This window comes from Mixophyes fleayi, chromosome 4 (genome assembly GCF_038048845.1).
Source record: "Mixophyes fleayi isolate aMixFle1 chromosome 4, aMixFle1.hap1, whole genome shotgun sequence".
NCBI classification, from domain to species: domain Eukaryota; kingdom Metazoa; phylum Chordata; class Amphibia; order Anura; family Limnodynastidae; genus Mixophyes; species Mixophyes fleayi.
Window position 1 is genome coordinate 254,308,453 of NC_134405.1, and position 144,179 is coordinate 254,452,631.

At 41.0% G+C, this 144,179-nt stretch overlaps 2 protein-coding genes and 1 long non-coding RNA gene across 4 annotated transcripts; 1 reads left to right on the forward strand and 2 right to left on the reverse strand.

The window, feature by feature from the left end:
* The first annotated feature begins 1,069 nt into the window (after window positions 1-1,069).
* On the forward strand, window positions 1,070-104,380 carry JAKMIP2 (janus kinase and microtubule interacting protein 2). Of its 2 annotated transcripts, XM_075209648.1 has the most exons (23): window positions 1,070-1,204; window positions 49,195-49,244; window positions 56,966-57,210; window positions 58,516-59,013; window positions 63,988-64,197; window positions 67,925-68,023; window positions 70,506-70,652; window positions 72,628-72,768; window positions 76,441-76,497; window positions 76,778-76,897; window positions 80,319-80,447; window positions 80,745-80,828; window positions 80,975-81,037; window positions 83,214-83,312; window positions 83,975-84,073; window positions 84,295-84,348; window positions 84,576-84,641; window positions 90,063-90,131; window positions 92,659-92,736; window positions 94,269-94,472; window positions 98,712-98,777; window positions 100,458-100,531; window positions 102,813-104,380. In XM_075209648.1, exons 3-22 carry the CDS (start codon window positions 57,082-57,084, stop codon window positions 100,506-100,508), a joined length of 2,463 nt encoding a protein of 820 aa, XP_075065749.1. In that variant the 5' UTR covers window positions 1,070-1,204; window positions 49,195-49,244; window positions 56,966-57,081; the 3' UTR covers window positions 100,509-100,531; window positions 102,813-104,380. The 2 variants fall into 2 exon arrangements, with proteins under 2 accessions (XP_075065749.1, XP_075065750.1); XM_075209649.1 differs by lacking the exon at window positions 100,458-100,531.
* Window positions 76,651-92,095, reverse strand: LOC142152724 (uncharacterized). Its single transcript, XR_012691384.1, has 2 exons — window positions 91,921-92,095; window positions 76,651-76,932 (listed from the first exon to the last, which is right to left on the reverse strand). It is a non-coding gene; the product is annotated as an uncharacterized LOC142152724 (long non-coding RNA).
* A 5,411-nt stretch (window positions 104,381-109,791) lies between the features above and the next one.
* LOC142152725 (uncharacterized) lies at window positions 109,792-114,398 on the reverse strand. The gene is made up of 2 exons (XM_075209650.1): window positions 113,719-114,398; window positions 109,792-111,303 (listed from the first exon to the last, which is right to left on the reverse strand). The coding sequence occupies exons 1-2, from the start codon at window positions 114,338-114,340 to the stop codon at window positions 110,402-110,404; spliced, it is 1,524 nt and encodes a 507-aa protein (XP_075065751.1). The 5' UTR covers window positions 114,341-114,398; the 3' UTR covers window positions 109,792-110,401.
* Window positions 114,399-144,179: the final 29,781 nt, after the last annotated feature.

Consider the following 144,179-nt stretch of genomic DNA (forward strand, 5'->3'; position numbering starts at 1 on the left):
CAAATAAGCTATCAAGTATCTGTGTGCTACATGAAAAAACAGACAGTATTTAACTTATGTGCAAAATAGAAAACTAATTTGCACCCCTTGCATTGCAACATGGTTTCGTCCAGGAAACTACTTACTCAATTGTTTTACTTAACTTTCCTTAATGAATCAGGACCATAATCATTAAGAAAAAGTCAATGGAAAAAAAAAAATTCACCAAATACATTTATCGAAATGTTCTCGGGGTGTACTGTATATAAAATTACTTTTTACAGTTGCCTCTAATTGCAAGCACATGGTTTAGGATGCATTCACGTCCGTCATCACTATCATACGTCACTTACACCTGCCCTGTAGCTGGTGCAAATGATACGACTAAAAATCACGTAGCTGCCCAAAGATTAAAACGGACGCTTCTGTGTCCGCTCGACCTTGGCACGCTCTTACTGTACATTAATTACCTACATACCCCCCTCCGTCCCACGTTCCGGGCATGAAATTGTAGGCTCTTGGAAGTGTCCTTTGCATTCAAAGATGAATTGGATGTACTTGCATTCACTGGCGTATAGTCTGTTACTGAGATGCGCTATGCAATTTTATGCAAAATACGTCAGGTTTCCACATTTCCGTTCATTAATGAATCGGCCCACTGTGTGCATACCATAGGTGGAACTGCACTTGTTAATTTTATTCAAATAGTGATGAAGAATTCTCATCAACAGTTTATTCCTGCAATGTCATTGTATTTTGGATCGCCGATTTACTATGCAGTAATAGTCACCTGAAGCTGATACTGGTCCTTAGATCATTTTCTTGTACACCCTAACTTTCATAAATGTCATGTGAAACAATGTATCATAAATTACAATACAACGGAGACATTTCTTGTGCTCTTCCCTTGTAGTAATTGGAAAGCACAGGACCATAATGACAACATGCTGTTGAAGCTCTGAATGAGAGTCTGAGCACCTACACAGCAACCTTCCATTGTGATAGCAGCCTAGTTTCCATAGGAACTGAGGGAGGGTGCTTGCAGTTACAGGCTCCATGAGCTCATTCTCTGTCTGCCTCCCTAGAAGGAGGAGGGAGGGGCTGCTGCCTGCCATCCTCAGCATCATCCCAAGCACAGCTGCTGATGTGTGCCTCGTACAGTCAGCAGCAAAATGGATTCAGCATTCAGACTGCTCACATTTCATCTCTGCCAGACCTCAACATGGTGAGTCCTTTCTGTCTTTATATGTCATTTACTATAAGGGTGTGTTTTTTCATCGTCCTCATTGTACTGGCAATCTGTGCTCTCATCATCTAATTATGGTTCAGGGATGGAGAGGATGTATATAATGATAGATTAACAAACCATGATGTATTTTAAGGATTTGTTTAAAATGACAAAATGTATATTTTTATGTTGGACCATCTGTTATAATGGTATTATTTGCTATGTACATTTGCTTTATAGTTTATTTAATTCATTATAGTACCAGTGATTGTAGTATTCGGCTGGGCCTCACCTTCATTTCCATCTGGAAGACATAGAATCTCAGGGGAGTTTAAATCAATTATTTCTATTGGTTATGTGGAACACTTTTTATTTATAGTTTTTTGTCAATTTCCTGTGTCCTGTAGAAATAGTACTATTAGAAAGGGTTTACCTGTATACATTTTACTGTTTAAAATGGCTGAAATGAAAGTGGGTTTGTTAATGTTTTATAAATAAATCACAATGTGTATGTGTTTTATATTGAACAGTGAGCTTATCGGTTAGAAATACGATCTGTATCCTTATGACCTACAAAGAGAGCCCATTGTGTGTTGAGATATTTAACCCATGTATCTCTGTCCTGCTACAACTGCAGCTATTTGCTAGTCACAATCAGAAAAGGTCATTTAAGAACAAAAGTCAAAAACCACACTGAGAATGCTATTTTGGATGTCAAACGCCTATTTTTGCACAAGTGTGTCTAGATTTCTGCAGGGCCAATGTGGCAGCGTTTGACAGGTCACAGAAGTTTGCACAGGACCATGGTAGAAATTAAGCGATTCAAGGACTTGCTAAGTGCAGATTAAGCACATGAATGCATCTAATTTAGCACTGGAATGCAAAAATATTTCATTTATCAGAGGTAAACAGATGGAGTGTGCACATTTTTAGGAACATTCCTTGCAGAGGGATGCACTTCCCTGTCCACTTCTCAATAGGACTTACATTTTGCGCCAAAACACTAGATATCTTGTCCTATACTACGTCTTCCTGTTGTACTTGAGGAGAGAAGTCAATTGCTAGACACATTCGGGGCAATGTAATAAAAACCTTCCAGTTCCAATGTCCCCTCACTTTTAGGAGAACAACTGAAAAGTTAAATTGTAGGGTTGATTCTATAATACTAATAGGTTGTACTTTTGGTGAGAAGATTTTACTCTTCCCATCCTGCACCTTCTTAGGTTCATTTACACATATAAGCACTGTGGGTCCATGGATTTTGCAGTTTGTAAATTCTCATTATAGATCAATGAAGCCCTTTCATTTAATGTATCTTGTGTATTGTTTATGCATCATACAGAAACGCAATTAATATACTTTTTCACCTTTTTGAGACACCTTGGAATACCATGGGTTAATATATTTTATTGCCTTGAGCATTTTTTTAATAAATATGTAAACACTTGTGTTGCTTTACTGCACTGATAAAAAAAAAGTGTTTTTAGTTATATTGTATTTTTATGTGGCAGGACTGCACTGTTTTTGTATCACGTGCTTAGCATTTACTGTAACCTATTGATTTCTGCTGTAAATATTGACTTGGCATTGTGCAGTGAATCTGGGGAGCATGCAGTGTTTCTATACATTTGCAGTGGTGCATATTGTTTTAGATTAGATTATTTGTGTTTGTGTATTTGTTTTCTTGAGGACTGGATTTCTCTTTAATCTCCATTTTCCCATGTAGATCATTTAATATTGTGTGTTCTTTATGATTGTTTTTGAATATGTTTGATTTAATTAAAGATCCTGACAATAATTGTGCTTATAATTTTGGTGTAAAAATGTATCCAGCTAGTTTTTTCTTATCAAGGCCTATATCTCTTGTCTTATCTCTTATCTCTTGTCTTATTTCCTTTGTGGCCTGCACCATCTCCCAAAGAGCTCCCAATTTGCTGCTCCATATCTTTCCATAGAGGGCCTATATGCAATGCAGTACTACTTACCCATTGTAATGGCATATGCATTTGCGTTCTTCCTACCTGTCAGCTCATGTAGTCCTACAGTCTGGCACACTGTTTGAGACCAGATCACATGGTCACCAGAGCTCACTGACAAACTATGGTGACCGCTTCACAACTCTACCTAGCCTGTGAAGCAATTATTTTGGCATCTGGTTTATTGCATGCATTCTTTTTTTCTCTATTTGTTTTTGTGCATCAACAATGTGAGTTGCTTCTTTTTAATATGAGTGACCTTTACATGAAGTGCCTCAGCTGAAGTACATAAAGGAGGCAGAAAGCATAACTGCTGCAGTGTGTCTGGCCAAACCATTATAAATGTCAGCTCTCCTGGGAAGATTCACATGTAGCAAACCTCATTGTATCCCGGAAATTCAGAGCTACTCACTAGTAATGTGGTTTTAATAATTGTGTTTTGTCCAGCTATAAATACTTCATCCTTTCTCTAAAGTAGATCTTTTAAATATAAATTTGTATAATATAACAAAAATGGGGGCTTAACATAATTTAGTTACAATATAGGTTGTGGGGGTAAATCTCACAGCCTTGCTACTAAGCTGTGGGAACATCCCCCATCCAGCAACCATAAACATGATGCACAGCAAATACATCATGTACAGACTCCAGGAAAAGTACATATTAGTGTTAACATTAAAATGCATTGGGAAGGCAATTAAAACAAATAGGTGTCTGCCAATGTACCTATACATGTTTATACTCAGTCTAAAGCTGGGTACACACTACAGAAATTTCAACCAACTCTTTATGCCGAGCGATTTTACATGCGATCGATGGTCCGATCGCTCGGTCTTTGGACTGCATACACACTAGCCTTGTTTAGGACGATAAAGGGTAGGGCGGACGTCACTTTAGCAACATTTTACAGCCATGTTGTCGTGAGCAATGACTGTAATTTCGTACTCACTGTTGTGGATCGGTTGGAAGTTTATACACACTACACAGCGGAAACGAGATTGGAACGAAAATCTTAAACGGTACGACCAACCAAATGAGCCAATAATCGTCCATTTGGGCAGACTTTCGACCATCGTGTCACTGCACACACTGACCCGACTTTTGAACGAGCGGTCGTATGTCGGCTGTTTGAGCCGATTATTAGATGAAAACAGTGTAGTGTGTACCCAGCTTTTCATAATGTCACTCATCCAATGATTTTAATGCCCCTGCAAAGCCCCCACATGGAGTGACGGCCACCGATATGAAGGAGAAACAGTCAGCAGCTTCTTACATGTGAAGCTACTGACTGCTGCTACACCATGTCGGTGTTTTGCAGGGTGTGTGACACATGGCTATGATTTCCTAGCTAAGCACCACACCCCCAGTCGGAGGAGCCAATGATGTTGCCCCCACCTCTTGCCTGCCAAGGTTAAAAGCAGATGGGTTGGGAACACCGGCCCTGTCAACATGCACAACATCCCCAACAGCAAGAACAACATGTAGATCACCATCAGCAAGGACAACAATGCTAGATTGGAATTTGTAATTTTGATACTGACATCTGATTTGTAAAGTCTTGCGTGTTTCTCCCAAAGAAGAGTTTCTATATGTTGAATCAGGGCTGACATTCCAAGCTTTGTTCCTTGGCAACCTCAACCCTTTCTGCTCATACTATGTACTTGACCATCATTATGTAATCCTCTAACAACATTTCCAAACCAACTATTTTCTGCTTGCAATGCCGTCCGATCTATTACATAATGGATGACTTATTTGTCTTTTACTGGGAACTTTCTTGGCATTTGTTCATAAAATTGTAGGTGATGGAGAACTAGCAGCAGTGGCACTGTCAGATATTGCCTTATCAGTTTCACGTTACCCTTGGTAAATTTACACTTTCATTCATAATATCATGTTTTTATGATATTAGGATGGGGGAGTTGCATTTCTTATTTGCAGTTGATGGGACAGAAAATTGTTTTAGACTTTTATCATGTTGAATGTCACCTGCATCTAGTTGCGTTACCGTTCGCTCTATATCAGCAGTGCTTGATACAACTTTGAAAGTAGCTTCTGACAATTGGTTGTCTCCTGTCATGTCACTTTGGGAAGCTATGTCACCAGAATCTGCATTGCGCACAACTGACTGAATTGCTTACCACTCATTATATTCTTTTTGTTCTAAATATTTAGGATTATGATGCATCAACACTACATCAATTACTTTATTACCACTGATACTATTATTATTATCATAGATTTATAAGGCGCCACAGTGCTTTCCAGCGCTGTACAGTAGGGAAAAGAGCACATAAATAAAACGGGGATATACAAGGTAGACAAAATAAATGTGACATGAAAACAAAGGGTATGAAGGACCCTTCTCATTAGATAGCTTACATACTAAGTGGAAGAGGGCACAGCTGAAACAAGAGGAGCGAGTGTGGCTTAGAGTAGAGATTGGGACAGTTGTGAGGGTGTATTAGAGTGAATAGTACTATCACGGAAAAGGTAAGCTCTAAAAAATAGATGGTTTTTCAAGGGGGTCTAAAGATTTGAAGGCTGTGGGAAAACCAGAGAAGAAATAAGCCAGCGCTCTGTATATCTGATATTATATATGGCAATATAAATGCCCATATATGTATACAAAATAAAAAGACAGTCGTCAGTGCTTATCCTTAACACTGCATATCTGTATCTAGCAAAATGAAAACATGAGGTATTGGTTCAAATTTTGATAAAAACATTTAAGCCTGCATCCCAGCGTCAAGGGCACCTCATTGTATGCAGGACCTACACTGACCTATATGCTTTAAACACCATTAAAATGCAGGTAAAATCAGATGCACTCACCTCCCAGGTTTAGGGACTTATATATTTTCCTTATATATAAGAAATAAGCCCGCACTCAGTATATCCCATATTATATATGGTACTAGCTGCATGGCCAGCGTTTGCTAGATATAAGCCCCTATAACTGTGAGGTGAGTGCATCTGATTTTTGCAGTAAGTTTCAATGGAATGTTGGGTGCGGAAGCCTGATTGCAGAGAGTTGAGAATGGAGTGAGAGGAGAGAAAGTGAAACAGGTGTTTATACACTAATCCCTGAAGTAAATTGGTGGCAAAGGGGCGGAGAGAAATAGGGCGGTAGTTGGAGAGAGGCTGGATTAAAAGATGGCGGAGTAGAGAGAGTGGAGAAATTGGGAGAGAATAGGGTCGAGAGGACAGGTTGTAGGGAGAGATGATGAGATGAGTGCAGAGATTTCATCTTCAGTTACTAGAGAGAATGATTTAAGAGTGTTCAGATGGTATGACTTGAAAGATGCAGCTTGGAGAAAGTACAATGCCTACTCCACCACACTGTCTGTTTCCTGTTCTGGGTGTAAGGCTGAGTACCCCATAGGAGAGAGCTGCAGGGAAAGTGGTGTCAGAGGAGGTGAGTCAAGTTTCTGTAATGACAAGGAGGTTGAGGATTTTAGAAATTAACAGATCATGAATGTATGCCAGTTTGTTACAAACAGATATGGTGTTCCAATGTGCACAGCAGAAGGGAAGAGAGGGTAGGTGAGCTATGTTGATAAGGTCGGCAGGATTACAAGTACAGGATGATAAGATAAAATACTAGCTTTGCTTCATTATACAAATGTAATTAGTGATTTGGGGTTGTCTGAGCAAATTTGCCCTTTTTCCCCTGCCAAATGTAAGCTAATCACATGATGGTAAATGTTTGTCATCATTTGACCTTTGAGAATGAGATGAAAGTACTTTTTCACTATTTTATATATTGTGCACAAAGTTGTTATTAGGTGTATCACAATATGATAGAGGAGATGATTTATATTCAGAAGTTTCATTATTATGTGAAATGTCAACATGGGCTAACCAATCCATAATGTCATGTGTTGCAAAACCATTGCTTTGGCAGTAGTTTGTAACATATTTTTAGGGAGTACATTTCTTCATGCAAACTGCCACTTTATATAAATATATCTCAATACAATAAGGACAATCATTACAAAGGATGGACAAACTGACTAGTGACTTACTAATCAGTGCATTATAAAGAAATGCACCAGTTAAGATGATAATGTTTTGCCTTGATATTGCTTGGGTATTCATACACTTAGATAGTTAATTGTACTAATAACAAATAGAGAAATAGTGAGAAAAATGAAAAGTAGAGAAATCATATTTTCTACTCAGTGTGTTGTAAAATATACACTATTTGTGAATTGTGCAAGAAATATGTTTTGTGGATACCTACCTTAAAGGCAAGATAGGGGTGTAGAATCTAAATAATGGGCCTGTTAGTGGCGCTACACTCGGTCTGCAGCCGAGTACGTATACAAAAGTGCCACCAACACTCTAATAACAAATTACTACAAATATAAAATGGTATACATACATCAGGCGCTCCCTTAAAGCACAAAAGAATAGGGAATCTTCTCTGTTTGCCAGACACCGACCCGTAAAGATGTTCTTACTTATATACTTGGTCACTGTGCCTAAGCTACAAAACATATTCACAACATCATCATCATCATCATCATTTATTTATATAGCGCCAGTGATTCCGCAGCGCTGTACGGAGAACTCATTCACATCAGTCCCTGCTTACATTGGAGCTTACAGTCCAAATTCTCTAACATACACACAGACAGAGAGACTAGGGTCAATTTTTGAGAGCAGCCAATTAACCTATTAGTATGTTTTTTTGGGAGCGTGGGAGGAAACCAGAACACCCGGAGGAAACCCATGCAAACACTGGGAGAACATACAAACTCCACACAGATAAGGACATGGTCGGGAATTGAACTCTTAACCCCAGCGCTGTGAAGCAGAAGTGCTAATCACTTAGCCACCGTGCTGCCCACAACACATATGGAGTAGCATAATGTAGTATGTACAATACAATAGTCTAAATAAAAGGTGAAAAATGGTGTGTATTTTCTTTCCACCGTGCAGGATTCCAATAAATAGGGGGTTATCACCTGTGATCTTCATGCACTTTCCAAGCCCTAGTGTGGGTGTATGCTTACAGAAATCAAGATCACAAGAGGTGTAGAATGGAAAAACTGCTTTCATCATCATCACCATTTATTTATATAGCGCCACTGATTCCGCAGCGCTGTACAGAGAACTCATTCACATCAGTCCCTGCCCCCATTGGAGCTTACAGTCTAAATTCCCTATCATACACACAGAAAGAGAGAGAGAGACTAGGGTCAATTTTAATAGCAGCCAATTAACCTATTAGTATATTTTTTACAAGTTATTTGGTCAGAAGTAGAGATGCTCAGAAATTGGCACAAGCTGGTTCTAAATTCAGTTGATTTTCACCAGTGTGAGAGTCAAAAACAAGTTTGCGATTTTATGTTGCTTTTCTCATTCAATATTCACTGTTCGCATTCATTGTTGCCGTTCATATTAAAATTAGAATTTTAAAATATTTTCACTTTAAAATACTATTTCAATAATAATTTTAAATACTAAAAATTTATTTAAAATTTTTATTCCAAACAGTGAACATTATTGTGTTCAAATGTCGTCCATTAAAGTTTTGCCGTTTCAATTTGGAAACAATTGCAATTTATCAATTTAAGCTCAAACATGTTCAAGCTATGCTCAACCATGTGAGAATATCCAGCGATATATTATAATAATTGCACCGATAACAGGTTTTCTATTGATGCGATGAAAGGAACTGATTTATGTTTGGACGCAACTTGCACGCAAGTTGGGTTTTACTAAAAAGTGCAGAACTTGAGCGTACTTACAACCATTTTGAGATGAAAGCGGATCTCAAGATGCATTTCAATTTGAATCTGGGTGTAAGTATGCTCTTCCTAAGCGGTACTCATCTTACGTAGACAGACAGAACAGACTGCAGTATACACACAAACGTATGTGCAATTTAAGGTCACATCAGAACGCATACCAAAAATACTTTTTTATAAATAATTGAACAACTTATAACAGTATAAAGATTAATATAAATATCTAGTTTCAAAGAAAAAATGTTTTTGATTTTACATTAAATATATAAATCAAGATGCTTTCAAAGCACACTGGAGATACAATACGTTTTTATAGTCATACACATGTTCTTGCATACATGTCATTTTTAAAGCAAAGAATATGCCGTGTCAGTCTTCACTATTAGTCAGCATTTACACCTGTCCTGTAGCTGGTGCAATGGTATCGCTGAAACCAAGCACACTTACGAGAATCTCTGAACTTGAATTGGTTGCATCAGCATCAGAATGACCGCAGCACGCCCTCACTGTACACTGTCTGTGTTAGTCCGCCCCTTCCATCCCCTGTTCCGTCCCTCAAGTCGTAGGGTATAGTAAGTATCATTTGCTTTTAGACATTAAATTGCATTCATTGGTGTAAGGTCCGTTTCTGAGAATGCACAGAGCTATTTCACACAATATACACTGCACAAATGAATGTCCGAACATGAATCAGGCCCAAAAGCTTGTATAGTAAAGACTTCACATTTCTAATAAATAGCCAGTTCTGCCATGAAGCTTGATGTGCAAGAAATTTTATAGCAATTTTAGTCATCTCAACACAAAGTAATACAAAGTCATAATTTTATTGATTATCCCAAAAATAATGAAAGCAACACATAAAAAATGGAAAAATCAAAAGCTGGTCGATCACCTCCAGTCTGTGATAAACATACCAAAAGCAGTATTGTTAAGAGCCAGGTGTATGTAATCCTTGACTACCAGAACCACTTTGCGAGATGTTCACCTTTAATAGCCCCCTTTCCGAGGAACTAGGTACATTCCACAGTACTCAGCTGCACACAGGACTTAAGCTCTGGTAGTAGTAGCTGTTGATTTACAATGGCTCATTGGAGTGAACAGAACACGATAGGAGGTATCGAGCAACTTTGATGGTGTAGTGCTGAAAACTGACAATCAGACATGCAGGGGTTAATTCAAATAACAGACAGATCAGGAGTAGAAATATATATGCAAATCCGTTTACCAAGCCAAGAGTCAGAGGTGGAGAAGATAGCAATTCCTATAAACAGACCACGGGTCAGGGCAGGTAGAGCTATAGATGCAAATCCGTTTACCAAGCCAAGAGTCTGGAATGAAGAAGACAGCAAAATCCTTTAAACAATCCAGGTCAAACAATGATAGCAGAATAGGTTAGAATACAAGGCACATTAGGTCAAGCAGGAACTATCACCAGCTTTGGTATGAAGTCCGAAAGAGGTTTATAAAGGCAGCAGCACCAAGCAGAAACATCACGATCATTAGCTGCATGAGTATATTAGGTGACTGCCCACCTGAGGCTGCCAGACTGGGAGCTGAATGAAGCTTGTAACTATTTACCTAGCAACCAGTTGTATCAGTGAACTGCAAGAATGATCCTACACGTAGTAGTAGCAGTAATTGCACAGATGATAGATCAAACAAACAAACAGGAGAGTTATAGGTAACATAATAATTCAACATGCAATTCATGAACATTAGTCACACAAAGTTTTCAGTCACAATTCTCAATGGGAACTGAGGTCTGGACCTATTTATAAAGCTCTGAAAAGCTAGACCCCTTAAACTTTAAACATAAAATTATTTTTATTTCACAGCATAAAAATTCAGAAAATAACAAACTCCTAGAACCTATTAAGGGTAATGCCTCATTTATTGAACCCTTTCACGCCAGTCACTATATCAAACCATCTCTGTACTGCAGTCTCTCTGTCTGGTCAAACACTGGTCTCACTCTGGGTCTTCTGATCAGTTCCTCTGAGCTTCTTCAAGCTGCTCCACAGCCATTCACTTGGCTGTCTCCTCAATTCTCTCCACAGAGCTGCTTCTTAGGGCTATGACTGACCTCTGTACTGTGCTGTGTGCTGAGCCTTTCTTCAGTGCTGTCTCCTTCAAGACACACATTTGCCACCTGCAGGTCTCTACTCAGCTGCCTGAACCCCACCTGGACTCTCTCCTAGGGCTGCAGATAGATGGGTAATCACACCTTTTTGGTCTTGTGGGAGAGCATCATTTATTCCCAGGCCTGAACAGATGGATGACCAGTGCCTCGTAGCCTGTAACCACCACAATGTTAAATAATGTTTATAATTGTAAATGTGGCAAGAAACTGACAAAAGATTTTTTTTTAAAAAAACTTTATTTAAAAAAACAAAAACAAAACAAAGTAAAATCACATACTCATAATAGCAAGGGAATTACACCACAATAAAATCTAGCCCCAACATGTTTAAAAATACATGATTAATAAGAAGACTCAAATACGCTTTGGAGCCTTCTCTATTTTTGTGTATATTCCACCCTAGGCTGCTTTTGGAACACCTCCTTCAACCTGAAAACAAAATTCCAAATACTGTCTGCGCTTTTCGTACTGTTTTGGACAGTCCTCCACTCCATAGTAGTGTAGGCTCTATATGTCAATCATTTGGAGCTCTTCTCTGGATCAGAGGCTCTGACTGAGCAATATATATTTCATGATGTGAGGAGAACTACCTTCCCTCTCTTGTGTGATGCTTCTATGGTACAGTGTAGCAATGATGCCTGTTACCAGTCCTCCGCATATCACTTACTACAATACATAACAACCCTACCTATAGAAAAGGTAACTACAACCCTGCCTTAATCCTGCCTGCCCATGGGTGTAACTACCGATGTATCCTAGGTCAGCAGCTTTATTGACTTCCCGCAGTATGATTGCCAACAGCACAAGGCATTTACAGCCCCAGCGAGCAGTGAGCGAAAGTTCTCGCAATCGGGTTCCAAAATGAAATACTGCTCAGAGTAGGAAATGCCGAGCATATAACAAGACAAGGTGGGCCACCAGCCCTGTAAGGGAGGGGAAGGAAGCACCTACATTTATTCTACTTGGGGGGAAATTAACCTTTATTGTTTGTTTGTTTTTACAGTAGAAAATATAGTAACACCAAATTCACTTAAGTTGCAGTGCAGGGAATTTCATGTTTCCTTGTCTTACTTTTAATATATATGTTTGTGAATAAAGTTAATTGTCTCATTTTTTTCTTGGGTTCTGTACAGTAGAAGTATAGTAGTTCCAAGCTTAGGAACCAACAATGATTGGGGTGTTCTCGTTACCCCACTCCCCATATGACTGCATAGAGACATGGTTAGTGGCAGGACAAATGTTCGGGGTGCTCAAGAACCCATAGAGCTGGCTCCTATGCTTCCAAGAGTTAATCATATTTCCACATAAAGATCTTACGTTAATTTATGAAAAATGAATAACTATTGGTGATGCCAGTGAGAACTTACTCCCCTGCTGAAAAAGTTTCATTAATCGAAAGCACTGTCTTGCTGAGTAACTAGGCTACTTCTCCTATCACTTACATTGCATTGTTTATATACTGCATTTATTCGAAATAATAAATATCAGTGCTTTTACAGTATATGCTGTCAGGTGATTCTATTTGAATAATTATTATATGTCATACTTGCCAACTCTCCCGGAATGTCCGGGAGACTCCCGCATTTTGTGAGAGTCTCCCGGACTCCCGGGCGAGTGTGGCAATCTCCCGAATTCTGCCCACTTCACTAGGAAGTGCCCCACTTCCTAGTGAAGTGGGCAGAATTAGATCCCAAACGCCGCGATTCCCGGTGAATCGCGGCGTTTGGCCCCGCCCCCGCTGTCAAATGACGCAATTTGCGTCATGACGTCACAGGGGCGGGGCCGAAATGACGCGATTTCGGCCACCCCGCCCCTTCACGCCCCCCTCCACTGGCTGGCTCCCGGAAGGGAGCTGAAGAAAGTAGGTAAGTATGTTATATGTTGCTCAGTGATATGCCATGTCACTTTAATATACTGCTCTGTTACTCTGTATGCTTCCCTGTAACACCTACTTTCTCTGTTATTTAACTGCATTATGTCTTGTGATGTCCCATATACTTTCATAGCATACAGTATCATAGCTCCCAACATATAAAATTACAAAATCGGTACAAAATAAGTCCTGCACCCATTCAGCCCAAACTGCAGCCACAAATGCTCATATTTGATAAAAACCTCCATCCACTTTTAATTAAGCCCCACCTATTCTGCAGCCTGTGAATCAGGATGTCCCGCCAAAATCGGGACAATAGGAGGTATACTAAGTATTCAGTACATATAAGTTATTATTCTGTGTAATATCTTCAAAGTTGTCCCATTCTGGTTTGTAGGGAATGGTCTAGTTAGCCATACAACCATGTTTCATACATTTGAAAATATGAAACAAATTAATAATTTACACCAAAACCACTCTCCACTTTACATCATTGAGTTTAGAGTACAAGATTTTTATGCTAAATATATAGAAGATGCCACTTTGTTTAAAAGCCTCTAAACAAAACACAATAATCCATAACATGTGCTTGTTTTTTTTATTATTTATTTCATTTTGTTATACTATGATTTGATAGTATTTTGTTTCTCAAAGACAAGCTTAAAATAGTATAAACATTTCCTAGGTATTCCGTCAAGCAAAATATTTAATAAATCATTATTGTGGAGAAAATGTATCTTGCTAATATATGAATACAGTTATAAAATGTAGATTAAATTCTCCCACCTAGAACAACAAGTATTACATAGGATTTGGGCCTATGCATGTATGTGTTCTTTCTTACACCTTTCTATGCATTTTTTTTCTTTTAATAGAAGTGATGAAAATCTAAAAATGCCTGTAAAATACATCCTTAAAAATAATGCAATAAAAATGCAGTATTTTTATTTACTGCATTTCATATCATAAATAGATATGATTTTTTATTTTATTTTGTTATCCATTTAAGTATGGCATGATAGATGCTGAGATATCTATCACGTTGTTGTAGCTTTGCTTTCAGATATGTACAGCCGTATTCAGTGTTAACACTTCATGAATTTAAACTTACATAGGAGATAAATAATGAAACACAATTGCGTTCTGCAGATTCCAAAACCAGCTTTGGAGATGATGTTTAACATTTTGTGTGCTTAATGGTACATACACAGTGATATTAGCCATGATTACACATTGTGATTGTGCTGCTTTGAGTTGTGTTCATCACTTGCTAAATCATGTTTGGACACCTGTAAAGATAGTGACTCTCGCTCCTTTTATTAAATTTGGTATTTTTACATGTTGACATTTTTCAAAATACTTACCAAATAGAATAAGTAGTGTTCTTAGTAGAGATGGTCACTGACCCCCGTGTTTTGGTTTTGTATTCGGTTTTGGATCTGGATTACCGTCGTGTTTTGGTTTTGGTTTTGCAAAACCGTAATTGCGTGTTTTGGTTTTGTTTGGTCTTGTTCTGCTATTTTGTAGGAAAATCAATGTTTTTGGGCATAAAATAACCAAATTTAGTGCTCCACCTGTTTCTTGGATAAGTAATGTAATTGTAAAGCTAATAAACTATCCAAAAAACTGTTTAATTCCTGGCAGGTAGGCCTTCATTAATTCTACACACAAACCAGATTGTTTTCCTCTCATCTATGAATATTGGCAATGCAGCCATAGTCTTTGGGTGTATATTACACCCTATACACTTATAGTTAAATATCTAAAGAAATGGACAAAGGCAGTTTGGTTTCTCTCTCTATAGCCCCCCCCCCCCCACCCTCCACTTGTAGTTGAATAGAAAAAAAGCAGCATGGATAGACTGAACAATATAAAAAATAAATGGACCAAGGTAGTTTGGTATCTGTCTGCATCAGATCCCCTCTCCACTAGGAGTAAAATAGAAAAAAAGCAGCCTGAATAGACTGAACAATATAAAATATAAATGGACCAAGGCAGTTTGGTATCAGTCTGCCCCCCTCCCCCCCCCCCCATCCACTTGTATTAAAATAGAAAAGAAGCAGCCTGCATAGACTGTAGAATTGGAATATTAAAAGAAATGGACAAAGGCAGTTTGGTATCTGTCTGCATCCTAATCATCCACATTATCATTAGCGCCCTCGTCGCCTACACAAATCTCCCCCTCATCCTCTTCTAATTCCAAAGTGGCATCCTCAATTTGTGTATCACCAGCTACACTCGGGCTGTTCAGGCACACATCAGCAGAACTGCTGAAAGGGCCCTTCTTTATGGGTACATTATCAGAATGCTCACGATTAGACATACCACTGTTGGATGGACTCTCCACAGGGATTGGTCTTAGTGTTTTCTTGCAGCTCGGCTTTCACATGTAACAGTAGTTGTGCACCACTTTTGGAATTCAATTTACTTGGTCTTGCAAATTCTATAGACAACCCTGCTTGTCTTCCTCTTCATCAATGACTCTTAGCAATTGAGCACTCGTCTTTGGGTGTATATTACACGCAAACCTTATGACTGTAAATTAGTAAAAATACAGTTTAATCCCTGATAGGCCCTCCACCATCCTTTGCATGTTAATAGTAAGATTGGTTGGAGTTATGGTCAAGGTCACACATTTTTAAAAAAAATCTTTCAAACCAGCCCAGATGTTAATCTGTTGTGCTCTGCCCCCTGCGTCATCCCTGCTTGTGTTTGGAAAGTGAATATTGGTGCCAGAACCTCACGTGCCAGAACTGCTCCCACTGGTGCCACACTGCTGCAGGACTTACACAATCAACCGCATCCTCATCGTCGGATACCCAAATCTCCCCCACATCCTCTTCTAAAGACAAAGTGTCATCCTCACTTTGTGTATCACTGGCTACACACGGGCTGTTCAGGCACACATCAGCAGAACTGCTGAAAGGGCCCTTCTTTATGGGTACACTAACAGAATGCTCACGATTAGACATCCCACTGTTGGATGGACTCTCCACAGGGATTGGTGTCATTTCTGATTCAGAGCAAACATTATCCTCTAATGCCTTACTGTTATCTTGCAGCTCGACTTTGACGCGTAACAGTAGTTGTGCACCACTTGTAGGCTCGGTAACATTTTTGGATCTGCCACTAATAGAGAAAGGCGAAGGCCTCATTCTCTCTTTGCCACTGCATGTGTAGAATGGCATGTTGGCAATTTTTTTTTTTATCGGCACTTAACTTTTGCTCAGTAACACTTCTTTTTTGCTTCAACACAGTAAAAAAAAATTATTATTTTTTTTTTGACTGATTTCGAAACACTGTGTAATTTGACATCGCCTTGCCCAGATGACGTACTGGGAACACTAACATCAGGACTGGTGACAGAACCTGGTTGCTCATTTTGCTCATATGTGGACTGCTTTGAATCTATTCTCAGCCCAAAGCACTTGTAGTGCTAAAAATTATTTGGTAGATACTGCTGACAGATAGTAATTTTGACAGCCAGAAATATTTATGCACAATTATGGGGGACACCCCAAAAGCACTGGGGAGTGCTAAAAATTATTTGGTAGATACTGCTGACAGATAGTAATTTTGACAGCCAGAAATAATTATGCACAATTATGGGGGACACCCCAAAAGCACTGGGGAGTGCTAAAAATTATTTGGTAGATACTGCTGACAGATAGTAATTTTGACAGCCAGAAATATTTATGCACAATTATGGGGGACACCCCAAAAGCACTGGGGAGTGCTAAAAATTATTTGGTAGATACTGCTGACAGATAGTAATTTTGACAGCCAGAAATATTTATGCACAATTATGGGGGACACCCCAAAAGCACTGGGGAGTGCTAAAAATTATTTAGTAGATACTGCTGACAGATAGTAATTTTGACACCCAGAAGCATTTAGGCAAAATAATGGGGGACACCCAAAAAGCACTTTGAGTGCCAAATATTGAAGAAAAAAAAAAACCCTTTATCTTCCTCTCTTCTCTAGCGATTTTTGTTAGCACAATTGGAATCAGAATATTGTATTCTCTGTCCCTGCTCTAATCAGCCTGTGACTACACCCTGCACCCTGGGAGAGACCCTATCAGAATATTCAACAGTGAAGAAATGCATCCTATGTATAGTAATAAAAATATATATATATAATATTCCTATTAATATTATGTGTATAAAGAGTGAATTTTGATGTAATTGCTGCTAATTAGTGAGTTGTGATCTCAATACTTCACTACTAAGGAAATTAATATATTAATATTAGATATTACAACGCCTCAGATCCCTCAGATTTATGTGACCTGTAATAAAGCATTCGGCCTGTGGTCTTGTGCTTTTATATGGTTACAGAACTTCACTGTGACTTCTATTATTCCTATAATTTATAGTAGAGATTGCATGATCACCCCTCCGGAAGATCACCAAAATCACCTCATTAGGGCCTGCCCCCGTTATACAATACCAAGGCCGGATTCAGGAGGTTGCACTGCTCTTCCAAGAGTCCAGGAGAGCTCTCAAAAATTTGGGAGTCTCCCAGACATCCCTGGAGAGTAGGCAATGATGATTTAACTTACATTACTACTCTCGCTGTCATTATAATGTATGCATGTACATGTGATTAGTATGGTTATTATGGTTATATGTTTCATTTATTTGTGGGCCTGTGTCCCAGATCTTTTGAGAACTTAGCAATGCCCCTGGGAATAAGGTCACTGTTATGTGATCTTTTAAAACCTCAAGGCGTGGATTATGTAGTAAGATGAATACAAGCACACTGCTCCAGGAAATTTTCTAGTTGTTGCCAGCGTAATTGAAACTGTATAATAGAAGGCTGATAATAACTAGAGTTTCAGAAGCAGGTATAGGGTTGAGTTTTTTATACAGCTGTCAAGTGCCTTACAATAGGAGACTGCTTTGTCATGGTATGCGTGGCTTCTTGTTGTTTTTTTTACAGTTAGTTGATCTAGATTCTAGAATATCACTTTACTGAGAATAGGTTCTTAGAATTGTTTTATAGGCAGTATTTGCAGTGTGGGGTTGCCATTACTTCTTTTTTGCTACATAAATTACTAACATTAGCAAGATGTGCGATATACATGTACTTCTATCTTTTTCAAAAATGCGCTCATTGAATTTTTTTGTTATAGTTTGTGCTGTACAAAGTCGTATTTAAACACCACTCTTTTCAATATGGAGAAATCTGAAATCCAACAAAACCTTGATTTGGACTTCCAATTCTTATTTTGCCAAGAGATATCGATTATAACCCAAAAAGACTGGCAGTATGACAGTGGGACAAGGGATAATGTCATCAATGTGATTATGTGACAAAGAAACATATTATGAGAGATTCAATCCAGTGTGAAATCCTGTCGGAGCCTCACAAGATGTGCGGCTACGCACCCTTCCAGGTAGTACAGTGCATAAAACATTGCTGATTTTTGCTCGCACCTAGCAAGGCTCCTAGAGTACCCCGTGCAGAATTGAAGCCCCCTGTTAGTCTACTTTTTTGTAGAAAAGGAACACTCCATGAAAACACTGCTGTCAACCTGTAAAATCTATTACTTAGAAGTTGATTGAACAAGTTACATTTTGAGTATCACTATGTGTGGAGCATATATGGGATTAGTAGCTGACAGAAAGTGCTGGTAGTTATAGTGCCATTTTTAGAGGTTTTTGGGATACCTCTTTTAAGTTGGCTCTCAATTTAAGAACACATGCAAATGTGACCCAATATAGGGACTCTGATTTCTGTTAGAAGTAGCAGTTTTATTAGTCTTTACTGGCTGGTGAAATTTTGTGAGTCTTTCTTTTCTACATAACCAATACTTGCCTATGAATTTCCTGGACTCCCAAAACAGTAGACATCCTCCCGGATCTTAATAGAGTCGGGGATTAATGATGCAATTAAACTTCATCCCAGATATGCAATGGCGTGAACTGCGGCATTTCACAGCAGGGGTCGGCGGCCTTGGTGACGCGATGGCCTGTTTATCGTATTATCTCTTTTTAATGCAACGTTATAACCATATATATGAATATGTGTGCTTATTGTACATTTTACACTATGCTCTGTACCGCTGTGACAATTAACAAATCATTGTGTACATTTTGGACAGAAAATGAGAAAAGCTTTGGTCATTTCTGTATGTATTATTATATTACTGTATATATTTCTACTGAATTAATTCTTGACAACTATTATTTGCAATCATAAAGCTCCTCTCCATTAAAATTCATTACCCTAGGCAGTCCATGTAGTAGCATTTCTGAAAATTAATTATTTGGGAATGGAATCCGTGTTGCACCCCACTGTATGCCCCTTGCGTCTTTCTCTGGGCTTATCTGTCTGGAGTAGTAATTAATGCTAATTAGAATTTTCAGGTCAGTGATGTGGCAAACTACTAAAAGGACAATTTCTTAACTTATTTTAAGGTTAGTCTTCCAGCTATTTTGACAATAAGTAGGTTGTCATGATGTGCATGATTGGTCCAGAATGACAATTTAGATTTAATAAAAGATCAGCAATTATTATTATATTACTTATTTATGAAGTGACAGCATCTTCTGCAGTGCTGTACATGATGAATAATACATACAGGGCATAATAACAATTACATGATTTTACCATTTACACAGATAATAAGAACGGAAACCCTGCTCACATAACTTAGCATGTGAAGAACATGCTAATATTTGTTTTCTTTGTCATGACAACACAGATGAAAAAGTATAAGTATAACCTAAAAAAATATCTAGGTAGTAACAAAATCAACAGATATATATTTGTCAGTATTATTGTCAGACATAACTACCTTCTTCAAATCGGAAATTTTTAATAAGGGGAATGAGAAAGAAAAGATAAAAGGATAAAAAGATAGGGGGGGAGAAGAGATAGGAAAAAGAAAGAGGGAGAGCGAAAAGCAGTGTGGCTAGAACCGCAATAGAGAAAAGAGAAAGCTAACGGAAAGAGGTACCAAAGGAAGAACATAGTACCAGCTTTAAGTAAACGAAATTGGAAAAAGGACATCCATGGGTCCCAAATTTGTTGAAAGATTTAGAGGAATTGTAAATAATACTGGTTATGAACTCCATACGATGAACATGCCATATCCGGCTACTGACGGTTGGGAGTGTTGTTTCCAATCAGCAGCAGTTTGACAGGGGGCCGCCGATATAATGTGTCAGGCTAATTTATTTTGGTGATGACTGGCAAAGGGCAATCCAAGGAGGAGAGGGAAAAACTTAGGGTCTAATGAGATATCAATCTGCATAATACTAGTGATCAGATTTTTAATGTCCAACTAAGAACGGGCTAGTTTCGGGCAGTTCCACCATATATGAAGAAATGTGCCCTCACCAAAAAATGCACGCCAGTAACTATCGAAGGTATCAGGAAGCATCTTTTTGAGGCGGGTTGCGACATAATACCAGCGAAACAGAATTTTATATACATTTTCCTTTATTCTAACACAAAAGGAGGTAAATTCTGCCAGATCTCGGTCCATTCATCATCGAGAGAGATGCCCAAGTTTCGTTCCCATCCCAGCTCATGGGGGTCACATAAAGACTCAGTAGGAAGGGTAACTTCAGAATATATGTTGGAGATCAGGCCGGAGGTAGACGTCTGGCAGAGGCACATTGTCTCGAAGGTGGTGAGGGGGCGGGAGGAACATGCTAATATATATAATGTTGTGTCCTTTCACTAAATACATTGTTATCTACTTACTAATATTTATAATAATTACTTATAAAAGCTGCAAACAGGGTATTTTGTACATACAGATACAGCTCCTTTGTTTTAGATAAATGACACAAAACCATATGCAGCTAGTGTATCATTGGAAATTCGCATCTCTATGAAACAGCCTGTTCTGCTTCGAAACAGAATTTGTGCATTGTTTGGATGTAACTTTGTTCATCTCTGGCTACTAACTATGCTGCATACATGCAGAAGTTCATGTAATTGGCTAAGGCTAATACGACATGCATCAGAACATTACTCTGAATCTGAAAGTTTTGTTTGTAGGCGAATATCTTCCACACCCCTGCACCGATTCAGATGAAAACAACGCAGGGTGGTCCAGTTGGAATCTGAACAGGTTTTTAGAGTCCTGGTTGGATCTCCCGTTAGTGTACACTAGGCAGCACTTTGACCCGGTAAGCCTGTTCTGAGCCTTCTACTGGATAAATTTGGACAAAAACTTCACAGACTGGTAACATTGGATCCCAGAAGACATACCTGGGGATTGAGCTCCCAGTCAGACCGTTGGTGTACGTTGGCCAGAACTTTGACCCAGGGAGCCTGTTCTGGGCCTTTTACTGGATGGATTTGGTTTATTTGTCTGTCCGGATTTGCATTGGACTCCCCTTCACCGATTGGGATGAAACTAACGCGAGGTAGTCCAGTTGGGTCCTAGCCAGGTTTTAAGGGGGTTAGGGTCCTGGTCGCACCTTCCGTTGGTGTACGCTGGGCAGAACTTTGTCCCAGACGCCTGTTCTTCACCTTCCACTGAATGTATTTGGAAAATATAGATATAGATATTTATATATATATATATATATTAAGAAGTTTATTTGTTGGCGAATATCTTCGACACCCCTGCACCGACTATGATGAAACCAATGCAAGGTGGTCCAGTTGGATCTTGGCCAGGTTTTAAGGGGGTCAGAGTCTATGTCGGATCTTCTGTTGGTGGACGTTTGCCAGAGCTATGGCGGGGGGAGCCTGTTCTGGGCCTTCCACTGGATGGATTTGGACATAAGCTTCACAGACTGGTAACATTGGTTCCCAGAAGACATATTAGGGGGATTTGGGTACCAGTCAGACTTCCTGTTGTTGTACCCTGGCCAGATCTTTGACCCAGGAGCCTGTTCTTCACCTTCCACTAAATGGATTTGGAAAACATTTAACGAACAAAAACAAAGCTGGACAGCCACTTATTGGGTGTATTGGAAGAGCTTCTAAGCTGTTACTTATTTTTAAAATGTTGATACTTAACATCCAACTCATTGTTAACTTAATAACTTGAAGATTAAAACACAGGCAATGCCTGGTACTTCAGCTAGCTGTAAAATAAAAGTGTTGCAACTGTACCTCTCCACATTTCAAAGAGGGACACAAAAGGAGATGATGCTCTTTTTTAAATATATATCAGACCAAAAAAGAATTAAATTTGAAGATTTAGTAGGTGCTTGAGTCAAAAATAGGGACTTTTCCTCCTAAAAGAGGGACATTTGCAACATAAGTCACTATATCATATGATTGATTCCTTTCCCTTTGGCATCTGATGACAAAATAAAACACTGTTATTTAATGAAATGCATAGTCTTTCCTCCCCCTTACACCTCACCCCCTTCTGACCTCTCTATCACTGTCGACAACACCTCTATCTCCCCTGTCCCCCAACTTCGCTGCCTCGGTGTCATCCTCAACTCCTCTCTCTCCTTTGGCCCTCATATTCTCTCTCTTGCTAAATCCTCACCATTAAGCCCTGCCCCTGCCACAAAATACAGAAATTCAAGGTATTGAATGGCGGCATTCAATAACTTGAATTTCTGTATTTTGTGGGAGGGGCGGGGCTATAGTGACATAATGACGTTGTCACACCCTCTCCTACCCTCTGTCACATGATCTGTACTCCGATCTCCCAGAGTACAGACTTAAAAAGTAGGCAAGTGTGATATAAATTACAGTATTAATATGCGTAAAAGGTAAACAACATGTATAGTGATCAGAGTGCTGCTTCTAAGGCATGTGAAGCCTTTATATTTGGGGTGACAATTATAGTTTTTCACATAAGGTTTGCTTACTCTGGGCCTGAGTCATTAAGGAGAGCAAAGCAAATAAAAGGAGTAACTTTGCACCTTGGCAAAACCATGCTGCATTGGATTGCGGTAGGGCATGTCCTAGATCAATTTTAAATTTCAGAATGAAAGTAAAGTTATCAAGTATTTGTGTGCTACATTAAAAGGCAGTCAGTATTTTCTTTACATACAAAATAATAAACTAACATGCACCCCTTGCATTGTATCATGGTTTGTTTAGGATTAAATTTACTCCTTTTTTGCCTTGCTCTCCTTAATGACTCATGCCCTCTGAGTGACCTTGTTTTATTTCAGAACTATAGGAACCCTAGAATACATTGGGGCTTATTTAAAAAAAAATTAAACATGTGTACAATTTGCAACTGATGAAACATAGTTGCATTGAAAGGGGTGCAAATATAAACTTTATTGCATGCAGGGCCAATACTGCATGCTGGACACCCATATTGGCCAGCTCTATTATTAGAGTTCGCTTAGGCTGCATGCCCCTCACACGTGTAAATCAAGTTGTGTGTTTTACATTTTCCTCCTACTATGGTTTTCCAGGGGTAAATGTTTCACCCAGTAGCTGAATTTGCTCCTAGTTCTAAATCAAAGACACTACCAAACACATAACAGCACTAGATACAGTTAAACACAAAACCTCTGATGTGCATAATAAAAAAAGCAATCTCCCTATGGCGGAATACATATGAATATACTGGGAGAGTTGTCTTTAAAAGCAAATATTTATTACACTCATATAATCACACATTATTATTATCTTTTATTATCTTTGACTTATAAGGCGCCACAAAGGGTCCGCAGCGTCGTACATTACATATACAGAAAACAGAACCAAGACACAACATGGTACACAAATATATACAAACACAGGTGACAGGGTAAAGCAAATCAGATAATATCTAACAGATAGTGAAAGGGATGGTAGAAATCAGCAAGAAGAAGGACGAAGATTAATAAAACAGGGAAAACAGGGCTAGCGAAGCAGGCCAAGAGGTACAGAGGGTGAAGGGACAGTAGAAGGAGCACACAAGGAAAAAGGGCCCTGCTCATGAGAGCTTACAACCTAAAGCGAAGGGGGGGACGACACATAAAGGGTGGTACTAACTGGGGGAGAGAGCCAGGACAAGAAAGTTAGAAGGACTGATAGACTTGAATAAAGAAATGAGTCTTAAGGGCACGCTTGAAGCCTCTGAGAGTAGATACTAACCTGATGGAACGTGGAAGATTGTTCCACAGCAGGGGAGCAGCCCGGGCAAAGTCCTGAAGACGAGTGTGAGAGGAGGTGATCAGTGAAGTAGTGAGGCGGCGGTCAGAGGCAGAGCAGAGGGGGCAAGTAGGAATGTAGGTAGAGATGAGATTGGAGATGTAGAGAGGGGAAGATTGACTAAGAGCTTTAAAGGTGAGGGTGAGGAGTTTAAATTTAATTCTGTAGGGTATGAAGAGCACACATAAAAACAAATCCCAATTTGCTCGGTATAAATCGAGACCATTCTCCTGAGAATATAATCGATGTGTACTAATAATATACCTGGGAGTCGTATCCAAGGAGCCACTGGTAAAGAATTCTAATAATGCTGTAAAGTCCTACCTTCAGTAGTTGTCAATATCTCCTGACACGGTCTTGCTGTAATTAGGCGTATCCCACCAGGGGCGCACGCAGGGGTGGTTTCTGGGTCTCCAAAAACCCCTTCCCTCCGCTAACAAAGTGCCCCACATAGCGGCACTGTAATATACAGCAGCCGCGCCGCTCTCAAAGAAGTGACCGCGGCGGTGCTGTATTGTAAACAGCACCGCCGCGGACGCTTCTCTGACAGTGCCACGGCTGCTGTATAGTACAGTGCTGCCGAAACTAAGCTGCTGCGCATGCACCCACGCATGCACAGCAGCTCTCTCGTTTTTTTGGGGGATGGGGGGGGAAACCCCCCTAAAAACCCTGCGTGTGCCCCTGCCCACAGCTCAGCACAGTGCATTGGGATTGCAGCTGGCAGAGGCGTGAGTAATATTATCCCCGCATGAGTCCGCATATATCTCATAACACCAGGGGGTAAATGTATCAAGCTGAGAGTTTTCCAGCGGGTTTGAAAAACCAATCAGTTTCTAGCTATCATTTATTTAGTACAATGCTAGCTAGAATCTGATTGGTTGCTATAGGCAACATCTCCACTTTTCAAACCCGCCGGAAAACTCTCAGCTTGATACATTTACCCCAAGGTCTCTCAAGTGTACGCATAGAAGGAGTTTTTAATACTGCCCAGTGGCCACCGTGATATATATTGACAAAGAAACCAGAAAGGGATCTGATTAACCGATATAAGCTCCAGGCTACACAGGACAACCAGTAACGCTGTTTCTTAGACATCGCTGTCAACACGTTTTGTAAGGCTCAGTCAAACTTCTTCAAAGACCAATCAATACATGCCCACAACCATATACAGTCTTACACACACCACATATAGATGTGGTGGGTGTAGACATGTTCATAATAATACAGCCCCATGTCATTGTGATAGGTTTAGGTGCACCATTCACAGTGCCCATAAACAGCCCCATAGCAGCATGCAAGTCATACGCACAATATGTAAATGTAAATATTTCAATAACCTGCACTCTTTAAATTGATAGTGCTAGTAGAAGAAAGGTCAATTAAAGGGCAATGATCAAAGGATGCTTATGGAACTAAAGCCTACAGGCTCCACAGATGTAAATCTAGCCCTCAGTATATTTATAGTATTAATGTGAATTAAGGTTATCGGAGTCTTTGGAAGCAATGGCAGTGTGAGAATGTGACATATAATGGCATTTCATCACACACATATTGTTCCCTGCTTTCCCTTCTGAGAATGCTAGAAAAGCCAACAATGAATGTGCTGTACTGTATCAGTTCCTAACAATAGCAAATTAAACAAAAGCTGTACACTACTAGCCTTATATCCCAAGGCAGTAAAATGTAGATTTCCTATTTAAATTCCTTCTCACTTTGATGAGTTAGGCACATCCTGAACTTATCACATCTTTTCAGTAAATCCCTAGTGAAGTTTAAGCTATGCAAGTCATCATTCATGTGACAGCAAGTTAGGCAGAGCAGATGCGATTAAATATTGTACAATTAGGAAAATTGGCATGTCTCCCCAAGCATTATATACTTTCTAGAAATGCAGCTCAGGATTTCCATGCATCCATTCAGTTGTTGTGTTCTAGTTTTATATACAGTCATGGTCAAAAGTTTTGAGAATGACACAAGTATTGGTTTCCACAAAGTTTGCTGCTTTAGACTGTGTGTTTGGACCTTTGTGTCAGATGTTGCAAAGTAGAAGTAAAATGACAAGCATTTCATAGGTGTCAAAGGCTTTTTTGACAATCACATTAAGTTTATGCAAAGAGTCAATATTTGCATTGTTGACCCTTCTGCAATTCGCCCTGGCATGCTGTCAATCAACTTCTGGGCCACTGTAACGGACTTACCTGATCCCCGCCGCTCCGTCCGGATGCCGCACTTCCGGTTTCGGCGGTCACATGACCGCAACCCAGAGGCGGGGATTTTGAATCCCCATCAGCATAAAAACCTCACTCTGACACTCGCTGAGTGTCAGAGCAACACTTACCTGTTCTTGGCTCCTGTACTTCGTGGATTGCTGTGTCTTCCAGTCTCCAGTGTCTTCCTGTGTGCTGATCTCTGCCTGTTTGACTACCCTGGCTCTCCTATCCCTGTGTACCGACCCGGCTTGCTGACCATTCTTCTGTTCTTGTGACCCGTGTACCGAACCTGGCTTGTTGACTCTGAGTTGCCTCCTGATTCTGCCTGACTCCATTCCTGTGTACCGAACCGGCTTGTCTGACTCCGCTACCTCCGCTCCACTCCGCTGTACTACATCTTGGGGCGAACCTGAGGACCGCGACCTGCGACTCCTGGCAGCTAAGCCCACCCCGCCTTGCGGCGGCTCTTGGTGAACACCGGGGAGATCGTTAGACTCCGCACCTCAGGTAAGCCAGCGCTAATCAAGATTAGTAGTAGAAGTATCCAGAATCTGTTACAGCCACATAGTGACTCATGGCCGCCCTTTGTTGCCTAATCCATGCTTGAAGTTTTAGAGTTTGTGGGCTTTTGTTTGTCCACTCATCTCTTTAGGATTGACCACAAGTTCTTAATGGGATTAAGGTCTGTGGAGTTTCCTGGCCATGGACCCAATTTTTTTTCACTTTTGGCTTTTGGCAAGGTGCTCCATCATGCTGAAAAAGGCATTGTTCGTCACCAAACTGTTCTTGGATGGTTGGGAGAAGTTACTCTTGGAGGATATTTTGGTACCATTCTTTATTCATGGCTGTGTTCTTATGCCAAATTGTGAGTGAGCCCACTCCCTTGGCTGAGAAGCAACCCCACATATGAATGGTCTTCGGGCAAGCATTTATCCAGATGCCCCAAACAATCTGATAGGAGATTCATCAGAGAAATGACTTTACCCCAGTCCTCAGCAGTCCAATCCCTATACCTTTTACAGAACATCAGTCTGGGAACTAGGGCAGATGACATGAAAAGGCCCCAACTATTCCCCACACTCCTTCCCACTAACCAACACCCTCACATTCTGTGTTTCCCACTCGCCAATCTAGTACTGACACCTGCCCCGACTTCGGTCCTGAACCCCACCCCAAATTACATAGAAGTATAGAAGTATCACGGGCAGCCCTTTGCAAAACTTAAGTAGTAAAGTGCAAATTAAGCTAAACTTAAATAAAACAATACATATGGAAACAACCTTATATAAAATAATAGGGGTTAAGGACTAGCCTTTTGTTAATGGGTTTTGGATGGAGGGTAGCTTATCTTTCTTCTCCTCACAGCCTGGAGAAGGTGCAATTGTGGCTTGGTAGAAGACCAGAGCAAACAGGGTCCAGTGGTTCCTCTCATTTCTGGTTTTGGGGGGGTGGGAGTTGGAGTCTGATGATAGGCAGGGAGGAGGCAGGGTGCAGGCTCAAGCTTTCATCCCGTACTGCAGAATGTATGGAGATTGAGTTCAATGTTCCACTGTCTGGGTCATTTCTTAATTAATAACAGCACTGATGGCTGGTGGCTCTGAGGTGAGACAGGAAGTTCTGACAAACACTTGTGCCCCATAGCACTCGCTGCAGACAGCACTACAATACCACTCTCCCCAGGTTGAGCAGGATTTTCTGTGTGAAAGGGCATTTACTGAGCATCTAACATCTTTGAACAATCTGTTAAAAGTGAGTACAACGCTGTGTCAGAACTATAATAAGTGCAGGGTGTCCTGCCTCTACACGGCCCGGAGGTGAGGGAGGCCTGTCAAAGCTGGTTTGCCTTTGCGGGCTTGGGCCCTCTCTCTGTGACTTGAGCAGGGTGCCGGGGCTCACTAGTTTAGATTTAGTTGCGAATGGTTCATTTCTGGGCATGTGCAGATGAATTTTGCAAACGATACTCACAAAAATGGTAGATGGGTACCTTGATGAATCAGGACCAACAAGTTTAATCTCTTATAAGGGTAGCAAAGGTAGAGAGCAATGTAACCGTAAGATAAAAAGACGTATAATGACAATGATAGAATATATTTCTAGATGAAGATTAGCTAAACAATTGCATAAGTCAGTGATATATAATAAGACAGTGAATATAACAATATTAGACAACAACATGCTGGGATGTGTTGCCTTCAGGACCTGAGGCAGCATTAGACAGCCTCTTTCTGCCGGTAACTCCTCGTCCTTGTCACTCAACTCCTGGGACCTTGCCTCATTATACAGGTGAACCCTGGGGCCAGGGGTTAACATAAATAGTTATAGTTATTTCAGACTGTGAATAAACCAAATGGATTCCCTTTTAAATACAATGTGGAAACAGATTGCGAGCATGATAAGGTGTATAGCTAGTAAGAATATAGTTGACATGTTGACAATAATGAAGTGCAATATGTTATTTTGGGAGATTTTTGTAGATTTTTGCTATTGTTGTTCTGTTCAGTACTGTGGACCTACTTGTTTAAAGCATATTCAATGTCTTTGAAATATGTTTTTTTCCCTCCAGATTGATACATTTGTTTAAAAGAATTAAACCTAAAACCTTTTTTTTTTAAAAAGAACTAACAAATACTAAAGTGTAATATTTATTGTACAATCTTATACTTCTTAGAATATCACAGCAACTTTGTTGCTGCTTAAGAAAAAGACTAGTTTTTGGTGTATTAGTACCTAGTAATACTAAATTCTAGAGTCTAGAGAGTAGATAGAGGCTACTTAATATCACAGAGCGCGGTCAACAACTGCTAAGGCGCATGATGCGTAAAAGTCTCCAACGCTTTGCTGATTCAATAGCTGAAGAGTTCCAAACTTCCACTGGCATTTATTTAAGCACATAAACTGTGAGGCGGAAGTTTAATGGAATGGGTTTCCATAGCCTAGCAGGTGCATGCAAGCCTCACATCACCAAGACCAATGCCAAGCATGGAATGGAGTGCTGTAAAGCACACTGACACTGGACTGTGGAGCAATGGAAACGTGTTCTCTGGAGTGATGAATCACGCTTCTCTGTTTGCCAGTCAGATTGGTGAGTCTGGGTTTGGCGGATGCCGGGAGAACGTTACCTGTCTGACTGCATTATGCCAACTGTGAAGTTTGGTGGAGAAGGAATAATGGTATGGGGCTGTTTGTCAGGGATTGGGCTAGGCCCCTTATCTCCAGTGAAGGGCAATCTTAATGCTTCAGCATACCAAGTCATTTTGGACAATGCTGTGCTTCCAACTTTGTGGCAACAGTCTGGAGAAGGCCCTTTTCTATTCCAACATGATTGTGCCCCAGTACACAAAGCAAGGGCTACAAGACATGGTTTGATGAGTTCGGTGTGGAAGAACTTCATTGGCCCGCACAGAGCCCTGACCTCAACCCCAGTGAACACCTTTGGGATGAACTGGAACATCAGTGCATTGATCTCCTAAATGTTCTACAGAATGAATGGTCACGAATTCCCACAGAAACACTCCAACATCTTGTGGAAAGCCTTCCAAGAAGAGTGGAATCTGTTATTACTGCAAAAGGGGGACCAACTCCATATTAAAGTATATGTATTTGAATACAATGTCATTACAGTCCCTGTTGGTGTAATGGTCAAGCATCCGAATACGTTAGTCCATATAGTGAGTATATATAGTGGAGCTGACTGTGGGAGAAAACGATAGTGGGGAAAGGAAAACCCCAGAGGAGATATTAGGAAATGCTGGCAAACTAAGAATCAGTGTATTCAGTTGCTTATTCACTGAGCAAGAGCCGGCATTGAGAGGAAAGACTAGTTAGACACACAAACTGTCATAATGCTGTATTGAGTGGCTGCAATATTAGATCAGAGTAATATGTGGAGTTAAGGGAAGAGGATTTCTGCAGAATCACATAGCTCAGCAAGTCTGGTACATGCTGCTCTATAGAAGGAGGAAGAGGAGTATACTGTAGTATTAAAACATATCTGCTGGGCCCAGCACATCAAAGTATGTGTGGTAAGAAACATTGAGTTGTATAAGGATACTCTAGGTGTCAAGAGGTATGTTAGTTACAGTTAAACAGTATTGTAGTTTCCCTTGCAATTTAGTGTGAATAGAGCTGTCTATATTGCAAGGAGGAAGGGAGCCAAGTTGTGCTTGCAGGACTGTCTGTGTTGCATTAAACTGTGCTACTGACAGAGACTTTTCCAACTCACTGGAGTGCTGTTTCACTAAAGAGTTCCAATTTGCAGTACTTATTGGTTTTCATTGTTTCTAACCTGTCTGTAGCTAGTGCTAGTGAGTTCATTAACTGAGACTTTCAAATTAACGCCTCTAACTTAAATACTTCAGGTAATGTGCACCACCAAAAGGGAGTACTCAGATGTGCTAATTGTGTTTTATAGAGTTTGATTGGCATGCATGGTTTGTAGCTGCAGGTACACCTGAATCATTTCTTACAGTGTTGTTTCTTATGTGCTTTTAACATTTGAGTCTATTTCAAATGTAAAGTCAAAGTTACATGCTTTACTGTCTAGCTTAATTTGAGATTGTGTTTATACATCTTGTTGTCATATATGGACCTGTGATCACCACTTTGTTTCTTTGCTGCTACGCTGTTTTATTTTCATTTTATCTGTATTTCTATTTTTGTTATAAAAAGGTACCGATAGATATTTTTAGTTTTGCATATAATATATGCACCAGGTGGTTTCAGCAACCAATCCATTGTGTCCGATTTTACTTGGTGTCAGGTTCAGTTTGGTGCGGGGATGGATTTTCCTAAATAAATCCCTGGTGGGCAGAACACATCTATCATTCCGAAGTACAGGGAGGATTCAGTTGGAGTTTGTCAGAAGGTCAATGGTGAGAGAGAAACGCCACACACACATCCACATATCACCGCCTACTCCCTACTACAGAAAGGGTGTGCACCTTTTTTCTATTTTGTTGTTCAATCATCTCTCCTCCTAAGTGCATGACCTACAGGTCAGGCAATACAGATTCAAGTTTGAATATCCATTAAGTGAACATGCCAGCAAACGCAGTACCAATTAGGCAAAGTACTATAATTCCTGGAATTCCTTCCTTGGCTCCTCTGAGTTGCCAAATAATTTTCTTTTGTCACATGTGGCTTTTACTTGTACATTCACTTCATACTTCCAGACTCCAATGCCTTACACTTACACCGCTGTTACATTTGTTCACTTAGCATTGACAAGGTGTTCATGAGTCTCCTTTAATAACAATGCGTCCCTTCTAAATAAGTGTTATTATAACCCAAGCATTTACAATAAGTATTGTCCATGCCTACTCTTAATTCCATGCTAACTTCCTGTATCTCTTAATGGACAAGTAAAACAGCTATTTGGAAGTAATATACAGTATAGGAAAGGCCGCGTACCACTGAGCTGAGTAATACACATGAAATAACTGGAATGTTTATACTTTATTAAATATGTTGATCATATTCTCTTTCAGGCAGGTTGCATTTTTAATTCAAGTATTTTATTGGTATTTCAATAATACAAACATACAAAGAAAAGTAATCACAAGTATAACTCAGTTAGAGACAGGAAAATAATCTATATAAGTACATTGCAAAATCACATCATATGTGCTAAATCTCGTTAAGGCACATGAACCAAATATGCCCACACATAAATATACATCCAGATACAAGAAGAGGGCCTGCATAATCTGCCCATGAGCAGTAGTGGCATAGCTAGACAATGCATGCATATTACAAAATGTGTGACATTTGACATGGGGACCCGCAAACTTAAACATTCGGGACCCACCGCCTCGGGGAGGCAAGTGTGTATGGAGACTCAAACCACCTATACCATATGGCGTCAGATTTCTTTAAAGCTTGTCTGCTGGTATACACAAACCTCTCGTGCCCTATAGTAGTGTTGTCTCGCTATGCTAATTTTAGCTTTCATAAACAATTGAGAAATGTAGAGTTGTGTCAGCTTGTTGACCTTGCCCTTCAGCCACAGCCCAAAAAAACAAGTGGCCGGTGACCGAATAGGAACCTCGATTCCATTTTTTACAGTGGGTGACCCAGACAGGTTGCATTTTAGAAAGGAGGTGTTTCTCTTAGTGAGCAGACACGAGTTGCAGAACTGCATTGTGTGTGTTAGTAGATTAGGGCAGCACGGTGGCCTAGTGGTTAGCACTTCTGCCTCACAGCACTGTGGTCATGAGTTTAATTCCCGACCATGGCCTTATCTGTGTGGAGTTTGCATGTTCTCCCTATGTTTGCGTGGGTTTCCTCCGGGTGCTCCGGTTTCCGCCCACACTCCAAAAAAACATACTGGTAGGTTAATTGGCTGATATCAAAAAATTTACCCTAGTCTCTCCCTCTCTGTCTGTCTGTCTCCCTCTCTGTTTGTCTGTTTGTCTGTCTGTGTGTGAATGTGTGTCTATATTAGAGAATTTAGACTGTCTGATCACAGCTAAAACTGTGATCAGACACTGTTGACCACTCTCTCTGCATACAAATGCTACAATCCCTAGTACTTGAAGACACTGTCCTATCCTGGTTCTCATCCTACCTATCTAATCGCTCTTTCAGTGTTAATTTCTCTGGATCCACCTCTGCTTCACTTCTTTTATCAGCTGGAGAACCACAAGGCTTAGTACTAGGTCCTCTTCTGTTCTCTCTCTATACCACTTTTCTCTTGGAAAACTAATAAGCTCCTTTGGATTTCAGTATCATCTCTGTGCGGATGATACCCAAAATTATCTATCCTCTTCTGATCTCTCGCCATCTCTGTTGTCCCGTGTTACTAACTGTCTTTCTGCCATTTTATCTTGGATGTCCGCACACCAACTCCAACTAAATCTTTCTAAAACAGAGTTAATAATATTCCCACCCACCAACAGAAGCATACCTGACATTTCTATTTCTGTTAACAATATGACCTCAAACCCCACCCCTCCAGCTCGCTGCCTAAGTGTAATCCTTGACTCAGAACTATCCATTGTTCCCCACATCGACTCTATATCTAAATCATGTTACATACATCTAAAAAAAATTCCAGAATACACACATATCTTACACAAGACACTGCAAAAACCTTAATTCATGCACTCATCATCTCCCACATTAACTATTGTAATTTACTCCGTCCTGGTCTTCCCCTAATTAGACTGAAACCCCTACGATCTATTTTGCATGCAGCGGCCAGATTGATTTTACAAATCATTATTCCTCTGCTGAATCACTCTGTCTGTCTCTACAACTGCCTGTTGTTTTACCAAATCCAATATAAAATACTTTTACTATCCTACAAGGTCATCAACAAAGCTGCACTAACATACATCTCCTCACTTGTCTCAAAATATCTCCCAACTCGACACCTCCGTTCTGCACAAGATCTGCATCTCTTATCAACTCTCACTACATGCTCCCATTCCCGTTTACAGGACTTATTTCGAGCTGCACCCACTCTATGGAATTACCGCACTCGCACACTAACATTTCGTTCTGGTCTACAAACCTTCAAGCGTTCTCTGACACCTCACCTATTCAGGCAAACTTATAATATTCCTCAACCCCTTCTTAATTAGATGAACCTATTACCACCCGTTACACAATTCACACAAAGACAACAACCCTCTGACAAACAATGCTGTGTGGCTGGATCATAAGCATACTATTCCCTTTTGTTTTGTTTGGCCTTATTCTGTTTTGTTTTTACCTTTGCAATCTAGCTGGACCGAAATGCAACATGTAAACTCAACCACAAATATCCAACTCTCACTGTTCAATAGATTGTAAGCTTGTGAGCAGGGTCTTCTCACCTCTCTATCTGTCTATATTAACCAGTTTGTTTATTACTGTGTTTGTCCCCTATTGTAAAGTGCTACGGAATGTGCTGGCGCTATATAAATAGATGATGATGAATGGTGTCAATTCGTCTTACTTTAATGCACAATCCATATTTACATCAGTGCAAACTTCTAGTAGAAGAGTACCCATGTGGTTACATACACTGAATAATAATGATACTGAGAGGCTTGCCGGAGACCTTAGTTCAAATCTCATTTTCAGCTTGGACAATTTCTTTTGTGAGTGGGCCACATAGGCAAACCGAGGGGGGGTTTCTAGTGTCTGGGAACCCCCTCCCAGCATGGGGCACTGTATGCTTGAGGTGGCTTGCCCCATGTATATGATTTGGATAGGAATTGCCTGTGTATATGATGTGGATAGGAAGAGTTCGAGACAAGCACTGTCTAAAATTATAGTCACGCCCCCATGCATGCTGGTCATGCCCACTGGCGGCGTAGTATGGAAACCCCTCTCTACAAAGCCTGCGTTTGCCCCTGGGTCATTAAATGTTGTAAGCTTACATGTGCATGGATGCAAAATTCTTTGTATAGAGTCGAATCAAGCTCTACGTTCTGTATATATAAAATAATGAACAATGCGGACCTGCACTGTGCTTACTGCATATTGTCATTCTACACACTTTCAATATATATATTTTCATTGTGCTTAGAAAAAGTATATCTTTACCATCAGTATATATTTTGTCACTGTGTCTGTGTAATTAACACATTAATTTTGCATCTTACAGTATAATTTTAGCTGTAATGGCATGCAAAGTTATAAAAGATGATCCGGAAGAGTGCTTGCTCTTCCAGGAGTCTGGTAGGATTCCCAAAATGCAGACATTCCAGGAAAGTAGCAGGGCCAGCGACACGCAGTAAGCGGGGTAAGCAAGGTGGGGGGTGCCTTCCCTGCTGTCTACAGGTACTGCTACAAAAATAAAATCCACTTGCAGCGCCCTCCTCTGTGCTACCTGCTCACTGACAGTGTCGGGAGTGACATCATCACGCCCAGACACTCTTAGTGAGGAGTCAAACAGAGGAGGGCGCCGAAGATAAGAAGACAGAAGAGGAAGAGAAGAAGAAGAAAAGACCATAGAAAAATAAGTAAAAACAGAGGGGACAGTGTGAAAATTCAGAGGGGGGAAGATTGTGAACATGCATGGGGGGGCAGTGTGAAAATGCAGGGGGGATAGAGTGTGAAAATACAGGAGGGAAAGAGTGTGAAAATACAGGAGGGAAAGAGTGTGAAAATACAGGGGGGAAAGAGTGTGAAAATACAGGGGGGAAAGAGTGTGAAAATACAGGGGGGAAAGAGTGTGAAAATACAGGTGGGGGGACAGTGTGATAATGCAGGGGGGCACAGTTGGATAATGAAGGAGGGGGTGCAGTGTGAGGAAGGAGGTCACAGTAAGATGAAGGGGGCATTTTTTTCTAATTTATACTTCTCACCAAATTAATTTGCTAAAAATGTAAAAATGTGTTGCAAAGAATACATATTCTTCATTTAGATTATTCATATAACAATAAATGTTCGCTGTTTAATGTACTTATTTGTATTACTCTCTTTATGAAAATTTATAATATGATGTCACAACTTAGAATATTCTGCTTACTGGTTTTGGAACTACTCACCAAAGAGGCGCGGAGTCTAACGTGTCCCAGGTCTTCACCAGGAACCCCCACAAGGGAGTATGGTCTTAGCTGCAGGAGACACACAAGTCACGGTCCTCAGAGGGAGCAACCAGTGAAGCCGTAGGATGGAAGCGATGTCAGGCAGGCTGGGTCAGAACCGAGAGAATCAGGATATGCCACAGGGAGAATCCAATATCGTAGTCAAGAATAGCCAGGTCCGGGGTCAGAAGCGCAGGAGAGAATGGTCAGCAAGCCGGCTTCAATACACAGGGAGAACAGAAGAAGAATGGTCAGGAACAATCCGGGTAATTCACAGGAGTAACAAGGAATGCACAGGAACGCTGGAGCTAGGTGGGACCTAATACTCTAGCACTCTCCTAGTGCCAGAGTGATCCTTAAATAGCAAACACTAATCAGCGGCGGTGGTGACACTGAACACCACCGCCCGAACTACTGGGAAGCGTTCCGGAACGTGTGACCACCGACCCGGAAGTGTGCTCGGTTGCCTAGCAACCGAGCACACAGCGGCAGTAGCAGGCGTCCGTCCCTGTGTGACGGACACAGCACGGGTACGGCGCCTGACATATGATTTGTATTACAAGAAGAAAAGCATTAGTGAATAAACAAATAATTTGTAAAAGAGGAGTGCGCAAATATATTTCTTGTATGGGGGCGCCAGACATGCTAACACTGGTCTTGGAGAATAGAGAAGTATGTTTTTAACATCTCTTAGGGGGAACACTTGTAGTGCATACTTGTGACTACTTGTGACACTATAAGTGCATGCTGGTGTTTGTAGTTCTACAAAAGCTTGCACTATTTTTTCACAGTATTCCCTTGGCACCTAAGGTCCAGAGGTACCTGATGGGGCCCAGTCGTACTCAGCCTTGGGCCAGTACACTCTAGGTCTGGGGGCCTAATAATATTTTCAGTTACCCTTCCCATCTGCCCAGAGGACCGAGCCCGATTCTGAGTAGATGCATGCGGTTTGGCCTAAAACTCATGCGGCTTAGGTATTTCCAATCTACCACACATTAGATGCAGGTTTTGCCCTCCAATCTGCAGGATGTTACTAAAGAATCTAGATTACAAAGTAATATATAGTGTTTCAGCCTAAACACAGATTGAAGCATACAGTACATACTCAGGAGACTGACACCTTCTGAATCACAGCTTACAGAAGAGGATGTATAGAAAGCAGAACAATACCCTGTATTGTGTAGCGTTTTGTTGTAAAATGAACCCTAGAGAGCACTGCAGCTTTATCATCGTATTTTCTCCTCACATTCAGCTTAATGTCTAGCATTCCATGCATTATACAGCTACCGGCTATACTAAAAATAAACCTGTCTTGGATCATTATGCTACAATTTTAAGATTGATCCAGAGAAAGTGCTCTTGCATGCTTCCTTTATACATCAGACAATGACAATTAGCAACTGGCAACTGAACAAACATGTACGTCTCCAGAGAAGTCCCTGTGTCTTCCACAATTTTAAAAAATAAATTAAGCAAAGAAATATGCTGTCGGAATATGGGGAAGCTTGTTTTTGTATTTTGTGTTGTTTGAGATGTGGCAGGTGAAGCACACTTGTGACAGAGTGATCCCATACTTGTTGGCATTGATGTGCTGGATCATACCACATTGGCTGTGTGTACATTCAGTATGTAGCACAATTGGCGCACCTCAAGACATGCATCTGAAATAAACCTCCTTGAACTGTGCGTACACTGGTCAAGAATAGAAACAGATTTGTAGCGAGGAGCCCCTAAGTTAATGTGGCTCCACTTTCATATGCAGAATCAGTAAGAAAAAAATAAATAAAAATATATATATATATATATATATATATATATATATATATATATATATATATATATATATATATATATATATGGTACAATGAGGCTCCAAATGACTCGATAGTGGTATTCTGATAGTTATTTTATTTCCATCTATATGTTTAGCTGAATATACAGTTGAGGCTTAAAAAGTCAGTAAGTATGATCTCGTCTATCTAATCGACCTCAGTTAGACATGTAATATAGCTTTCGTGATTGACAAGATACCCATAAGTTTCTTTTGTTTGATATTCAGATGAGAAAGTAATCTTAATAGCACTGACAGATTCCAGTGACACTGAAAGTAGTCCGGCCACTAGCCTGAGTGCTGAGCTTCCAGATCTTGTCCATTTTGGCAAGCTGGGTGACCAAAATTGCCAACTGGACACTGATCCTATCACCTGCTTCTCTGACTAAGTGTCAGGATCACCCATGTGTGGTCAGCATTATACTCCCTATTTACTGTTCAGCACTGGAGTTCTGTAGTGAATGGGCTTTTGTTCTGGATGTAAAGAATATCTGACATTGGCAGGTGTTAAAATGTATTCTAGAGGACACATTATTTCTTAAATACCAATAAAAACAGCCTTCACAGATCATTAAATGTTGTCAGAATGGAAGTGGAGTGCATTCATTTTAAGGGAGTACAAGTGATACAATCACTTCCTAACAATGTTACATCTGTTTAAACCCTCCCTAAGGAACAGGCATTCTTTGAGGTGCTCAGGGTTTATTTTCTCTCTGGAATTAAAGGAATAGGGCTGTGCCAATGGTCTAAATTTTAGGACGCTGCTATGTAATTAATTCCTTGCTTTTATGAACATATGGCTAATTTTTGATGGATTAATGAATCAGACCATGCTAACTGGCGGTAACAGATTGAATTAAAAATAACTATATTAAATTAGTTATCTACGTGTATCATCTCCAGGAGCAGGAGACAGTGTTCACATATAACACAATCATACTTAGACAGATCATGCACAATGATGAGTGGTTCTTTGAAGCAGCATTAATGCCACTTGAGATTTCTTACTGGAAACTGACCACTGTCATTCCTGAGTATTTCTTTTGACTGAAGTGCCTTGGAATTACACTTGAAAGCCATCTGGCATAGTTTGCATGATCCAGTGAACAGTTATTTAGTAGCAGTTAGATAGGCATATAAACTAGAGATGGTCACTGACCCCTGTGTTTTGGTTTTGTATTCGGTTTTGGATCTGGATTACCTTCGTGTTTTGGTTTTTGGTTTTGCAAAACTGCCCTTGCATGTTTTGGTTTTGGTTTTGGTTTTGTTTGGTTTTGTTTTGCTATTTTCGAAAAAAAAAAAAACATTTTGGTCTAAAATAGCCTAATTTAGTGCTCCACCAGTTTCTTAGATAAGTGAGGTAATTCTAAAGCTAATAAATTATGAAAAAACAGTTTAATCCCTGGTATGGCCGTCCTTAATTCGAACACTTGTCTGCAAATTATACAGACAAACCTGGTTGTCCTCCATCTTTGATTATTGCCAATGTAGCCATCGTCTTTGGGTGTATATTACACCCTACACTTGTAGTTGAATATTAAAAAAAGCAGCCTGCACAGACTGTGGAACTAGAAAGTAAAATTAAATGGACCACGGTAGTTTGGTGGCTATCTATGCCCCCCCCCCCGCCCTCCACTTGTAGTTGAATATAAAAAAAGCAGCCTGCACAGACTGTGTAACTAGAAAGAAGTAAAATTAAATGGACCACGGTAGTTTGGTGGCTATCTATCCCCCCCCCGCCCGCCACTTGTAGTTGAATATAAAAAAAGCAGCCTGCACAGACTGTGGAACTAGAAAGTAAAATTAAATGGACCACGGTAGTTTGGTGGCTATCTATGCCCCCCCGGCCCTCCACTTGTAGTTGAATATAAAAAAAGCAGCCTGCACAGACTGTGTAACTAGAAAGAAGTAAAAATAAATGGACCACGGTAGTTTGGTGGCTATCTATGCCCCCCCCCCCCGCCCTCCACTTGTAGTTGAATATAAAAAAAGCAGCCTGCACAGACTGTGGAACTAGAAGTTCGAATATACAAAGAAATGGACAAAGGCAGTTTGGACTCCCCCCCATCCACTTGTAGTAAAATAGAAAAAAAAGCAGCCTGCATAGACTGTAGAACTAGAAATTGAGAAAGGCAATTTGGTATCTGTCTGCATCATAATCAACATCCTCATCAGCGGCCTCGTCACCTCCACAAATCTCCCCCTCATCCTCTTCTAATTGCAAAGTGGCATCCTCAATTTGTGCATCACCGGCTACACTCGGGCTGTTCAGGTACACATCAGCAGAACTGCTGAAAGTGCCCTTCTTTATGGGTACACTAACAGAATGCTCACGATTAGACATACCACTGTTGGATGGACTCTCCACAGGGATTGGTGTCATTTGTGAATCAGAGCAAACATTATCCTCTAATGCCTTACTGTTATTTTGCAGCTCGGCTTTGACGCGTAAAAGTAGTTGTGCACCGATTGTAGGCTCGGTAACTTTTTAGGATCTGCCACTAATAGCCAAAAGTGAAGGCCTCATTCTCTCTTTGCCACTGCGTGTGTAGAATGGCATGTTGGCAATTTTTTTTTATCGGCACTTAACTTTTGCTCAGTAACACTTCTTTTATCGCTACAACACTGTATATATTTTTTTTGGGGGGTTTTTTTGGACTGATTTCGAAAAACACTGTGTAGTTTGACATCGCCTTGCCCAGATGACGTACTGGGAACACTAACATCAGGACTGGTGACAGAACCTGGTTGCTCATTCTGATCATATGTGGACTGCTTTGAATCCATTCTGAGCCCAAAGCACTATGGAGTGCTAAAAATTATTTGGTAAGATACTGCTGACATATAGTAATTTTGACAGCCAGAAATATTTATGCACAATTATGGGGGACACCCCAAAAGCACTGGGGAGTGCTAAAAATTATTTGGTAGATACTGCTGACAGATAGTAATTTTGACAGCCAGAAATATTTATGCACAATTATGGGGGACACCCCAAAAGCACTGGGGAGTGCTAAAAATTATTTGGTAGATACTGCTGACAGATAGTAATTTTGACAGCCAGAAATATTTATTCACAATTATGGGGGACACCCCAAAAGCACTGGGGAGTGCTAAAAATTATTTGGTAGATACTGCTGACAGATAGTAATTTTGACAGCCAGAAAAATTTATGCACAATTACTCGGCTCGGTACTCGGATACCCAAAGTTCGGGTGGGTTCGGTTCTCTGGGAATGTAAACTAAAATAGACAATCTAGACCTGAAGAAATACAGTGATCCCTCTTTATAAAACTCGCCTTTATAGTGCCATACTTGTTTACCACATGGTATATCCCCTGCAAAATTTGCTTTAAGATTTGTACAAGGCAATTACATGTCACCCTCATTATAATGCCACCCTGTCTATAATACAAAACTTTACCTGTGCTTTAACCAGAACATAGGTGGGATAATGGGGGTGAAGAAACTCAGTCATGAGGATGGCAAGAGAAACAGGAGGCTATATCACATAGTACCATGAGATCTTTGCAGTCTCTTAGTACCCACTGGCAGCCATGATCATGACTAACTTGAGGTGACATGAATTTGAATGCACACTATCCCAGTACTCCCTCATGACTGAATTAGTTTCTCTTTTTTTTAGTTTTCAATGGACACAAGCAACAGGTACTTGTACCTTATTTATACAATAAGGGAAGACCATGCAAAGTACATGGTCCATTTTGATTTAAAACATGGACCGGAATAGAAAAAGAAGAAAAAGAGAAAAAAGGGGAGGGCTGAGGGAGGGGGGGAGGGGCAGGTGTAAGGGGGGGGGGGGTTCACAGATAATTGAAAATTGAGAAAGGGGAAAAAGACCGGTACAAGAAGAGACTTATTTTCTAGATCATAGGAGTTGACAGGGTTGAAGAGGAATTAGAATTGAGGGATGGATTAATCCAAAGGGAGATTAAAAGCTGAGGCTTGTGTACTTAACTAACCAAGGAGGTGTTGATGCCTATGTACAGGTCATAATGAGGGCAGGATCAAGGGGACATACTATATAAGGACAAGGAGAAGTCAATTAATTCTCTTGGGATCCAGACAACCAGCCCTCCCACCCATTCCCGACTGTTGGATCCGTTGTTATCATTGCCCAGGTTATGGTTCTGGCCCGAGGCTGTGTGCTTAGATGTATACGGGTTCTCGTATCTGGTACGGGTGTGCTGGACTAGCCCCTGAGGTACGATGGGTCACTTGGTGCGCAGGTTGAAGTATTGTACGGGTGTGCTGGTCTAACCCCGAATGTAATGATGGGCCACATGGTGTGCAGGCCAGGTATAGTACGGGTGTGCTGGTCTAGCCCTGGAGGTATATGGGCCACTTGGTGCACAGGCCGTGGTATGGTAGAGGTGTGCTGGTCTAGCCCTGGAGGTAATGGTCCACTTGGTGCGCAGGCCAAGGTATTGTATGGGTGTGCTCTTCTAGCCCTGGTGATATCTAAACCATCTGGTGCACAGATTGATGCCGGGACTGGAGTCCCAAGGCTGGAGCAACTTGGACTGGCAGGAGAGCACTGTACAGGCGATAAGCAAAGTTGGTAAAGCGCACATTGATGGTAGTCAGGTGTTTGGAACCCATTCACTTCAAAGAGTCGGCTTAAGTTTGGTGCAAGTACAGCCCCTTTGGGATGCTTGCGGTATGTTATGAAAAGCCCAGAAGAGTTCGGGTTCCAGAATACCTGTTGATTATTGTGCTATTATAAGGATACACTACAACAGTGTGCTTAAGTAAAATGGCAGATAATGTGGATGTCCTGATAATGGGTGACTCGTTATGGGACATCCTGATTAGTATTCATCAGTAGACAAGGCTGAGTACAGTGTTCGCTCTCCACTATATCAGTCCAAAGTTAATTTAATAAACATAATTAATTGCCAACAAGTCTGTGTGGTGTCTCTTATTACAAAGCATAGGTATTAAGGTTAAGTTAAAGATTTATGGTTATTTTATCAAATGGCAATGTTGAGAAGGAGTCATTCAGGGAAAGTTTCATAGTGTGTGAGGTGCGATCCCTATCTTCTCTAAAAAGCCATGGAGCCAAAAATTTTGTAAAAAGATAAGCCAGGCCTCTTTTAAACCCTATTATCCAGCCACACACCATCTGTCAAGCCCCAGTTGAGATACCTCCTAACCCATGGGAGGTCACTTATACTTACATTAAAGGGTCTTTTACATATTTACTGGTTGAATGTTTCAGCTAATGGCGTACCACACATCCCATAATGCTAGTGCAGTATCCTTAAGTGATGCCTCAAATCTACTTTCAGTTTTGAGTGTTCTTTGAAGATTCTCTTTCTTTAAAAAGACTCATGTCTACCTTCTTTGCTTCATTATTTCTGTTAACTGAGGTTCCATTAATTATCCTGTTGTACATACTGAACAGAAATGTTTAATTAGATGATCTCCTATGCCATTGTTTCTCTTCGCAAGACTTTCTCTGAATTTTCACTTTATCTCTATACTGTACAATATACACACTAAATATATCCTTTTTACTGTGGCACATGCTAAGCGTTCACTTTTATGGTGCAATGAGTGTATCCTTTATACCATAGCACATCAAGTGTATAGATGTATTTGTCACAATGTGCAATGCAGTTTGTGCGAGAGACAGCACTGTGGAAAATAAAAAATGTTGTTTCCATTTTTTTTTGGTGTCAGAGTATTGAAAAACACCTCTCCAATTAGAAGACCATATTCACCAGCCAATCATAGCAATCATAGAGGTTAGTGTTGTCACTGATTTCTGCTGTCTGTGGGGCTGTGTAGTACATTTCATTGAAATATGTATCAGACAGTCTGCAAGTGAGCATCTATGGACATATATGGAACAGATACAGTGTATTTCTACTAGTCTTAAGTGTTCCACTTTGACCATTTGAAATTATTTAAGCTATCCAGAGAAATATAAGATAATTGTGCATGTTTCATCCCTATTCTATATAGTTATGATAGAATGTGCATCTACAATGTGATATTTGGGATTCTAGGAATGACAGTAGTAGGAGAAAATATGCATCAGATTAGGATGTGGATACTGCATTATTGTAGTATTGATAGTAATCTGTTATTATTCTGCATGTCGATACTCAGGATGCACTTTTCCTTGGCACCTGAGATGACAGCTGTGTTAATTTTGTGGCAGCCATGATGACTATCTCATTTAAATTCTGCACTGCAGTTGTACTGAGAACAAGCTGCACAAAGGAGATTTAGCAAGATGCTGCAGCATAAGCAGTCCTAGCCCCTGTCTTGCTGCATGTAAACACAGACATTCTTTATTGCCTGATCTACCCAATCAGCCTGAAATCTTTCAGTCATCAGTCTTGTCCTTGTCAATTCACAGACATCAGGTTAGCTCTAGTAAATTGTGTTCCTGTGGTATACTACCCAGAAGCAGGGCTGCATTTTACTCAGGCAGTGCTCATATATGTGGAAATCTAGATAACATGTAAAAAAATATTTTATTATACACAATAATTTAAACAAGTATAAAGTGTGTTGAAGTTTAATAATTGGATGAAAGTGATAATCAATATTTTCTGTACACTAATATAGGTTGCAATTAGTGATTAGTTCACAATCTAATAATTATTTTAGCAAATAACAACATGCAAATAAGTTTAATCTATTTATTTTAGTTTATATAAAATATAATGTGGTGAAAAAGCTAATTAATGTTTCCAATACATTAATTACATTCTATTCATCGCATGAGAACACTTCCAGTGTTATTTATGTAGTGGCCCCACCTTGCGAAGGCTAGTTATAAATCATATCACTTTTTCATACACCAAGTAGCCAGTATACAGGGATCATAAAAAACAGTTTACACAGGTCTAGAGGTGGGAATCTGAAGAAGGACACCTGGCAATCTCAAGCAATAATGACTAGAGGAATCCACCAATGGCACGTCGAGTTCTTTGGAGGTCAAGACCCTTCGACCTATGAATGAAGACCTTAATACTGTAACTGTGTATCTTTGTGATGTCACTACTTTTTACAACTGTACTGTGTATAAATTGTTCACTTATGGCTTTGGAAACCAGAGAATTCTCATAGAAGCTTGTGTTAGTGCTAAGAAGCGCATGCGTATGCAAACCAAACTTTGTCTTATTGTAAAATTGCGAATAAAACCTATGTGCTTTGGAACCACAGCAATCTCATCGGAGAATCTTTATTGTTAACAATAGATATGAACAGAACAAGTGCCAGCTCTTCTGCTACTATTATACTGCAGCACAGCGGGTGGGCCCAGTTAAAGGCGTGTCTAACAATAGAACATATTATAGATATTTTCCACATCACTTACTCATCTTGATAAAACAGCTGCTCCCAGCCTAGTCCTGTAACATACCATAGTGCAGTGTCAGCATATCTGCACATAAACTTCACAGTGTGTATATGAAACCTTCCCTCCCATATGAGTTACTGCTCCTTGCCATTTACTGCTCTCTTTGTTATTGACCCCTCTTGTTTTGGCTTATATAAATGCATCCATTTCCAAGTCATGTATGTATTGTCCACATTCCTGTTATATAGCATGCATTTATGTCGTCCAGCTCTAGAGTGTAAAATAATGATCTTGTTCTATTAACTGTGAAAGGGCTAGCCCTGATTTTTAACTCTCAGCATAACTCCAGGGTTCGATAGAGATCGTGTGAAACCTGCCCTGTTGAGTGTTGTAAATTACACAGCCCACTGAGAAGTTGTAAAGAGCACACTTGTTATAACAGTATAACTGTAGCTGCTAATAAAATTAACCATAGCCTGTGTCAGTCTGTGTGTGTTAGGGAATTTAGACTTTAAACTCCAATGGGGCAGGTACTGACACATTTTCTCTGCACAGCGTTGCAAAATTGGTGGCACTATTTAAATAAATGATGATGTTGATGTTGGGTAAGTGGTTTTGTGGTTGCAGCAGGACATTTGTGAATGTTAAACTTAACCATCAGGGCCGGACTGGGACTAAAAATCAGCCCTGGCATTTAAAGCACACAGGCCCACCTCTGCAGATGAGCAGGAAAAAAATGTGTGCTGCAGCGCAGTGGCGGCGCCGCCAAGGGCGTAGCTACATTATGTTGGGGGCGTGGTCAAAATGGTGTGTTGATACATACATTATAATAAAGCATTACATTTATCAGACCCTCCCCATCCACATTACGCCACCCCCCAGATACATTATGACACCCCCAGCCCACTGTACTTATCTATGCTTCTGTTGCTGCTGACATACCTGTAGAGTGAGCAGGGAAGCTCTTAGTCTCATGAGATTAATAAATCTCATGAGACTTAGAGCTCCTCGGCTTCCTCTGCAGGCTGTGTCCTGGGCGGGACTGGTAGCACAGATTCCTCCTGCTGACCAGAACTGGATTAAGGCTCGGGGGGACCGGGCACTTAAGTCATGGGGGCTCCTATAATGTAATTTGGCTATTAGACACATTTTTGACAAATACACAGGCAATACTGTGTGCACTACTGTTAGGTGCTCGCAGTTCTGCCTTAACAAGCAGTACAGTGTGAAGCAGGACATATCTCCCAACTGTCAGACCAAATCCTGACTAAGCGGGACAGTCACCCACCAAATTCAGAACAGTTGGCAGACTGTCCTGGTCTCTCCTACCTGTCTTGTCATGGTCACCACTTGTGGCTGCTGGTGTCTTTATATCAGTTGCTGCTTGTCTGGATCCTGGAATGTGGTAAAAAAATGAGTACATGAAACTTAGCCCTGGTGTTAAATCAATATAGCATCCGCGTTTTAAAATTAGGCCTCACTGCAGCCACTCATTAAAATACTAGTATTCACATTTGATAAATACATCTATTTCCCTCCAACTAGCCCTGACATTAAATAGCATTCCCATTTAATAAATAAAACTATTTCCCTCTCTCCAAACAACCCCAGCAAGAAATTAAATAGCATTTAAGTTTAATAAATATATCCATTTCCTACAACCACCCCAGGCATTAAATAACTCATAATCACATTTAATAAATAGACCTCATTTTCAACAAACAGCCCCACATTCAATCAATAGCTTCCAAACCACCCCAGCATTAAATTAAAAATCCAATCACCCCATCTTAAATTGATATGCCCCACTATTAAATTGCCCTTCCATCCCCCCACAAATTGAATAGCACCCAATAATTAGCCCCTACCTGCAATTCACGTTTAGATTAACCAGCCTACCTCCCACATATTAAGACCCCCCCATCCACACATTATAGTCATATGCCTCCCCCCCCACACTCACACATTATAGTCATACGCCGGCCCCCACAAACACACATTATGGTTATACGCCGGCCCCCACACACACATTATAGTCATACACCGGCCCACACACACACACATTATGGTCATAAGCCGGCCCCCACACACATACAATAGTCATACCCTGTCACACACAAAACATACTATAGTTACACTGTCACACACATACACACTATAATCATACCCTGTCACACACACACATACTATAGATACCCTGGCAACCACATACTTTAGATACCCTGGCACCCACATACTTTAGATACCCTGGCACCCACATACTTTAGATACCCTGGCACCCACATACTTTAGATACTCTGGCACCCACATACGTTAGATACTCTGGCACCAACATACTTTAGATACTCTGGCATCCACATACTTTAGATACCCTGGCACCCACATACTTTAGATACCCTGGCACCCACATACTTTAGATACCCTGGCACCCACATACTTTAGATACTCTGGTGCCAACATACTTTAGATACTCTGGCACCCACATACTTTAGATACTATGGCACATAAACTACCCATCGTACAACCATCTCCAAATCTGTTCCCAGACCAAGGAAACATAAAGCTTTTTTTGTGGTATATAAAATCATGTTAGTCATGTGATCTAACTGTATGACAAGAATAAAGTTGTGTGCCAGTCATCAACTTTGAACTGTGAACTGTAAATTAATAAAGCTAATGGAGGGCTGCAGCGTAATTTTTATTTCAAATATCTTCTGTTTAGTTGAGTGCAATAAATATATTCTAATCCTTGGATCACCTAAACGGAAGGTATATACTGTTTACATACTGTGTATTCAATCCTTTAACACTAAACATATTCACAAATCATCAATATAATCCATTCTAGAAGGCATATGTAATCCAGGCCAGGCCTGGAATGTGTAAATTGCTAGTTTTCCAACAGAGCTCAAGTGGCATTTAGATGCAGAATGTACCAACAATACACATTTTATGGAACATGATCGGACCCCCAAACGTAAAACAAGTGTTACATTTTTAATACAAGAACTATTAGCACAATTCAAAATACCTTGTTTGCAAAAGTCTCCGAAAGTTGTTAGATATTTTAGATGTTGTTCTATCTATCTCAGCGTTCCTGTCTGTTTTGGAAAAACACAACAAGATGTACAATGATACCATAGAGGGGTGGGGTATGACAATGCAAATAAGAAATTCCCACCAACTACTTTAGATACTCTGGCACATAAACTACCCCACCCCCCTCCCTTACCTTGTTCTCTCTGCGGCACTGTGTAGTCTCTCCTATCACATGGGACAGCACCTATCACATGGTGCGCTTCCCATGTGACACATCGCCAGATCCATTCATAGAAGAGGAGGGGAGAAGAGGACGCGCGGCCACCAGGAAGTAAATGTAGTGCCGACCCCACCGCTCAGTGCACAGACTGTCATGCAAGAATTCCGGCATGGCAGTCTGTGCGCTGAGCAATGGGGCTGGCCAGATAGCAACCGGCCCATCTGGCCATCGGCCCTTCTGGCATTTGCCAGAAGAGCCAGATGGCCAGTCCGGCCCTGTTAACCATACATGCCAACTTTCGAAAACCCCCAGGGGAGAAGTCTATGGTGACTTCGTCAAGTCACCATAGCCCTGCCCCCACTATAAAATTCTGAAATCACAGCATTGAATAACGGGGGCGGGGCTTAATAATGTGATTAAGCCCCTCTCCCGCCATTCAATGCCGTGAATTTTGGCATCTATGGGAGGTTTGCCTACTCTTCCGAGAGTCCTGGAGGACTCCCCAAATTTCAGGAGCCTCCCGGGAATTCCGGGAAAGTAGGCAAGTATAAACTTAACTGAATGTGCACCTACCATTAGTATGTGTAATATAGTCAGAAGTAAACTTCCCCACAATCCCTAGTGATGTCACAGCCTGAATTCCCACCAGTGCTGGATTCTCCTGTCTCAGTATATTCCTGTCTCAGGATATTTGAAGGTCAGCCATGTTTAGTCATTTTAATTGCTGCAGATATGGGAAAAACCTTTCTAGGTACACTTTAACCATTTCATATGCAAACCAATTTTTACACTTAAGTAATGCGTCAATTGCAGTGGAATAATACCAGAATAATGTTATAGTAGACAGTATAGCAATACTTTAAAGTATTACATAGAACAAACACTTTTTGGGAATTATTAAGATACCTAAATTCAGTTATCATTTGCTTATTGCTCCAATAATAGTTGTCATGTAGAAATCACATATCCATCTCTGTGTTTTTCTTCTCAACAGATATGGACAGGAGTGCTGGAGACGATGGATGTAGATGGTTGAGGTCACAGGTGAGACTCTATATTCCCTCTAATTTTTGACATGTGGGTATAACAAAAAATCAAGTCCAGAAGAATTAAAAGAGTTGTAACAATCACTGGACACTTTTGTGAGAGCTTTTTCAGAGCACAGATACCAGATAGTAGAGGGGCAACAAAGAGTTAGTTGAGGGATATTAAATTATATATTAGGAGTTTAAAGAAGTTTGATGCAAATAAAAAGTTAGGGTCTTGGCATCAATCTTGTCCTTACAGGGACAGGTTAGATCATGGGCTATGAAATTGGTGGTAAATATCTACATTGGAGAGTTGAAGAGTAAAATATGTGTAGTAAAGAGTAATTTGATATTAGTACACTGCGATGAGTTAAGCAATGTAAAGTAGGATTATTTTGCTAGGGCAAGGGCATATGTCGTGTAATAAGAGGTATACAGAAAAGTATGATTTTGTCTAATGATGCTGAGCAGATCGAGAGTATTTTTACAGGTATCATATCTAGAGCAGATTTAAATATATAGTTATGTTGATATGGGACATGTGAAAGAAGAGATAGGACAAAGTAAGATTTGAGAGTATCATTTAGGTGTTGTATGCTTATGGATTTTGAGTCATGGTATATGTGTGGCCATTATTTGGAAGTTTGGTGATGATGAAAAGTGGAAGTTTACTTTAAAAAATATGATATGCAGACAGAGGGTAAGGGGAGATGGTGACACAAAGCAAAGATGTGAACAGATGAGACCAAGAGGATGGCCATCTTCATGAGTGGGTGAATCTGTTGACTGGGAAAGACTATAGGAGTTGTTTAAAGTGAGGAATTTGGAAGTAGCAAGGAAAAGAGGGTCGTCCAGTGGGGAAAGTCATCCATTGTGAGAATGGGCACTTTAGAGAAGAGAAGATATGGGAGTCTAAGGAGATAAAAAAATCAATGTGCTGGATGGAAATGACTGCAACACATAAATTAAAAGGATGGCAACGTGATGTATGAATTTGGGGGAATTATCTGAAATGCCCAGAGAGGGTGCAACAGTATACATACCCCACTACCCTCTCTGTTTCTAACTTCATCTAATTATTTTCCTCTATCTAAAAAATTAATAATTGGTAGTCCATGCTAACATCTACTCCATTTTTCTCTACTCAATATTGGGGATAAGTCATGTGTACAGCCAGACATTTAAATTGACATACTGATAACAAAAGTGGAGACACATATTAATATCTAAGGCAATTTAACTAATTAGGCCACAACTATAAAGAAAACCCAATGTTAGGAGTTGGACCCAGAGTGCACCTGCCTTTTACCGGACCGGTGTCTGGCACACTGCTTCCACCTTCCTCCCGACACCTGGCTTCTTGGTGGCACCTTGTTGCCACTACTCACTCTCTATAGTAGTGTGCATGGCTTCCTGTGAACTTAAAGTTGTGGTTATGTGACCTCCCAATACAGCCTGCACAATTCAACCTGGGAATCCACCAGCAGTGTATCACAAACACCCTTGCGGGGGTCCTTGCTGGCAACCTCCTCTGTCCCGCTGTCACCATTCTCTGTCACCAACCTCTGTCCCGCTGTCACCATCCTCTGCTCTCCTCCTCTGTCCCGCTGTCACCATCCTCTGCTCTCCTCCTCTGTCCCGCTGTCACCAACCTCTGTCCCGCTGTCACCATCCTCTGTCACCAACCTCTGTCCCACTGTCACCATCCTCTGCTCTCCTCCTCTGTCCCGCTGTCACCATCCTCTGCTCTCCTCCTCTGTCCCGCTGTCACCAACCTCTGTCCCGCTGTCACCATCCTCTGTCACCAACCTCTGTCCCACTGTCACCATCCTCTGCTCTCCTCCTCTGTCCCACTGTCACCATTCTCTGTCACCAACCTCTGTCCCGCTGTCACCATCCTCTGCTCTCCTCCTCTGTCCTGCTGTCACCAACCTCTGTCACCAACCTCTGTCCCGCTGTCACCATCCTCTGTCACCAACCTCTGTCCCACTGTCATCATCCTCTGCTCTCCTCCTCTGTCCCGCTGTCACCATTCTCTGTCACCAACCTCTGTCCCGCTGTCACCATCCTCTGTCACCAACCTCTGTCCCACTGTCATCATCCTCTGCTCTCCTCCTCTGTCCCGCTGTCACCATTCTCTGTCACCAACCTCTGTCCCGCTGTCACCATCCTCTTCTCTCCTCCTCTGTCCTGCTGTCACCATCCTCTGCTCTCCTTCTCTGTCCCGCTGTCACCATCCTCTGCTCTCCTCCTCTGTCCCGCTGTCACCACCCTCTGCTCTCCTCCTCTGTCCCGCTGTCACCACCCTCTGCTCTCCTCCTCTGTCCCGCTGTCACCACCCTCTGCTCTCCTCCTCTGTCCCGCTGTCACCACCCTCTGCTCTCCTCCTCTGTCCCGCTGTCACCATCCTCTGCTCTCCTCCTCTGTCCCGCTGTCACCATCCTCTGTCCCCCTCCTCTGCCACGATCCCTCTCACTCTGCCCCGCGCCAGGCGCCAGCCAATAAAAAAAACAAAACATAGAAACTTACCAATCCATCGGGCGCCGGGACCCAGCAGCCTCCTCTCTCCTGCAGCTTGTTACTGACGTCGATATTCAGTGACAGCTGCGGAACAGTGGAGGCTGCTGGGTCCCGGCGCCCGACGGATTGGTAAGTTTCTGTGTTTTGTTTTGTTTTTTATGTCTGGCCCGCGGCACCCCAGTGACAGCGCCGCGGCACCCCTGGGAGCCGCGGCGCACAGTTTGGGAACCGCCGCATAGCCTATCAGTGGTAAAAGCAGGTGGAGCTTTCAGAAAGAAATTCCAGCAGACTAAAATTCTCAAAAGAGTGGCAATCCATTAGTACAGAAAAAGACTAACTGGAGCATAGACGAAGGCCTTAGTAGAAAAGTGAGGTGTTAAAAATACAGTTTCTGAGCTCAAAACCAATGTAGACCAAAGTCATTGATCAGAATTGAGATTGAACAGTATCTAAATCTGCCAAATATTATTAATATCGAACAAGACTGTATAGCTAACAACCTACAAACTTTGTATGATTATTAGATTATATATATTATATGAAGATGCAATTATTTTTCTTCAGAGAATTTTAATATTATTCTGAATTTTTGCTTGTCTTTTCCAAAACTGAACAATCAAAATTGAGATTTTCACTCGGGATTACCTTCACTTTTTGTAGTACTACATACACAGTTGGGGAAATTTATAAAGATAAACATACAAAAATGTACTTTAATCATTATCAAAATTTTTATTCCTTTATTTTTTGAACACTTGTATAAAAATGTTTATTGATTACAGCACATTTTTTCTGCCTTTTAATAAATGTATATTGTACGCTTTTCTCTCCGTAGTTTCTATAACTTGTAAACTCTAGTTTGACCAAGTTAGAGGAAAAAGGGGTGTCCTAAAGAATGATTTCAGGGACATAGGTCGCAAACTAAGGAATTGTCATCCAAGGTAGTATTTTCAGAAATACTACCTGTGCCACGCACTAGTCCAGGGAGGCAGCGGGAGATTAGGGAGGTTAATGCGTGACTAAAAGATTGGTGTAGGAAGGAAGGTTTTGGATTCTTAGAGCACTGGGCTGATTTCTCAGTCAGTTGCCATTTTTATTGTCGAGATGGATTGCACCTGAATGAGGAGGGAGCTGCTGTGCTAGGGGAGAGGATGGATAGAAGGTTGGAGCAGATTTTAAACAAGACTTCGGGGGGGAGTGGCAAGCAAATATTTATGGGATAGATATTGAGTAGTAAGGAGGAATTTAACAAGAGTCAAGGGGTGGAGAGGGTTTGCACCTGAATGAGGAGGGAGCTGCTGAGCTAGGGGAGAGAATGGTTAGAAGGTTGGAGGAGATTTTAAACTAGGCTTCGGGGGGGGGGGGGAGGGGCAAGCAAGTATTTATGGGATAGACATTGAGAATAGTAAGGAGGAATTTGACAGGAGTCTAGAGGGGAAACGGAAGCATAGACGATAAGGAGAGGCCCTTTTTAAAGCAAAAATAAATAACTAAGGGAGGCAATAGACTTAAGTGTATGCTTGCAAATGCAAAAAGTCTGACAGGTAAAATGGGGGAGTTAGAACTAGTAGCAATGAATGAGCAGTATGATATTATAGGTATTACGGAGACCTGGTGGGATGAAACACATGACTGGGCAGTCAACTTGGAAGGCTATTCTCTCTTCAGGAGGGATAGGGTAAATAAAAGGGGAGGAGGAGTATGTCTTTATATTAAGCCAGAGTTAAAACCAAGTATTCAGGAAGTTATTTACGAGAATATTGGTGATAATATGGTGGGTGGAAATATCCAGAGGAGGAAAAAGTTCAGAGAAGTTGCTGATAGGGATAAGCTATAAACCACCCGATATTAGTATGATTGAGGAAGACCAACTTCTACAGCAAATTGAAAAGGCTACACAACTAGGTCAAATTTTAATTATGGGGGATTTTAATTATCCAGACTTTGATTGGAGTACTGAGACCTGTGATACAGCTAGGGGAAATAGGTTTCTGAGCACGCTAAAAGATCATTACATGTCCTAATTAGTAGAGGAACCAACTAGGAACACGGACTATACTGGACCTAGTAATAACAAATAATGTAGACGTAATATCAAATATTCAAGTAAGGGAGCACTTGGGAAACAGTGATCATAATATGGTCTCATTTGAAATTAGTTTCCAGAAGCAACGGTATAAGGGATCAACTAGGACTTTAAAATTTAGAAAGGGAAATTCTAATATGCTAAAGCAGTCTATAAAGTGCATAGACCGGGATAAAGTTTTTGAAGGAAAAAATACGGAAGAAATGTGGGCTGTCTTTAAAATGTTGTTGGAAACATACACGTATAAGTTCACTCCTATGGGAAATAATTGTAAAAGAATTAAGTCTAAACCAATGTGGCTAAATAAAAAGGTAAGGGAAGAAATGCAAAGGAAGAAGCGTGCATTTAAATTGTTTAAGTCTGAAGGGTCAGAGGAGTCCTTCCGTAGGTACAAGGAATGTAATAAAACATGCAAAAAGGAAATTAGATTGGCTAAATTAGAAAATGAAAAGCAAGTTGCAAAAGAAAGTAAAACAAACCCCAAAAAGTTTTTTAAGTATATAAATGGCAAAAGGATTAAAAAAGATAATATAGGACCCCTAAGAAGTGAGATGGGTGAATTGATTAATGAAACACTTTCTTTTCTTCAGTATTTACTAGAGAGGAACAAATGGTAGGAATAATATATAAAAATGGAAATTAAACCATACCATTAATTAATATTTGGTTGTCAGAGGAAGGAGTCCAAAGGCGACTGAAGAATATTAAGATAAATAAAGCTCCAGGTCTAGATGGCATACAACCAAAGGTCCTTATGGAGCTAAACTCAGAAATAGCTAGACCGCTATTCTTAATTTTCAGAGATTCAATCTCATCAGGCTCAGTACCAAGGGACTGGCGAATAGCAGATGTGGTGCCGTTGTTTAAAAAGGGGACGAGAGAACACAACCAAGGAATTATAGAACTGTAAGCCTGACATCAATAGTGGGGAAACTACTGGAAGGTATATTAAGGGATAGTATTCAGGATTACTTGGTGCGCAATAAGATTACTAGTGGGAATCAACATGGATTTGTGAGGGATAGGTCATGTCAAACTAATATAATTCGTTTCTACGAGGAAGTTAGTAGGAACTTAGACCAGGGCAACACAGTAGATGTGGTCTACTTAGATTTTGCAAAGGCCTTTGATACAGTGCCACACAAGAGGTTGGTTTACAAAATAAGGGAACTGGGTCTAGGAAACAACATTTGTACTTGGATCAAAAACTGTTTAGAGAATAGGGAACAGAGAGTTGTGATAAATGGAACATTTTCTAATTGGTCAAAATTTCTAAGTGGAGTACCTCAAGGTTCCGTGCTAGGGCCACTCCTTTTTACTATATTTATTAATGACCTTGGTGATGGTTTAGAGAGTAAAGTTTCTATTTTTGCAGATGACACTAAACTCTGTAAGGCAATAAAATCAGAGCAAGATGTAGCTTCTCTACAGAGGGACTTAAACCTCATATTCCATTTGGCCGCCCAATCATCCAGTTTATTTAACATAGATAAATGTAAGGTTATGCATTTAGGGATCAAAAACAAGAACGCAATCTATAAATTAAATGGAATTCATTTAAGAGAATCTAAAATTGAAAAGGATTTGGGAGTGCTCGTAGACAGTAGACTTAACAATAGTGCTCAATGTCAAGCAGCAGCTGCAGGGGCAAAAAAAGTATTGGCATGCATAAAAAGGGGCATCGATGCAAGGGAAGACAGTGTAATTTTGCCACTGTATAAATCGTTGGTAAGACCTCATCTTGAATATGCAGTACAGTTCTGGGTAACACTCTATTAAAAAGATAATTTGGAACTAGAAAGGGTTCAGAGAAGGGCGACAAAATTGATAAAGGGTATGGAGTCATTAAGTTATGAGGAAAGGTTAGCCAGTTTAGGCATGTTTACTTTATAACAGAGGCGTCTAAGAGGAGATCAAATACATTAAGGGTCAATATAGAGAACTTTCATAGGAACTTTTTACCCCAAGGACTATACACAGGACACGCGGCCGCCCCCTAAGATTAGAAGAGAGGAAGTTTCACAACCAGCAAAGGAAATGGTTCTTTACAGTAAGGGCAGTCAAGATATGGAATTCATTGCCAGGGAAGGTTGTGATGGCAGATTCAATAGATATGTTTAAGAAAGGGTTAGACTAATTTTTAGCGGAAAAGTATATCCAGGGATACAACCGTTAATTAAAATGAATTGATAGTAGTGGATTTAGTGTAAAAATAGGACTGCAATATTAGGTCTGGGGGGATTTTCACAATTGAAACAGATTGGTGTTTGCTTACTCTGGATCAATTTCAAATATAAGTGCAGGATCGCAGGAGATCCAAAATAGGTTGAACTTGATGGACTGGTGTCATTTTTCAACCTCATCAACTATGTTACTATGTTACTATTGGTGGTAATTGTTTTAACGGGGACGAGAAACCCGACACGATTTACACCTCCACTAAAATGATGATTCCTGAAAAAGAAGAAGGCAATTTAAGCAGACTTACCTTATACTCAAAGATCCAGCTCTCTGATGGCAGCGCCTGCAGACAGGCAGTCATTCCGATGAGGCATCTGTCCGGCACTTCACTTAACGTCAGTGCGCAGTTCATTCATGTTAATTTAAAGTTGCAATGATTGGACCCCTCAGGCTTAATGTTTAAACAGTAATGTTTGGACCCCTCAGGCTTACTGTTTAAACAGTAAGCCTGAGCCTCATTGGAATGACTGCCTGTCTGCAAGCGCTGCCGTCGGAGACCTGGATCTTTGGGTTTAAGGTAAGTCTGCTTAAATTGCCTTCTTCTTTTTCAGGAATCGTCATTTTAGTGGAGGTGTAAATTGTGTCGGGGTTCTCGTCCCCGTTAACACGTATCCAACCCGTTACTATGTAGTTTGGTATTTGAGCCTTTAGGGTTCCTTTAGTTTGGTGTAGTACATATAGTATATGGAGCCATTTTGTTTAGCAGTAGTGGCAGTATGATGGATGTCTAACAAAGAGGCATTGATGTAATTCAGATAAAAAAAGTTATTCATTGCAGAAAGACAAATAGTTTGAGTATTCTAAAAACACTATGGTTTATTTAAATGTATATACAATCCTCCGTTGGACTATATAATGCTATAATCATAATGCTTTATTTTTATTTTAAGGGCTTCCAAAAGAGCAGAAACTTGAAACTCCCGGAATAGTAACAAAATAGGAGCAGAACCATCCACAGGGGATGACTTTTTACTGAGAGAAGAAACACCTACAGCAAGAGCCAAACATGTCAAAAAAATTCCGTAACAAGGGCGAAAAGCCCGAAGCTCTAATACTTGCTCTCCAAGCTGCAAATGAAGACCTCAGGACTAAATTAACAGATATTCAAATTGAGCTTCATCAAGAGAAGTCCAAGGTATGAAAACAAACCAGGGAGAAGAGGGTGCATTGTTTAAAAGGAAAGGAGGTGGGCATTGCACAGTGTTATATATATGCAAGTGCTCATTTGCATGGGTGACAGTAGGTAAATGTGACAACTGAGTTAGTAATGGATAACAACAACAGGGCTTCTTAGTAAAGACTTGAACATTTCTCTATGCACTTGTGGGTGTGGCTAGAATCACTGCATTTGTGATATTACACAAGTAATTTAATAATAAATATTACATACCACCCAAGTGTCCTGACTTAGGTGGATCAGTCCCTAGTCTGGTGGATTTTTGTCTCGACTCCTGGAACTGTTGGTAGGTGTTTCCTGCTCATTTGCTTCTGCAAATGGTGTGAATGGCAATGCAAGGGTGTTTTGGGGGAGTGGAACGAATTTGGTGGTAGCCATGTTTCCAGGGGATGTGGCATGCCTACAACACCTACATTGTGATGTGGCAGCATCTCCAGCACGTCCTCTTTCCCAACTTTTGTGTTGCTTGTTGAAACACACATTTGCCTTATGGTCTGGAGACATAAGATAAAAATAAAGTCTCCAAACATCTTTGTCTTTCGATCAAGTGGAAAACTTGGTAAAGTCTATGCTTAGGCTGTACAGAAGAGAAGAAAATTATTAGCAGACAGCTTTGTGTTATTTTATAAAATGTATTACAAGGGAAGAATAAAGCTAAAGATGATGCAATTTAGTCACATAGATGTACTGCAAATAATTAAAAATAGCTGCGTATTAATGAAAAATTGGGACACATTTAACTAAATAATTTGTCCACCATTAGTGAACTTTATATATTTTGTATACTTAGGCCCTAAGAGATATATTTACTAAACTGCAGGTTTGAAAAAGTGGAGATGTTGCCTATAGCAACCAATCTGATTCTAGCTGTCATTTTGTAGAATGCAATAAATAAATGAAAGCTAGAATCTGATTGGTTGCTATAGGCAACATCTCCACTTTTTCAAACCCACAATTTAGTAAATATACCCCTAAAAGTAATTTTTATGGAGTAAATGCATGTGAGATTTGAATTAAATAAGAAAACTGTTAGGTACACTCTAATGAAGAGTGTATCTAAAATACTAATGCCACCTTGGTGGTAAAATATGTAAAACATATAATTTGCCCTAAAGGTGCTCTTCCTATTTAATAGGTTTCTTTTTCCATTTACACTGTCTGAGGTCATCTCAGCATTCTTTTATCATGATTGTGAATTAATTCCAGTACCACTATACAGCACATCAACCTAAATTGTTTTGTTTTCCTTTTCTTAATATTCAGGTGACTAAACTTGAGAGGGAAAAGAACCAGGAAACCAAGCGGATAAAGGAGCAGGAGCAACACAAACATACGGCTACTGTTTCAGAACTGAAAGCTAAGCTGCACGAGGAGAAGATGAAGGAGCTTCAGGCAGTAAGGGAGAACCTAATCAAGCAGCACGAGCAGGAGATGTCTCGGATGGTTAAACTAAAAGAGGCAGAGATCCTGCGACTTAAGTCCGCTGTTAATGCCCTGCGGGATGGCAGCAGTGACAAAGTGAGGACTGCTCTGAGCACAGAGGCACGGGAGGAGGCCAGGAAAGTGTTTGACTCTGAGCGCCTCAAACTCCTACAGGAGATCACAGAGTTGAAGTCTGCCAAGAAACAGGTGGATGAGGCCCTCAATAATGTGATACAGTCTGATAAAATGAAGGCTGGAGATTTGAGGAGTGAGCACCATTCCCATCAGGAGGCTATTGCAAAGATTAAATGGGAAAGTGAGAGGGACATCCGCAGACTGGTGAGATGGAATTCACTTTTTAGTGATACTGTTTCATTTGTACAACTGTGTACTGCAAAGACATGCAAATAGCTATAATGTGTAGCAAGTGAAGATCCCGTAACCTTGTGTTTTATGACATAGTAAAATGAAATAAGCCAATGAAAACCTATGTTAATTTAGGCAAAAGTAATAAGTTTTGTTGTTCTTGACTTTTTTGAACAAATCCTGTTTACTCAGTCTATATTCTTTATTAACTTAGCGCATGCACATTGTTACCTATGCCATCTTTACTTAACCCATGTACATTGATTCTTCTTCAGTTAGCTCATTCACATTGATCCTTATCTTTTACTCAATAGCCATTTACATTGATCCCTATCCTTTATTCTGTTAACCTGTGTACATTAATTCCTAGGGATATATTAACTAAACTGTGGGTTTGAAAAGTGGAGATGTTACCTATAGCAACCAATCCAATTCTAGTTATAATTTATTTAGTACATTCTAAAAAATGACTGCTAGAATCTGGTTGCTATAGGCAACATCTCTACTTTTTCAAGCCGGCAGCTTAATAAATTTACAGCCTAGTGTTCATTCAGTTAGCCTATGTACTCTGTTCTCAGCTTGTCCATCTACAGTGATAGCCAAAAGTTTTTAGAATGACACAAGTAATAGTTTTCACAAAGTTTGCTGCTTCAGTTTTTTTAGACCTATTTGTCAGATGTTGCTATAGTATACTGAAGTAAAATTACAAGCATTTCATAGGTGTCAAAGGCTTTTATTGACAATTACGTTAAGTTTATGCAAATAGTCAATATTTGCAGTATTGACCCTTCTTTTTGAAGACCTCTGCAATTCGCCCTGGCATGCTGTCAATCAACTTTTGGGCCACATACTGACTCATGGTCACCCATTCTTGCCTAATCAATGCTTGGAGTGTGTCAGAATTTGTGGGTTTTTGTTTGTCCATCCTCCTCTTAAGGATTGAATACAAGTTCTCAATGGGATTAAGGTTTGGGGAGTTTCCTGGCCATGGACTCAAAATTTTGATGTTTTGACCCCCAAGCCACATCATGCTGGAAAAGGCATTGTTCGTCACCAAACTGTTCTTGGATGATTGTGAGAAGTTGCTCTTTGAGGATGTTTTTGTACCATTCTTTATTCATGGCTGTGTTCTGTTATGCACGTTTTGTCGCTATCCAATAACGATTGTCGAATCTCGATTTGTGTTTCCAACGCACAAATATTTATTCTCAAAAAGTAGCAGAATAATTCAAGCGAAATAATAAGTACAACCATTACTTATCGCAGGCGCTCTGGATCCAGTGAACAGTCATTCAGGTCTGAAGTCTGTGGTCAAAGATGACTGAACACTAGATGTAAAGCTCCTGCTTATATGCAGACAGAAATACAGTAAAACAATGCAGATGGTGTGGCTTGCTTCTATTGGTCCAGGCTTCAGGAAGGTCCAGGGGGTTGCAGATCATAGGCTAGTTCAAACTAAAGAATCCAAAGGTGGGGGTCATCTCTCCAGGGGATGTGCTCCGTTCTTCCCGCCAAGACTCCAGTTTAAACTAGTCCATTAGCATTTTATAGTTAGTATCACATTAAAGGTTTATTCCCTAACATCAATAACTCAAGTATTCAATGTGCGATCTCTTTGCCGAATGAACCGGACAGCTGCTGATGAATAGGGGATTTAAATAATACCAGACATGACACCTTTCCTTTAACCTGAACCATATGTTTTACTAACATGCATATAACTTATAATATTACACATAAATACTACTATATTTCGATATAAATAACTATGTGTTGCAACTACAATTAATGTGTACTAATTACAAATGTGTGTGTTAGTGCGAATGTATATAAAAAGTGTAAAAACTGTTATTGCCACGTGTTGCGGCTGGATACGCCCTTCCACACCGTAGCATGCTCTACGCATATTTTCAGACACAGACAACCAAGTTTGAGAGATATTAATTGAAATGACTTTATCCAATTTGCTGACTTCGACAGTTCTTTGGCCAAATTGTGAGTGAGACCAATCCCTTGGCTGAGAAGCAGTCCCACACATGAATGCTTTACTGTTGACATGACAAAGGACTAATGGTAGCGCTCAACTTTTCTTCTCCGGGCAATCGTTTTTCCAGATGCCCCAAACAATATGAGAAAATTACTTTACCAAAGTCCTCAGCAGTCCAATCCCTGTACCTTTTGCAGAATATGAGTCTGTCCCTGATGTTTTTCCTGGAGAGAAGTGGCTTCTTTGCTGGCCTTTTTCACACCAGGCCATTCTCCAAAATTCTTTGCACTCACACCTGCCTGCTACTGGTGGTGCCCCGATCCCGCAGCTGAATCAGCTTTAGGAGACGGTCCTGGCGTTTGCTAGACGTTCTTGGGCACCCTGAAGCCTTCTTCACAGCTATTGAACCTCTCCCTTTGAAGTTCTTGATGATCCAATAAATGGTTGATTTAGGTACAATCTTACTAGCAGCAATATCCATGCCCATGAAGCCCTTTCTATGCAAAGCAATGATGACTGCACATGTTTCCTTGCAGATAACCATGGTTAATAGAGGTAGAAGATTGATTTCAAGCACCACTCTCGTTTTAAAGCTTCCAGTCTGTTATTTTAACTGAATCAGCATGACAGAACAATCTCCAGCCTTGTCCTCATCAGCACTCTCACCTGTGCCAACGAGAGAGTCACTGACCTGATGTCAGCTGATTTTTGGGATAAAGTTCATTGTCATGGCAAAGAGGGACTTTTAATTGCAATTCATCTGATCACTCTTCATGACATTCTGGAGTATATGCAAATTGCCATCATAAAAACTGAGGCAGCAGACTTTGTGAAAAATAATTTTGTGTCATTCTCAAAACTTTTGGCAATGACTGTACACTGATCCCTATTATTTGAAGTTGTGTACATTGATTTTTGTTCCTTATTCAGATATTCTGTTAACGTAGATTCATATTTTTTATTCAGTTAGTCCATGTACATTTATTTCTGTTATTTTTTTCCTTTTGTTTGTACATTAATATGTGTTTTCAGTTAGCCTATGTACAGGTAGTGGATAAAAAAATGGGCACACCTGTGTAAATGAGGGGTACCAAGCATATTGAATGCAAAGGCTTCAAAACAGGTGTGGCTCAGCAATAGTTAAGCAAACAACATTCCAGCACGGCCAGGGTCATGTCTAAAAACTGCTTGACTGCCCTGATTGCCTATAATTATAACTAATATGGCTGCAAGAGGAGACATCTTTAGTTTTGAAAGTGGGGTGGTTGTTGGGGAGCATTTGGCAATAGCTACAGTAACCAATACAGCTCAGCTTACTATTGTCTCACAAATAATGATGTCCAAGGTGATGTCAGCATGGAACGCCACAAGAAAAATATCATCAGCAAACTAGACAGGAGCGCATCATCTACTATTACAATATGCGTATATTAATTGAAAGTGCAAGATAAAGCAGGGAAGCATCAGATAAATTAACTGCACACTTCAACCTGTGTCACCAGCAGCCAGTTCATTAAAAAACAATGTGGCAAGAACTGCACACAAAACAGGATAGCATAGTCAAGTTGCTCATCACACCTGTCAATGCACATTGCGAGAACAGTGGTGCAAAAAGCACAGACAATGGACTAGAGCGATATAAAGGAAGGTGATATGTTCAGATGAATCATCTTTCACCATATTCTCAACAAACAGACAAGTACACTTGTGGTTCCAAATTTAAAACTCTACAGCCCTGAGTGCTTATTTGGAACACTGAAGAGCACAGGTGATTTTGTACTGTTGTGTGGAACTTTTTCCTGGTATGGTTTGCATACAGTCCTTCCCTAAGAAGGCAAGGTCAATGTTAATCGCTACTTAATAGTGATCATCTCCTGATAGGATGAGTGTCTTCCAACATGACAATGCCCCCAGCCACAGAGCACATGTGGTTACCCAGTGGTTTGGTGAGCACCAATCAAGCATTCATTAAATATTTTGTCAGAATGACAGAGACAGCATTTTCCACCACCATCAACCAGGCCTCAATTGAGGATTTTTCTTCAGGAACAATGGTGCTCCATCCCTCCTGCACAATTACAGACATTGGTTTTACATTGGTGTATACATTGTTTGTCCACTACTATTATTTGATTTGGTTCCTGATGTATATTTTTGTTGACCCATCTCCACAGACTAACATTGATTATATACATATCAGTGACCAATAAGAAAGATGGGATATGTTAATGCATTGATTAAAAATGAATGCCATAAACTATTCTACGTTTTAAAGTCATTGTCAGCAGTGGTCACAGAAGCAGGTCTTAAGATTGTTGTTGCTTTAGCTCATGTAACCAAAAATCATTTGGACAATGATTACCCTTTTTGCCCTTAAAGCTCCATTACTATTTAAAGTGATGAACCTTTTCGTTCACCATTTTAAAATTGGTGTGGAAGAGGGGTGCAAGCTGAAGGATCTTCTCATTGGTCCTTCCCTGACCTCACCCCACCATCCCTTGTTTTACACTTGGGCTGAGACACTAACCCCAAGAAGAACAGCTATGGAGAAAAGCATCTGGGGTTTGGTGGAGGGGACGGCGCTAATTAACTAACTGGTAGTGTAGTTTTAATTATGTGTATGTATAAAATCTTTATACAGTCAGTAATAAATTTAGAGATTAAAGTCAGTGAGTGCCTTACAAGCACTTTGGTTTTCTGTGATTGCATTGGAAAACAAAATGATAATATTAACGGAGGACAGTAATGCCTCCAAACAATGTTGCTATGCGAAAAATGTTGTTTGTTTGCCTACATCACATAATGCTGAAAGCATACTAAATTACTATAATTCTAGTATATTTACATTTTATGTTCATTTAGCCACCCACAGGTGAATTGGTGCAGTTACAGATGATATATTTCTAATTTAGTGGCTAATGAAAACCCTCATAAATGTTTTCTTTTTGATTGTTCTTCAGATGGATGAGATTAAAGCAAAAGACAGGATAGTCTTCTCTCTGGAAAAAGAATTGGAGACACAAATCAGTTCCCTCCAGAAGCTCCAGTTGCAGAAGGAAGCCTTGGATGATCAGTTATTTCTAGTGAAAGAAGCGGAGTGTAACATTGGAAGTCCCAAACGTGAAATCCCAGGAAGGGCAGGAGATGGATCTGAGCACTGTGGAAGTCCGGTGAGAGAAATTGTGTAAAGGAACTTTTTAACAGGTTAAATATTGTATTAAATAAAAAATAAAAATATATATATATAATATACCGTATATACTCGTGTGTAAGCCGAGTTTTTCAGCATACTTTTGTATGCTGAAAAAGGGCACTCGGCTTATACACGGGTGAACTTACCTGGTGTCCGGTCCCTCGGCTGTCAACTTCTGCATATGCGTTCCAACAACAGGAAGTTGCGTTCCAAATGCCGAACTTCCTGTTGTTGGAACGCATATGCGGGGTAAGTGAAAAATCAATCTCTCTCTCTCTCTCTCTCTCTCTCTCTCTCTCTCCTTTTTGTTTTTTTTAATTTACAGTGCAAATAATGAACAAACAATACAGCCACCATGTTCATACATTTATATCCCTACCCCTTATATACCCCTTTATTTAGGTTAGGTTGTACCCAATGATTTTATAATCATTTATTAATGTTCCTTGTCATCTAGCTAAAAATGATTTCATAGATTGAACCTATCATTTTTATTTAGGTTTTTAAATTAGCGCTCTTTTCCACCCTAGGCTTATACTCGAGTCAATAAGTTTTCCCAGTTTTATGTAGTAAAATTAGGTGCCTCGGCTTATATTCGGGTCGACTTATACTTGAGTATATACGGTATATATATATATATATATATATATATATATATATATATATATATATTATTTATTTATTTTTATTATTGTTTTTCATTTTCTGATTGAGCTATGATTATAAATGTATATCTCTTTTCCTACTGCAAGTCTTATTAAACCTTATATATGAAATAAACCACATTAGGCAGTTCTCCTTGCATTTGAAGACTCTTACTTGCGAAGCATAAAAATGGGCGATGGAGCAAAATCCTCTTTAGGTGGTGCTGGGCTCCTCAATTTACATCTAGATTCTGGCAAAGAACACCCCTAAAAATTGCTCTTTGCACCCCTTTAGCTCATTTCAATGATATTGCTTCATACTTTGCTAGGAACATTCAATCAGCTCAACTCCTTTCCTCTGCCTTTGCAAATTTCTGCTAATCTGCAAATGCTTGCGTATTGCTCCATAAATATCAAACTGTTTAGAACATTAGTTAGGCCTGGATTACCAGAAGAAATCAAACAAGATGCATGGTAATCCTCTTTACAATTCCTGACTTCTAGGGGCTTATTTACTGAACTGTGGGATTGAAAAAGTGGAGATGTGGAAATGTTGTCTATAGCAACCAATCAGATTCTAGCTGTCATTTTATAGAATGTACTATGTAAATGATAACTAGAATCTGATTTCTTTCTATAGGCAATATCTCCACTTTTTCAAACCTGCACTTTAGTAAATATACCTCCTAGAGTCAGGGCAACTTAGAAGGAGGTAGGATGGGACCTTCATTGTGTTCCCAAGTGAAAAGTGCCTATTGCACAAACAGGGGCTGGCTGGCAGATTTTATCCCGGAAAGAAAGGGGGGGGGGGGGTGAGATTCAGCTCAGCGCCTATTAAGAACACTTTAAAGCAGACCTGTCCAAACTGCGGCCCTCCAGGTGTTGTGAAACTACAAGTCCCAGCATGCTCTTCCAGCTATCAACTGGTTGTCTACCAGCAAAGCATGTTGGGGCTTGTAGTTTCACAACACCTGGAGGGCCGCAGGTTGGACAGGCCTGCTTTAAAGGAAAAAAATGCAGGTAGTCCAGTGACCCAACCCAAGGTAGGCCACTATGGGGTCGCTCCATGGGGCAGATGCCCCCTGCCTCCTATCCCAGCCAGCCCCTTTGCAGAAATACATTATCCTTACCTCTTTACCAGTGCACTTCAAGTGGGTAGAACCCTGAACATAAGATTAAATCACAGTACTCAAAGTGGAAGTTGGGGCGATGATACTTCTGGGGGTATATGTATCAAACTGCCATTCTAGCAAATCACTAATTTTCAGCGTTGTTGTCCGAAAGTTTTATAATGGCGATTTAATTAAATGCAAATTTGGCATTTAATTAAATTGTCGTTTTAAATCTGGTCTGCAATATCACTTGAAAACTGGCGATTTGCCAGAATCGCCGTTTAAAAAATTTACCCCCCTGGTCCTTTTACCTTCCCTGAAACTAGTGGTAAGGGCAATTTAGACATTTAAATTTCTGCTTTATTTCAGCGGTGTTACATATTTCCCATATGAACTATCCAGTGAAATGTGTACCCCTATCTCAAATAATATGGTTAGTATTCCCACCATTGTCTATGTAAAGTAACTCAGTAACTTATTTCTGACTGTGATGGTTTCTGCTTTGGCACAGAGTAGGCCTCAATCTATCCTGAGCACATGGAAACAATCAATTTACCTAAACATATTCAAATACATAGTATTACACATTTGTTGTGTATTTGAACATGCTTTAGTAATTTGTTACAAGTTTGTATGTACTCCTGATGAGTTGCAGCCTACGAGGAAGGCACTAGAAAGTTCCTGCTTAGGAGTGCAAAAATGGAAGTTCAGTTTGCTCCAGGAAAAGAGGAAATATCATAAACTTGAACAGTAAATATTTCATTAATAGATTAATGGGAGTTGTAGTACTGAGAAGGTAAACATGATTATTAGATAAAGGACTTATATTAACAGATACAGGCTGAGTAACAGGGTTGGATATTGGTTGAAACAAATGTAACAGTTTTATCTGTTAGGGGGAGAAACAAAATAAAAATAATATGTATTTCTCACCATCACCCTTATTAAAAATGTTTCTACCTGCATTATCTCGTCAGTAAATCACAGTTATTATGTAAAGTTAATTGCTGATTACTGTACAGTCTACCATATCCTTGACGATAGCCTGGAAAACTGTAAAACCAGTGGAGTTAGACATTTGTGCCACAAATAAATGTGACCTGAATGTGCACAACTTGTATCCATATATTGAGTTGCACTTGTCTGGCACTTATGCCAATTTTCAGCTTGAATGATTTCTTAAGATACATTTTTTAGGATGTGTACCTTTACACTCCTCATAGGCATGTTGTACTATTCCATGTTGATGATGGATGTATGGCCCAACATATTTGTGTTGCATGCATGGATTCGATAAAATTAAAGATTTGTACTCAAAATACAACCACAAAAGTGAATAGAGGCATCTTTGTGCATATCCAAAAGTTGCAATCTTCCATTTAACTCTAAAGGGGGAATTCAATTGGCCACGTTACTGTTAAATGTAACGCGGCCTGTGCATTATTGCCGTTATTACGGTAATAGTGCGCATAATTACCATTATTACGGTAGTTCTAACGCTGGCTTTTTGCTTGCAGCTTCCTGAGATGCGAGCAGAAAGCCGGGTTAAAACTACCGTAATAACGGTAATAGTTTTAGTTTTACTTCAGGGGGAACTAAATTCCCCTCTATATGAGGTCCATAATGATTTGTTATTATTATTAATAATATAATAATATTTTAACAGTAAATACTGATAAATCAATGACGTAAAGAAATTAGAATTTTAGGGCTCATACTATTTTGAACAGTTAAACACAATGAAAAATTACTAAGGAGAATTTTTTTTAAGCAGATGTATAAAATATGTATGTTGTTCATATTTTGTGACAACTGCTCTACAGGGAAAAGTCACATAATGTTTACAAATAAAGGATGAGTGTAATTACCTTGGTTTGAATATTCTGGTAAAATGTATGAAAATTTAATGCAAGTGAATAATCCAAACTGCCTGTTGTATTTACAATAGGATTTACGAAGAAATCAGAGAAGGGTAGCTGAGTTAAATGCCACAATCCGGAAACTGGAGGATAGAAATACTCTGCTTGTGGATGAGAGAAATGAACTGGTAATATGTCTTCCTGATCTATTCTCTAAGTGCTGAAAGTTTAGGCATTATTGGAGACCTGTGGATGGAAACTCTATGTCTTTTATCAACAAAGGGATTGGGCGCTATCTTTCTTAATGACCTGTACCTAGAAAAGTCCCTCTTCTGTAATACTACACATGGCTGAGACAAATTCTGTCCTGACACATGGCTGGAGCCACCGTAGATGTTGAAGTTGTGACCACTATGTAATTAATATGCCCTAGGGATTCCTGACCATATGCTGCAATCAAGTTTGATATTTCAGGTATTGTCAACTAGGGACCAGATCCAGTACAAGCCCAGGGAGCGCCCTAAGAAGTGCCCTCCACCCATTGAGAGTGACAGCCCTTTCTCTTTCGATGAGCCTCCGCCCCAGGCTGCTTTCCTTAGCAGGCAGGAGGTAGGGACAGCTTCCTCCTCCGACTGGGAGGAAGGCACTTGGCTGTGTCATGATAGCCAAGAACCACACTTCCAACATAACAATGACATGCAGGAGCAACAGCCAGCAGCTTCACTTGTATGGAGCTGCTGACTGCTTTTTATTCATGTCCTTGGCTGGCACTCCTTGTGGAGGCATTAAAACTCTGGATTAGTGACATTATGTCACTCATTCACTGTTTTAGGCACCCCCTAACCATTGGCAGCCACCTATGATCGTCTGTTGGTAGTGCCGGCTCTGCTTGGGACCAGTCCAGCCATCCTGATATGATGTAAAAGGAAGCTTAGTCAATATGAATCCATTTTATTTTTGAATATAGCTAGAATAGGTTATTTACTGCATGTGATGCCTACTTGAATCCTGTTCTTTCCGACTGTTTACTCTGTCGGAAAGAACAGGAACAGTACCCTATACTAGCTATATTCAAAAATAAAATGGATTCATATTGACTAACCTCTCTTTTACATCATATCAGGATGGCTGGACTAGTCCCAAGCAGAGCTGGAGCTACCAATAGACGATCAGTGGTTTCTGAATGGCACCCTCTTCTCTTGACGATGGTGACCCTCCAAATAACATGGTGCAAAAAATAAGTTCTTTCAGAATGCATTAACAAGTAATTCCAATCCAAATCATAATGTCCTGGCCTGACATGCATGTGATATGACATGTAAAATTATTTCAGTGTGAGCCCTGCATACATAAAGGCATTGAATAACCCTTGCTGATGTGAAGTTGAATAGGAGAATCAATATTGATTTTAAACCCATCCATGCTAAGTGGGTTGCACAGTAGCGGTGGTGCTCTCCATAATGTTATTACAGGTAAGTCATGAAGAAAAAATAGTGTGGGTACTCACTGATCTTCAGGTTTAAAAGAGATAAAATGTTACTATTGTTTATGCATCGATTATAAGGCACCACAGTGACCACATAAAAGAAGGATTATGTCAATGGCTATTTCACACATCTTAGGTGCTTTCTTAATGCAATATAGATTCAAAACTGGACAGTGGAGACAATCTATGTTTCCCTGATATAGTGCCAAAGATGTATGAAACAGCTAATAATGCATGTATGTCATTTCCATGATTTCTGATATGGTCATCTTCAGAAGAGCAGAGATTCTGGAGTTGTTTTCGCTCTTATTTATTTAGTGCCACACAATCTCAATTCCCCTTCAAGTTTGAGAATATTGGGATTTTCACCCTAGCTGGCTTATTTATCAAATGGAGAAAAGCTCTTGTGAAAATTCAGGTGTTTTACCAGAGATATGGCGTTTTTCATTTCTCCCTATCAACGGGTTAACGCCATCACTGGAGGTAACTCCCGGCAGCAATAAGGGTTCGTCTGGCGATAGCATCTGGGGAAACCTGTTTAACAAGGATCGCAGCATGTACCTTCTGCTATCATCATCTCAGGATGGCAATAACAGAAAAAAATTGATTAAAAAATGCTTTTTATTTGATTAATCATCTTTTTATTAGGCAATAGTTTTAAAATATTTATTTAAAAAATATATTTTATCTATTACTTATTAATAAATAATAAAAAAAAATCACTTAGTTCAAGTCTGGGCTTTCAGTTCCACTGTGCATGCGTGAATCAGCTAGCTGGGTCACTGACTTGCCCGGGTAGAGAGGTAAGTTAAGCCGTACCACTCCTAGCCAGTACCAAAGAGGCTTCTGAGCTCAGCTGCCTGGGTGAGATTTTATTGATAAATCATGGCGATAGGTGGTTTTCTATCGCTGCAATAAGCAACCCTATCACCATGTCTTAGCTGAGAGAGAGCTACTTAACTTAGCCTTGTGTGACTTGCCCATAGCCTCCGTTTCATTCCTGGCCTCCCACTGTAACCAATTTCCATCTAAATCTCTGCTGCAGACTTAATGGGGTGAACATATTCCTGCCCTCGTGATGTAGCATACTGTATTTGATGGCTTAAGTAATGTTTACATTTTGTGACCTTATTTATAAATAATAGTTCTTTAAAAAAATTATTTGTATTACTTGCATTTTCCAGCTCCGGAGAGTCCGAGAAGCAGAAAAACAATGCAAACCTCTCCTGGAAAAGAACAAGTGCCTCACTAAAAGAAACGACGAATTAATGCAATCATTGCAACGGATGGAAGAAAAACTGAAAGTCCTCTCTAAAGAAAATGCAGAAATGGTGTGTATTAAGAAGACATGTGCTTTGTGGAACGAATAGCTTAGGGTGCCCAAAACAAAGTTGGGGGGATCCTGTCTCCCTTATTAAGGCAAATCAGTCTAATAGATGAGCTTTCAGACCCTTTCTGCTTCTCGGTAGTTTGTGTATTGTTGTTTTTCTAATTTATAGTTAAAAACAAAGAGCTTTACTGCATGCATCCTTGTAGGTTAAGGCTTTAATTTGCTGATATGGAGGAAATGGTCACTGAGATTTGTTTTTAATAAGACTCATTTATAGACTGCAGTAGTTTAACCCTCCAATGCTTCTCTATGTGCTCAATGCGTCTACTCGTCCCCCTAGCACATTGGTCATTGGAAACATCTGCATACAAAAAAATGTAAAGATGGTCAACTACATTTGCAGGCTGATTGGTGCTTCTGAAAAGGCACCTGGAGGGACAGTAAAAATGTCACTTTAATGTCTTGCCTACTTCCACCCATTAATCTAAGTTTTCAGTTTCCTCCTATAATGCAGCTCAAACTAGCTTTGTGTATCTCTTAGTCATAAGAGTGAGAGGGTTACTTTAGTACAGGTGGCACTTTTGTGTACTTATAGCTTTTTATTACATTGGCATACTTCCAACATATCAGTTTCCAGGATCGGGAGAGGTGGTGTGGTACATTACCATGGTGGCATGGCCACGTCATGACAGGGGTGTAGCTACATTACAATGGGCATGCCCACACCCCCATAGGACTGCCTAGTGCTGTAATGCATTAGGCTGCCCATTAGAAATCTCTCTTCCCCTCCAAACACTGCAGCACCTGGTATGCTAAGCCCATTCATCACTGCTCTGTAAATGTGCTCATTCTGCCCCTTTATCTCATTTTAATAATGCTGTCCCAAAAAATAAAAAGAATTTACTTTTTCCACTTTAGTGCAAAATTAGGCACACTTGTGCGCTTAATTTTCTGTTTACAATTGGAATTTGTGTCTAAATGAAGAGGTCAATATAGAAATAATCATAGTCATTTAAAGTGCACACGTCGCCATTATTATCTGATTCTGTAAAATATAAGAAAGATTGCCCACATCCTTTTTTAATTTGTCCCCTGCTTTATCTGCTGGCATTTCCTACTTGATTTCCAGTGTACTCTACAAAAGGAGGGGGGAGGAGACCAATTCATCATGTATTCTAGTGGTCTAAAGAATAGCAGAAAATGATGGGAAAGCCTGTTTCAGCTTATTCCAGTTTTTAAAACAAAGAACCTCATTTACAATTAGACATTTCAGTGCAAAAAAGTTTTATTTATTTTTTCGTATCATAACGGACCCTCATTTGTGCTCTAAACAAATAAAATCTATCAAGCCTATTTTATTTTGGGTTGACAAGTTAACTTTAAGCCATAAATACAGACAACTTGGAGAAATCATATAAATATTTTCGGCTGTAGCCAAACACAACAACTAAACCAACGGCTACTGCTTTAAACTGCGCTTGCCGCCTAGGTAAAATATTTTACTATGGTTCACATTCCCAAAGTCCTATTGGGATCCTATACATAGACTGTTTTTCTTGGGGCTTGCTGTTTCTGTAATATAGAACTGTTAGTTCTATTTAGTTTGAACCTTAAAAATGGTGTCAGTAGCTGGGGTTTTAGCTAGAAGACCAATCGCAAGCCACAATCTCTTGATTACTGCTTGTGATTATTCTTTTTAGCCATGTCTGTAAGAGTAACTGAACCTTGGGCGGCTGCTATATGTAGTTGTTTTTCCAAGGGCTCCAGCAGGGGTAATATACACGTTATAATTTTTTTTTACTAGTTAATAGTGCAGTTTAAGATAAAACTACAACTAAAACATAAACTAAATCATAACATTGAGATATCAAAGTGAATATCATTAACATGATACTATGAATCCAGAAACAAGTAAATATACTTTTGAAATGCAGAAAAAAATATTTTCATCTTGTTTAAAAACCTTTCAACTACAGCGAGAGAAAATCACATCTCATCCTCCACTGAAGAAGTTGAGATCGTTGAATGATCTTGACCAAGCTGGGGAGGAGCAAGAAATTGAGTTCCTGAAGTTACAAGTGGTAGAACAACAGAACATTATTGACGATTTAACAAGGGTAAGTGTGACAATACTATTTTTGTGGTGTTTTATTTGTGTTATAGCAGTTTCATTGTCTAAAGAGACAATAGAAATTACATCAGACCATGGTCAGCCCTATAATATCTCAGCATTTCATCCTAAGCAGCTTAGTTAAAGGGGCAGCAATATCAATTTTAAAGAGCTATACTATTGTGTTTCCTTCTTGTAGATCTGATAAAATTTATATTGATTATATTTTTTGGGGGGGGAGAAGGTTACCAAATCTGTCCAAATGGCATCCCCCTGTTGCTTTTTTGGGGGTTTCCAGAATCCTTGACAACCTTCATAGACTCTGCGATCTTAGCCCATTGCTAGACCATAGTTCTAACACTTATATGGCCCCCTTCTTGTAAACTCTTGGATAACACTGGTTTACACCAATACTTTGATTTGCAAACAGTTTGTCATGATGCCAGGTTGGAAGACAGGGGTAACAGGGAAAAGCTCTTAAAATTTGTTGGAGATTATATATCAACTATATTTCAAAAGAGCTGTAAATCACTTTTCAAACAGGTATTTATCCATCCACTATTTCTGTTTTCCAAATAAATTACTTGTGTGGGCTCTGTACCTGCATCTATGTTGCCATATGTACACCAAACACTATGAGAATCACACTTCTAATAGAAATACTCCAATACAATTTTTATTTTAGTTGTGGTAAAGGGTAACAAAGAAACTATTTATTTATTTTTTTGTTGTCGCAAAGTCAATACTTATTAGCAAATGGAAATAACATAAACATTTAGCTAGTGAAGCCAAGCAGTAAATGGATCTCATGTAGGGTGTGTTATAGTAATGGCATTCAGAGTTACAGATTCTGGCTCAAGCGTCTGATGGGCACTTTTATATGGACAGCTGTGATGTACAGTAACTTGGCTCTCACTGATGGCATGAGTGAAATAAAAATCACTCAATAATATTCCAAAAATGCTTACTGTTCTACTGACTTAATAGCATGTTACACAGATTCATATAGAAACAAAAAAAATAGTTTATCTTTATATTATCTTTATTAGCTTGCTCTAACAGGGTGAGCACAGCAATCAGATATTTGTCAAAGAAAATCAAATGGAAAACTAAACAAATACTGCTACTACTTTTCCAATGAAAGCTAGTTTCATAGATGATTGCCATTGTCTTTTCTTCTGTAGACAAGTCTGACCTGCATATGTTTGAAAATTGCACCTTTAAAAGTCACACTATGGGGGGAATTCAATTGATCGCAAGTTTTTTTTTTCTCGCAGCGGGTTTCTAACTGCTATAGCGACCGTTTTTAGTTAACGCAGCGTTAAAACTTGTGCAATTCAATTGAAAAAGAGGTAACGCTGCTCCCGCGCGTTAATCATTGGTGTTTGCAAGTGTTTAGGTGAGTGAATGGGAGTGTTTAACGCGGTCATGTATAACAAAAAAAAAAGGATTGGCATACATTTGCATGCATTAGATTGCATTACACAACCATTCTATTTGATAATATCTACATTACAGTACTTTCTTTAGCATATTTTTTTATTTCACTATTTTTTACTATAGAATCATCGACCATGTCAAAACACATTAGTACATACATATTTGTACAAAAAACATACATAACTATATTTAATTAGTGATTTTTTTATTTTTATTTTTTTATGTTTTTTTTCATTATTTTTTTTTAAATAAAATCAAATGTTTCATGTTATGCATTACTGATAAACATAGTTTTCTTTTCATTATTACATGATTTCAAATAGTTTTCTTAGGTTTTTTATTTTTAGCACACCCCAAAGAGGTGTGAGATAGAACAGCATATTTGCCTGTTTAACGTGCCGCGTTAAAAAACAATTAAATAGCTTTTAACGCGGCGGGCTCTCATCCACCCTATACGTTCAATAGACCTTCTACTGGAGCGCAAAAGGACCGTTTCGTGAAAAAAAAACGTAGCGTTAAAAATGAAATTGAATCGCAGGTAAAGTTAACCCTCTCGAAAATGATAAAAAAAACAGCGTTAAAATTAATTAACGTGGTGTTAAAAATTATCTCGCGGCAAATTGAATTTCCCCCTAAGATGGTAAATAGCGCCAGTACATCTAAAGACTAGACACATTCACATATTGTGGGATCTATTTGTGCTCGCTTTGCTCTTTTGTCGACAGCACTTATGTGGCAGTGGTAACACTTTGCTATTCAACTTCTTCATTGGTATTAAAATATTATATTCATCATTTATTCATACCTTTGTTAAATTAAGCTGTGGGAAGATTGCCATGTAACTGATTTACTGCCAGGATATTTCCTGTCTGCATATGTATTTTTGTTTTCCAAGTTTTAAATTAGCTGTGCCTACAGATATTCACATGACAAAATACATCCATAGATTTTTCTTAGCTGAAGTCTTTACATTTTGTAATCCTGGTACTTGGATACTATGTATTACCTGTACTGTTGTGCTTTATACACATCTGCTGTTATAAATAAAAAGTTTAAAAAAAATAAAAAAATACATCCATAGACACTTCCTTCATGATATTAACTTCTTCTCCAGGACCCGTATTTATACAGGCTTAAGAGTGGCATCTGCACTAGGCTCTGTAGTACACAGAACCCATTAGCCGTTCTAGTAACCGAGGTCTATTTCCCGATGTTGTGGTGACCCTATGACCTCATAGGTAGGGCTCCCATGTGTCCTGCCAGGAAAGTACACATTTTTTCCACCCAAAATCTTCAGCTCACAATACTTATAATTCAAACTACTAATGAAATGTAATGAATAGGAGAATTCAATAAGTTGAGTTGAATAGTTTAACATTTTTTACTATATGTGGGACCTAAATGAAAGTATGGGGTTTGTTTTAAGACCTGAGCAAACCTCAGGTCACATGGGTGTTCTTATTTTTCCTTTCAAAACTATAGGAACCCTCCCTACTCAAAAAAAACAAACTAGTTTCCTAAATCTAACTATACCCCAGCTTTAAGCCTACTCCTGAGTTTAACCAAAGCCCGCATCCAAGCCTAAATCTTATTTCTGATCCTAGTTTAATCTGTAAAACTTTAGCGGATCTCTGATTTTTGCCTCCTCTGTATTGTTATGTAATATACCCACACACATCAGCATTATTTTGTACTGTATTGTCCTTTTGAGAAAGCATAGTACACTATATTTGTGGGATATAGCTGGAGGTTATCTCTTATTTTGCAAAGGGGCATTTTATTATGATCTTCTTTCTGGGCCCACTGATGCCATAAAGTGGACTTGAACTGCTCCCTCCTTGAGTGTGCTTAGTAGAGTCATATTACTGGGAAATGCTGACAGCTACGTTTCTTAATACATTTTACATCTAATGGTGGAATTTAAATAGCACAGAAATGTCTGCATTCATCGCATTGCTAATATTCTTAAACTGCATCTTTAAAATAATTATTTTGCCCTCTTAATATTGTGTACAATGCAATACATACTATCCAACCATCTAGCCACGTACAGGAATGTTGTATGACAAATTATAAAATAATGAGTTTTATAAGATTCCTCTTAATGACTATAATGGATTTTGCAGCCTTTTTCTGTTACATTAGTTAAAATATTTTTATACAGTATTCATATGGTAAGTAGGATTATTTGTATGCTTAGAGCTAGGAATATAATATTTTCTTATTTTTTTTTTTTTAGGATAGAGAAAAACGTATTCGACGAAAGAAACATAAAAGAAGTTCCAAACCTATAAAGGTTTGTACCATGGAATAAAATCATGTTTACTAATCATCATCATCATCACTTATTTATATAGCGCCACTAATTCCGCAATGTGAATGAATTTTATTGTAGCAACTGATTTGGCAATCAACAATATTTAGTGGGGGGAAAAACAGTCCCTCTCTATTTAGTAGATAAACCTTTATAGATAATAAATGCAGACTGGTTTGTGTAATGTTAGAAGCACTGTCCCACTGGTGTACAGTATGGTCCCAGCAGCATCACTGCTTCTACTTCTCTATCATTGCTGCAGAGACACCTGGTGGACACTGTGTTTGGTTACGATGATGATTCCATGGATTCGGAAACCTCTTCAGTTGCTTCGTATCGGACAGACAGGACGCCGGCCACGCCAGACGATGACTTGGATGAAGTAAGCAAAGTTATCTAGCGATACATCCTAATGTTCTTAAAAGGAAAGAAATGCGAAACATACAGTATATTTTTCAAATATGATTTTTTAAACACGATTGTATACTACATAAAAATGTATGTTTATTTATTAAACTATCCTGCACTTAGTTTCAGAAAGACAGATTGGTATTCACACTCAGATTTATTTTTCCATTCCTCGGGCCACTTTTGCTGCATCCCGCTGCTCCCTCCCACATTGTTTGTCACCTGAACCTCATTCCATCTATAGAAATGAAATAAATACATATCAGTTATTAAAATAATTTCACACCCATGCCACCACCAAAAATATGTGTAGATATAAAATAAAAAACAAAAGGAAATCAAAAGGTAGCTATATCAATCCTTCCAAAAAGGAAAAGGGCAGATGTTGCTTATAGCAACCAATCAGATTCTAGCTATTATTTTTTTAGTGTTCTAGATAAATGTTAGCCAGAATCTGATTGGTTGCTATAGGCAACACCTCCACTTTTCCTTATTAGAAGGTTTCATATGTAAAACCCCCAAGTTTTATATATAAAATTAATTTTATGTAGAGGTGTGTTTGGAACCACAAGCTTCCAAAATGACACTGTCATGGTCTCATGCTGCCCTGTCCTCACTGTCCTAATTGCGCAAGTGGGCAGGTCACTGCCTCCTATAAGATCACCACAGTCATCTCCAGCTGCTAATGATCCGATAGACAGGGTACACACAGATGAGCAGGACTGCCAAGAGAAATTTTGGGCCTCTGTACAGCAAGTTCTTGGGGCTCCTTCCATAGTCACTGGTGGCTCCTCCCACTACACAGGCATGCTAGGTCCCCCAGACAAGCCTGTGGTCCTGGTACTGTTTACCTGCTACCCCTCCTCCTGGCGCTCCTGCAGATGTGCAGTAGATAAATATTAAATACAAAAGATGCTCAGACACTAGTCAAATTACCTCTAAAAGAAAAATAAAGCATTTTAATTACCACCAGTGGGTACAAGAAGCAGCTTGTCTCTCTTACTATTCTATCAGCCACAGTTTCCAAAGTACACATTACAGTCTACTTTGGAAACCTTGACAAGGCTTATCCATACCTGCTAACTTTTCCTCGTTGGCTTCAGGGAGATCCCGGTAGCTGTGTGGGGCAGGGCTTGATCAATCATATCATTTTGGCCCCGTCCCTTAAACGGATGTCACAATTTTGGCCAATTACAACAGGGGGCATGGTTAAGATGACACAATATTTGCATCATTAAGCCTCCCTCCCACCTTGTCTAATTCGGGGACGAGAACCGGGAGGTTGCCCTGCTCTCCCAGGAGGTCTCCCAGAAATGCGGGAGTCTCCCGGACATTCCGGGAGAGTAGGCAACTATGCTTAAAGAAAAGCAGCTAATGAATCTCTAGAGACTTAAGTGTCTTTTACATTTCGGTCTCCATTACTGAAGTCATGTTGTGTTACCTTTCAGTCTTTCATTAAATCTTGGTCTCCATGAAAATGGCCACCTCCATAGGCATCAATACATGGACATAGGACACAGTTTCTGAACTGTGTCATCATGCCACAGATGGCGAAGCCAACCACGTCTTGTACTGGCTCAGCATCAGGGAGTGAGGGAGATCACCCCTAGTTAAGGGAGTCTCTCTGACATTCAGGGAGAGTTGGCAAGTATGGGCTTATCACAGCTTTTTTGTTTACCTCAAAATACTACATCATACTTAAATGTATTTGACTCATTTCAACCTACTAAGAAAGCATTGATGTGTGATTTTACTACTGCAGACTTACCTGTATTATTACAGTATCTTTATGGCACTACAGAGGCTAACTTATTAAACCTAGAGAGCTGTCTGTTACTTGCATGCCTTTTTTCTGTCATGTTTTCAGTTCTAGGCATTTAAATAAATATAAACTTTATTTTATAGAAGGAATATAAACTCTCCATATTGTTTTAGTTTAGTTTTCGATTGATGGTGTGTACAGTATTGCATGTTCTGGGTGCAAGATCCTAATTCATTAAGGAACATAAATGCTGACATGTGCCGTATTTTGTGTAAAATCGCACTGTGCATGTCCGGAAACAATCCATACACCAGAGAACGCAGCAACAGTTGATCTTCAAGCTCAAGGGACCCTTACTAAAGCCTATGATTTCATGAGTGTAACGGGGAGGGAAATGGGCGAATGCATGTAGTCAATGTACAGGAGGGGCGCGCCAAGCACGAGAGTGCACGCAGCCTCGTGCTATTCAAGGTTTGGGCTTCTCAAACGTACATGTTTTTCAGTCATATCACTTGCACCATCTACACGTCTGGGTGTAAGTGCCGACCACTAGTAATGACAGTCCCGTATGTATGCTAGAACATGTGTTTGTAATCAGGAGCAACTGTAAAAATGCATTTTATGTGGAGTAGACATATTCTATTACATTTATTTTATGGAGAAAAAAAGGAACAAACCCCAACTTTATATTATATTTGTAATATTTTGTCATTAATGACTATTACGGATAAGTGTCATTAAGTGAATAATTGTTTTTTTTTCTGTGCATTCGTTTGGGACTTTATATTCAACATATGTACTGGATGTATCCTGCAGTGTATTGTATGCAATAGCAGAGCAGGCCCTTATTCATAAACAGACGTATCCTTTCATCCGCTCCTTGTTGAATACTGACGTTCAATACATTTGTTTTACATGCCTTAATGAATCAGGCCCTCTGTGTCTATGTTTAATAAACATATTACATTATAATTTTACATTCTAAAAATAAAACTTCTTATTTTGCAATGAAAAGCATAAATAATGTACCTTACATGCTATATAATCACACACTTGGAGACTACATTAGAAATATTTTTTCATAGGTAAATAGAGCCACATTTGTTAATTTCTCATATCAAATTTGGAATGAAAGTGGAAGAATTAGGAATAAATTGTGAACATACATTATCACACATGTGATAATTGAATGAACCAATTTAGACCGTTCTGGCCCAAAATAGCCATGTGTGGGGGAAACCACCAGTGGTTAACTGAAAAAAGTTATTTTGTCAACTGAAATATATAATAGACAAATGACTAGAGTATTGTAGCCTTTCGCCTCAATCACCAGATTGAATTTTTCTATTCCAATTTGTCATTCTTGTAGGTGATCACAGAATATATAGATCAGAGGTCATACATCCCCTATTGCACACACTGTGAAATATGTAAATGCTGTTGTTAACTGTCTTTAAAATGCACAATCTATAAGGTCTAGAACTAGTTTGATGGAAAGTATTATAGTACAAGTAATTTTATTTCCTATAATAATGTACCATTTGTCTTTAGTTGAAAAAGTCTTCCTGACTTAGATGGTAGAATGTCTCTGGAGTTTTGCTCACTAACGTTAATAACTTTTGTCCCTTGGAAGAGTTTAGCGGCTGAAGAGTCAGAACTGAGGTTTCGCCAGTTGACGAAGGAGTATCAGGCGCTACAGAGGGCCTACGCTTTGCTTCAAGAACATACAGGCAGTATCATAGATGCAGAGAGAGAGGTCAAGGTAACCAAATTGATGTGGCATTGTTTTATGTATTTGTGGCTGATTAAACATTAGATGGCTATTTTCTGACATTAAATTAGCATCCTATAAATTTAAGAAACTGGATACCACTTCCATATAACCATTAATGTGGCTGACAGTCTGTAAATTCTATATTGTCAAGTTAAAAAATTGTACTACTCTCTTTATGTGGTTGAAACAAAGCTAGTTTCATTGGTAATATGGACACAATATATATTTATTAAAGAGGACTAAAAGCCAAGCACGATATTAAACAATATTCACAACATCTCACAGGTTCAAGAGCAGATGCAAACAGAGGCTCTGCGTTACAAAGCCAAGATCGAAGATCTAGAAAAGGCCTTGGCTCAGAAGGGACAGGTTAGTAAATCTTTTTTTTTTTTTCATTTTATTTATGTTTATACATAGTCTTAGAATTACTTAAAAAGTCTGATTTCTGTATCTAAAACTAAATGAGTTAAATAAAGACATTTAAGTTTTAGTCTAAGAATTTTTGTTGTTAACAGGATTCGCATTGGGTGGAAGAAAAACAACTTTTCATAAGGCGAAACCAGGAGCTAATAGAAAAGGTATGTCATAGTTGTAAATGTTCTGCTACACTAATCAACAGACAAAAGCCTAAGAGAAATAAAAATCAAACCTTACAAAGTAATAATAAACACCTCCATGCAAACATAAGATCAAATTTCCAGGAAAAGAGGGAGTAACTGAATAAACAGCTAATATACACAAGAAATCCACTTACATTTCTGGCACTGAGCAATGTCACTGGAGAATGGAGAGTGACAAGAACACTGCTACCCCTGTTTCTGTGTGAGCAATGGCACTGAGTAATGTCACTGGAGAATGGAGAGTGACAAGAACACTGCTACCCCTGTTTCTGTGTGAGCAATGGCACTGAGCAATGTCACTGGAGAATGGAGAGTGACAAGAACACTGCTACCCCTGTTTCTGTGTGAGCAATGGCGCTAGAGCTCCTGGGAAGGGAGGTACTTTGGAATCCAAAACCTGCGAGATCCGACAACGCAATGATGACGTTTTACCTCGATTCAGATCCGAAGACGCGCGAAAGTACCCAGCCGGCTTGCGAGCCTACTCTGATCTCCTAAGTTCGGGTGGGTTCGGTTTTCAGAAAACCGAGCCCGAGCATCTCTAGAAATAATGAAATGCTAAGTGTAGATCTAAAACAATGTGTAATAATTTATATACAAAATATAGACTATTAGCACTGGAAAGGCATATCAAAAGATACAAATTACTGTAAGTAAAAAACAGTGCAGAAAATTCAAACAAATTCAGATTATAAAATCACATATCCAATGTTAATGTTATTGTTTTCTAGCAAGCAACAACTAAACTAATATAGGAGGGTCAAATGTTATGACATGTCCAAAGATTGTTGTAAACAATAATAAAAGAGAATCTCAACAGAATACCTTCACTGATTTCACCAATGGGGCTGTTCTCAAGACCTCTTTTTTAGAATGGCCGTATTAGTCCGCTATGTTGTCTGTGAGGTGCTCAATTTTAATGGTATGTAATGAACATTGGGCCAAATTCACTAAAGATTAAAAACAATACTACTAATGGCACTTTTAGGGGAAACACTTTAACTCTTTATTCACATCTAAAACATTTATAATACTGCTGGTATCAAAATTAAACACGTAACCTTATAGCTGGGAGGGAATAAAGTTACCTTCAGATTTAACTATATAATATAAATTTTGTGAACAAGGTGTTAAAGAGAATTATTTTTACAATGATGACATTAAAGATGTGACTCCACAATGTTTTCAATAAATTTGGAATTACTAACAGCATTAAATACGTTCACCTGCTGCATACTAGATAATCATCCAACGAACGCTGGACACACAAGTCTATAATCCATCATTTTGTTGTATATATAGTCATTGTAATTAGTGTCTTGGTTACTGTCCTCTCCATTGTTAAAAGTGCATATATGTGTTTCTATCTATTATTTATATATATATATATATATATATATATATATATATATATATATTGTAACAAAAGGAGGCATTTAGCTGGCAATATGCAGAGAAAGCAGGGAAGTAGAGTAAAACATTGGCACAGTTATGTACCTAGGTGGAGATTAAACCAGGTAAAAACATATGTGTAGTTTAAAATTGGTTTACTTACATGATTTAAAAGCTGCTTCCTCTCAGCAAACCGACAGGGTGGGTCTGATAGTCTAAACAGAGCCAGGGATGGGCGTTTCCTTTTAAAGAGAAGGTGGGTGTGTCACCTGTCCATCAAGCTAGGCCGGTGGGAGGAGTGTCAGGTATAAAACCCTGCTTGTTTCATTGTTCAGGGAGATCAACGCTGGGCTAGCTGGCTGATCTGGACAGAGAGCTGGACTATGTATAGTAAGCGTTGAGGGTCTCCATAACTGCTGTGCAAGAATACGGTGTCAAAACATTATTACCATCCTGACAATAAAGAACCATGAAAAGGAATAAGTTGTATGCGTGTGCTTCTGCAGTAGCGGGCTCTTGCCACAATATATATATATATATATATATATATATATATATATATATATATATATATATATATATATATGTGTGTATATATTGTGCTCACAAAAATGTACCTCATGGACTGTCATTTTAAAGTAAGTTATAATCATTATATGGTAACAGCTGAAACTGTCTAGCAATTTTCTCTGATGGAAGTTGTTTTATGAGAAATCTTGGATGATTATAATTTTTCTTTTAGATCGAGAAACTAGAGTCAGAAAACAGCCGACTACAACAAGAGCTGCAAGATGCAAGAGACCAGAATGAATTATTGGAATTCCGCAACCTGGAGTTGGAAGTAAGATTGGGTCATAAAATGACCCATTAATATTTTATATTCTGGTTGAACAACCACAATAAGAGAGAATCCTACAATAGAAACTCCTAGCAATAGACATTATATTACTATGAGCCATGATTAGCTGTGACTTTCTCAACCTACCTAGTGGATGGTTCGTGCATGAAGTAGCATAGTGGCTTTAATCAATCAAACTTCTAAGCACCTTCCTGCCAGTTAAACAATGCACTTAAATTATTACTATAATTAAACATATCATCCCACTCACAAAATGTGCAAATGTCATTTCCGTGCATCACTTAACTGAAACCTTAAAGGGAAAATGCAGAGTTGGGGGAAAGTTTGGTTGAATAGTGCAGTTGAGATATGAGCTGGAAGCGGTAGTGGGTGAGAAGTGTGATTTGTACCAGCTCCTGTGCCATTTGCACTCATAGCACCTTGTAAATATGGCCCTGTGGAGTAGACACATAGATCTCTATACAGTGAGGGGGTACGATATGCTTAATATTGTGTGGCACTAACATTAAGTAATCTTTGTTGACGCGTGTAGTTCATAAGCTAAGAGAGACATATAAAATGTGCAATTGGTGCAAGCTGTTACATAAATGAAACCAGCAGCTGAAAGCTATGTCTTCACTATTCGTGTTATCGTTCCTTCACAGGAAAGAGAACGAAGATCCCCTCCATTTAATCTTCAGATCCACCCATTTTCCGATGGAGTCAGTGCACTGCAGATTTACTGCATGAAGGAAGGTGTCAAGGTATAACATGTTATATCTGCATATATTTTAAACATAGTGGGGTTTTAAACATTGCCGCCGTATGCATGATTTTGAAAATCACAGATAAAACATTTTGGATAAGTTTATTGCAATTATTGGCTCAGCCATGTAAAATGTATCTGAGCTAACTGAGCATTAACACTATTATGTGCAATGAATTATGAAACCCTCTTCAGATATGATGTGTGTTTATTTTATAGGACGTCAATATACCAGATCTCATCAAACAGCTGGATATTCTGGGAGACAATGGGGTGAGTAGAATGACATTATTGGGAATCTTATGACACAAAGTAAATTATTGCACAAAATTAAAATATAATGAATGCTTAGATTTCTAACACTTACCTAACATTACAAGTCTGCTTATTTTAGACAACAAAGAATCATCTTCAATATTTTTTAAGTGATTATTCTTAATTAATATTTTTAATAACTAAAAACATTGCACCCTAAAGTCACATTTTTTTTTCTCTGGCAGAATCTAAGGAATGAAGAACAAGTTGCCATAATTCAAGCGAGTACTGTGTTGTCACTGGCTGAGAAGGTAATAGTAAAATATTTATTAGTCCTTGATGACTTTAGAGGCTTCAGTTAATTAGAGTTCAGTGATGCCTATCAGGTATAATGCTTTCATGATGGTTCTTCAGTTCTCATGCATAATTTAATTTCCCAATGGCAATCAAAGTCTTGGGAATGTAGGACAGTGGATGCTATTTCATATATCTTAAACTCGAAGAAGGATTTGTTTCAGTAGCTAGAGTCACTGGTTGGAAAATCACATGATTTCAGAAGGCGTGGGGGTTGGGTACGGTTTTTCAATCCTGAAAATTCCTACACCGAGGAGACCTACAAATAAAAAAACTAATTTAGTAAAAACTAATTTAAATATAAATAGACTTACCTGAAAACAGACGCTGCACATCTCCGATGGCACCAGCATGCTGACCGCAACTTATTCCGAATTTAGAGCTCTCCGGCACTACAGTTTGATGTCATTGCGACTTTTATTGATGTTAATTTAAAGCGACAATGTCGGGTTAGGTGTTTAAACACTTAACCTGCGGGGTCCCGACATTGCCGCTTTAAATTAACATCAATAAAAGTCGCAATGCCATCAAACTGTAGTGCCGGAGAGCTCTAAATTCGGAATAAGTTGCGGTCTGCATGCTGGTGCCATTGGAGATGTGCAGCAGCGGTTTTCAGGTAAGTCTATTTATATTGAAATCGTTTTTTCCTAAATTCGTTTCTTATTTGTAGGTGTTCTCGGTGTCGGCATTGTGGTAATCATTTTAACGATTACCACTGGTGTGTGAAATCTAAAATGTACTAGACATAGTAGAATGAAAATCACACTATCTAGGGCAGTGATGGGCAAACTTTTTCAGGAGCAGGCCAAGTAAAAAAGAAAAACTTTAGGCGGGCCAATATAATTTATTAAAAAACTCAAATATCGAAATATATAATACAAATTTTTTGAATGGGGCGGGAGGGTGTTATATAGCAGTATTACCTCTATAAGTGCAGCGATCGTACAGACACAGCACTTATTTCAGCAGGTTGCTGCAGATCCATCTTTCTGGTGAGCCACTAACTGACAACACAGCAGCCAATCGAAATCCGCCTTAGTGTATGGCCCAGCCCATATCTTCTCACATGACTTTCAGCCATTAGGGGGCGGGCAGGTGTTTCAGTGATTGACATACGAAGTGTCCTTTTAGGAAGGAGGATGAAGTGTAATGGAGGAAATAGCTGGGAAGGCATAAAAATGAAGGTTCTGACACACAGGGTCGGCCCTAATAATTTTATGCATATTTTAATGAAATTTTTTAAAATATTGGTGGGCCGGAAAGAACCACTAAGTGGGCCGGATCTGGCCTGCGGGCCGTAGTTTGCCCATCACTGATCTAGGGGCAAACACATGCTTTCTTTGAGCAGTATTCCACCCTTATTCTCAATAGTTACATTAAATTGATACAGTAGACGAAGAAAGATTGTTGCTCACCGCTTCCATCAGTATCAAGTGGGGTGCTCTGTAATTTCCAGCAGGTAGAATATTAAAAGCATCACAGCGACAGGAACTCTCCAGTGAGTCCAGCAGGAGAGGGCTGGCAAATTTTAGCCTGGTTTAGCCTGGGGGCCAGGCTCAACTCAGCAGCCTATTAGGAACATTTTAAAGGAAAAAATGCAGGTGGCCTAGTCACCGAGCCCAAGGTAGCACATCATGTGACCGGCCCAGGGGACAGATGCTCCCTTGCCCCCAAGCCCAGCCTGCTCCTGGAGTCCAGCAATGTATTTTGGTCACAAATTATTTTATGACTGGAAAAATGCTGGAATACAATGAGTCAAATGTGAAATGTTTGTGTCATGGTCCTAAAATATTAGTGTATAGCAGAACAAACAGAAAGACAATAATTTATCGTAGAATTATTTCACTTTAGAATTATGACTGCCACCCAGTGGCCAGCTTGTGTGGTGCTTCTTAGAAAGTATCTGTTTTTATAATGTCTGAATTTATTCTATATGTAAAAGTAAAAAGATAATAAAAGGTAAAATCAAATATATTAATTTTATTGCATAGCTATTAAACAACTCACCATGAGGAAAATGGTGAGACAAACAAAATTTTGATATTTCAAATAATACGTTGGCACTGTATTTCAAAGGGAAAACTCTCGATTGATATTTTCAAATGAAGAAACTGAGTTTTCAGTGTAAAAAGTGCCGTTTTATTGGCTGACAACTCATTTGAGTTTTTAAAATGTCAATGCAGCAGCAACCCACATACATATATAAACTATATTTAGAACAAATGTAGCAATATTGGGCACTCTCCCTTAAGAAATAAATTCTGGTTTCATAGTCAATATTACAATAAAGAAAAAATTATCAGACAGCACACAGGAAATCTATTCTAATGTAATACAATCATAACAGCAAGTACTCCTTGTTTGGCTTAACCACCAGTCAGTCACAAGTGACCAGCATGGGAAAGAGCTTGAGCATGGCTCACGGTGAAGGGGAGTAGCCATGGTTATTCTCCGCCATTTTGCATATATTGTTTATCATGAGCGAGTGAGTTGTTTTTTGTGAGGATTTTTTTTCAGTTTTCTTTTCTTTTCTGAGTTAGACTAATGTACATTGGATCAAGAAAGATTATATTTAATGAAGTGGTGAAGAAAGAGTTTGTGGAGATGTTTATTTTAAAATTGTGTCTGTTATTTATTTATTTCTGTTCATTATACTGGGACCACTGTAGTTAAAAAGTATCAGATTTGTTAAGTACCCTGTCTCCACTGCCCACTGGGTCGAGAAGAGTATCAGCAGTTTTCAGTGCAGTCCTTATTGCCTCTGGCAGGAGGGGCACCTTATTATCCAATAGGCTGACTAGGCTGCAGCCCAGAGCGCAAGATTTTTGGGTGAGCAAAATTGTGACAGGGAAAGGTATAAACTGAAATTAATCTTAAAATATAAAAGAATAGTCATTCTCCAAAGTAAATGGTTAAGGCTAAAGACTAGAGAGTAAAGGCTAAAGAGTCATCCTTGAATGGGCGCTTGAGGATAAGCCAGTAGGAAAGACAAGGATGGCGATAGGCGAGAAGCCCCCTCTCCCTTCACGCCACCCCTCTCCCTAGTGCTTTAATGACATTAGTTGCAAAGATTGCTGGGATCTGTTTAAAAAGCCAAGTGGAGCTGAGTTTCGAATTTGCGCAAAAGAAAGAGATGAATGAGAGAATTCTTTATTGAAAAATGATTAAAGCCATTAACCTGAGAGTGTGATGACTACATTTATTTTATGATTATTTTATGATTTAATACTATTAATTCATGTTTCATTATTACTGAAGGCAATAAAGAAAACCAAGCATTTGAATAAAATACAGTTTGCAACAGGAATTAATTATTTAATTCCTAGTAAATTTTGGAACTAACAACAGATTTAAGTGAAAGTAGTTTTTCATTGATTTTTGTGCAAAACACGAACATAAACATTGGTGGGGGGGGAGCCAGATTTTAAATTAATGACAAGTTTGTGTTTGCCTACCATGTATTAGCCCCTCACCTTCCTTATTAGGAAGGTGATGGGGCGCTATGAGTGTATTAGTCTAGAGCAGGCCTGTCCAACCTGCGGCCCTCCAGGTGTTGTGAAACTACAAGCCCCAGCATGCTTTGCCGGTAGACAGCCAGTTGATAGCTGGAAGGGCATGATGGGACTTGTAGTTTCACAACACCTGGAGGGCCGCAGGTTGGACAGGCCTGGTCTAGAGCGACCTGAATCCTTAATCATGTCCTGAGGAGGGGAGTGGATGGCCTGATGTTTTTGCAGCCCCGCTAACCATAGAGGCACCCACCCTGTGCTGACCACCTTGGGGCTGGTTTTCACTATAATCAGGGGACTCCCTCATGGGGGTAAATGTATCAAAGTGCGAGTTTGCCAGCGTGTTTAAATCGCGGCAACCCGCGAGTTTTGAAAAAAAAATCTGAAATGTATCAAGCTGCGATTTTGACACTGAAGTTCAAAATCGCTGGTCATCTCTGGCGATTTTGTGCGATGTAAACACTCCCGAGATTAGCTAACTCTCCTGTTTTTGGCAAACTCTCCTGTGTTGTAACAGTGAGTTGTAAACACATCCCTGTCACACTGCCCCTGTCATACAGCTGTAAAAACTGTAAAGAATAGTTCAAAGTGAAAAAAAAAAAAAAGTGTGGGGTCTCCCTCTATTCATGCTTAACCCTAGTGCTGCCTGACTAGTGCTGGTCCCGTGAAAATCGGGGAAAAATTTTGCGTGGGGTCCCCCCGATTTTCACTTTACCAGCACTAGGCAAACCAGCCAGGGTTGGCGGCACTATAGCAGTGGGACACACGGCAGGCCCGCTCATTTTTGTCGGCGGACCCTACTCCCTAGGGAATCCAGCCCAGCGCTGAACAGTCTAGGGTTGGTTAGTCATTATGGCAGGGGGACCCCTGCCGTGTGTCCCACTGCTATAGTGCCGCCAACCCTGGCTGGTTTGCCTAGTGCTGGTAAAGTGAAAATCGGGGGGACCCCACGCAAACTATTTCCCCGATTTTCACGGGACCAGTACTAGTCAGACAGCACTAGGGTTAAGGCTGAATAGCGGGGGACCTCACGCTTTTTTTTTTTTCAACTTTTATCTTTTCTTTACAGTTTTAACACTGCCAGGGCAGTGTAACAGTGATGTGTTTGTACAACACGCTGCTATCAAGCAGCGTGTTGTATCTGGCGTGTTTTGAAGCAAACTCTCCTGAGTTTGCTAACTCGCAGCGTCATACATTGGAGACTTGTATAGCTGCAGTGGCAAACAGTCGGGAGTTTGATCTCTGGCGATTTTGCAAATAGGGATTTTGACAGAAGCACAACTCTGGCGATTTTGCATGAAATCTCAGCTTCATACATCGGCGAGTTTCTACTCTCCCGAGAAAATCGCTGGAGTTGCAAAATCGCACTTTGATACATTTACCCCATGGTCTCCCTGTAATAGTGGAAACAAGCCCAGACTGTCTATCGCTGGGACTGATTAAGGATTTGTGGAGGGGAAATGCTGACTCTTTTTTAATTAATTTATTTTTCTATTACAATGTAGAGACATCTATGATCTGAGCGGAGGATCCGTCAGCCTCTTTCAGTTCTCCAATATTTAGGCTTATTTATTTTTTCTGCAAATGACTGACAGTTACGTTTCTGTTTAGATGCCATCTGGTGATAGAAAAAAGTATTGCAGGGAATTCCAATATTGTGGTTTTGGAAACACACTTATCACGTTACAATGTGTTTCTTTGAAGAGTCAATGTGCATTGTGTGAATGAGGTTGTGCAGTATAAATATTCATTTAAGGCTTGAGACACCTGCATATTACTTTTACTTTTTACTGTTGCACAGGACTTATGAAGTCATATATGAAAGTCTCACATAACACCAACCATGTCATGTGTTCTTTTACTTGATAGTGGATACAGCAGATAGAAGGAGCCGAAGCTGCACTACATCGAAAGATGATGGAGTTGGAAAGTGACATGGTAACTAAATTTATGGTTTGATGATTTGCTTTCACTACCCCATGGTAGATCCTCCCAGCACCACAGATTTCAATGACACCTTTCTCTTTAAGCATTTGTGTGTAGTGGATTACTTGGTAAGAAAGCAAAATAGGAGGAAATGGAAGTGGGAGAGGTGGAGAAGTGGAAAATGAGGGTGGTATGCAGAAGAATAAAAAGTTAAATGGAGGGTTTTATTATTATTTTATTATTATTATTATTTTTATCATAATAATTATTAGTATTATTATCGTTAGGGAAGAGAGGAGTGAAAAACAGGCTGAATCTAGATAGACACAAAATTATGTCAGCACCTAAATCACTATTTAACCTATTTGTCCAGCTACCGTAATCTATAAACTCTAGTAAAAAAAAAGCTTAGTGATGTTTTTATTCTGAATAATAATATTAAGTTTGTGGTGTATTCTATGGTTTCTCAACTTACCAACTCTAGTGTTTTTTTAATACACAGTATTATTACATACGCAATGAGTAGCTTGTTTCTGGAATAAGTTCTTTTTGTATTGACTAATTACTATTAGAAAAGTGATTTATTAGTGAAACAGAACAATAATTCTAAAGTACAGATATTTTGACATAATATATACTTTTTTCATTATGGCCATCTACTCTGGCCTCGCTTAAACTAAATCTACTGGAGTGTGAAATGCCAAGCTGTCACATCACTTTTTATCATAAGCATTGTCCGACTGATGCATGAAGGGTCCAACAGGGAAACCAGTGGTGTATTGGTCCACATAACTGCATGTACAGATGCTAAGTGACTTTGTTCTGCTGAATGGAATGTGGTCAACTTTATTGGTGCTAGACCAGCGCTTAACAACTGCACTTTGGGCGTGGTGTTACACATACATAACTACATAACAGGCGGCTATGTTTTAAAAATATATTTTTTCACTGCTTTATATATACTGGATATACCTTAGTAATTGTATGTCCAATATATATAAATCAGTAAAAAAGTGATCTAGTTAAAATGTCCTTGCCCTGATAGCCTTTGACTCGTGTCCCATCATGCCATAACAGACAGTGACATAGCACACTGATACATGTAGTTCTACTGCAGCTGGTTTACATACGCATACTGGGTATAAATACAGTTCCCATAGAAATGACTCCTGTTCCAACCATTTTCTGCTTCATGTGGGAAAGAACTCTGTATAAAGCACTGGTGACTCCCACTGATGATGTCTCTGTTGCTCTGCATAGACCAACCACATCATAGAGAAATAGTATAAGCTGCTGCTGTGTAGTGCAGCACTTTGACCCCTCCTCCTTCGGATACCACAGCAAGGTAAGAGTTGATGGCTGGGAGCAGATTGTTGGGAAGTATTTCCAGCTTTACACTGCTCTCCCAATCTCTGCAGTCAGAACAAAGTCCTGACGAAACGGGACATTTCCTTTGAGTCATTCCTCAGAACAGTTGGCTCACTGTGTTGCTCTATGCTACCTGTTCTTGTGCTTTGACTACCCTTGCTGCTACTCGTGTCTTAAGCTTTGTTTCTGATTGGCCAGATCCTGGAATGTTGGGGCCCTGTTTGAAAATCAGATACGTGCTATTCACATCTTGAAACACTGAGCATTTAGTGAACCATATTGCTCCTGCCCTCTCCAACTATCTCTAGCCCACAACAGCAGCCACATTGCATTAATACACCTCACTGCATTACATTGGTACTTTAATATATTACACCAACTCCCTTAACTTAATTACCCACAGTACATGGCATTAATACCCCACTACACTTACCTGATTTGAGTGCTGTGTGTGGCAGATCCCTCTGTCTGCCTGCTTCAAGTTCTGGGGAAAATGGCCCATTTGGAAGGGAGGAAAAGGGAAATGAAAAACAGGAGAAGAAGGGAGGAAAGGGTAAGAGCAGAAAGGAGAATAGGTGCATGGCAGAGTGGAATGGGAGGGGAGGAACAGAAGGAGAGCCAGCCGGACATCAAGGAGGAGGGGCAGATCAGCCCCCTGCCCTGACAAGCTGTTCACCCTGTCTGTCAGCCTGAGCATCCTGACATAAGCAGACAGACAGGAAGCTGGCCCAGTCAGAATGAGGAGATTCATCCCCGCAAACATCAGCAGGACATTTAATAGTGTGGCAGGTCCCTGAGGATTGGCCAGCCACCAGAAAGAACCAGGATGGCAGGGCTGGCCAGACCATGGCCTGGGTTCCTTCACATGTAGAGAGTGTGCTACAGGAGAGGCCCACCAGACATTTCCCCAATAACCCAGTGGGTCAGTATGAGCTTTATGATGAGATGTTATTGTCTAATTTTACTCCATGTTGAAGTCTGATGCCGTCCAAATAGGTGGATTTGTTGTACAAGTTTATTCCTTTGAATGGTCTGCAATTCCTCATTGAGGTTGCAGGAGTGAATTTCGTCTCTATAAAAGTCCTAATTTTGTCTTCCCCTCAGAAAAGTGAAAGTGTGAGCTGTTATGTTCAACTAACCAAGACTCAGACACAGTCTTTCATTTTCTTAGGAGCAGTTCTGTAAACTAAAGGGGTATCTGGAAGAAGAACTGGATTACAGGAAACAAGCACTGGACCAAGCATATATGGTTTGTGTATAAAATCAATTTTTGTTACCAATTATTGACATTTTATTTGCTCATTAATATATGGAAAACGTCTCAATATATTTTTACTTATTCAATACAATCAGTATAAAGTAAGGGAGTGCAATAAACACTTTATTTATATTGTTTTTATACATGTACAGTTAATACAGCACATTTATACCCTCAATAAATTTTACCAAAAGTCATTTTAAAAAAAATTAGCAAAAATGATCAATTCAGGTCTGTGACACTTGTTTGTATAAGAATTGTAGAAAGCACTACTGATGAGCTGTGTTCTTGCTTTATACTATCCATATTAGCAGATAATTGGAATGTGTTATTGTCTTACACTATCAAAATTTGAACAGGATGGATTGATCCTTGACTGCAAAGACTTTTGTCTTGCGTACATCAGCTGACAGATATTAAGGCTCCTATCTGTTTGTTTACTCTACCACTTATTTTCTGCTTGCTGAGTAAAGCAATCAATTCTTAAAACTGAACACTTTAAATGATGCAGTCCTGAATTATAGTAAAATGATTGCTTACAGATGCACAAAGAAAATCAAAGTAAAGGGGGAAGGGATTAAAAATGAAAGGACGAACAGTGGTCTAAAGAGGTATAAATAATAGAATACAGGCATAAGAACACATAATGCAGCAGGGACTCTTCCAATCAGCCCTGCTGACAACCTTTCAATACCCTGTATTTATTTTAAAATTCTCCCAGCCATCGACCTGGTAGAAGTGTTCGTTAGAGCACTAGTGGTAATAAATATTTTCTGAACTATGTTGTTATTGACCAACATAGATCCCCTTTAAGTTTAACTGTGCCTACAGACTTTTCTTCCTCTACATTCAGGTTATAATAAACAAGACTAAGGGTTGCATTTCTCCCCGTTAATTATCATCCCTTATCGTAGCGATGGATGCCGGGACAACGCATCCAATAAGTGTCTGTCTCGCGATGACTTTACTACACTTACAACTCCGGGTTCTGATAAGGTTTCTTTAATGCACATGAGCAACGTTAGGAGGAGAGCTATTTTTAGGATTTAATGGAGAGCAAGAAGCCTACCGATGCTCTTCTTATAGGGCAGAATGGCTAACGTCATCTTCAGGCTCAAGCTCCGAAAAGTTAAACTTGATAAATTATGCTGGAGATATCTCATATTTCCTGTGTAAGGCTTTTGTTAAATGGACGCTATACTTATAAATGCCTAAACTATGCGGAAAACGCAGTTTCCGCTTGGTTTAAGGCTTGATAAATAGGCCCCTAAATAGTAACAAATGCACAAAATGTACTACAACATATACACATATTTCACAATAAGTAGCATTAAACAAGACACCAGTTATGGATATGGAACTACTTGAATTAAATACTTAGAAATTGTTTGACCACAGCACTTTGAAAGTTTCAGTATAGTGTAATAGGCTCAGCAGCAAAAGAAAAATAATATGTAGAGAGCTAACATTGGTAGCTAGAAAGCATTACCTGAGTTTCATAGTCTCTTCATCTGATTGAACAGCGAATCCAAGAACTGGAAGCCACATTGTACAATGCATTGCAACAGGAAACAGCCATCAAGTTTGGAGAGCTCCTGAATGACAAGCAGCAGGATGAGCTCAGAATGGCTGTGGAAAAGTTGAGGCGGCAAATGTTGAGGAAAAGCCGAGAGTTTGACTGTCAGATCCTGCAGGAGAGAATGGAGCTTCTCCAACAAGCTCACCAGGTAAAACAGGAGAGAGACAAATCATTCACTGAAGCTCTGTTTCTCTTATTTGCATCCATGCTGATGATTTATCCAGCATCTTTGTCCAAATACATTTTGTATTACATCCATTCTTTTACCCCATTGCCTGAAATACTGTTCCTTTTTTCATATTATTATTATATTTGATTTAAATAGTCTGTGCAGCCTTTCTTGTACATAGTTTAATATTCTCTATGATTGAACAATTTCAGGCCATATTACCAGTAACAGAGAGGGCATCTTGTATGTTACGGGTGTATCAGTGGAGCCTTTTGACCCATACATTGCATTTCATACCTGAAAAACACAGCCATAACATTGTCTTCTACTTTCCAGCCTTCCCCAATCCCTCACTTCCAAATGTCTCAGAGCTGTCTAGACCCAGCTTTCACTGCATCCTATTTTTTTCACGGTTTGTGTGTGGTTATTTTGTTGGATATTTCTTTATGTTCTGGCCGCCATGAGTATGCTGGTACTTTTACTTTTATAAGCGCTGGCATGTCAGTGCTTGTTGGGACCTGTAGTGCACCAGTAGAAAATGTACTAAAAATCAAAACTTTATTACCCCACACCCACCACCCCAGGGGTGCGTTTTTGCAGGCCCAATGTGTCTTGGAAATTTAGCCCCATGCTGAACAGGCTAGAGCTGGTTGACTTTAATACAGGCGTCCCCATGCTGTGGATTCCCCAGTTATAGTGTCACCAGCCCAAACTATTATAACATAGCGTCCTTTGTTCCCCCCCCTCCCCCTCCAATTTGCAGAGTGGCACAGAGAGTGTGGATGCAGAGGGGCACAGAGAGTGTGGATGCAGAGGGGCACAGAGAGTGTGGATGCAGAGGGGCACAGAGAGTGTGGATGCACATGGGGCACAGAGAGTGTGGATGCACATGGGGCACAGAGAGTGTGGATGCAGAGGGGCACAGAGTGTGGATGCAGAAGGGCACAGAATGTGGAGATGATGCAGGGGGCAGAGTGTGGAGATGATGCAGGGGAGCACAGAGTGTGGAGATGATGCAGGGGCACAGAGTGAGTTAGCTGTAAATTATTCTTTGACAGAAATATAATTGAAAAAAATATATAAAAATATTATTTTCCCTTGGGTTTATGTGTATTTTTGCATACAACTAAATAAGTATTTCTGTCCTGAACTAAAAACTTATTAAGTTTTTTGACCCAGCTACTTATAAAATGGGACTGCTCGGTAATTATTTTGGAGGGGTGCCTTGAAAAAATTATGGAGACTCTAAGGATGCCGCAAACTGCAAAAGTTTGGGAACCACTGCAGTAGACAGTTTTTATTTTAAAAAAATTAGATTGTAATTTTCAAGTGCAGATTTTATTCTGAAATGTCATCATGAAAATCATAATTATTATCATCAGCATTTTATATAACGTCACTAATTCTACAGCGCTGTACAAAGAACTCACTCACATCAGTCCCTGCCCCATTGGAGCTTACAGTCTAAATTCTTTAACATACACACACACTCACACAGACTGAGAGAAACTAAGGTCAATTTAATAGCAGCCAATTAACCTACTAGTATGTTTTTGGAGTGTAAGAGGAAACCAGAGCACCCGGAGGAAAACCACGCAAACACGGAATTGAACTCATGACCCCAGTGCTGTGAGGCAGAAGTGATAATCCCTAAGCCACCGTGCTGCCCATATATGTGTAGAATGCTGCTTTTTGCGGCTTTGATAAGGTGGATTAATGCCAAAGCAAGAACCACAAAGTATTTCTAGGTGGTGGTTCCAAAAAAAATAGTTTTAGTTTGTTTTCTTACACTTTAAATAACAAAAAATACTTTTGTAGACAGTTCAGGTAGATTTTCTTTGCTGTATCAGGAGGTATAAGCAAACTAATGGCATTTTCTGAACATTCAGGGACTCATTCAACTGCATGCAACTTGCGTTTAAAAAACGAGCGCAGAACTTGAGCTTAGTTCTGACCATATATTTAAATACAGGTGGATCTCAATATACATTTCAATTTAAATCTGGGTGTAATTACGCCCTGGCTAAACTTGTAGACAGAACAGAGTGCATGATACGCATATGCATACGTGTGATATAAAATCCTATTAGAACACATGCTCATAAGTTTTATAAAATAAATTAACAATTGTTAATACTATAATCTTTAATAAAAATATTTGTAAAAAAAAACTTTTTTCATTTTTTTGAATAAATATATAAATCAGAATCTTCCTAATGTGTACTGTATATGCAATGCATTTTTATGGTCTATCTTACTGGCATACACATGTTCTGTGCTAACTAGTGACACACATATGTGTAGTTTTAAAATCAAAGACTATGCCAAGTTAATCATCACTATCAGTCAGCACTTACACATGCCCTGTAGCTGGTGCAATAGATACAACTAGAAAACACTCAAGTTAGAGAAACCCTACAGATTCTAGCCTAGAGCTGATCATGCTGGGGCTGGATTGGCATTATAGTAGGGAGACCCCACACTGTGGGTTTCCCTCCTATAGTGCCCCCAGCCCAGGGTTTAGTCAGTTTGGCGGCGGTGAATATGTTGACACTTTACTGTCGACATTAAAATGGTAAATGTCGACATATTCATTCTGTCAACATGTTTAAAATGATGACATTGTGACTGTCGACAGTTGTAATGTCAACAGTCACAATGTCAACATTTAAAGGGCAATACCAATGGTAATACATATTTTTTATGGACAACCACGGACATTTGGAATTAATTTTAATAGGTATTTTTTTTATGGATAACCACGAACCATTGGAATTAATACAGATGAAGTAGTGGGTGAGTATTACTGGATTTTTAAAAATGTTTCCAATAAAATTATTTTGGTAACAAGGTGTATGGTTTATTCACATTTTGTCTTGGTGCACTACAGGTCCTAGCGGGCCCTGGGTGCCATGGGTATGCTGGTGAATGTAGTACTACAGCACCAGCATGCCCAGACTGTTAATGGCAAACTGGGCTTGCTGGGACCTGTTGTGCATCAACACAAATTGATGTGTTTACTATAAAAATGTACTTTATTACCCCACACCCACCACCCAGTGGTGAGAAGAGCTCTAGTGCTTTCAGCATGGGGCTGTGTAACCCTAGAGTGTGAGGGGGGGTTTATTCTTGCAGACCCCCATCTCCTTAGGGAATCCAGCCCCGTACTGACCAACCTGGGACTGGTTGTCATTATGGCAGGGGTGCCTCAGGCTCCGGGTTCCCCTGCTTTAATGCTACAGCCCCAGCTAGCAAAGCCTAGTGCTGGTTCTAGTAAAATCAGGAAGACCACATGCTGTTTATGCCCCCTGATTTGGGCAGCACAGTGGCTTAGTGGGTAGCACTTCTGCCTCACAGTGTGTGGAGTTTGTATGTTCTCCCCGTGTCTGTGTGCGTTTTCTCTGGGTGCTCACTCCACACTCCATAGCAACCAATTAACCTACACTAGTAGGTTAATTGGCTGCTATCAAATTGACCCTAGTGTGTGTGTGTGTTAGGGAATTTAGAGTGTAAGCTACAATGAGGTAGGGACTGATGTGAGCAAGTTCTCTGTACAGCGCTGCAGAATTAGTGGTGCTATATATTAACTAGGGTTAGTCTGTTTGGAGGAATGGGGTTCATTACAATATGGTAATATTTATGTATTCCGAGTTTATTTTTTATGAGATAGTGTAAAGAAAACACAAAACATATATGATGATATTTATGCTAAAAATCTAAATACAGTTGTGCAGTGGTTTTAGCTGAGACAGTTGATTACTTTACAAGATAATTGTGGGCCTGACTCATGTTAACCATTGTTTTAAGAAGAATCCAAACTCAAAATGTAAATAAACACGTGACTACTGAGGTATTATAACTAACTAGATATGAAGTATACAAAAAGTGAATATGATCATACTGTCCCTAAGCTATGAGCTCACTAAAGCAGGATTAAATTAAAAGTTCACATAGCAGACTCTGAAATATGCAGTATGGTCTAAGAATTCTGATGTTTCCAACTGTACAGAATGTAGAGTTTAAGCTTAAAGAGGACAGTGGTTGTGAAGAAATACTGTTTGGTTTAAAAATAAAAATAAACACTTATGCTGGAGAAGTTTTCCCCTCTCTGGGTAGTCAAGAGGCACTGAATGGACTGGAGGTTAAGCCTTCTACAGACATATATAGTATTTACAGCTTTGCTGAGTTCTACAATTTTGATTTTCTCTTTCATTTCAGAGGATACGAGATCTGGAGGATAAAACAGATATACAGAAGAGACAGATTAAAGACTTAGAGGAAAAGGTTGGTTGTAAAAGTTAATATATTTTATCCCCACAAAATGATTTTTCTTCTTCTTAAGGGAACATGTGGTTATGACTAAAGGGCTTATGATGAACTGTCTGTATATTGAATTTCAGTAATGTAAACGTATAGGAAAAATATAATTTACGCAAAGGTCAGAATGTTGTACAACATCATTAGTTCCAGGGGTGCTGCTAGGCCCAGAGTCTCTAACACGATGCCCCAGGTCATTAATAAAACTGATTTTTTTTTAAGGTGCAGTCCCAAATAGACGTTTATGGTTTTTGTTTTTTTTAAACAGCAAAATTTTTACCTTTTGTAAGATGAATCCAACAGGATTTTTCTCATGATCGCCAGGTTTTATTTCATATATGGGATAACTGTATCATCTTCCCCATGAAAGGCATTATTATTTGATACATGTTGACATTGGATCTGTTTTATGAGGATTTTGGGACTCCTGAAGATCTTCCCTTAAATCTTACAAGAGTAATACTTGCATTGTTTAAGAAATTACACCAATCTGTCGAAGAAAATGAGATGATCAGATCCCAAGAACTCTTTGAAGTTGCCTGTAATTGGAAGATCCATTTTTACCCTTCACTACGTTGTGCCTAGTTCCATATAATGACAAACTTAAGACATAAGAAGCTGAATATGATATTTCATGGAACATATGGGGCATGGCGTTCTTAGAAAGTACTAGGGCCATTAGGAAAACTTGACTAATGAAATAAAAACACAATGGGGAACAAATAAGAAAATTAGTGCACAGGTACAGTAACTGTTCAAAAAAGGTGCTGTAACCACTTGCAACTCATCAGAGTCTAATTGTCTGTGTTTTTTATGAAAGCATATGTCTAGTTGTTATGCTCTACAGCTACAGTTAACTCTGCATCAGTTTTCATAAAATTCCCAAAATATGTTACTTTCTATATTAGTTCATGAAATTAATTTATCAATCTTTATTAATATAGAATATTACTTGGCACTTTACATAGAAAATTTAATAATTTACATCAGTCCCTGTCCTAATGGAGCTTATAATCTATATCCCCTATCACACACACACGTTAATTTTGTCAGAAGTAACCTCCAAATATGTTCATACAAACTACAAACAGTTAGTGCCTTGCTTGGAAGCTAACCCATGACCCCTTTATTCGAAACAACCCACAGGATAGAACTGCATGAGTACTGCATATGAGGCACTGGTTGGTCAGCTCTACTTCACTAATTCCTATACCAAATTATAGGTCTTAGTACAGTCAGTGAGAGAGTGAATGGAATGCTATTAATCTCCAATTATTCAAAAGTGCAACTTTTCTGCTGTAACTCAAACCAAATTGCTGGTGAAAGGCTGTTACACTGTATCTGACATGTAGATATTATACATATACATGAAATACGCACTTCATATATTATGTCTGGGAGAAGTATATAGTCTCTGACGTAATTCCTGCTAACAAGTTGCAGATGAATGTATGGTAGTAGTAATACATACTATATTTAGAAAGTTGCAAACTTTAGATATTGGAGCTTTGACCAACCATAATCCTTCTTGAGCTTTAGTGACCAACATGTCCCATTAATCTATCTGGGAGTTGATAGTCTTTTTCTTAAAGTTATTGCCATGCAGTACTTTTCTATATTTACTAAATACTTCCTTTTTTCCTGCAGTTTCTCTTTCTATTCCTGTTCTTTTCTCTTGCCTTCATTCTTTGGCCTTGACATTAATGTTACCTCTTGATCAGGTAAGAGCTATTCTTTCTTCTTCTTTTCATATATTCAACATCCTTGTTACAGTAGAACTAAACTAAAAAAAAATACTTATATATTTATGTTCAGTTGTCCAGTCTTATCCTATGCCAACTGGGGGCTGCTGTCATAATTTTTTTAATTATCATTGGAAAAGCTGTTATTTGACATGACAGGGTTTAGTGAGCAGATCATACAGTCAACCTTTTAGAAAACAAAATTGTGCCAAAAATAAGCAATATCCATGATCAACCCAAACTCCAACCGAACCTGCCCAATCACAGATTCATTCCCACAAGGTCACACCCAATTTCTGGTAGGGCTCTCTCTGACTGGGCTTTGAGAGCCTGGGCTGTTGGAAGGTATAAGGTATTTACATGGTTCCTTAGTTAGTGAGGGTGAAAAAAAAAGTCACATGTCCATCAAGTTCAACTACTACTAGGGTCACCCTAATAATCTTCTCCACTCATTATAAACACAGATAACACAGTTACGACAAACATCATTTACAGCAAATCATAAGAGTGACATATTTAAAAAGTATAACACATTTATTGCCATGTTATTTCTTTTTAATCCCAACACATTAGCTTAGTTTTCAAATTAGTTGTTCATTGGAAATACATGACTTGCTGTGCCTGTTTAACATGCTCCAAAGAGTATACAACACTCTAATCAGATCTTTGTATCTAAAAGTAATATAAAGTATTTGACATATCACTATTTTTCCTTTCTGTTTAGTTTTGGAGCAACATTTGAAATTAAAAAATTGTAGATTTTACACAACGGTGATCTTTGGGGTCTATTTATGACCCATCACATTTTAGTTACATTAATTTCTTATGAGTGCAATAAGAAATAATAAAGTTGCTACTTATTAAAATTCTTCAGCCTGGACAGCGGCTCCGATAGGTGCCTGTCCCAGCGAATAGTCTGCAGTAAAGTGATTGCAATACAGGTTCTAAAGGCCTTTGCACAATTTGTGATGGGGAGGAGCACAAAGCCAATTGGGAAAGGATCCGAAGATCCCTCTCCTGCGTGCTCTCCCCATAGGATAGAACGACTAACACCATCTTCAGATGGATTTCGCTTTCTGGGTCAAATTCCGAATTTTGAAGCTTGATAAATAGGGTATTTTGATAGTCCTCATAATCACCTATGGGGACTGCATTTATAATCGATGATACTGAGACCACAACAGATATCACTGATATCCACAATTTTCATAGGATTTACAGCAGTAAAAACCTCATTGATCGTTCATATATAGGCCCCTTTACCTTTTTAGGGTGGATGCTGATGGGCATTTATGTTCAGCCTGTGGTACGTTATGTGCAAGCTGCTGCCACGGCAACTTGAACTGTAGATAAAATTAAAGATCACTGATCTCTCTATGGTGAATGGGATTGGATGGGATTGGCGTATGCGCATTGATTTCTGGAATGCTTTATGAACCATGAATGCTGCTTGCATTATACTATAATAAATACAGAGCTATATCTATATATAAATGAACAACTGACAAGACCCAAAGTGAATAAATAACGTTATCTCATGGTAGCTGCAGTGATTGCACTTTTTAGAGGTATATTTACTAAACTGCGGGCTTGAAATGGTGGAGATGTTGCCTATAACAACCAATCAGATTCTAGCTGTCATTTTGTAGAATGTACTAAGTAAATGATAACTAGAATCTGCTATAAGCAACATCTCCACTTTTTCAAACCTACAGTTTAGTAAATATACCCCTTAATGTCTTTAAACGGCTCCACTGCACAATCCTCACATTAATATTCAATATAATACAAATCAATTAAACAAATATACATGGGTCAGTCTATGTTTCAATGGTGTATCTAAAACCCCCTGGTGCAAAATATAAGCTGGACGACACTCATACCCTCGACAATTAATAACAACCACCAGACACAAACCACCATGCACATTTCACCTGTGCTCCCTTTCTTTCTGTGGGCTCCGTGACCTATGCCCTTTCTCACGTCTCTGACCTTCAGATGTTTTCACTTTGTTATCGTCTTTTGTCTGCCCCTTTCCCTCTTCATCTCTTGTCTATCCCGCTCATTCCTGACCTGAGCTAGTGTAGAATATAGGGTTCAAAACTGGGCCAAGTAGCAGCTGCTGACATCCCTATTGCTATTTCATTGTTACCCTCGAGATCATTGTTGCACAGTCCAGATCTGTTTTCCAGATTAAGCATTTATTCATGGTTGCTCTGTATCACATAATAATTTTTCTGTTTCTTTGTCTTTGTTTCAGAGTTCTAGGAAACGTGGATGAGCCCTTGCAAAATGAACAATACTTCCATATTTGCAGAGAGGAAAATACTGTTTACACCTGTGCTAACGTGAAAAATACATGACCTTGCAATTCAAAGCCATTGTACCTGGTCTGCTACTTGACAGTTGTGATATGGCCGGTCTAAAGTCACAGTATATATGCTGCACTCAGTGGAAATGTAAGCGCTTATTCTAAAAACAAAACGTGTACAGAGTCCAAGAGGAACAACAGGTGAACAGAATAGATACGTCTTGGGTATAGAACCAAAGCTTTTGAGAAACAATCTATTCCCTGCTGTGCAGGGGAACTCTTTTCATGTAACACCATAAATCCAACGAATGAACTAAGAAAAAAAAAATTGCAAAAGGACAAAGCCGGAGACATATTCCCATCGCCTCCTGGGTTATTTACTATAAAATATTCATTGATCACAGTCTGGTTTACTTAATACAGGGATGCTATTCGTCTCAACTCAGGAATAGTGACAACTGAAATGTAACTACAGAATTGTGAGGGAGGGAGAGTTCAACTTTATAACAATTAGGTCTTGCTAATCCATCAAATTACTCCAGCACATTAAGCATAAGGAACAAAGGCATGGGTCCCTCAGCACGAGCTTTCTATGGGAAATTTATATTAAGTTTTTACCCACTAAAAATATTTTTCTTCATTTAAGACAATAGGCATAAATGTGTTAATGGAGTATCCAGAAGGCCGTTACTTATAAAAGAATCACATCAATTTCTTTATTGGCGTTCATGTATTAAATTGCATAGAAACTGTTAGTATCCCTAAGAGCTATGCAGCTGTGAAAAAACACACCTACATTATTGTACAGTAAATAGTGAAATAGTGTGATTGGATTCACTGTGCACCTACTGCCTTATGGTACTATAGGAAAGTATTAGCTAACCAGATATTCAGATTTTAAAAGGTTGAGCTTTGTAAGTAGTAACTATAAAATGGCAAATGTAGTGCCTTAAGCCTAAAACCTCAGAGCCTACTGTATACTCCATATATTGTGCTGAAAACACACAATGTAAACACATGAATGTGTGCAGAAAATCTCTAGCATCGTTTGCAACTGTGGGAAAAAGTGTTCCTTGTGCTTTGGGAAGGGGCGCATTGTAGATAAAGTATACAGATATGCTTCTAACATAGAGCAATACAAAAGTTATTCACTGTAGGCCGTCATTCATTTTAAGCTGTGCTTATAACATCTGACTACCCCTGGATTAACTATCATGCTGTATATAGAAATTTCTTCCAGAAAAAGTATTTCTTTCACGTTTATTGACCACTTCATCATATTTAACAGCTTGCACATTCTCAATGACGCTTCCTTATAGGGAAAGCTGTCAAACAAATCCAACCTGTTTCTAACATGTAGAAATACATTTAAATAATTTACTAATGTGAACATCGATGGCAAATACGATATTTCATATGACGTACAGAGTAGCAACCACTGGGAATTTTTTAAAATTTATTTTTACTATTTTATAAAATTATGAAAAAATTAACCGACAACCAACATTTTTAGCAACCAAAATGTCTTAAAGAGTAAACACAGACATTTAAGATAAAGGAGTTCAGATTTAAGGGGATTCATAGCCCCAAAGAACTGCTGCTGTCCCTACTTTGTGCAATTTATTAGTGTCACATGAAGACAATTGTACTGTCCTCTATTTTAATTTTACTGAAGCATAAAAGTCAGTATTTTTAAACTGATTTTTAATATATCTTATCTTATTGCTTTCCTGTTTTGAATCCTGTACTTATGTTCGTAAAGCGCTCATGAAGTGAGGAGTTTAAGGATACTTAATGAGTCTCAGGACATTACATGACATTCTCAATAAAAAAAATATGCATTTTTTTAAATCTTTTTATTAAATTCAATGATTTTAAAAGGAACTGCTTATGTTTAGCTAAAAATTTTAACAAAAAGTTTTGTTTGTTCCTTTAAAGTCGTTGGAAGTTATTACCTCTCCTCAAATTGTACGTACAGTATTTCCAGAGCTGTTGCACTAACACCTTTTCCAATGAGAGTGAAGTCCACTGGAGAATCCAAGTGCTGTTGGCATTGCTGGTGTATTTCACAGAGGGAAAGGGTTTTATAGAATAAGCATGAACATGCAAGTGGAGAATGTTTATTAATAATGCTTAATGGACCAAAGTGTCCCCATTGCAAGATAGTGATATGTAATATTAACCATGGGAAAATTTTATTTGAAACTGGTCCTCTTAATTATAAAATACTGCTTTTTCAGTTGTGAAATGTGTAAATATTCAAAATGATTTAAGTCCTTGAGTTTTCTAATGAATAGACTTCTACGCCATCCCTGCATTATGAAACTTTCCAACAAAGATTGTCATCCAGTCAATGTTCACACAACTGGTACCATAATATTTATACTGCCGGCGAGTCCACATAATGTATTGTGAAATAAAGACTGTACAGAATTCTATAACGTTGTATATAGTAGGATGCATTACTGTAGCCTATACAAGTGTACTTCCTGTGAATAAGAAGATGACTGAAATGGTTTCTCCTGCATATTAAACTGTACAGTTTGCTTTTGTACCATACTCTGACCAATAGCCATTTATATATATATTTTTTTTATATTCTGTCTGTCATATTTGTACACTGAACATCATTGTCTTTGTCAACATAATTGTCACTTGGAATATTAGCAAAAGCATTGAATGAAGAGTTTGTGCCCTGCAGTGACGCATATAAATAATTGTACCTTGTTATTGGTATCAGAGGTGGCATAAAGTTTATAAATGTGTGTATTTACTATAGAATAGTAGTTGTCATACAAACAGAATTGTATATATATATATATTGTGCTCAGGTAAGGAAAGTCATCTCCTGGGGATGAGGTTGGCATGCTTCAACAAGCAGTTACGGAGGCACAGTATAATTGTGCATTGTAATACTTAGCAAAAAATAAAATAACATAATGTCATTAAATCCTATGTCCTGCTGTAACATTAGAGATTCCCTCTTTACTGTGGGACTCACACAAAGCAACAATAAAACAAGCAAGCTCCTCCAACTTACAAGTCAGCAACCTCTAATTCAGGTTTTCATTCCCTAATTTATTTTCAGGCAGTAACAGAGCGCTATAAAGCATTTATGTGCTCAGGAACCTGCATAGCTGCAGTCAGCTAACCTCCAGGTAGCCAGAAAAATAAGATTGGGGTAAAGAATCATTCTCAACTCTTGCCTAAGATAAATGAGGTGAAAAAAAGTGTTATATTATCAGACTAAAATCCCCTGGAATATTAAAGCACATAGGTTAAAAAGCTAGGACAAACATAAACACCTACAAACACTTAGGGTAAATGTATCAAGCTGAGTGTTTCCGGGGAGGTTTAAAAAGTGGAGATGTTGCCTATAGAAACCAATCAGATTCAAGTTATCATTTATTTTGTACAGGGGTGGCCAACCAGTGGAGGTCTAAGAGCCAATAAATATCTATAGGTATGTCAAAGAGTCAACTATGCCTTTTAAGTATGTGTGCATATAGATATACACATTATAAACATGCACATTCATACCACACACATACATGAAAATATAACTTAATTACAATATCTTCCTAAGTGAAATAGAAGATTTACAATATTGCCAAAATGTTCAGAATAATAACCAACTCAGCACAGCTCTTACTTCACTGTTGTGTTCAACGGAAGAGGGTTCAAAGGATTACTTACAATCTCTTTACAGTAGCTCACAGTGCTTCTGTATCCGCAATCACTGTAGAGGGAACTGTTGAAGTGGGGATAAAAACATCAGAAAAACAACATGCCCCTCAGACCTCTTCACATTTCCATCAGATCTCCCCACATTCACCTTACATATACATCAGCCGCTTCACATGCCATCAAATCTACCCACATGCGTCAGAAATAGCCATCAGATATCCCTACATGCCTATCAGAACACTTCAAATATCCATAAGACCTCTCCACCTGCCATTAGATTTCCCCACATGCCATCCGGCCTCCCCATATGGCCCTAACATGCCATCAGACCTCCCCCACATGGCCCTAACATGCCATCAGACCTCCCCACATGGCCCTAACATGCCATCAAACCTCCCCACATGCCCCTTCCATACCCATCAACCTTCCCACATGCCACAAGACCTCACCACATTCTCTTTAAATGTCATCAGCCTTCCCATGTGCCCCATAAATGCCAACCAGACTCCCTACACTCCCCATACATGCCAATCAAACCTCCACTCTTTCTAACAGATATCCCCAAATGTCATCAGATTTCCTTACATGCCCATCAGTCTCTCACATGCCCAGTCACACCTCTCACACATACGCTGAAGCCTGCACAGAGGAAGGAGGGAGAGCCACTACAATGTCTTCTCCTCCCCTGATTGGATAGTCTGTCATAATGTGACCTCCCTGCGTTATCCAGAGGAGGTCACATGATGTAGCTGCTTTCGGTCAGCCGAACTGTCAGATCTGCGGCTTTCGGGTACTCTGAGCACTGCGGATGGGTGATGCTCTCAGCCAGCCAGGCAGGAGCCACAGTTTTAAAGTCAAAGAGCTGCATGTGGTTTAAGAGCCGTGGGTTGGCCACCACTGATTTAGTACATTCTAAATGATAGCTAGAATCTGATTTGTTGCTATAGGCAACATCTCTATATTTTAAACCCGCTGGAAATTCTCAGCTTGATACATTTACTCCCTAGTATTTCTCTCACCAAGGTGCTCACTTAGCATAAGGAGCCAATCCAGCTTAAGGGTGAAAATTTGCCCCTGCAGCTCAATATGGTTTTGCTAATGTACAATTTGCATCTTCCAGATGGATTTACACACACACTTTTATGCACGCATTTTTATTTTCTTTGTTTTCCCCACAAGGGCCTTTTTTGTCATATCTTTAGTTATAAAGATATGACAAAAAAGGAGAACAATGTAAAATGATATTGTGGGCATCACGGTGGCTTAGTACTTCTGCCTCAGAGCACTGGGGTCATGAGTTCAATTCCCAACCATTGCCTTATCTGTGTGGAGTTTGTATGTTCTCCCTGTGTTTGCGTGGGTTTGCTCCAGGTGCTCCGGTTTCCTCCCACATTCCAAAAACATACTTGTAGGTTAATTGGCTGCTATCAAATTGACCCTAGTCTCTGTGTGTGTGTATGTTAGGGAATTTAGACTATAAGCTTCAATGGGGCAGGGGCTGATGTGAGGGAGTTCTCTGTACAGAATTAGTAGCGCTATATAAATAACTGCTGATGATGATATAAATGCAACATTTTTACACCGACTCACAATGTTCTCCTGCAAAACAATAACACTTCAATACATCTTTAACAATCGAACAGTGTTTTCTTAGCAGTATATACATTACTTTTATATATAGTGTATGCCAATTTTGGTTGCTGTCAGAATACATAAATAGCAATCAGACTATGGGTCTGGTGGAGATATGGGTCTTTGGTCCGCTAAGCTGCCAGTGTTGTAGCTATAACATAGTAACACACTTGCAGTCTCTATTTGAATCACTGGCAACGCTTGTGTTATATAGAGAAGTAAATGACTGATTTTGGATAATATGAATATTTTAAAGTTGCAAACATCTAAATCAGTATAAAGGAGCTCATCAAAATGACCCTGTACCTGTTTTATGGGCCCCTACAGTAATTTATAATACAGTCAAGCCCTGATTTTACATTCCTAAGTTTGACATTTTTCCAGGTGCAACACCTCTTTTGGTAAGTATGTAAATGTATAACAGACTCTTCTTACTATCTCTGTAGCTGGCAGTGCCTCCATCTGAGTCTTGAGATGTGAGTTATTAGGGAATTGGGGGAGACTCAGGGAACTCCCTGCCCATTAGTAACATATGCACAAAATAGTATAAATGGTGCAAAACATTTATTGAGCACAGCAAAATGGTGCAGCTCTTACTTTTTGTTGCTATAGTGGGAATATATATATATATATATATATATATATATATATATATATATATATATATATATATATATCTATCCAGAAGATCGTTTGCTTAAACAGGGTATATATCTTAACTTTATGTGCACACACTTTGACAAGAAAATCCCTAAAGGGCTCACCGTGTATGTTTCGTAAACCTTACATCAACCTTATAATTCTAAAAACCCTTTGCATGCAAAAAAAAACACGGAGACTTGAATAAGTTATAAAAATTGCCAGAATTTTTATTATGATTTTAATTTAAACTAGACCTATGGTGGCGGAAAAAGGGCACTGCGAAACAACTCTCAAGCTGACAAACACTATCACGAGTGGACTGGCGCAAACCGCCGTACGTCCACCACCACAGGGAACAAAATCCCAACATCACTTTTGCGCTGAGTTGGCATCAGAGTGACTGCCCCTTTGAAAACTCACTCTGCCCTCCCTCACCGAGTCGAACAGGGACCCTCCTCACCGAAGGGCCAAAAAGGGAGTTACTGGTGCCTCAACGGGGGGCAGTGACCTACGACAACTACCAATGCGCCCACAAATCAGCCGCTGAACGCAGTGCCTTCCTACCCCGCTGCGCCCCACAGACGCCGCAGCCCGCCACCACTAATCTAAACACGCCGAAACTCCACCGCAAATGCTATCAATAAACAACCCCATACCTTCCTCCGTTAGATGTACGCCATCACTTCTAAACAAATGAGGTGACTCTACCCCTAATCCCGGGTGATTGATAACTAAACCCCCCATGGACCGCACTATTTTCCTAATGGTGCTATTCAACTTCCTGACCATAACTGTCATCTTTTTTAAGGGGATAGTTGTTCTCCAAGCCAGCCGGGGGATTAATGCCGACCAACCAATAATGATATGTGGCCATGCCTCGTGAATTCGCCTAAGGTCTTCCCGAATTGAAATAATGAGCTCCAGAGACTTGCCTTTTCCCAGGTCATTGCCTCCTGCGTGCACTACTAGTATATTCGGCGGGCGATGCTGTTTTATTAGCCTCGCCAACCATGGAACCAAATCAGGCCAACCTAATCCCCTTCTACCCAACCATCTTATTACGGTGCCTTCGTGATTCGGTATAACATTAGATCTGGGGTGGCCTGCGGCCCAGAAAACAAAGGAATGACCAATGATCCACACCATCTTAGTTGGAACACCATCACCTGGAAGCAGAAAAACATTGTTAAAACCATGCCACCATAATTTGGAAGACAGGCCAGGCATAGCATAAAAGCATGAGAAGGATAGTCTAGAGGAAAACCAGACAACAGGGGGGGGGAGGGGGAAGAGGAAACAAATAGGGAGCAGGCCACCCAGGCGAAGGTAAACAACACCCGGAAAAACCCCGGCAGCACACCACTAATCAGGACTTACGCCCAGGGAAACCCGGGTGAAAATCCCTTCGCGCCCCCGCTTCAAAGCGACGAGCGGAAAAGCCCAGGGTAGCCCACCGAATGGAGGGAGAAGGTGGGGTAGGGGAGGGCAGTGGGGGTGGGTAGGGTAACAATAAGAGAGTGAATTTGAAGAAAAAGAAAAACTGCAAGGCAACCTTTTGATTAGTGGAACAAAAACATTCAAACATCAACATTGTCAATCCTGACATAAGATTTATAAGCCGTGGATTTCCAGCGGCCCAGAGCTTTTATCGTCTCAGAGGAGGATCCCGCCAAAGCAGCAGATGTGGCCGCCCCGATCCTGAACGAATGCGTTCCGTACATAGAACTGTCCAGATCTAATGACCGTAGGGACTTCTTCATAATGGCCGAAAATTGATATTTCGTCATGGGCATGCCGTTATGGTGACATAGAAACAAACGAGCCTGAGGTCTAACATTCATAAATCGGGACACTAAATTGACTGGGCAGATGTTACTATTAGGCTGCCTATTCAACTGCACCCAAGCTCCCCTGCCACTCTGATCAGTTTTAGATCTAATTATTTTACATGACACAATACCTCCGCCCAAGCTGACATGCTCCGCTCGCAAACCTGACTCTTGATGCCCCCTGGATTTAGCCACTAATTCAGAAACCCGAAAAGCACCGAAAAAGGCCATAGAGAAAGCGGCGCTAAACAAGGTCTTCTCATATTCATCAACCGCTATCCCACCCAGGGTCCCTATCAACTGGTCCAGAATAATGTCGGTGATAGGCAAGCGCGCATCTGCCTGCGAGGGTCTCGCCCTAGCCCACCCCTTCAGGGCCTTACTGATCATGAACCCCTTTGTGACATCCGTGTAACCCTGAAGCCTGGCCATGAAAGATATCCCCGCCAAAGTAGCCGCCATAGAGGCTCTGGATTCCCCCTTTGAATAGCTCTCCCACATAAATGCTAACATAGCATCACGCTGACCTGCCTCAGATTGATCTTTTTGCCCGCTGAATAGTGACCACCGTCTCCATGATGCCTGATACGTCCTCAGGGTGGAAGGGGCTACTGCCTGTTCTACGAGCCCCCTTATGCCGGCTTGATGATCTGCCAAACACAAGAGGGACACGGAATACCAACATTGTCCGCCTGGGGAGCCATACTCCGAAACTTGCTCCACTGACCGCGGGACAAAGCATCGGCCAAACTATTTTGCACCCCTGGTACATGTCTAGCCCTGAAAGAAATATCGTACTGCAGGCAGCGCAACACTAGGTGGCGCAGCAAAGATATTGCATGATGGGAGGACGCGCTTTGTTTATTGATCGACTGGACCACTCCCAAATTGTCACACCAGAAAACTATGTGCTTCCCACGCAATGTGGACGCCCACAATTCGATTGCCACGACAATAGGAAACAGTTCCAGGACCAGCAAGTTTTTGGTAATCCCTAACCTATGCCATTCCTCCGGCCAGCTTTCCGCGCACCAATGCCCGTGCAGATAAGCACCGAAGCCGCATGCTCCGGAAGCGTCCGTAAACAGGTCGATATTAACGTTTGTTACGGGTGGTGAAGGCCATATTCGCGTCCCGTTAAAATCACTGAGGAAGGTGAGCCAAATCTGCAAATCCTCCTTGATAACCCTGGAGAGACGCACCGCCGCGTGTGGCCTACTCCTCCCCGCAGTGGCTCTCTGTAGCTTTCTACAGAAAACTCTACCCATGGGAATCACGCGGCATGCAAAGTTGAACCTCCCTAACAGGGACTGAACCTGCCTGAGCGGGCTGGAGCTGGACTCCAACGCTTCTGCAATAGCCTCGCACATCTTGGACACTTTATCAGTTGGGAGCCTGCAAATCCCGGCCGCCGTGTCGATCTCAATTCCAAGGAACGAGAGACACGTGGCTGGACCCTCCGTCTTGTCCGCGGCAATGGGAACGCCTAGCACCCTAAAAAGGGCTTCAGTGGAAAACAGAGTATCCCGACAACAAGTGAAATCAGGAGGCCCGATAACCAAGAAGTCATCTAGATAGTGTGCGATCCACCGACACCCCGTTCCCGCCTGAATGCACCAATGCAAGAAGCCACTGAACTTCTCGAATAGCGCACAGGATATCGAACACCCCATAGGCAGACAGCGATCGATGTAGTATCCACCACGATGCCGAAAACCCATGAACTGATACGATTCCGGGTGAAGGGGCAGTAACCGAAAAGCCGACTCGATGTCGATCTTAGCCAACAGGGCACCCTTCCCACATTCCTGCACCAGTGCCAGTGCGGATTCAAACGATTGGTAATTTACGGAACTAAGGATAGTGTCTATTGCGTCGTTCACGGACAGACCAGCCGGGTACGACAAGTGTTGTATCAACCTGAATTTACCCGCTGCCTTTTTGGGTACTACCCCTACCGGGGACAAAATAAGATTTGGAATAGGAGGAAGCGAGAAAGGGCCAACCATGCGACCCAGGCCCACCTCCTTCGCGATTTTAGCGTCTAATACTTCCGGGAGAGCGAGCGCCGATTTCAAATTGATCGGCGTCGCCGTAGAAACGTTGCCCTGTACTGGTAACTTAAAACCCATATGAAAGCCGTCACGTATGAGGGCCGCGGTGTCTCTATCTGGGAACCAAGCGAGCCATTTGTCCAGTTCAGCCAAATTAATTGGCGATGGACCCTTGACTCGGCACAGCTGGATTTGCACCTCTTCCGCTACCCCCACTCCATCGGGCCCTTGCACATTCAGTGGCTGGATGCTGACCTCCGCATGCCGTGCAATTGTGTTTGAAGCGGCAGGATGTGCCTCGCTGGCAAGAGCCTGCGTTGAAATCAAAACATCGACCTTTTGTGGGGAGGGTTGCTTGTACCCTCCCCGGCCCTTGAAACCTCCTGCCCGTGTAACCCTCGGCCCCTTGACTGCTTGGTCTCATGAGTTCCAGCCAGGTGTCGATGTCTTTCGACCCCAGCGGGAGCTTCTCGCGACCACTCATCCGCTTGCGGAAGAGCTCGTCATACGCTCTCCATATTGAGGGGCCATCTTTTAGCGCCATCCCGCTAATAAGGTGCATATATCTCCACACCTCATCCTGCTCCCCGGGCCTAGTTTCCAGATAAATAGTGGCAAAAAGAGCGAAGGAATTAGACCATCTATTAAACGATCTGAACTTATCCTCACCCATGCCGGACCTCTCACAAGCCGCGGTAAGTGCCTTCTTTCCCTCACCTGTCAGGGCGAACATATCCACGTACTTTCCGCGTCTAATCCTATCCCGTACGCTCGGCCTAATACCGTGTGTTATTTCCAGGGTTTCAACCTGCCCTAAATCACTCCTAGCCACCGTCCGTTCATCGCCCCCCGACTGCGGAGCCTGCTTGCTACGTTTACCTAGCAATTTCGTTTCCAATAGCTTGATTAGTTTTCTGGGCCTATCGCCCGAATCCGAAGAACCACTGCTCGTGGAGAGAACCGGTGACCCCAACAACTGTACATCGTGTGTAGGAACAGAAACGGACTCACCATGAGGAGCAGGATTCCCGGCCGCGACTGATGCCTCCCCGACACTGGCAGCCCCCGGCTGGGCATCTGTTGATCCCGGGATTGGTCCCACACGACTCCCCGCCGACCTCTGGTCTCGAGACTCGGACCCGGAACGACCTTCCCCGACAGCCCTCATCTCCTGGTTCGCGACCGCAGGTTCTGAAACACAAAGTGGAGCAGTAAGCTGAGATCTAGGAACGTAGTCCAGTCGTCGCCGCACCGATCCCAAGGCTGGGCCGCAAGGATCTGATCTAGAAGGCAAAAGGGGTGACGGGTTATAGGAACCTCTAGATATGACCCGACGCTGAGGGGGGACATCGTCGTAATGGGCCCGGTAGGATTCTTCGTAAAAACCGCTTGGCCTGTACTGGGTGTGCCGCGGGGGAGACCATTGGGACGTATTACCGCCGCTGGAATCATGGTAATAATATACCAGATTATCCCGCGTGGGCTCCGGCCTAAAGTGACTGGTGCCGCCATACCCTCCAGACGGCGATGGGGCACGCCGGGACCTGTACGTCCACTCGTCTGTAGCTGGCAGAACGTGGCGAGGAAGGGAGGGCCTCACAGGCGCCCGGGGACTGTTACCAAAAACTTCCATGTTCCCCCTACTGGTCCTATCTGGCCCCACGTGCCTCTGCCCCTGCCTAAGACTCTGAACCCTGTCCGCCCCGGGGGTGTAAGGTATAAATGGGCCTCTGTCAGACAAAGGGGCTCCCCCATGGTGTGCACCCCAAGAAGAACCTCTGCCGCTTTGGGGCAAAAATGGGCTGGGTGGGAAATGTAACTGGTGAGGGGCAGGGGGGTTATCAGTCTGTCTGTCCCCTCTGCGAGACAAGATGGGCGGGGTGACGGGGTATAGTATAAAAACTTCGGAGCTGGTCCCCCTATCTCCCCCTTGAGGGTCGCTGCTCATGACCCCTCTCTCCCCCGTGGGGTTAACCCCAGAGGGAGACACCTGGGTGGCTTGTGGAATGGAGGGCATGACTGCAGCTGGAGGAAGCACAGGAGTGCTGGCTAGAACCATCCCCCCCTCCCCCTCCCCGCTGCTGCCCACAACGGAGGAAATCATTGTGCGGGATGGCGGCCTGGGTCTGCGCATGCGCGACCCAGATGATACCGCCGCCTGGACAAAGCGACCCCGCCGCCCGCTGAGTTGGCTAGGGGTAATGGGGGAGCCACTATGGGAAACGTGAGCCCGACCCACGGGCTCACGCTGGAGCAAGGAAGGGATGCTGGAGTTGTCCGCTGGGCTAGGAGGGGGCTGGGCGGAGGCTGCAATATGGCGCCTGAATGCGGGGGGGGGATGGGGACCTGTAGCGTGCCGGGCGGGCGGAGGAGCGTCTAGGACGGGGCATGGCAGCGGGTGCTGGAAGGTGTGGAGCTGGGGTGGCACGGGGGAAGCTAAAAGGAGTAGGTGAAAACAAGGGGAAAACGGAGATAAAGGGGGAAAGACAAAAGGGGGATAAACGGCTGGAAAAGAAAATAATAAAGTTAGGGACAGGACACTAAGGGAAAACCAAGTGGGAGAAAACAAGAGATATATAGGAAACAAGGACAGGCCAAAGAAAACAGAAAAAACAGGGTACTTATCCGATTCCTGGCTCAGGTCCTGCTGCTGCAATCTCGTGCTGTGGAATGAACCAGACAGGAAGTGCAGCCTCCTATAACAATCAAGTTCCCTCCCACTGGATTACACATTGGTCGGGCCAACCCATTTTAACACCTTCAGGTCAGTGTTCAGCTTACTACAAACCCTGTCGCCCTTTAAGTGCATTCCTATTCAGCCTCATTTGTCATTATAGGCGAAAGCGCTTAAATGCATACATGTGTGATTACAAATTTAAAACTGACTTTCAAACAATTAATGCTTCCTCATCCCAGGCTGGCCAATTAGGAAGAATGGGGCAGTCCCTGAGTTGTCTAATAGGTCCCTGTTTGTCACATGCCCGGCCTCACTTGCTGCACGAGATTACTGTTCAGAAGACCTGCAATGAGAAGGATTTGTGCTTTGCATACAAATTTTACTTTTTGGTTTGCTGTGTTTAGCTGTTTGTTTTACCACAACTGGTCTTATTTCGTTCTAACATTTACTTTATCTAAGTTTGTTTTCTACATTTATCTGCTCTTTATCCTGTCCTTCTTTAATTCTCCTATTTTCCTCCTCTTTGCTCCTCTCTTTTTCCCTATTTCACCTGTTATATTATTGCAGTTTTACCCCCCTCCCCACCATGTACCTTATACCCTCCTTAGCCTCCACCTTTTGGTTTTCTATATGCCCCGTCCAAAACGCACGGTGTCCCGCCCAGTCAGCCTGGGAGAACCCCCTCCACCTCCAAAAAAGGGCGATTATTTAGGCCAGTTCTTGCGTGGCTGCAAGTATAAATACAAGGGGCAGCAGAATTAACAGACATGGGGCACATTTATCAATCTTTTCATAAAGTGAAAAATAGTTTTCAATCCTTATCGCATTGATAAGGATTGAACTATTTCTCAAACTTATGAAAAACAGAACACAGAAACAGCAGTTCCGATAAACTGCTGTTTCTGTGATAAAAAAAAAATCACACTTACCCCCCTCTTCGGAATGCGCTGTCTCCAGATCTCCTCCAGGTGTTCCTTGCTCCTCTTCATCCTTCAATTGCGCATGTACATTTCGAAGAACTGCACATGCGCACAAAGATTCCTGCTCTGTCTCTGCAACTATCGTTGCAGAGAGCGAGCGGTGATCATGTGATCCCTCCACACATGCACTGTCCAGCTCTGCTCTTCGCAGAACTGACAGCATTGGATTTTTTCAATTATGATAATGTACGCCAGCTTCAGTTTCCGAAAAAAATGTTTTTTCAGAACTTGTTAGATTGCGGCTTGGAGCAGTCACCATACTGCTGAATGGTGAAGAGGAGTGCAAAGCAGCAGATATCTACGATATCTGCTGCGATGCACCCTTTTTAAATATGCGAGTGTCACGGAGGGACCTGGATCTCACGTTAAGTGCACGATAGTGCACCATCACTACTAGTTAAATATGCCCCCTAGTGTTTCTCCTGGGGCACATAACTCGCAAACATGCCAGCATGTGTGTTGAACACTCCCCCTGATTCCAGACACACTGGCCAGCAAGTTCAGTTTCAACCAGCAGGTGGGGATGCTTAGCAACACCAAAGCAATAATCGGTCATTGTTGCCATTAACCCCTCCTGTGCCAGCTGTAATTGAACATCATGAGGCACGTCAAGCTCCCCACCAGTTTAATTCCCCCCCCATTTAGATCCTTTTTGTCTAAAAATCCCAGGGGATCAGCCTGGGGGCACAGCTATATAACAAGCCCCCTATAAGGGCCCAGGGGTCACTTTATAGCAATCTACCTTTGTGCTACCCCCAGGGCTGCCAAAAGGAATTCAGGGCCCCGGTACAACAAATTCATGGGGCCCCCCTTATAGTTGAGTATGCTTAAAAATTTTGCGGCGCAAATTTTTTGGGAGGTGTGGTCATGCATTTAGGGGCGTGGCAAATGCACCATTGGGGCGTGGCTAACACATCAAAATCACTAGGCTCTCAATTCGCCCGAGCGTCACATATGTCCAAGCACTCCTGACTTTCAGGACATCTAGCACCACAGTGTAGTATAGAAAAAATGCAATGTGTACACAAAGGGCCTGAGTCATTAAGGAGAGCAAAGCAAAAAAAAAGGAGTAACTTTGAATCTGGGCAAAACCATGTTGCATTGGAGGGGGAGGTAAATTTAAAATGTAGGCACAGATTTATAGTTGGGGTAGGGCACGTCCTAGTTCAACTTTATATTTCAGTGTAAAAATAAATCTATCAAATATTTGTGTGCTAGATGAAAAAACAGCCAGTATTTATGTTATGTGCAAAATAATTAATTAATTTGCACCCCTTCCATTGTAACTTGGTTTGTCCCGGAAAACATTTACTCCTTTTTCTTGCCTTACTTTCCTTAATGACTCAGGCCCAAAGAGTTCAGTCTTGGCCTGCACCTTACATTGGGCACAACTCTCACCAAAAATTGACATTGTCCCTACTAGAATCACAACATTTCACATACTGTCCTGCTCTCTCCTACCTGTTCTTCTCACTTTCACCACCTGTGGCTGCATGTTTCTTTAGTTGGCTACATTTAGATAATTCCAAACAACCCTGGCGTTAAATCAATACCATCCACGATTAATAATTAGGCCTTCCTGCAGCTCCAATATTACAATAATGTGCCCCTTCATCATCGCCATGCCTTATGATCACACTGCGCCCTCCATGCTGCTTTTGCCCCCTTTATCTGGCTCCCCTTCATCACACTATACTATGCTGCTCTCCACCCCCTTTTTCAATCCCACTGTGCCATGCCTCCCCCTTTTTAACCCCACTGTACCATGCTGCCCCCCATTTTTTAACCCCACTGTACCATGCTGCCCCCCCATTTTTTAACCCCTCTGTGCCCCCCTTGTTTTTTAAACCCTCTGTCATGCTGCCCCCCCATTTTTTAACCCCTCTGTGCCCCCACTCATTTTTAAACCCATGTCATGCTGCCCCCCCGTTTTTAACCCCTCTGTACCCCCCTCATTTTTTAACCCCTTTGTCATGCTGCCCCCCCCCCATTTTTTAACCCCTCTGTGCCCCCCCTCGTTTTTTAACCCCTCTGTCATGCTGCCTCCCCGTTGTTTAACCCCTCTGTGCCCCCCCTAATTTTTGTAACCCCTCTGTCATGCTACCCCCTTGTTTTTAACTCCTCTGTGCCCCCCCTCATTTTTTAACCCATCTGTCATGCTGCCCGCCCGTTTTTTAACCCCTCTGTGCCCCCCTCATTTTTTAACCCCTCTGTTATGCTGCCCCCCATTTTTAACTCCTCTGTGCCCCCCCTCGTTTTTTAACCCCTCTGTTATGCTGCCTCCTTGTTGTTTAACCCCTCTGTGCCCCCCTCATTTTTTAACCCCTTTGTCATGCTGCCCCCCCCCCGTTTTTTAACCCCTCTGTGCCCCCCCTCATTTTTTAACCCCTCTGTCATGCTGCCTCCCCGTTGTTTAACCCCTCTGTCATGCTACCCCCTTGTGTTTAACTCCTCTGTGCCCCCCTCATTTTTTAACCCATCTGTCATGCTGCCCGCCCGTTTTTTAACCCCTCTGTGCCCCCCTCATTTTTTAACCCCTCTGTCATGCTACCCCCTTGTTTTTAACTCCTCTGTGCCCCCCTCATTTTTTAACCCATCTGTCATGCTGCCCCCCCATTTTTAACCCCTCTGTGCCCCCCTCATTTTTTAACCCCTCTGTCATGCTGCCCCCCCCCCGTTTTTTAACCCCTCCGTGCCCCCCCTCGTTTTTTAACCCCTCTGTCATGCTGCCTCCCCGTTGTTTAACCCCTCTGTGCCCCCCCTCGTTTTTTAACCCCTCTGTCATGCTGCCCCCCGTTTTTTAACCCCTCTGTGCCCCCCTCATTTTTTAACCCCTCTCTCATGCTGCCCCCCCCGTTTTTTAACCCCTCTTTCCCCCATTTTTAACCCCTCTGTCATGCTACCCCCTTGTTTTTAACTCCTCTGTGCCCCCCTCATTTTTTAACCCATCTGTCATGCTGCCCGCCCGTTTTTTAACCCCTCTGTGCCCCCCTCATTTTTTAACCCCTCTGTCATGCTGCTCCCCCCCCCCCCCCGTTTTTTAACCCCCCTGTGCCCCCCCTCATTTTTTAACCCCTCTGTCATGCTACCCCCTTGTTTTTAACTCCTCTGTGCCCCCCTCATTTTTTAACCCATCTGTCATGCTGCCCCCCCATTTTTAACCCCTCTGTGCCCCCCTCATTTTTTAACCCCTCTGTCATGCTGCCCCCCCCCCCGTTTTTTAACCCCTCCGTGCCCCCCCTCGTTTTTTAACCCCTCTGTCATGCTGCCTCCCCGTTGTTTAACCCCTCTGTGCCCCCCCTCGTTTTTTAACCCCTCTGTCATGCTGCCCCCCGTTTTTTAACCCCTCTGTGCCCCCCTCATTTTTTAACCCCTCTCTCATGCTGCCCCCCCCGTTTTTTAACCCCTCTTTCCCCCATTTTTAACCCCTCTGTCATGCTGCCCCCCAATTTTTTAACCCCTCTGTGCCCCCCTCGTTTTTTAACCCCTCTGTCATGCTGCCCCCCCCCCCGTTTTTTTAACCCCTCTGGGCCCCCCTCATTTTTTAACCCCTCTGTCATGCTACCCCCTTGTTTTTAACCCCTCTGTGCCCCCCTCGTTTTTTATCCCCTCTGTCATACTGCCTCCCCGTTGTTTAACCCCTCTGTGCCCCCCCTCATTTTTTAACCCCTCTGTTATGCTGCCCCCCATTTTTAACTCCTCTGTGCCCCCCCTCATTTTTTAACCCCCTCTGTCATGCTGCCCCCCCCCCCCCCCCGTTTTATAACCCCTCTGTGCCCCCCCTCATTCCTCATTTTCCTCCCTTCACTTACCTTTTCTCCTTTCTTCTTCCTTGGTCTTCTCTGCTGCTCTGTGCTCCATTGCTCCAGACTGACTGAATGCTGGGCGTGACATGATGACATCACACCCGGCATTCAGACAGTCTGAATGGAGCACAGAGCAGCAGAGGGGAGGGATGCCGGCTCCGCGATCACGTGAGTATGTTTTGGGTTGTTTATTTAACTACCCTGCCCCCCCCCCTCAAAAAAAATCATTTTGAAAACAATAAAAAAATAAAAAAAAATCGGCAGCGCAAGGGCCCTAGCCGGACCCCAAGACATGTCCAGCCCGAGTAATTAGTACCCGCCCCCCCCTCCTCTCGGCGGCCCTGGCTACCCCATGAGGTGTAGTGCGATGTAGGGTGGTGTAAGTTGCATCTTACCAAGCCACAGTGCTGATCTTCAAAGGTTCGATTCTTCGTATTCTCGTGACATCAGAGAGGTAAGGAGGATTATCCACAACAAAACAGTGAGAACAGTATTCTCAAGAAACTTTACTTTATTCTAGGGGAAGGCCCCAGATGTTACCTTGGAGGACTTTCAGATATCGGAACAAGTACTTAACAAGATATTGCGATTTTTAAACTATATGCATTTGACAAAGATTCACATTGCAGACATTGCGGTCAAAAGAACTCAGATACCTTAGTATGAATAACGGTGTAACTTTAACTGTTACGATTATCACGTTTGTCTAAACATATAAATAACATTTAAACTGAACACAATATAGACATAGGTTTATCCAGGCAACTATACACTCGGTTCATAGAAAAATAACTGCGCAGTAAATATTAACTTAGACAGTTATACCCCATCAAATAGTTTAATACCTCTTGGTAATGGTGTACATGGCAGGTTGTCTTTAATTTTACAGTAACTTAATTTTGCAGCCAGTTATGTATAATGGAGATGATGGACTTAAATTCCCTATACTTTGTAGTTGGTTCCTGTTAGATGTGCCACACAAACTAAGTGCGCAGTGTCTTTCTGTTCCATTTCTTGAGGGAATGGTCTATTTGTCGATCAACCAAACGTACAATTTAAGATCTGTAGGTTTTGCACAATTAATTTCTTATGCAGCAAGAGTCATCTATGACAGTTAACGGTTTTAATTATTTGTCTGGGTGTTTCTTTCAGGAACGACAGTAGAGAGATCATTTAGATTCTGCAGACTAAACAGGTTGCTTTCTCTGCAATAATCAGCCTGAGAGAAATTGACAATTTTAGAGACACATATTCCTTGTTAGTTTAAATGAGTCTATGAAATGAAAGCCACAGGCTATTTCTGCAGAGGAATAGTGGCTAAATATAAATTATCACTGAACAGGTTTCCTGAACTTGAAGTCTCTGTTGTATCCTGGAAACAGGGCTGATTTTATACAGTCAATGTGTGCCCCTTATTACTATATATACAATGATGCTGTGGGTAGGTGTAAAACAAAACTGATTTAACTAGTCTCTGGGAATAATCTGTGAATTGCAAAGTCAGTGAATTTGTGGTACAATAAATCTGTCAGCAGGGAGTGAAACAAAGGGCAGAAATCTGTGGCAAATGTGTTTTACAGACCTCACTATATGCTTTCATCTGAATTTCCGGGTGTGGGTGACAACCGGACATGCCGTTATAATTTGGCTCCCTGCAGTGTCCTCTGCTGCTTCGTGTCTTGAGTTAAGCTTGTTGTGTTTTCTCTCACTATATAGTGAATCCTGTTCTGCTACACAGATATGTTGTCTATGATATGTGGAACAACTATTCCACATATTATATTGCGTATATATTGTACTGTGTGTGTATATATATATATATATATATATATATATATATATATATATATATATATATACATACATACAGTCAAGTCTATAAATATTGGGACATCGACACAATTCTCATATTTTGGGCTCTATACACCACCACAATGGATTTGAAATGAAACTAACTTTCAGCTTTAATTTGAGGGTATTTACATCCAAATAAGGTGACCGGTGTAGGAATTACAACGGTTTCTATATGTGCCTCCCACTTTTTAAAGGACCAAAAGTAATGGGACAATCGACTCAAAACCTATTTCATGGACATGTGTGGGCTATTCCCTCGTTATTTCATCATCAATTAAGCAGGTAAAAGGCCTGGAGTTGATTCTAGGTGTGACATTTGCATTTGGAATCTGTTGCTGTCGACTCTCAATATGAGATCCAAAGAGCTGTCACTATCAGTGAAGCAAGCCATCATTAGGCTGAAAAATCAAAACAAACCCATCAGAGAGATAGCAAAAACATTAGGTGTGGCCAAATCAACTGTTTGGTCCATTCTTAAAAAGAAAGAATGCACCAGGGAGAGCTCAGCAACACCAAAAGACCCGGAAGACCACGGAAAACTGTGATGGATGACAGAAGAATTTTTTCCCTGGTGAAGAAAAACCCCTTCACAACAGTTGGCCAAATCAAGAACAGTCTCCAGGAGATAGGTGTATATGTGTCAAAGTCAACAATCAAGAGAAGACTTCACAAGAGTGAATATAGAGGGTTCACCACAAGATGTAAACCATTTGTGAGCCACAAAAACAGGAAGGCCAGATTAGAGTTTGGCAAACAACATCTGAAAAAGCCATTACAGTTCTGGAACAACATCCTATGGACAGATGAGACAAAGATCAACTTGTACCAGAGTGATGGGAAGAGAAAAGTATGGAGAAGGAAAGGAACTGCTCATGATCCAAAACATACCACCTCATCAGTGAAGCATGGTGGTGGTAGTATCATGGCGTGGGCATGTGTGGCTGCCAATGGAACTGGTTCCCTTGTATTTATTGATGATGTGACTGCTGACAAAAGCAGCAGGATAAATTCTGTATTGTTTTGGGCAATATTATCTGCTCATATTCAGTCAAATGCTTCAGAACTCATCGGACGGCGCTTCACAGTGCAGATGGATAATGACACGAAGCATACTGCAAAAGCAACCAAAGAGATTTTTTAGGCTAACAAGTGGAATATTATGCAATGACCAAGTCAATCACCTGACCTGAATCCGATTGAGCATGCATTTCACTTGATGAAGACAAAACTGAAGGGAAAATGCCCCAAGAACAAGCAGGAACTGAAGACATTTGCAGTAGAGGCCTGGCAGAGCATCATCAGGGATGAAAACCAGTGTTTGGTGATGTCTATGCCTTCTAGACTTCAGGCTGTAATTGACTGCAAAGGATTTGCAACAAAGTATTAAAAAGTGAAAGTTTGATGTAGTTTTGTTTAGTTTGTCCCATTACTTTTGATCCCTTAAAAAGTGGGAGGCACATATAGAAACCGTTGTAATTCCTACACTGTTCACCTGATTTGGATGTAAATTCCCTCAAATTAAAGCTGAAAGTCTGCAGTTAAAGCACATCTTGTTAGTTTCATTTCAAATCCATTGTGGTGGTGTATAGAGCCAAAAATATGAGAATTGTGTCAATGTCCCAATATTTATGGACTTGACTGTATATATATATAGATCTAAAACAAGGAAACAACAAGGCGCCTCATGGTGTACTATTATTAAAATAAAACCAAATGATGCTATGTTCAGTACGAGCTTTTTTACAAAATGAATTATAAATAAAGTTTAAAGTCCGCTACCTGCGCATGCTCAAATGCACATATGTATATGTTGTGAGAGCTTAGCATTTAAACATATATTTATCCATTGGGTATTCTCCCTGCTTTTTTTTATATATTTTTTATACATTTTACATATTTTATATGTTTATTTTATGTCTTTTTATGTTACCCATCATTCGGGGCACTTGCACCGTCTCATTGGACATCTATGCAGCTATAATGGTATATGTCCGCATTAAGGTTGTTAATAGAGTTAGGCCGATTGAAATGATGTACTTCCGGTTGTGGCGATAAATACAGGCCACCTTATGTAGCTCTTTGTCCCATTTGACCTTTTAAAAACATCCTTTAGAGGTGAGCGCTATCTCTAGCATGAGGTCTTTGATGAAATGAATCAGAAATAAAGATTTTAAAATCGCGCTACTAGCGGGGTTCGGGGTTCCCTATTACCAACACAGTATTTAAAGCAGCATAAAAGCTGCACATACTATACACCCCTCCTGAGGAAGTCTCTAATTGAGATGAAACACGTTGAGGACTGATTGTTGTTTGCCACTGATGCTGTTATCGCTCTCATTGTTTTGCTGTTCACTTCTAACCTGAATGTGAGTGATACTATTTTTATTGTAATAAATGTTATCTGTCCATACTTCACTATATGGATTATTGTCTTTTGTATATATCATCTGTGGAATCCTTGAGGAAATTTGCACAGGAGTTTTGATGCTGCCAATCAGCTACAGATAAGCCATTGTATTAGTTATTTCTTATACGTGTAATCACAATTAGTGTGTTGCAAGCACGGACTTTGTGTTTCAAAATCCACTGGTGTATGGTGATCAGTGAATTGTCGCACTGGGTGACCTAGTGGTTCTAGGAGAAACTACGCTATTGCTGATTTCCATGTATTTTACATATGCTGTGAGATCCAGAAGGAAGATTCCATATACCAACATGATGTCCATATGTTATGAGCTCTGATCAAGCCTCCATCTGGTACGCATAATATCAAACGGAATCATTTGGTTTTATCTTAATAATAGTACTGTCACTCACCGGACCGTGAGTGCCTCCTCACTGGTGCGTGGCTCTCCAGTATTCCTGCCAGCACCTATCCTGAACCGTGGCCGCCCGCCATCCTGATGGTCTGCGCATGCGCAGTTTCTAAGAACTCTTCTGACCTTTGCTTTTAGTTAATTGGTTGATCAGGCAACGCTCCCTATTTAAAGCACCTGTGTTCATTACCTCGTTGCCTGATCTTGGAGTCTCATTCCCTGTGAGTCTCTGAAGGTGTTCCTGTGTACTTCTCCGTGTCTTCAGCTTCCTGCTGATTCCTGCTCAACTCATTGCCGGTTTCCAGACCGCTTCAAGTCTCCTGTGTTCTACTATGTCTTCTGTTCCCTGCTGATTCCTGCCGGTTTCCAGACTGCTACAAGTCTCCCGTGTTCTACTATGTCTTCAGCTTCCTGCTGATTCCTGCTCAACTCATTGCCGGTTTCCAGACCGCTTCAAGTCTCCTGTGTTCTACTATGTCTTCAGTTCCCTGCTGATTCCTGCCGGTTTCCAGACCGCTACAAGAGTCCCGTGTTCTACTATGTCTTCAGTTCCCTGCTGATTCCTGCTCTAATCATCTGCGGCTTCCAGTCTGCTATTACCTCCAGTGTTCTACTCGTGTTCACTATCTCCAGTGATTCCTGCATTGCTCATCGTTGTTCTACCCGTGTCAAGTTCTCTGCCTGTGTGCTGACCCGGACCCTGATTACCGCTACCACTCACCTGTGGTTTTTTTACTCGTGCTGGCGTGCAGCCGCTCAGCTGTTCCTGTATCCTCTCGTGGACAGCCTGCTCAACTGAACTGTGGTATGCTTACTTTCTATTGACTGTATTCGTTTACTGCATATCCGCTTGGACTGTTCTCCACTTACCCACGGAATCCTCTATCTCCCTGAGACTGTGTTATTACTCCGCATATCTGCTGGGAAGTTTACCTCTTTGTTCAGTCGGGAGATACATATGCTAATTGACCTTCTGCTATTAGCCTGGATTCCAGTAGTGAATTCGTCTCTGTCAAGCAGCGCCTGCCACACCAACATAGACTTGTGCATATTGTTTGGGATCAAGTTCCTTGTGCTCTGTGTCTACATTCTATGTTTCCACTCATCGACACCTGTACCTATCCCCACCTATAGCAGTGGTACAACTTGCTGTATGCAGACCACTGACTCCCAGTTACCTACCTGCACCAGTAACAAGTCCTCTCACTATAAGCAGTGGTACAACTTGCTGTACGCAGACCACTGACTTCCCCGTTACCTACCTGCACCTGGAACAAGTCCTCTCACTACAAGCAGTGGTACAACTTGCTGTACGCAGACCACTGACTTCCCCATTACCTACCTACACCTGGACAAGTCTTCTCACTATAGCAGTGGTACAACTTGCTGTCCGCAGACCACTGACTTCCCCGTTACCTTCCTGCACTTCTTCACGTCCATCAAGATTCTCGTGTTCATATCTACCTAATCATTAACCAGATTGCTGCTAGTCATTGACTTTTCTATTTGCATCCTCTCACCATCTGCTGAGTCATATGTTCCGCTAGTCACCCTGCTACCAGAGGACCACTGTGTAACCCACACTACTCTGGTAAGATCATCATCTGGTGATATCCTGGGCAAAGACTCCTAGTGCCCGTGACAAGTACACCATGAGGCGCCTTGTTGCTTCCTTGTTTTAGATCTACTGCTAGTCTAGACTGACCATCTGGTTTCTTGAAACTGGGCTGCCGCCTGAAAATAGACTCATCTGTACCTTTAGACTGCTGACAATGACTGAACTTGTGATTGCGAAATAGCGCCTTGTTCACCTCTTGTTGCTATATATATATATATATATATATATATATATATTTTCATATATTCACATACACACTATACAATTTCTATGCAACATGTGTGTAACAGCTGTTCCACGTATTACAGGGATCATATCTATATAGTGAGTGAAAACACAACAAGCTTAACTCATGACACCAAGCAGCGGAGGGCGCTCTAGTAAGTTGACTGTTTCAAGCAGTTTTGGCTTTTACCTAGTCCCTGAAGTTCCTTATATGGACATCTCCCAGCAGTAAATCTTTTTATCTCTCTCAGCCTGTTTGTGTCAGAAATTGTCAGCAGCTGCAAGGGAAGACTCTGTCCGGTTTCTTATCTCTTAGTTCCTCCTCAGGTCAATCATAAACCTCATCTCTCCATCAGAGATCCAGAACTTTCTTTCCACAACCTCAGCTCCCAACTGCCTTTCCTCAGGTCACAGTTTTCTCAAAGCCCTCCCCTTTTTTTCTTAATGGGACCTCAGCAGCATTGTCTAGCTCTAATATCACCACTCACTAGTTACACATAATGGCTATCGCTCTGTAAATGTTAAAGCAACATAAGTCATTTAACAATGTATATGAGCCATGGTAATCCTCACACATATCATTTTCTTTATTATACACTCTGGATACCCAGGGTTTGGCTGGGGTGTCACACTACTCAACAGAGATTTTATCCCCTCATAGAGAGGATCTAAGTTTTCATCGCCATTCTTACTTGAGGCGCTTGTGCCTGTCACGCCACCAGCCTCTAGGCCCCTCCCACTAATGAGCCTACCTAGATTTGATAATACGTCACAGCATGCATGCAATCGCCTCATCTACACCCTCCTTTTCGTCACCAGCTAATCAGGCGACTAGGTACGAGACCAATACCGACAGGTCCGCTTGTAGGGTTTTTGACTACTACCACTCCAGCGCCGTCAGTACTTCAGAATTACCATTTCCACCAGCTACATTTCAAAGGGACCTCGTGTTAGATGATTTTGACGTGTCCCCTCCTAGGCCCAGTGCAATCCAGTCTGCGGGTTTGAGATCCCCTTTACAAGACCCTACGGTTTACTATCCACTTTATGGATCTAATTATCACTACAGTGACAGCTGTAATGATAATGATATACAGCTCCTTCCCACAAAGGGCCGGCTTATCCCAAAATATGGGCACGGGTTTGCAACGTGAGGATTTGGCCACCACCACAACCCATGTGTCACACTTTGTACCGGCTAACCTGCATTTTGGTCCCTATTCTTACCTCTTTCTCTTAGTTCTCACTCCCTGCATTCACTTGCTGGTCTGAACTGAGCATGCACACACCTGGGGCTAGATTTACTAAACGGCGAGTTTGAAGAAGTAGAGATGTTGCCTATAGCAACCAATCAGATTCTAGCTTTCATTTTGTAGAATGCACTAAATAAATCAAAGCTATAATCTGATTGGTTGCTATAGGCAACATCTCCACTTTCTCAAACCCGCCGTTTAGTAAATATACCCTCTGGTCTTTTCAAAACTTCCTGCATTCTCTTGATTGGCTAATTGCCTGTTAGCGCTGTCTATTTAAAGCACCTTACCTATTAGGACGCTGTTCTCTCTGGCTCCTGTCTGTACATCGGTATCCTGTGTTATCTGTGGTATTATTGCAAGAACCTCGAGCCTCATCATTGGTCCCATCCTCAAGCTATTCACTTACCCCCTTAGCTAGCACAAGCGACGACTCTTCGGACACTTTTCAGGGGCCGCGCAAGCTATTAAAATTATTACATTCCCAGTTACTAACTAAGCCAAAAAATAAATATAATCCAGTTTTAGGCCCCCAAGTAGGAGAACGCTCCTGCGACATGGGTCAATGTGAGAGGCGGTTGCTCAAGGCCCAGTGTGAGGGATAGAATAGAAAAGGGTATTACACATGTTCATGATCACGGACATAAGTAAGAAGAATCTAGCTGCCGCCAAAGAAAAAAATGGCATAGGAGAAGAGGCATACAAGTCCTTTTCTAATTGGCTGAATGGGTTTTGTATATTCGCAGCAGTATTTCTTTTTCATTGCCGGATCCTGCACACAGGCTACAGCGTGCAAATATCTCCATGCTTGCTCAACCTGCAGAGGGCCACATCCCACTACAGAATGCCCCAGACCCTTCTCCTCAGCAGGTCGGGGAAGAAGAGCTCAGGCGGCTGCTTCACATAAAGGCACCTTCACCAATTAACTTGGTAGCCTTAGAAAGATGGCTTAGGTTATACCCTGTTCAGGAAATGGCTTCCTTTCTGGGTCAATGTTTTCCTTTAGGTTTTAAAATCCCAGTCCAAGGGTCCTTATGTTCAAACATTCCCTGTAATTTAACATCTGCGTATAGTTTTCCAGAGGAGCTGGCAGTTAAAATAGAAAAGGAAATAAAAGTCGGACGCATGTAAGGTCCTTTTAAAGCCCCCCATTCACAATTTGGTAGTGTTACCAGTAAGAGCCATGCCAAAAAAGGAGCCTGGGAAATTCAGGCTTATTCAACATCTCTCTTACCTGCTGGGCAGGTCAGTAAATGATGCAATTGACCCCCTACAATGTATAGTAATTTATCAGTCTTTCTAATCCGCTCTATCATTAGTACAGGAGTTTGGGCAGGTGCCCTGTTGGCTAAGCTGGACATCGAGTCTGCTTCTCAGCTCTTACCATTGTACCCTGAGTCCGTTAGATTTATGGGTTTTAGATACAGAGAGGGTTTCTATGTCGATCGTTGCCTTCCCATGGGGTGTGCAATTTCATGTGCCTACTTTGAGAGTCTCAGCTCGTTCCTTCACTGGGACACTCAAGTAGGTACGGGACATCATGATATAGCTCACTACTTGGATGATTTCCTTTTAATTGGTACGTGATCACAACAATCAATTGGCAGGATCGCAACAGTGTAGTAACGTACTGTGAGCAGCACAATCATTATTCACAGTGCTGGGGGTACCCATTGCTCATGAAAAAACAGAGGGCCCAATTTCCTGTATGTCATTTCTGTGAATTGAAATCAACACCATATTCGATTGTTGTTGTCAGCTCCCATTAGACAAAATTCAGTGTATGAAGGAAGCCATTGCTGACATTCAGTGATCAGTCTACTCAACTGCGGAAAGTGCAATCCATTCTAGGTCTTTAATTTTCACATTCATTTCTATGGGCAGGGTTTTCTGCAGAAAACTGCTAAGAGCCATAGCAGGCAGAACAAGATTCCAGGCGTCTATCTGTGTGTCACCTGAACTTAAGGACAACCTGCAGATAAGGATAAGGTTCCTAAATGATTTTAACAGAAAACAAATATGGCCCACTCCCCCTGTCTCCAAACAATAACTTGAGTTATTTACAGATGCGTCCGGATCCCTATGTTTTGGTGCTTACTTGAACGGGCACTGGTGTGCTGCACACTGGCCAGAATCTTGGCATCAATGTGGTATCCTGACCAAACTTTTACATAATATTAGACCTGCTCATTCCCCACTATTTTTAATTCGCCATTCAACCCTCACCAGGTTTCATATTAACTTAATATTTAAACGAACATTGGTAGTTCTGGGTTTAGACACGTCCCAATACGGCACCCATTCCTTTAGGATCGGGGCAGCCACGTCAGCTGCGGGGTCATCTGTTGAAGCCATAAAGACATTGGGGTGCTGGAAATCTACCACATATAAAAAGTACATTATGCCCAATGAATGATCATTGTTGTTTTATGTCTTCCGCAGCTATTCTTCAGTCCATTAACTTTAGGCTTCTACAGTGTACAAGCAGACCGACACTAATGAATAGAATCCAGCCGCGAGGTCTATTCATAGTCTATGGGGATTTCCCACACTGTCATGGGTATTCCAATCGTAATTTTCGGTGTACCCCACTCCCTAGGGAATCCAGCCCAGCGCTGACAGCCTGGGGTTGGATTGTCATTATGGCAGGGGGGACCCTGCCGCGTGTCCTCCTGCTATAGTGCCAACCACCCTGGGCTGGATTGCCTAGTGCTGGCTATGTGAATATCGGTGGGACCCCACACAAATTTTTTCCCTGATTTTCACGTAACCAGCAATAGGCTTGCAGCACTAGGGTTAACAGTGCTCGGACAGGGGGGATCCCGCGCATTTTTTTAAAAAAATTTTTAAACTTTTATCTATTTTTAAACATTTGACAGCTGCCGGACCTCCGGCTGTATAGTCAGACAGTGTAACACTCATGTGTTTACTAATCATGCTGTTAGCAAGCAGCGTGTTGTATCTAGCAATTTTTAAAGCAAACTCAGGAGAGTGTGCTTAATTGCAGCTTCATACATTTGAGACTTGTATAGCTAGAGTGGAGAACAGTCGGGACTTTTATCTCTATCAATTTTGGAAATAGCGATTTTGACAGAAACACATCTCTGGTGATTTTACATGAAATCTCATCTTCATACATCAGCGAGTTCCAACTCACAAAATCGCACCTTGATACTTTACCCCCAGGTGTGCGCATGCTGAGTTCAGACCAGCAAGTGTATGCAGGGAGTGAGAGTCAAGAGAAACAGGTAAAAACAATGACCAAAATGCAGGTTAGCTGGTGCAATGTGTGACAATAACACAATTAACTTTCTTCCGTTGGAGCTCAGTGTTAGTATTTAATTCTTTCCAAGTAGATATCAAAGAGGCTTAAATATTGACTTCATTCAACACATAAGTTGACTTAGTAAATGTTCACAAACTGTATGCAAAGGTCTGTCTCTCATTGCCTCTACCAAGATGGCCACCTGCAATAGTTTTCCACTGTTTTTGCACCTGTAGTGTCACAAACAGGTTGGTCTAGAACTTCAAATTTAAAGCAACAAATGTAATCCTCTTTAGGGCTATTCCCTTTAACTATTCAATCTATGGCAATATCTCAGTCCAGAACAGTTATACTGACACATAGCAGCACAGGTTCTTCTGAGCTAATCAATGTATTCCTATAATATTTAGCCTACTGGCAATGCTTCAATACATAACTCATGAAAGTAATAAAATGATAAGTCTCTCCATCCATTCTTCCACTTGGCTCCTCCTGAACCTACTGTCCCAAAGGGTAATCGCTGGTTTAACTCTTGGATCCAGTACAAGCACTCTACTTATCTCAGCAGCAGTGCTACCTGGGATATGTACTTTATCACTCATAATGGCATATGCATCGTTTTTGCTCCCTTCCCCATTAAATTCTAATTGTTTAACCAATCAGTATTGAATGGCATTAATTGGCCAATGGTAATTTGACGCTTCACAAACTACCAGACATGCTATGCACATCACTAAAGAGAAGCAACAACATTGGTTGGGAAGTGCTGGCTTTCCATTGTCCAAATAGCTCATTTCTGACTAGCTAAGCAATCAGGACTGAAGCGATTCATTCTGAAGAGTGGTGTTTTATAATTCATTACTCATCAGTAAAGACCATAATGGTCGCCGGAAACATGGTCAGGAGTGGTTCTCATTAATTTAACTTACCAAATCTGCTTCCCTCTGAAACAGTAGTTAAGCATGGCATAGGTGGTATTTGGTCAGTGATAACACATCTGAGGATTAGAGGTTAATGACATTTCTTGAGAAAAAGCAGTGGTCTTTTCCAGTTGAAGACAAACCAAAAATAGAAAATTACTTTCACGGTCTATCTAGAGTTTGAAAAAAGTAAAATGAGTACGGACAGTTTATTCCTTATAGTGACCAACAGGCTATTATTTTGAGGTTGGCTCAAACTGCGTTCACCAAACCAGTCGAAGTAGCCTACAATTGCACAAAAAGTTCAAGCTATCTTACATGCCAAATGAGCAAGAAAGAGTGTTAAATAGGTAAACGTGACCTATACAGTCTAAGCATGATAATGTGCCCTCTACTGTGAATTCTAAGAATGCTATAAGTCACTGAGGAGCTGGTGGCCCTATAGAGGTCCTCTTTAATAGTGGTCACGGATCTCCAAGGTGGCTTCTAATACCTGCAATAATTTACAGTAGAGGGTGCTCACTGTTTATGTAGCTTCTATTTACAACAGTGTATATACATATTACCATCATTTATGTATTATAAATATATTAGCTCCACTAAATTTGGAGATATTATTTGACAAAATTTGAATACCACGTTTACTATTTTTGCAAAAAAATGGCAGCAATAGAACTTTCATTTTATTATAGGCTGTCACTTATATGTGTGATTAAAAAAAACTATGACCTTTCTTACACAGCCATAAATGTAGCATCAGATGTAAAGTCTATCAGGGTACACTAGGATCATAATACCCACAGGAATCTGTAGTGCCACAATAAAGGAATCTCATCCACTATAGCGTTATAAACAGTTTATAATTATCTCTGCACATTCATTTGAAGCACTACCTATTTTTCATGTACTTTTTTTTCTACTTGACCAACACTCCACTACCATGAGTTTTCTTATAAATATATGCTGGCAGGGATTACTAATAATTTTCTCTACAGCACATGTTTCTATAAATGGAAATAGAGCACTATTTTACTTCCAGTTGAACAGTTTACAAATGTATTGTGAGTGGGACCTTGCTATCTGAGACTTTTACAGAAAAGTCTGAGAGACAGACCATAATGGAATTGGAACAAGCAAACAGTGGCTGAGTTTCATTATTGTACATGTCAAATTGACTACAGATTAGGCTGGGTACACACTACAGGGTTTTCAGCTGATTATCAGGCCAATCACACGATAAACGACCGTTTGGCCCAATATCACATTAGTGTGTATGCTTTAATGATGAACGATTATCGTTCCAAAACACATTGTATCGTTTGACTTTTAATCCAGACTAAAAATCTTGTCCAATGATGGAATGATGATGTTCCAATTCTGCAGTGTGTACACACTCATGACCAGCAGTGTCCATAGATCTTATGGAGTGTGCAGAGTAACAATCTTTTCAGCCGATCCTTATAACAGATGAAAAGCACAGACCGAGGTAAATATTGTAAAACGTGTCTAGTGTGTACACATGAATCGGAATGCTGATCGGGACTTTTTTTTTGTGTCGTCGGTAAAATCGTTAAAAAAGTTGCATCAGTAGAAATTTTCTGTAGTGTGTACCCAGCCTTAGTTATAACAGACATATAAAACAAATTAAGCCTCCTTTCCTGTCTGGGCTGCTAAACTGCATAGCGGGAACACTCTCTCTAAACAGGGATTGCGTTAAGGGGTTTACCCAGTTCAGTGTAGCAAACTTATAGCAATGAGTACCTAAAGCTATCACTCTCAACTTCATTCAGTTTTATGCATCTTCCAGCTGCTATTAATTCTCAACTCACAACAACCTCCTAACACAGTGATAGCTAACTTGTGACACTCCAGGTGTTGTGAAACTACAACCCCCAGCATGCTTTGCCAGTAGATAACTAGCTGATGGCTGGCAGAGCATGCTGGGATTTGTAGTTTCACAACACCTGGAGTGTCACAGGTTAGCCATCACTGTCCTAACAGCATCAGCAATGACTGACTAACTGTGTTGTTTCTCAGACAGGTAGGGTAATTTTTATTAATATAAACCAACTGAGAATATCCTGTAGGCAGATGAGACCAAATGAGGGCTTTTGGTAAAGCACATTATCCCTATGTATACAGAAAGAAAAAAAACCCACCTTCCCTACTAACACATAGGAGGTTTGGTGATGTTTTGTGCTGCATTTGACATTGGATGTATTAACCTTATGCATGGCATCATGCAATCTGAAAACCCAGGATCAGAAAGCTGGGTCTCCGACAAAGGTCATGAGTCTTCCAGTAGACAATGCACCCAAACACACTTCAAAAAGCACCCAGGAATGATTCATGTCAAGAATCTAGACTGTTCTGTAGTGATAAGCAATGAATCCAGATCTATAGTCCATAAACCTTTGGGGTGATCTGAAAACAGCAGTTGGGAGAAGGCACCCTTCAAATCTGGAAGAACTGGAGCAGTTTTCACAAGAAGAGTGGACCAAACTGCCAGTAGAGAGGTGCAAGAATGTCACCCATGCCTATTGGAAATGGTTGATTGTGTCACGAGCCGCGGCGGTACTCGCAGCCGCCGCGGCTCGCTTACTGTGCTCCCCGACGTCCCGGCCGTCACCATGACGACCGGGACGTCACTTCCGCCTATCTCCCGACCGTTGCCTAGGCAACGGCCGGACGCTTCGGCAGCGCGGCGTCCGGGCGGTATAGAACCCGGGCGCGCACGAGCATTGGGTAAATATATCAGATTCAGCCTGTGGGCTGAATTAGCAGGCATTAGCCTGCAAGTGTGCATGCTAGGGCCAAGCCCTGATTGGTCCTCTGGATAGCAGGCAATTAGCCTGCAAATGTGCACAATTCAGGGGCAAGCCCTGATTGGTCCATCTGTATACTTAAGGCAGTGAGGTCTGCTGCCTCACTGCCGGTTATAGCGTCCAGTTTACCTGTCAGCCTAACCTGCTCCTGCTTTGTATTGGTGGAAACCTGTTGGACTGATTGCCTGTGTATGACCCCTTGCCTGGATTTGGACCCTGCCTGTGTTTCTCGTGACCCCGGCCTCTGGCTTGTTTACCAACCTTCCTGTTTGCTCGTGACCCTTGACCTCGGCCTGCTTACTGGATCTGCTGTCTGCTGCCGGCCCTTGACCCTTGCTTGGACTTCACTCCGCTTTCCTGGGTTCTCCCTAGTTGGTACGCACTTCACGACCCTCTGCTAGTCTGCGGCCAAGTCTGTCTCCACCACTTGGGGCTCCAGTGAACACCTGACTGGCAAAGCAGACTCCGGGTTGTACTGTACCGGCTAGAGGGGTTCCTAACAGATTGCAGTTATTTTGACCAAAGGTTGTGCCAACAAACATTAAGTCTAGAGTGTCAATCATTTTGTCAATGGCATTTCTTTTCATTAACTGATTTAAAAGGATATATGGTACTATGTTAATATCAGCAACAAAAATACTGTAATATTAACAGATAAAGAATTATAGAGACCATGACAGCGTGGGAAACCCTGCAAATAAATAGACCTCGTGTCTGTGAATAATTTATTGTGCGTGGTTGATCCTCCATAGAGGACCATAATTAATGTCATCCTGTTTATGGGTGTTTTATTTTGCTAAGCCAGATCCTGTGGATTATTTGTGCTTCAAGAAAGAAGAAAACAAGATTTTTTTCAACTACCTGTGGAATAGGTACAGGACCTGGAAATATTATGGTTTTTTTTAATGGACTCAAGCATTATGGATTAAAAGCTTACAAATTTGGATCCATTACAAATGATAGATGATAGCAGATGGTAAGTATATATGGGGTTTTATTATTTTTTTAATAAAAATTTGTGGTTTAAACGAGGTGTCTGATTTATTTACGCTTTAGTTTAGTTTTTTTTTAATTTTTTATTAAACTAGTGTGGTATTAAAGTGGGGTGTGATTTTATTTAAATTTTACTTTGTGGGACTACATGACTCAGCGGGCCATGGGTGTCAGGGCATGTTGGCACTTGTGGTTCTCCAAGTGCCAGCATGCGCTGGCTGCCATAGGTATGCTGGTGCTTGTAGTTTTACAAGCACCACCATTGTCCCATAGATTGTAAACTTGCGAGCAGGGCTCTCTTACCTCTCTGCAGGGCCGCCGAGAAGGGGGGGAGCGGGTACTAATTACCCGGGCCCGGGCATGTCAGGTCGTTGGTGGAGGGAGCAGGGTAGTTAAAAAAAACCAACATACTCACGTGAATGCGGTGCCGGCGTCCGTCCTCTCTGCTGCTCTGTGCTCCATTCAGACTGTCTGAATGCCGGGTGTGACGTCATCATATCACGCCCAACATTCAGTCAGTCTGGGGCAATGGAGCACAGAGCAGCAGGGAAGACCAAGAAAGAAGAGAGAAGAAAAGGTAAGTGAAGGGAGGAAAACAATGGAGGCACAGAGGGGTTAAAAAACAAGGGGGGGCACAGAGGGGTTAAAAAACTAGGGGGAGCACAGAAGGGTTAAAAAACGAGGGGGGGCATAGAGGGGTTAAAAAATGAGGGGGGCACAGAGGGGTTAAAAAACTGGGGGGCAGCATGACACAGAGGGGTTAAAAAATGGGGGGCACAGAGGGGTTTAAAAACAGGGGGTCAGCATGACACAAAGGGGTTAAAAAATGAGGGGGGCATGGCACAGAGGGGTTAAAAAACGGGGGGCAGCTGGAGGAAGGCCTAATTATTAATCGTGGGTGGTATTGATTTAACGCCATGGTTGTTTGGAATTATCTAAATGTAGCCATTTTTTTCCAAACGGGGCCCCCCGCATTCCAGGATCCAGACAAGCCGCAACTAAAGAAACATGCAGCCACAGGTGGTGAAAGTGAGAAGAACAGGTAGGAGAGAGCAGGACAGTATGTGAAATGTTGTGATTCTAGTAGGGACAATGGCAATTTTTGGTGACTGTTGTGCCCAATGTAAGGTGCAGGCCAAGACTGAACTCTTTGTGTACACACTGCATTGTTTCTATGCTACACTGTGGTGCTAGATGTCCTGAAAGTCAGGAGTGCTTGGACATATGTGACGCTCCGGCGAATTGAGAGCCTAGTGATTTTGATGTGTTAGCCACGCCCTAATGGCGCATTTGCCACGCCCCCAAATGCATGACCACACTTCCCAAAAATTTGGCGCAATTTTTTTTAAGCATACTCGACTATAAGGGGGCCCCATGAATTTGTTTTACCGGGGGCCTGAATTCCTCTTGGCAGCCCTGCCTCTCTGTCTGTATGAATTATCCAGTATTGTTTTATTACTGTTTGTTTCCAATTGTAATACACTATGGAATCTGCTTGCGCTATATAAATAAATGTTGATGGTGATGATGATGCCCAGACTGTTAATGACAGCCTGTGCTGGCTAGGACTTGTAGTTCCACAAAGTAAAATAGTGTTTTGTATATTTTTCTTCTTTTTTTTTGCTCACTTTATTACCCCACACTCACCACCCAGTGGTGTGGGAAGAGCCCTAGTGCTTTCAGCACAGAGTTGGGTGTCCCTAGAGGGTGGACCCGCACATTTTGTTTTCCGGACCCCACTCCCTAGTGAGCCTGGTGCTGCTTTGTCATTATGGCAGGGGAACCCCATGCTTTGGGTTCCCCTGCTATAGTGGTACCAGCCCCGACTCGCTTGCCTCGTACTGGTTTTCATGAAATTGGGGAGACCCTGTGCTTTTTTCCAATTTTGTAACTACCAGCACTATGCTGGCAGCACAAGGGTTAATGTCATTAGAAGGGAGGGACCCCAAGGATTGTTTATTTTTTTTTATTTTATCTTTTTACACAATATAGAGCTGGCTGGTCAGGCGGCTGTAATGCCACCCGACCTGCAGGCTGAACTTAGACAACCTCCTGAGATGGTGCAAGAGATACAGCTGAAAAACAAGTTACTTTCAATGTCATAGAGCTTGATACGGCTATGGTTGCGTGCGCTGTAGTTTGGCACTCCCTTACTGTACACTCACAACTGCAACATGCCCCTTTCCCACCCAGGTCACTCCCAGATGTTGTAGGCTATAATAAGTGTCCCATGTGCTCACCAGCGCACGGAACACACCTGCATTCATTGCCGCATCTGCCGGTTCTGGGCATGTGCAGAATTATTTTGTGTTTGATACATACTTGCTGACCTTTGGTAAAGTCTGTCCTGGAGAGGGGCATTTTGGCCCCGCCCCTGCAACAAATATGCCGTTTTGTAGCAGGGGCAGATCCAAAATGACGCTATTCCCAGCGAATCGCGTCATTTTAGCCCCGCAATTGCGGGATGCGGGAGACTTGCTAGCTCTCCCGGGAGTCTGTGAGACCGACCCGAATTTCGGGAGTCTCCCAGACATTCCGGGAGAGTTGGAAAGTATGGTTTGATATGCTCAAAATCATTAGGTACGTTCCTTGATGAATCAGGCCTGCTATGTGCACATGTTACTGTGCTGCTATATTGAGCAAGGTGGGCATTATTTTGCTTTATTATTTGGCGTTACTGAATAATGGGGTTGTTGTGTGGATTCATTTTGCCAAATTAACTTGCTAGAACAACTTGTCTCAATGATATCTTCAATCTCCATGGATCTTGACGATAATCTTGACAAATGGATAAGCTATGAATCTAAAATATAACTGGTGACCTGTTTTAATTGGTAACTATCTTGTGCTAATTGAAGACACGCTCTTTTAAATCATTCAAATTTATATTTCATTTATCTTGGCAGTGGGTCTAGACAGCAGTATGAATGAGCATATTATTTCCTACAGAGAAGCATTTAAGCATTGTATTTGCTCCTCATGCAAAGCATATCACAGACCTGATTCTGTAAACACCCATATTTAATGATGTACTTAGTATTCCCAGCAATGCTTCCAGTTCCCCGTTCACAACTCTGTTCCCATAGCAATGTATCACAGATCCTGGAGGAAATAATTGGGTATGGCAGCTATAAAGAACTATCCAATGACTTAACACTTTTTAACACTGATCCCAGACTAATTCTTGCCTTTACTATTGCAGTTTGCACAAATTTGCACTTGGAGGCAGCACTTCTCTGTTAATTGTGCTTTTGGGTTGGGTCAGTGGAAAAATCGCAGCTTGTGCAGCAAAATGATTACAGCATGCACAAAAATGCTATGATGTGTGTTATTTCTTACATATTCCTAGTACCACAGCTTGTTGCCATAGATTCAAAAACAGACAATTCCCAACTGTAAAATCCAATTATTTATGGAGAGCACATTACATCCTCCTAACCATAGTGAACTGTGACTAACAGATTGATGATTGGTGATGTGTATATTGTACGCACGAAAATTTCTCTTCAAATATCCACATGTGTGAGGTTTTCTTAGCATGTCTTGTAATCCACACATATATAGATCATCAGATGCCCTGCTAAAATGTCACATAAAGCTGAAATAATGTACCTAAACCAATTCACAAGTTGTAAATAAAAAAAAGAACTCATGTAAAGTATCTCAAAGGAGTCAATTAGAATAATAACAATACATTTCTTATTTACTCAGTAAAATCTACAATTTCATTACATGCTACTGGCAGTTAAGCATTATGGTACATTATTACATAGTTCCACCACTGGTATTGACAATTAACAGCTTGGCTTCGATTGGGCTGCAAGGGCAAATTCAATGGAATATGTTGCAGAACAAGGATGTAACTATAGTCACCAATAGTTGACCCAATAGTATATTGGAGACCTGTACCTCTAATGCAACCTTCAGGCTGGCTGTATATTGATTTATCAGGTAGCCAGTAGATTTGACTGCTGATATGGGTATTTAACATACCTAATTTATTTATTATCATCTATTTTTATAGCGCCCACCTTATCAAGCCGCACACACACTAGGGTAAAATTTTGTCAGCAGCCAATTAACTGACACGTAGGTTTTTGGAGTGTGGGAGGAAACCGGAGCACCCAGGGCAAACTAACGCAGGCACAGGGAGAAAGAAAAAGCTCCACATAGATAGATTTGCCTCAAAATTCAGGTACCAATGTGAGATTAGTAAACAAATTAGTGTTGGGTCATGGAGCAAACCATTCTCCAATCCCACACCACCACCTCATTCCTTCAGTGTTTACACAGCAGGAGGGCTTTCTTTATTTAAGATATTTTAGTTATGTTCTTGTTGCATCATACTATGGAATAAGCACAGATGAAAAACAGATTAAATGGGTTGTCCTCCTCTATAATGTAACATGAGCCTATTCCCGTCAAAGCTGGACTTCACTGCAGCCTGATTATTTGCTGTAGGGAAATGTTATTATTGCAAGCTCTGTGGAGCTCTATAGATGTCCTCCAAGCTCTATGAGCCATGGTACAAGCTGGATATCAGCCTCAGGCAACAGTAGGAGATGGGAGAGATCCAGGTGGAACCCTATATTTGCTATTTGGTTGGGAAAGCTATATTAAGTAAAGGTGGAGCAGAAGTTTGGAGAGGAAATAGAAACAAACTCCAGGGAGTCAAGAGTAGGCATGTACCTTGAATTGTGCTTGGCAGACCACAAGGTGTATTGGGGAAAACCAGGGCCGGATTAACCATAGGGCTAACTGGGCTACAGCCCAGGGGCCTATGGCATGCCTATGGCATCCAGGGAGCCCTTGAAAGTGCTCAGCAGCAGTATTGATTGGTCGGGGGCGGGGGCGCCCCTGGCGCGATCAGTGCTGCTGAGCACTTTCCCTGCAGTCCTTCTCCGGCGCGCGCTGTAGTCTCCTTACTGAGGAGATCTCACTCTCACGAGATCTCCTCAGTAAAGAGAGCACAGCGCGCCGGAAAAGGGGGTAAGTGCCGGGCAGCTCTGATCACGGGGGGAGGGGCCGCAATCAGCTCCGATCATGGGGGGGGGCCCTCATGGGGGAATGGAGGCCCCCTTAGCCCAGGGGGCGCTGCATTGTGACAATTAACATCCCAATGCAGCACCGGCATGCAGCCTTTTCGGATTTAACAGCAGTCGCAGAGCAGCGCCTCCGGGGATGTCCTTCGTCGGGGAGAAGGTAAGTGTATATTTTAATAACTTCGTTCAATACCCGCTTCGGTGTTCTTTTGTAGTGGTATTGGGTGTCGGTATCCCCAGCATCGGGATAGCGATTACCACCGCATTATTCATACTGCCACTTCTAAATTTCCACTTCAACCACTGATTCCAAGTATATTAATATTCACAGTGAGGTATAGGCCTCTGTAAGGTCTGACACATATCTATCCAAAGAAGCAATTACTGGAGACATTTGAAAAGAAGATTTGATATGGGTGCATCCCCTTGGACAGCAGAAATCAGTAATTTGGGTTGCTGCCCATACATGGGTTCCCCCAGGGCTAGACATTCTAGGGCTGGATACTCAGGAGCCAAGGCAGAACAATCCTGAGCTGGACACTTGAGAGTCAAGCAGTCATCTCAGAGAACTTTGGTAGAACAGCTGTCTCAAGCAAGGCAATTGTCTAAAGGACCTAGGGCAAAGCAGTCATGTCAGAAACATGGGAAAAAGCCGTAATTTCAAGGCAGACAACCATCCCAGGGAAAAACAGTCATCTTGGAAAGGTCAGGCAAAGCAGTCATCTCAGAGGTAGTGATTGAATCCTTGGGAAAGGTAGTCATCTTGAAGACCAAAGTGATTATCTTGGAGAACTTGGGCCAACAGACATCTCGAGCATGGCTTCAGCACCTTGGGCAAACCAATCATCTGGGAGAGCTTAGGCAAAGCAGTCATCTCAAATGTAGAGACCAGATCCTCTGCCATCTCAAAGGGCTTGACCAAAGCTGTTGTCTCTAAGGGCCTCAGGCAGAGCAATCATATTGAAGACAGCATCTGGTTCCTTAGGCAAGGTAGTGATTTCATGCATGAGGCTGTTATCTCTGAGATCTCGGGACATGAGGCTGTCATCTTTGGGACCTAAAGACACAAGAATGTCATCTCTGGGACCTTGGGACATCAGGCTGTCATCTCTGGGACCTTGGAATACAAGGCTGTCATATCTTAGATTTCAGGCAATGCAGTCATCTCGAAGTTAGCAACCAGAACCTTGGAAAGGTAGTCATCTCAAAGACCTTGGGCAAAGCAGTTGTCTCTGAGACTTCAGGGAAAGCAGTCATTTTGCAGATCTTTGCAAATCAGTTATCTCAAAGTCCTCGGACACAGCAGTCCCCTCGAAGGCAGCATCTGGATCTGGGTTCAAAGCAGTGGTCTCTGGGACATTTGGACATGAGTCTATCATCTCTGGGACCTCTAACAAGGCATTCACCTTTGAGACCTCAGACAAGACAGTGACTGAAACTTCTGGCAGAGCAGTCATCTCTGAAACCATGGGCAAAACTGCAACTGGAATCTTGGGCAAGGCTGCGACTGGAACCTTGGACAAGGCAGCAACTGGAACCGAAGGCAAAGCAGTCATCTCTGAGAGCTCAGGCAAGGGAGTGGCTGGAAACTTTGACAAGGCAACGACTGTAGCCTAGGGCAAGGCAGTCATCTCTGAGAGCTCAGGCAAGGCAGTGACTGGATCCTCAGGCAAGGCATCAACTGGAACCTTGGGCAAGATAGCTACTGGAACCTTGGGCAAGGGAGTCATCTATGAAACTTTTAGCAAGGAAGTAAAAAGAATCTCAGGCAAGGCGGTGATTGGAACCGTTAACAATGCAGTGACTGGAATCTCAGGCAAGCCAGCTATTTCTGAGACTTCAGGTAAAGCAGTAGTCTTCAAGGGAGCAGGTTTGTCATCAGGTCTGGAGGTTTTAGGGGGAGGTTTGTCATTAGGTTAGGAGGTCAGGGTTTGTCCTCTCTGGGATCTTGAGACACAAGATTGACATCTCTGCAACCTCAGGACACAAGGCTGTAATCTCTGGGATCTCGGCACATGAGGCTGTCAACTCTGGGACCTCAGAACATGAGACTGTAACCTCTGGGACCTAGGGACACAAGGCTTTCATCTCTGGGACATTGAGACATAAATCTGTCAAATCTGGGACCTTTGGCAAGGCAGTCACTTCTGAGACTTCAAGCTAGACTGGGACTGTAACCACTTGCAAAGCAGTCATCTCCAAGACCTACTTGGAGCCTTGGTCAAGGTAGTCATATATGAGACCTCTGGCAAGGAAGAAAAATGAACCTCAGGCAAGGCAGTGACTAGACATAGGGCAAGGCTGTGATTGGAACCCCTGGCAAGGCAGTCATCAGATAGCTCAGGCAAGGCAGCTATTGTAACCTTGGGCAAAGCAGCTACTGGAACCTTGGCCAAGGCAGTCATATATGAGACCTCTGGCAAGGAAGTGAAAGGAACCTCGGGCAAGGCAGTGAATGGAACTAAGAACAACACAGTGCCTGGAATCTCCAACAAGCCAGTCATGTCCGAGACCTTGGGCAAGGCTGTAATTGGAACCTTGGAAAAGCCAGCTGTCTATGAGACCTCAGGCAAAGCAGTAGTCTTTGAGGAAGCAGGTTTGACCTCAGGTCTGGAGGTTGGGGTGGAAGGTTTGTTCTCAGGCTCATAGCCCAAGGTGGAAGGTTTGTCCTTTCTGGCATTTTGAGACACAAAGCTGACATCTCTGGGATCTTGGAATATGAAGCTGTTATCTCTGGGAACTCAGAACATGAGGCTGTCATCTCTGGGACCTTGAAACATGAGGTCATCATCTCTGGGACCACAAGCACGTGAAGGTTTGTCCTATGGCCTGAAGGCAAGAGTGGAAAGTCTATCATCAGGCCCAGAGGCCAGGGTAGAAGATTTGTTCAGAGGTCCAGAGGCCAAGGTAGAAGGTTTGTCCTCAGACAGGAAGCCAGTACCAACCTCTCAGAAACCTTGGACTGGGCAGACATCCCAGACACTTTGGAATGGGCAGTGAACTAAGACACCTCAGGACAGGAGTGTAACAATCCTGTCCAGGTTTGCTACTTTTCCTGTCTGCTCTGTTCTCCTGTGGATCACAGGACTCACTTCAGGGCGTGCCATTCAGACCTGCTCTATTTAAACTCAGCACTGACACCTGCTCACTGTCAGTGCAACTTGTTTGCTAGCCTGTCTCCATGGACTTCTGTGCATT

Coding starts and splice junctions, on each gene's coding strand:
- JAKMIP2 (XM_075209648.1), top strand. CDS start 57,082: ATGTCAAAAAAATTCCGTAACAAGGGCGAAAAGCCCGAAGCTCTAATA. Junction 72,769..76,440: donor TTATTGACGATTTAACAAGG/GTAAGTGTGACA, acceptor TTTTTTTTTTAG/GATAGAGAAAAACGTATTCG. Junction 76,498..76,777: donor GAAGTTCCAAACCTATAAAG/GTTTGTACCATG, acceptor TCATTGCTGCAG/AGACACCTGGTGGACACTGT.
- LOC142152725 (XM_075209650.1), bottom strand. CDS start 114,340: ATGGAAGTTTTTGGTAACAGTCCCCGGGCGCCTGTGAGGCCCTCCCTT. Junction 111,304..113,718: donor CGGGAATCCTGCTCCTCATG/GTGAGTCCGTTT, acceptor TGTGTTTGGCAG/ATCATCAAGCCGGCATAAGG.